Source organism: Stylophora pistillata, chromosome 2 (assembly GCF_964205215.1).
Source record: "Stylophora pistillata chromosome 2, jaStyPist1.2, whole genome shotgun sequence".
Classification (NCBI taxonomy): Eukaryota; Metazoa; Cnidaria; class Anthozoa; order Scleractinia; family Pocilloporidae; genus Stylophora; species Stylophora pistillata.
In genome coordinates, this window is record NC_142520.1 from 47,768,256 (window position 1) to 47,890,151 (window position 121,896).

Sequence of the window (121,896 nt, forward strand, 5' to 3'; positions counted from 1 at the left end):
GTATTTTACAGGGTTTTTTTTTTGGTCAATGCACTGGTATCCATTAATTCTCCTTGATGGTGTGAAAAACATTGAGAGAGCTAAGTGTACTGCTGAGACTAGAGAAACCAGAGATGAGGTAAACTTTCAAAGGTAGATCATGTTTGAAATGACAAATATGATGAAAATGTCATTTGGTCAGAACAATGTTTTGTCTGAAAAAGAATCAAGCCAAATCAAAATAAACCCTAGTCATACACTGCACAAGAAGATGCAATATTTTAGTCCTAAATCTCATTAATAAATCAATGGTACATTGAGGAATGTAAACTGTCAGTTAACTCACAGCTCTTCCAGTGAAAGCAGCCCTGTGTAGTGGAGTGTCTCCCATTCCATTTCTGGCATTGACATCAGCTCCATTCTAAAGAGACATATGCAAAATACAGTTTTTTCCAATTAAAAAATATCTCAGGATGGAGGACAAGGTAGCCCAATGATCAATATACTACACTCTGGGTTAAGGGGTTTATGTGTGAGACCTCAAAAGCCCGTGAAGCTGTCCTATTATCATTCAAGATGGGGGTTGCAAAAGTTTTAAGAATTATATTTATTTTATTTTATTTTATTAGCTTCGCTGACAGGCAGGGACACTGCAACAGCTTGTGCCAATTACTGCGGGCCCAGTAAACCCACCCATCCCACCCAGGGAAGGACATCCATCACACAGTAATCTCGTGCGTGGGAAATTAATGTCTCCTACCCCTAACGGGACCTCCATTTATTCGTCCCTATCTGAGAAGACTAGAATATCTAACCATTTCTTGATGTTATAGAAAGGCAGCATATTCTTCTCAATATAACTATTAGCTAAAGAAACAAAATTGACTGGCTAGAGTGCCACAACCTTCTTCTCTATTCATTAACTTTTGAAAATATGGCTTTGGGCCCCTTAGGCTACTGGGACTTTCAAGGAATGGGCCCCTGGCTGGGTTAATGAGTTGCGCCCTTATACTCTCACTGTTTCTCTCACCACTCAAGAGTGTAAATGAGTTCCAGCAAACTGTCAGGGTGGATATGTACTGCCCTAGACCACTTTCATAAATGGCTGCCGCATTAATATTCTTTTGTTTAAATTTAAATTAGCCTTGCTGACCTCGTTCTCCAGTTCAAAATTCAAAAGAATACATTATCTCAAGCGAGGCCAGAAGGGCTAATTTAAATTAAAACAAAAGAATATTAATCCGGCCGCCATTTATGAAAGTAGTCTATACAGGCTGGCATTCCATCCAGGAGGAGTGAACAAATTATTCACCTCGTGCCACACTTATCAGAGATAAGCGGTAGTAAGCATAGTGTAAGGCCCTCGTGGCCCTCAAGACTTCACTGCCCCCTCCTCCCTCACTTCCCCAGTATCAGGGCTCCACACTAACAGTAGCCAACTAGCTACAGACTAGTAGAAATTCAGTTTTAGCTTATGGTTTTTGATTTCCATGAGACAGTTTGGCTAGTAAACAAACTGCAATTATTGTAACATCTAAGTTGTCATTGGCCACTTAGCTGGTGAGTTGAAAAGTCAGTGTCGAGCCCTGAGTATCATCTCAAACAGCAAAGCACACCTTGAATACAGATACAAAGTTATGTGGTCTGTACTTTACCTCAAGCAATGCTTTTACAACATTACAATGTCCAAAGTATGCTGCAAGATGGAGAGGGGTCCAGCCTTGATTTGCTTTTGATTTCCCTACAGAAAAACAGTGATCAAAACTTAATGACTTTAAATCTCTGAAATCTCTCTCTGTTTTGAAAAACAAAATGACACTCAACATTGGTCACAAGCATAGAACAAAGGGAAAAAAATCTGAGACCCTTGCAATAAGTTGAACCCAATCAGCTTGGCTTCAACAATCAGTTACCAGCTGTGAGCGACAAAGAACTTGCTTGTAAGTTAACCAAGAATACAACTCTTTACAACAAAACATCAGTGTGTATATTCTGCATACCGTTTCCTATAAATTTCCCAAGGTCCTGACAATTAAGGAGAATTTGTTTAACAATCAAGAGCTTCTTTACTCAGTGATCATTCTGTTTGTTCTTGTAACCTTTATGTGTGATTCAGGGGAATGTTGTAAGGAGAAATTAGATACTGGTCAGTCAAGGGATTAGAATATTAGCCTTGTTGCATTATTGCTTTACAAATAATGAAATTCAATATTGCTAAAAATACCTTTGTCAAACAATTTTAATCTATATTCCCCACTTTATATGGGTAACTTCAACTGTTGCCCTTATCTGGCAATTTTTTGTCCATTTTTTTTTTTTTGGTACACATGCAACTCACACTATTTACACTATATATCTAAGTCTGGATCAAGTACTTTAAAATGAACCACTATGAAAACTTAGAAGATATGGGTTAACTACGATTCAAGTGTGCAATGTACAATATAGAATCCAGGAGCTGCAAGTTGGTCTATAGGTAAAGCCACGATAACTTTTTAAAACATGCTAATTTCAGAGGTAAAGTTGGAATCAAGAGAAGCACTTATAAAGCAGAAACTATCACCACAAACAAATGTACATTCTATTGTTTACATCTTCCCTTTGAACCCTTGCTCACCAGCATGCCCACTACACTATATCAAATACAGCATAACAAACTCAATATGACATACCTTTGCAGTTCACATCAAGATTTGAACGAGAGCTACTTTTGCCGGGTGATTTAGCTTGCAACAAACTCTGATACAAGATGAAGAACACCACACAACCATGAGAGATAATTCAAAAGAGAGAAAACTGAAAAATCCAGGATGAGTCAAACGCATTAAGACCCAATATAATACTGTGAGTTGCCATCATTTTTTTTTTTGCTTCTTTAGAAAAACAAATATGATTAATGTTCCAAATTGATGATAATTGTTGCTGCTGAAATTTCTTAAGTTTTTTGAAGAAACAGGAAACAAGCTGACAGTATAATGTTCCTCAAACCATACTAATTAGTTAAGTATTGCTGGTGATATCTGAAGTTTTCAATTTATAGAGTTTTCACACTTAACATTGTTCATGAATGATCTCCCATTAAATTCCAAACTTCAAAATAATGTCTATAGTAATTTTTTTGGGTGAGTTTGCATCAGAGTGGGTGAAAAAGGTTCTTTTAGCTTAAAAGTAACAATGTCCACACACAATTCTTAAAATAAAAAAATTATTGGCTGAATTCCTGGTACCACTTACAAAAACTGGCATAAAAGAAAAAACTTAACCCAGGGTGAAGCAAGTTTAAATGACTTGACCAAATGTTATCATTCTTAAAGTGACAAACAAAGGCATGTCCCAAGGTGATAAAAAAATATGATTATACAGTATTATTTAGTCTTAACAGTAAACCTGTAACACAAAACTCACAACATGTAGCAAACACAGTGCTACTGTTAGAAATATAATTATTGAAAATCACACCTTTTTGTGGGGCCTGAATGGTTCAATTAAGTGAACATTGGAGAAGAAAAAATCACTCAGTCATGTTAAGGCGGTATATTTATCAGCCGAGCGATTGTGATTCCGTCTGTTGTTTGAACATTTCAACATGTTTTAAGCTTAATCGCCACAGTTGTTGTGTAATACATTTTTCCAAAGTTAATATTTAGGCGATCGAAACGAAATCTTTATCATAAATTCGTCTCGTGATGATGCAAAACGCATCAGCTTGCATCGCGTACACTGACATTAATTTACACGAAGTTATAGGTGCAACATGTCTGGTGATTATTGGAAACTAGGCATTCACAAAGGGGAGATCTTAAAAGAACACTGTAGGAGGGATATTAAATAAAAACTGCTTTTTATCGCTTCCGGTAAATTGCGTGTGAGGAAGACAACAGAACGAACAAACATAAAAATTGGTTTAAGTTTAAGTTCTATCGAAATGCTTGTTTTTGTAATATTCAAAATGATAAGTTGCTTCAAATGAACCGCAGAAGAGCAAAATAAATAAAAAGTATTAGCTCGTTTTCTGGCGGTTGGAAGCCATACCGGTAATTTTAATGCTCAGTGGGATTGAAAACAATAGAAATCGTTCACTCACAAGAACAGTGTCCAAATCACCTCGACGCGCCGACTGCAAGAGTTTCTCCTCATTTTCCTCTCGTTTACTAGAGCTAGACATGCCTCCAATCAGACAGGTAAAAATATTTCATCGTCATCTACCCATAACTATTGATTTAAATGAACAGTTTGCGCTAGAACCACGCAAATCACAAAAAATTTCTCGCCTCTTCCATCGTAAATTGCTCCGTAGGTCTAGAAACGTCTGGTACCCAACCCCCTTCGTTAGCCTCGTTAGAACCCAATCCTTCGCTCACAGTCGATTTTTGTTCAACCATTCAACATGGCGGCTCTTCGGCTATGTGCAGTTTCACGACGAATAATTTCTTCCCCTGTTTTACAACTCAGGGCAATGTCTGCTGGAGAAAAAGGAGGTGGCGTAGGAAAGGTAGCTACTCGATTGGCCTTTCTGTCTTTTTTTTTCAGTTCACTCTTAGCAATTATCGGTAATTTTAGGATAAAATGCCCAAACCAATTTCACACACCAAAGAACTCGTCGCAAATATAGCACTTCTCGAAGTAATATCACTCTAGCTTATGAAATAAGAAGAAAAGTTCTACAATTTTCATATTTTCGCATCAATGATCTTGATTTCTAAACGATTGTCATGTAAAATACGGCATGTAGGAGCAATTCCAAGTTGCACTGTACAATTTTTCACAAATTTAATCTTGATTAATTAAGCTTACTTTCACGCTGACGTGAGATTTCAAGCCGAAATGAGTTAACGAAACTGCACACAACGTATTGACTTTTGTACATCCAAGTCTGGGTTTGGTGACTAATTTGTGAGATCGAGAGCGTTAAAAACCGTATTGGTACGTGTAGCTAGAGTGTGGAAGGGGCTGTTCTGTTGCAGGAAACGGGGCTTTTTTTTACTTTGTTACCGTTTCCAATTTATTTACGTTTGCTCTAGATCTGTCTCTTGGGTCTGACTACAAAATATCTGTACCTATTCCATAGAGGGTTTTTGGTTTGATCCTTGTTTCCTCACCTCTGCTAATTCCATTTGAGCTGTACAATTTTTTCGAAATCTCTAGCCCGTTAAGCTCACTTCTCCTCTTTTTCCGAGATATTTTCAGTATTTCGTTTCCTGAAATTTCACCCCCTGAAACTTTCACTGTGTGACTCACCCCTGAAAATTACACTGTCGCCCCCTGAAACTTTCAGAGAGGCCACCCCCTGAAGTTTCCAGTATATCACCTGACATGTTCAGTGTGTCATTTAAGTTAGTAAATAAGTGCTGTTTGTCTATGTCTATTCTTTAGGGTGGTGGAGCTGGAGGAGACATTAGGTAAGGTTATCCATTGATGGTCATCAGTTGCTCAGATATTTGTTTTTTTACCATGCAGGGGTGGGAGGAATTCGTATGGCAAAAAAAAAAAAATTTGTTTTGACGCCTTGCTCCTAATGGCATGGAAAAAAATTTTTGGACTGTGTGTGGAAGCTGGACCAGTTACGAGCACACAGTTTGCTAATCAGATGCGAGGACTTGAGATTCCACTCACAGAGATACTACTTCAGACAAAAATAACATTGCATATACACTAGCTAACAGGTTGCTCCAACAGATGTCTCTGACAAATCTCTCCATGAGTATTGCTACATCAGCAGGTCACTACAACTGATAGATCATAAATGTCCAAAGTGAAGATGAATTTATGTAACTTGTTCAGCAAAAAATTCTGATGCAGAGACAAAGGTATTCAAGTGGATTCTCAAAATCAGTTGAAGCAGCATTGGAGCTAGGCGTCCTTGTAAAGTATGCTACTTATGTGCAAGGTGTCCCAACCTAAAAACTAAGATGCGGTAATCATACCATCCCTAGTGAAAAATTTGATTTATTTGATGAAACATCAATTATAAATTTTCAGGAGTGCTGGCGGTTCATTTGGAAAGATGGAGCATGTCCATGAGGAACAATACTTCAGAAAGCTGGTAGGTCTGCAAAAATTGTTTTCTCTATGGAGCCATTTGATTTTTCATTTGTAGTGGCAGTGTTAATGTAGCAGCACAGGCTGTTGCTGGAAACTGATAACTCAACTTTTCCACTTTCAAAAGTAATATCAGTAGCGGCCAAACTAGCAGAGTGATAGTAGACAAATTTTTTAGTAATAGGGTGTAATCTTCAGTTGATAAAACATCAAATTCCCTGAACTTATAAAAAAAGGACATTTATATAGGTTAGAAAGGAGAGTTATCAGCAAGATCTCCACAGCAAAACCCTGTTCCTTTCTTTTTTCACCATCCAGGGTATTGACAAAAATGTCTTTCACACTCGCTCTTATTGACCTGCACTGGTTTCCTGTATCATTCAGAATTCAATTTAAGTTGCTTCTTTTTGTTTTCAAGTCATCAAATAATCTCAGTCCACCTCTGACTATGCTCTTTTTTTGTCTACACAATCTCTTCTGTTTGTTCAATGGGTCAACTGCTCTACATTTAGGAATCGTGCCTTCACTCATGCTGCTCCTGGCTTCTGGAACTTGTGGCTGTGTGTAATATATTGCATTACAGAGTTTCAGTGACTGTAGGGAACTTGATTTTACTCAATCATGTCATTTTACTCTCCTGAGTAAAAGTAAAATAAATATAAGGGTTAACAACCTGAGTTGGAAAATTGTTCCTGTTTTGTTCAAAGGAACAAGAAAAACTGAAGGAAGTGAAGAAACATCTGGAGGAACAAGTGGAGCACCATGAAAAGGAGATTGAGCACCACGAAGAAGCCATTCGTCGTCATCGCGAAGCAGTTGAAAAACATAAGAAGGGAATTGAGAAGTACGATTCCGACTCTGACTGAGAAACAATGTCTTCTTCATAGTTTTGATTTGTTTTTTTCTATTCAATCATGCCATGACACATAATCTGGAAATGGCATCTTGCCAGCAGATAGTGGTTTTCTCCAATATTGCTAACGTTGTGAATCTTGTACCCTTGCTTGGTGAGTGTTTGAAATAAAAGAACAATTCTGCATTTCTTTTGTTTTTCAATCTTGGCAGTGTCTACTTCAATGGTTATCTCCTTCGTTCAGTTAAAGAATAAATGCACAGATCAAAGAAATGTAATTATTTAAAAACTGGGGAGCAGGGATGGCGCAGTGGTGAGAGCACTCGCCTCCCACCACTATGGCCCGGGTTCGATTCTCGGACCTGGCGTCTCATGTGGGTTGAGTTTGTTGTTGGTTCTCGTCCTTGCTCCGAGGGTTTTTCCCCGGGTCCTCCGGTTTTCCTCCCTCCGCAAAAACCAACATTCCAAATTCCAATTCGATCTGGAACAGTGGACAAGAATAGCCACCCAGTGGATGTCCATTGTTAAATCATTATTTATTTATTTATTTATTTATTTATTATTTAAATGTTCTAAATATTTCCAGTGATAAATTTACATTTACTAGTGTTTGATAAAATCCTCTGTTAAGTGATTAAAGATAATTGTCTCAGGTACCGTAGATCACTTGCAGAGTAAAGTAAAGCAAAACCGAGGCAATCTTTCAATACTTACACACCCAATCATCAGTATGTTTATTCTCCATAGTGTTCTCTATACCTTTTCTATGACACTGACAATTTAGCTAATAATCAAGAGCTTTTCAAGTTTTTGATAATTTCTTTAATTCTCATGAGGCCAATGTTTGATTGACCTTAGTGAGAATTTAGATGGTAGATGACAATCAACATGACATCTCCAGTTTGTTTCTCAGCGTCTTCACTTTGTTGAACTTTCATAAAGGGGATTTTCCATTGACATCTTGAAAGAAAAAAAGATACACCAAAGAAAGATGATTTAGACTGACAAGTGAGGGCTAAAAACTACTCCTTTACCCTCCCCTCCCTCCCCCCAACATTTCATCAATTATCCCTATCGACTCACTAGCAACCATTTAAACTCCAGGGTGGAGAGTAGCACTATAAGAGTAAAGTGTTTTGCCCAAGAACACAACATAATGACACAGCCAGGTCTCAGGTCTGGACCTTTTGACCCAGATTCAAGTGCACTGGTGATTTCCTGTAACTCTCATGAGTGACCAACACAGAATTTCTCCTTACTGTAGCAATACAATATCAAGTAGATAAGTGTCGAGAATAAAGAAAAATATTAATAAGGGGATTATTAGTTGATCCAATACTAAATTCTCCAAAGAGGCATTATAATAGTTGTATGGTCAACAGTTAGGAGAATTGCTAATGAGATCTCGGGAGTGAAAGAGTAATGTCCACCATATCCCCCACACTTCATTGTCATGAACATGGAACTAACAAAAATCCCACTTGCCCATAAACATTTGAACTTTGTGCGTGCTGACCATCCAATGTTGCCATTGGATGCAATGGTAACTGAGTTAATGAGAATTTGTTAGTGATTGACTTTAATAAGCATACTGCTGGAGGTGGTGTGGCTATAATTGGCTGGAATGCTGGAGTTATAATTTGGAAGCCCTTGATTCAAAGTCTCCTCCGTTTGCTACTCAATGGAATTGATTTGGCCCAAAACTGTTACTTCTAACAAATTTTCCTTTTTATGTTAAAAGCTATGGTATTATAATTAACAATTAAAGTTCATTAATTTGAAAACTGAAAAGCACTTGTCATCATGATTCAAGCAAAGAAATCATCCTCACATGTAGATTGCAATATTAACAATTGCAGAAGAGAGACCTGAAAGAAACTGTGCCTGTGCCCCCCAGTACTAAGATTTTCAGTTTTTTCAGAATTTGGTTATTATTATTATTATCATAGATACTGAATATCTGATGTGGTTTTCAGTTTTTCCTATTTGGTTTCCATTTTCTATTCTAGACTCCGCTTGTTACCACTGTACGGTTTTGCATGCTGGTTTTGGTTTAGCGGGTGTGAGATTTTTGATGATTTTTTTTCTATGGTTGTGTGGTTTCTAATGGACCCCAATGCCCCTTTCTTAAAAGGTTCCACTCTCCAACAAAGGAATTTAAAAACATCTAATCATGAAATACTTTCTAACCTCACAAGAGTCTTTCTGACTGGCAAGTTGCTTCTTCCTCAACTCCCCATTGTCTTTATAATCTACAGTCTGGCTAGCGCTGTTACTGATGCCGGTAAGCTCCAAATCATCCCCCATCATCGTAGCAAATGAGGGGCTCTGTCTTCAAAACAAACAGGTAAAGAGCAACAATGTCAAAACTTTTTACCAAATTTTTCAAAATTATAATTATTGAGGATAACCACATTACTACAAAAGTGCTCTACAGAGGGGTCCTTCCAACAAAACAAAAGTTTGAGGAAGTTCACAGAGACCAAGGGATCCAGACAACATTAAGACTTTGCTGTAATATAATACTATTATATTAGGAAGACATCATCCAGGGCTGATAAATTTCCTTTCTGTCCATCACAAGTACCTGTTACCATGCCTGGCAAATAATAATGGTACCTATAGAAAGATGTTTTATGTCTTTGTCACAAGCAAGGGACATAGAAAAAATTCTTCGTCCCCATGAGGAATCGAACCTCGGACCTTCAGATCCACGCTCCAATGCTCTAACACTGAACCACAGAGACTCTATGGCAAGCAAGGCCCATAACGAAGTTCCTATTTGATGTGCATCCTGCCTACTGCTAGGTACCTTTTTGTGCGTCTGCAGATTTGGAAGATGGCAACAACAAGAAACAGGAAGAGAAGGCTAAGCCCTACTGCCAGTGGGATGATCAAACTGTTCTCTTGTTTCTCTGTTTAAGTGAATATTAAAGATCAATTATAGTTTGTTTTAACTTTACCCTTCGACTCCCATGAGTAACCAGGAAACATTTTCCCCTTACAATATCAATACAAAATAAAGCAGAGGCAAGTGACAAGAATACAGAAAAATATCTACCAGGAAATTACTTGTTGATCCAATACCAATTCTCCAAAATTAACATAACGAGACAGGGCTCGACACTAACAGTAGCAAACTAGCCACAGACTAGTAGAAATTCTGTTTTAGCAAGTAGTTTTCCATTTGCACTAGCCAGTTTGGCTATTAAACAAACTGAAATTGTCGTAACATCTAAGTTGTCACTAACTACTTGGCTAGTAAGTTGAAAAATTAGTGTCAAGCCCTGCAAGAACTGAATGGAAGATGGTAAGAAAAATTACTTAATGAATGAGATCTTGTGAGCAAAAGGGTTAACTTTAGTTAAATGTTAAAAGTGTCAAAGAACTGACACACTTATAGGCCACTTAATTATCATATTGCTCTTTATATAACCCATGTTGTAACTGGTTCAGGTGTACAATACAACTGTGTTAATATCACCATTTGTTCATATTTTCTGGGAAACTGATGTTTTAATCAAGTCACTTCTGTTCAACATTTTAAAAATCTAAAACATTTCAATCTGAAACAAAGGAAGAATGTTAATCAAACAACAGAATATTTATCAGAACAGGAAGATCAACTATTGTGAGTGATAGAGGCACAGGAACCTGTTTTCTTTCCAGCAATAGCCTTGGTGCCTGATTGTTCAAGAACCTCGGTAACAGCCACATTGAAACTCTTGTCTGAACAAAAGAAAAAATTAAATCGATTTACTGGTATTGGTGTTTCACTTAGCCACACAGAACACTGTAAGACACAAAACTTGGACAACAGCAAAGTTAGCTGAATTAAAAAACAGCTAGGAGCAATGTTTGGTAGAGTTTGGATGCCTGAAATTTTCTAGGGACTACCAAGTTTGGCAGTCATGCAGTCCCTAGAAACAAAAATGCCAATATACCAAGAAAGACCTGGAAAGACCTGGAAACCCAATTAATCACTCAGGGAAACATTCATACATTGAATTAAATATAGAATAGACAAAAGGGGAAGGAAAAGAGACATGGGTGTGTGAATAAAGTCTTCTCTAAATAGCTGGAGTGTCATGTTGTTCAATTAAGGCCAAATAGAAAATGAAAATTAATAGACCTTTACCTAAAATCAAGACTTCCTTAAGATGTTCAGCAGCCATCTGTGCTTTATTACCTATGACAAAAAAAAGGGGGGATCAATAGCTGAGAGAAAAAACCCAAGAAGATGAAATGAAATGTATGAAATCAAAGTGATCCTTGCAGTAATGAATTAACCGTACTTACAAATGTAGTAGTGGGCATACATTACACTTACCACCTTCACGATCAGTTAACACAACTTGAACAAAGTTGGCCTCTGTTTTAGAAGTGGCCACACTTACATCTTCATATTCCTAATGAATCAAATCAAATCATATATTGTTTGTCATGGAAAGGATACATAAAAAGGAAACATCAGAGGTTATTAATACCTAAAGTATGAAGGACCCTCTCTCAGTGAAATATTAAATAAATAATAATACCAGTACATCATAAAAATTTCAGAATTTATCAAGAAATATTGGCTAAAATTTTTACAAAATTTTATATGTAAGTTTACTTTAATTTCACAACAAGGCTCTGGATGAAATAGCAAGACTTCTTCTACTTTTAAGTCCACTACATTTGCAATACATTTGGAAAAAGCCTCTGATTTGCTTTGGGGAATCAGATAACCTTGGGAATTGCAAAAGCTGATTTAATTTTTGAATCTTTGATATAAACACAACAAACTACAATATCATAAGATAATGTCTCACAGGTTATGACTAAACGAAGGGTTACACATCACTCAATTATATAACGCTCAGAACATCAGCTTTTGTAATCGTTACGGTGGCCAATTTACCATTTCAGCTTTGTTGATATATCCAAATTATTTCGTTACTCCCACCGACGCAGCCCCAAACAGTTTCTTTCGAAACTATCAGCCTTTACTCAATTATATACTTTAGGAAAATCTTTCACTTGACTCAGGAATGCAATATTGGTCTTCAAGTGAAATTTAATGTGAGTCATGAAATGAATTTCCCGTGAATCACATAACTGTGGAGCCCTGATATTGGGGAAGTGAGGGAGGAGGGGGCAGTCAAGTCTTGAGGGCCACGAGGGCCTTACATAACTGAATAAAAATAAGAAAAAAAGAAAGCAGCACTACTTATAGTTGTTATGTGTACATAGATTGCAAAACAATATCACATAGCCTTGTTTTCAACTCGCAATTCCATGCTAGATACCTCACTTTGTTAACAAATCAGATTTTATTCAATGATGCCATTCTGTACAATATACATGTACAATCAAAGTTAATATGTTAATGAGCTTGAGAGTTGAAACAGGCTTTTGAAAAGAAGCCTGCCATGGTAACAATTGAGCTGACTTCCAGTTAGGTGTGTCTGCATATAAAACTCTGCTGCAATCCCCAGAAGTGATTAATATGTAACTTCTCCCATTTCATACCCATAAATTATACAGTAAACAGGTAATGAGAATATTCAAACTTATCAGGTAGAAGTACCTTGATCTAGCTAACACCAAATTCTCACAACTAATTTACAAGAAAATTTCTAGTAGTAGAAGGGAGAATTAACCATCAGATCTTGGGTGTTAAAGGGTCAATTAAAATGCGAGAGAATATAAGATCACCAATTAAAATATAAAAGTTAAAATTAGTACAAGTATATCAACAAACCTACAACTTACATTCTGAGAGAAATTCTGAAGCAGACTTGTGAAATCATTCATTTTAAAGTCTTGCCCCAGACCAAGTTTGAGTAAAGTTCCTAGTATTTGAAAAGAAACAATTTAGAGTGAGTTGTTCCATTGTTGTAAAATGTGCCTTAATTTTCATTAATTTCCATTAATGGTGGTTAAATGTGCCTTAATTTCCTTAATGGTGGTTAAATGTGCCTTAATTTTCATTAATTTCCATTAATGGTGGTTATATTCTCCAATGCCTTCATTCTGGGGATAATTTTGCTACTATAGTTGAATCAAAAAGAAAAAGGTAACTAACCACAGACCTCACAGCAGCTCCCTTCTGGTCGAAAAGCACTTGCACAAGTGGGCTCTTCACATTTTACATGGCTGCAGATGGTTTTAGCAAACTGTTCATCAAAATAATTACAACAATTTAATAGGCTCAGGTTGATAATTTAGAAGAAATAAAATATTATTATAATTAGAAAGCTAAACTTTCTAGAAGCTGCCCCACCCTACGTCAGCTGTCCCTCTCATCTCAGTGTTGGTAAAAGTGGTCAATATTTACTCCAAAACTTTGCAACTAAGCAAATATCCACCTCTTTTCACCTCCACTTCAGTGAAATTAATTGTTAGGGACCTAACATTATTTACAGGGGAGGGAGGGGGAGGCTGGTGGAAATGAGAAATAAACTTCTCAAAAACTTTAAGTCCCCCCTTTATTAGGGACACAGTTTCTATTGGTCCCCCCCCCCATAATTCTTTAAATTAACTTTTTGCACTCAAAAAATGATCTAAGATACTATACCCAAACATTTTATGTAAACCAAAATTAAATGTTATTAAGACATAGTTATACATAATTTCTCTATTCAAACTAAGTTCATTGCAGAATTTTGTATGGTCCCCCTTTTTATGTGCACACAAATTTTTGGTCCCCCCCCTCATTTCCACCAGCCCCCCCCCTCCCTGTGAATAATGTCAGGTCCCTTATATGTTGCAATGGTTTGTTTATTTAGAAGGAGTGTCAAAAGTATTGTTATAGGTAAAATCATTTTGACCTAAAATGAGAACTACAAGTACAGTATCGTAAATTTTTCAGACTTTTAATGAGCGGGCATGTTGGATCGTCACAGCACCTTCCAATATCCACATGCACAGCCTGTCCTATCATCACAATGATTGGCTGTGATATCAGTTGGACCAGTAAAATTGAACTGCATGCTTCCGGATGCACTGCTATAGAAATCCTTGAAACTTGTAGAACTTTGTGCCTGCATGGGTAACAAAATATAAATCACTCAGAATGCAAGCAACGCAGTTATGACAATGGCAGAAGATAATGAAAAGGGGAGTGGTCAGGAAAAATCATAGAACAAACAACCATCGCTATTTGCATCAGAAGCTGTTTTAGTTCAATATTCTCTTCAATCCTTTGGCCCCTACGTCAGAGTGGTTAACATCTAGTTTCTCTTTACAATATATCACCCAGCTGAATCAAAACTTTAAAGTCATGAGAATGGAGGAACTGATCACCAACTAAAGAAGCTCTTGACTGTTAAACAAATTCTCCTTATCAGCACCTTAGGAAATGTATAGAGAATGGTATAGAGAATATGCAAATTGATATTCTGGTGTAAAAGGCTCAAAATACATGGACAGGCAAGGGCCTATAAGTTCAAAGAAAACAACTACAACACAATGCCTCAGCAAATGTTTTACTATGATGTCAGAAAAGTAAATTCCTGCAGGTGTGAAAAAATAATAATTACAACACAGACAAACTACCCAAAGGCCACTGCAATATGATATTAAAGAAAACAATGAAAATGAAGCTGCTTACCAAATGCTGTCAGGATAGCCAGGGTTAGTGGTTAGGGAAACTGAGAAAAGGAAGAATCTGCTTCTACGAACACTGATTACGGATAGAGGCACAAAAAGAAAACTCTGGTCGCAAGCAAGAGATGAGACAGCAAAATTATACAGCAAAATTATACAGCAAAATTATACATACAGCAAAATTTACATACAGCACATAACAAAGGAGCATAATTAACAAAATACCGAAGAGCAAAAAAGTACATAATGACAAGTGAGAAAAATGGAAACAAAGGGAAAAATTTGCCCCAACAATATATTTTGATCTCATTTGAATGTATTTTACATTAATTAAAAGAAAAAAATATTAAAGCACAACAGCTACATAAAGATAACTACAGAGTAAACACTCACTTCTCCAAATAGTTCAACAGCTGCTACCCTGACCGGCAAAACAGACTTGACGATGAAGGAACTGTCCTGTAAAGAAAACAAAGGTGTTATTCATCAGTTATTGTTTGTTGGAGCTAACAGGTAAAATAACCTTAATTTACTGCAGGTAAAAGGTAACCAACTGGTATCTCCCTATTACATGTAAGTACTCCACAGACATAAACTATCTAAGATATCATCCACTCTATTCTGTAACTTTGTAAGGTTCACCCCCTGAAATCTTAAAATTTGTGTTCTAGCTGTGGCAGGGCTTAACCCAAGAGGTTTCCACTCACCTTGTTGAAAAGCACTTGTATGTTAATGCATTGCCCCAATCTTAATAATCAAAATAACTTTGAAAGTCATTTTACATTTGAATCACCTGAGGAAAGACAACAGTGTCATGTACACAAGGTACATTGTCTGCATGAAGGATGGACACTGGAGATAACGTGAATGGCTGTTTGTTGACTTCCATCTGCTGCCAGTTGTTTGGGTTGAACCAGTTTTGGATGGAGGCCACAAAATGAATTTCACCAGGATCTTCAAAACAAAATGTAAGGCTTTCAACATTTAACAAGTTACATTTTGTCTACTTGCTATGACTACAGTGGAATGGCATCCCATCTAGGGAGGGGGGGGGAAGTTGTAATATGCCTCTTCATGCCACGGAAACTGGAATAACTTCCAGCTCGATGGCCCACTCTGGCTTGAGTGCAGACTTTACCTCAAGGATCAGACTACATGACAAAGAAGAAAACGAGTAGCTGAACTGGTGTGATGTGTAAGAAAATGTATCTCAGCTGACAATTGACAGATGGTAGCTTTTTATTTGACGACTGAAAACACACTTCAAAAACAAAAACCTAGTGGTTGAAACACAATTCGTATAAGAAAAACTATTCAGTCCTTCTCTAACAGATGTGTAGTTTGCTCTTCCCTTGATCAACCAGGGACATTGAATTTCTAAGTTTTTAGTATTTCATCTAAGAAAATGCCATTCAGTGAATGTCAAACATGCAGATACTCAGAAAAAAAGAACCCAGAGTGCTCCCAAATAGGAGTAGAAACTACAATCTTTCAATAAATGTTGCCAATGCTCTACCCTTCACTCATTTAAATGGCAGATTCATAGTAGGCTGGGCCATTTATCTAGGTCAATAATGACAAACTTCCCCTCAAAGTATTTGTTTCACAGATACTAATATTTATATTATGTCCAAGATAAACTCACCCTTACAATCAGTTGATACCTCTTCACTGAAACTCAACTCAGCTCCATCATAAAAGTGCACTTCTCCACTCATTGATAAAGTCTGCAGGGGTTAATCCTTAAATTGATCATGTAAAATATTCTCCAGGCCAGAATTTGAAATTAGAGACTGAAATCTAAAACAGGTTGCCCTAAACAGTCAACCAAATATGTATATGTATAAAAATGAGGAAGTTATAATTTTTATCATTCTAATTAGCTAAGTATTGAACTATAATTGTTAATATTTTCTCCAAATAGTGGGCATTTCTAATGGTAGTTGCATCTCCTATGTGGGATGTTTAGAGCCAGTCTCTACTATGTGGTGTAATAAATGTATTATTGAAAATGATAATTATCATGATAATAATAATACTAATCATTTTATTATTAATGATAATGGCATATGCATAAATACCTGCAGAACTACCTGGACAGTTTACCACGAGAACAAACATTAAATTGACCAACAAAATATGAATTTGTCCCAGAACCAGAATATTCTCAGTGTTTAAAATTAACATGTGTCCAAGGTCACTCACCAGGGATGTGATGATATGACTGCTCCTCAGAGAAACAGAAAGCGGCTTGTTCTGTAAATGGCCAAGTTAACTTCATTAGATTTATAGCTGTCTTCAGACAGACAACAAATAAGGCTTGAGCCTGTTAGGCACACACAGTAGTTTTAGCCCTTTAACTACCATGAGTGAGCGAGACAGAATTTCTTCGTACAATATCAAAACAATATCAAGCAGAAAAGTAACGAGAATAACCGCCACCCAGTTAGCCCAATGAATAGTGCACTGGACTGTTGTGCGGGAGGTCGAGGGCTCAAGCCCCGGCCGGACCAACACTCAGGGTCTTAAAATAATTGAGAAGAATCTGCTACCTTTCTATAATATCAAGAAATGGTTAGATATTCTAGTCTTCTCGGATAGGGACGAATAAATGGAGGTCCCGTCTCCTGTAGGGTTGGGGTAGGATGGGTGGGATGGTGGACTGGCTTGAATGGTTTGTATGTTCCCTTCTAGTCCTTCACCAATGTAAAATTAGTGCAGTGAAAATGGAATAAATTAAATAAATTAAAATAAATTAAATTTAAATTAAATTAATAATGAAAATATCACTTAACCCTTTCCAGTCCAAGGGTGACCATGTGTAATACTACCCCATCTGCCCAAGGCAAGGGAGCCAAAATCAACACAAAGTAACACAACTTCAAATTTTAATCAATATATCAGAAACTACTCATTTATTTGAAAAACAATAGAAAGAAACTTTGTTCCTAAGATAATAAACTTTTTATTGCTACCAAAAATGTTTTCTTTCATGCATGCATTCAGTAAATATTCAGACCTCAAGTTGAGTGAATAGAAATCTCAACAAAAACCATCCATGTTGTTCATGAGCTCACTTATGTCTCACATAAAATTATTACATTTCAGGACAAACTATATCTAACTAACCTATTAAATGAAGAAAATAAGTGATAAAGAATTATTAGTGTTACTTTGGACCGATTCGGTGATCAATTCTTCAAAAAATTAATACAAAAAATCAAGCTCGAGATTTCAAATTAAGCGCCAATGTTCAAGCAAGATCCTCTGCGGTATGGTTCTTAAAACAGTCTAAACAAATGCGTTTACCTCAGAGTTCACAAGCCATTCTGCACCACGTCTCCCTTTTTTGCTTTAAACAGCGCTTACAACGACCTTTGGAGAACTTTATGGGCCAATGCCCTCCTTCTAGGCGCCCAGAACTTGCGGACAATCGCCGTGCTGAAAAATTTCCGATCAGCGACTTCACGAGATCTAAACGAAAAGCCAGTTGGGTTCTTGAGCGGTGATGCGGGGACAGTTTCTCCAAAATGTATGCATTCACAATCGCAACATCCACAAAGAACCACATAAGACAACGCCACCACTTTTTCGATTTCCTTCCAGCCATGTAATAGCCCCGCATTTGATCGTTCAGGTCTACACCGCCCATGTTTTTGTTGTAGGTCTTCACGACTGGGGCGCTGGGAACTTGAATCACCGTTCCATCGCGTTGCCTTCTACCGACAGTGTCGTTCCCCACGGGATCGGATTGGGAGCTCAAAAAATAAACTGCCTTCTTATCCTTCCATACAGTTACGACAATGTTCTCTTTGCGAAGGAACAATGACTCTCCTTGGCGAAGTCGCTTGACTCTTTCAGTCGAAGGGGCAATTTGTCGCGGGATGCCTTGTCGATTTCCACGAACGGTTCCGCAGATATAAATTTTATCTTTAAACAAATCTTCCGCGAGAGCGAGGGAATTGAAAAAATTATCGACAAAAACATGGTGATTTTTGCCTACCAAGGGTCGAGTAAGATTGCGGACAACACGGTGTCCGAGTCCTTGTTCAGGATTACCATCACGTTGTTTACCCGTGTAAACCTCCAGATCGCAAACGAAGCCGTTCGACGAATCTGCGCATTCCCACACTTTAATTCCCCTCTTCACCGGTTTTAACGGCATATATTGTTTTAGGGAAAGTCTTCCTTTAAAAGGAATCATTGCCTCGTCGATCGAAACATTTTTCGACGGCCTGTACTCGCTTTTAACGGCCTCTACAATAGAATCGAGAAGAGGTCGCACTTTAAATAACTTGTCGTGATTTGCGTGCCCTCGTGGCAATTCTTTTCTCTTATCATTTAGGTGAAGATATTGGGATATCTTCGCAAAACGATTCCTCGGAAAAATCTTTTGCACTTCTGGGACTCCGAGAAGCTGATTTTTTGACCAGTAGGAATAAACTTCGGGCAGTTGTTTAATCCCAAACAGGATGTTTAATGCGAAGAATGCCTTCACTTCTTCGGCGTCGGTTTCACGCCAAGCAGGGTCTGGATTTGCTTCCATTGCTTGCCGCGCATAACGATTTGTTTCTTCTGCAATTCTGTCAAAATTGCTGTCCTTAAACATTAAGTTAAACATTTTAAGGGTCGAATAACCTCGAACGTCCCTAACCAGGCCGGTATTTGCGACGAACGGATTCACAACAACTGGACCTGGGTCCTCGTTCCACTCTTCTTCGTATTCATCGCCACTTTCCTGATCGCTAATATCGAGATCTGACAAATCCTCTGTGTCAACTGACGAAACAGAAATGTCAGATTCTGACTCACGATTATCTCGCTCGAATCCCGGTTCAATAGTGAAGCCAATGAACTCTTCTTCCTCGCTATCTGAATCGAAGAGCGCCGCCATTTTAAAACTATGCGAACAAATTTCAACTCGCAATTTCTCAATAAATTCATATGAACACCACCCCTGAAAGTTGGCTTGAACTGAGCTTCTACTCTAACCCTATTGGTTAAAACACAATAGGCCAGAAGAAACAATAAAAATCAGCATTTCTTATTGGTTAGAATTGACCTTACTGTAGAGTGCCATATGGCACGCTTGGGAATTTGAGGGGTGGTACACGCGTGTGCCATATGGCACGGTTGGACGGGAAAGGGTTAAGGGGATTATTAGTTGATCTAATACCAAATTCTCCAAAGTTGCATCATAAGAATTGTATAGCAGACAGTAAGGAGAATTTCTAAGAAGATCGTGGGAGTGAATGGGTTAAGACAAACAACAAATCAGGCATGAGCCTGCAGTATGGCAAACACAATAGTTTTCATATTAGGTTCAATGAATGTCAATCTGTGCTTTTACCCTTGACCTCTAGGAATGCACCAATTCTAATTTCTCCTTAACTATTACCTCTCTGATTCTGAATTTTCCCCTCTAGCTACAACACATTTCCTTGTAAGTTAATTACGAGAATTTTATGTGAAACAAAGATAACAATCCATACTTTATATAAGTTTGAGTATTCTCATTACCTGTTTGCTGAATTATGTATGGATATTATAGGGAGAAGTTACATGTTAATCACTTCTGAGAGTTACAGGATCAAAGTATCACTCCTGAATCAAACAGTTAAGTCCTCAGAATAAAGAAAATGATCACCAACAAGACAAGCTCTTGATTGTTAAACAAATTCTCCTTGTCAGCACCTTAGAAAATGCATGGACAACATATAGAGAATATGCATATGAGAATGATCTTTGCAGTGAGGAGCACTATTTAAGCAATAGTGAAATTAAGACCTGAAATAAATTTTTTTTCCAGTCTTAATTTCACTATTGCTTAAAAAGTGCTCCTAACTGCAAAAATCGCTCTCATATGCGTTTCTTTAACCGCAGTTCAAATATATGATTTTCATATAATTATCCTTAGAGAATATGCATATTTATCTTCTGGTGGAAAGGGTTAATTCTGCTAGTCAGTGCTTATAAGAACAAAGGAAGCATAGATGACAAGGGATTAAGATTGAATTCAATGTTCATTTTCAGTAATTAGATGGATAAGTTTGTGCATGTGACTCCAGCAACATATGTTGCTCTCTATAAAATTAAATTTACAGAGAAATGTAAGAGACTGATACCGAAGATGGGGTTGTGCGGAAATCTTGCCACACAGGTACCCTCATCTCGCGTTTTAAATATCACCACGTTCGAATTCCTTACCCCATAAAGTTGCACTCTATCCTGTGCACACGGCACTCTTCCCTTATTCCAGTTGGCTGGATTATCAAAATTTGTGTTGGGCAGCCACTGTTTGGTATATGCTAAGCAATGATTCCCTGAAAAGTTCATAATTTTTTTTTAATATAATCAACGTTTTTATTCCCAAAGTGAAGCTGGTTTTTATGCTCTGATACGATGACACTGTTCCCGCTTATGGGCTAATAAGTGTGCAAAAACTGCCGTAGCAGTTATCTAATGTATAATTCATAAGAACGCTTTCATTCAAAATAAATTTCAATGCTGAATCACATTATACCATGTCATAATCTTACCCAACAAAAGGCACGTGAATAACCAGGAAAAGACGAGCTTGTCAGGCCTGGCGACCATATTGTTCCAGAGTAGGCAAAAAGCGCCCTTGGTCCGATTGGCATAGTATGCATAACACAACAAGAGAAACTACCTGACGTTGTCACGTTCAGTCACGCTATTCTGTCAGGTCAGTTATTTTTTGCTTGCTTTCTGATTATTTGTTCATTCTGTACTGTTCCTAGGGTTTAAGGCCATTCTCATGAAAATGTGTTGTTTCCTATCGCCCTCCCTTTCGTGTTCTGTAGGGGCTAAATAAAAGAGAAAATGAAATAAGGAAAAGAAGAATATCGATCCAGGAAGCCTGAGATCGAGTCAGTGTGAGGAGGACCCGCCAATGAGAAGGCCTGGTTACATTTTTGGTTTTGTTTGCTGTTTATTCTGATTGCTCAAAAAAAGCTTTTTCCACGCATGTCATCCAAGTGGGCTGCCCTTTTTTTCCTGAAATTTCCAATACAGTTCTCTCCTAGATAGCCAGCTTTTCTTGAACACGAAAGTGCACCTGGCTAGAGGTACTTTCGCAAAGTATGCTGGTAAAAATGTTGATAAACAAATGTTCAGAACAGCTAGTATAAAACTGTTTCACATTTCTTTTTGGATAACGTCTTGTTAACAGGATACCCGTACTTGAGTAAGCTTTGTGCTCAAAGTCTCCAGTTTTCCTTTTTCCCTTCTTAATTTGTTTCCACGAGACGGCGGTTGTTTCTTCGGTTTTCCTCAGAAATTTTGCGCGGGAAATTTGGCGCACAAGCTGTTCAAATTGTCCCACACGCATGCCCGACATTTAATCTCTGTGTTCGCGAGAGACTGGTGTAAAAATGTATTTGACAATCGGTGGAACCAAACTGTAAGTGGCAGTGACAAAGAATGTAATATGAATATTCCTATTGATATGTTAGCACGTGGGCCGCTATGGCGTTAATAGAGTCTTTTGTTGAATAGTGTATTTAAAGTTTTGACATTTGTACTGTATTCATCTCAGCTTTCGAACTTTTCTAGTTTTATGTTAAATTTTATCTTGCATGTATGTAATTAAGCTGTTTTACCTCTAACCCCCAGAGGTCGGTGCGCCTGCATTTGGATGGGGAATGCGTTCCCATTTTTCCCATTGGGTTTTTGGGTTTTCGTATCAGGCGGCGGCACACAAAACACTTTAGCCCGAGAGGTGATGACTAGGTTGTTTACTACTCTCTGCAACTTTGTCGGACGGCATTAAATACTCGGGCTCCTAGATCGAACTGCACACCCACTCTTGGGTATGAATCGTGAATTTGAATATAGGAAAGAGCCCATTGTGCGACATCACTTTGTCTTAAAATCCCTCGCCATTCGTCAAGTGTTGGAATAAAATTAGTCAGAAAAAATGGTTCTGTCCTGGTGTACCAGTTCACAAGGGAATCACCATTGTTCTTTCTTTGTTTAGGAGTTATTGGTTAGCTATTGTGTATTGTTTGGTCTTTTGTATTGGCTCTTGTGAAACGGTACACGAGGACAGAACCGAAACAATTCAAGAAACAGAAAGGCATGAAGACTTTTCTTTTGAATCAACTACTAAATGGTCTCACTTTTTAACACCAGAGTAAAAACCCTGTAAAAAGAAATGCCATTTTACAGAAATCAAGTGTGTGAGCTTGAGGAATACTTCATATTGCACTCCGTGATATGAACGCTGCAAATTCAAATTGAAGGTCTAAGAATACCATTATTGTTTATGTAAAACTGACTTCTTTGTTGACAGTAAGTGAGTTACAATAACCAATAGTAGACCGTTAAAATTTCAATAGACTTCCTGAACAGTTGACAACTCAATAAAAGTATTATGAAAGTCACTTAGCTGTCTGCACAAATTAAAGTGCACAGCCTTCCTAAGTCCTTCTTTACAATACTCAGTCAAAGACTTATTTTGGATCCACACTTTCCACTGAGTACACTCCAAAATGTCGACTGTGATTCCCTCAGGAAAAAGCAGCAAAGATTTGCAAACACAGCGCACTTTTGTGGAGCAACTACGTCGTGAGGCAAAAGTCCAGCGGGTAAAACTTTCGCTGAGTGCAAATGAACTTGTGCAGTATTGCGAACAACAAGGGAACGTAGATCCTTTAGTGAGCCCGAAAGCAGCACACGACAATCCTTTTCGTAATTCTGGAGGTAAATGTGTTTTGTTTTAAAATGGGAGCAATCTTCGAGCTCTGGAAAATTTTCTGTCGATGTTGTTTTAATTTCCTCACAAGCTGTTGAAAGCGTTCCGATGCCCTTTTTGTATGTTTATTCATGACTGGATACTTTGAATGTGGAGTCAGATCAGCTGTACTATTTCTCGATGTTAACCGTTTTGACGCAAAACAAGCAAGCTGTTACTGAAAGAGAGAGAGAGGTTGGTTGTTTGGATGAACGAATTCAGATGGAAACCAAATCAATTCTCTTAGATAACGAGGTAACAACTGTGCCGGATTGTGCTGCAAACGGGAGCTCGCCCTTTGTAACTTTAATTGACCTCAGAATTTTTTTTTCAAGTCAGCGAGTCACCAAGATGAATTACATGCATATCAAAAAACTCGATAACTGACACAACTTTCAGCTCCAAGTCGTCAGTGGAAGAACGCATAGAGTTTAGGCAAGTCAACGGACTGAGATGGCATTACTTCGTAGCTGATCTGTGCTTGGTTGCAAAACTATGCGCTTTGTGCCTGACTGTTTGTATGTAATTTGAATGGCGTAAACACGCAAAAACATGAGTTTTCCTTTGTATTTTAGTATTGGGAGTAAATCAGAAACATTATGCAAATCTTGCTTTCACGATAATTTTCGAAGAAAGCTACTTCTTTTACAAGAGCTTTTACGAGCAGCAACAATGAAGAGTACATTTTCGTGAGTTGTTTAGATTGCATTCGGTCACTTTTTACATATTAAGCAGAATCAAACATTCGTTTTGATTGGTTCCCAAGATCCCCTCAATTCCTTGTTAATTAGTTACGAGAATTTTGTGTTAGATCAAGTCATCAACTTGTACCTGATGAAGTTTGACTATTTTCATTACCTGTTTTCTGTGTAAGCTCTAGATACTACACTTCTGGAAGTTGAAGAGTTAACATTTTTACTTTTTTATCATATAAAACAAATAGATTGCGTGTTGTCGTGGGTCTGTAAAGTAATACATTACGTGTACAGAAGACTTCAAAACATTAGCCATTCTTTTATCCTTACCACAATGACGTCATCTATTTATTTAGAGGTCATAATTCTAAACAGACTCACGGTAACATGAAATCTTTTTTTTTTTTTTTTAACGATCTTATTATAACCATATAGCTACCGCCTGGAATAATTTTAAATTTTTTTTGATGTAATTGACGAATTTGGTTACAATTCCACATCATATGATATGCTTTTCAAGTTATACATTTTTTCAGCATCAAACAACTTGAGTGACAACAATGATCGTTAACTAAAGGATATTTTCATCAATTAAAGGCATCAGACATCTTTCGATATGACATATGCGTTGACGTTTTTAATTATGTTCAGGAAGTGTTAACAGCCAATCAGATCCCCTTCACGTGGCTCGTGCCATATCTGATATCTCAGCTACCGTTCTGGTTACAGACCAGAATATCAAATTGGAGAGTTTATTCAGGTTTGTAGATTATATTTAGAGTTACTGAAAACGATAAAATAATAACTTTTGGGAAAAAAAAGGTTTGGGTAGGCTAGAGGTAAAGAAAATTATTCCGTCTTTATTTGCCAATTTGAAGACCAAAATCCATTGTCTCGTAAATCATGGAAAGCCGCTGATGTTTGCTAATTGTCGGTGCTTGTGTTAGTGCTAATTTCTGTTCTTTTCATGCCCATTATTAACATTTTAAATTTTCATATCAAACTCACGGGGTACAAATAGTCTCTTACTGAATTTCGTGACCACGCCCACTTCATCGGCCCACTCAAATCGAGTGCGATTTTTGGATGTTATATCATCTTGCCGACTCTCTGTATAAAAGGATTACAATGTACCACCGAAATATTGAACTATAATATCATGGCTTTCCATTTTGTGTATTTTCGTGCTACAAAGTAAAGTTTTTCCCTCGTCATTTTCACCTTTTCCCGAGCGGGTCCGTCAAAATAAAGAAGGCGTTCGTGGTCAAAAGAAGACCGAGCAAGGAGTCTTAGGCGATTTCTCTCTTACGCAAGCGCAAATTGAAAATGTACCACCAAAATCAAAGAGCGGAACAAATTTCCTTTGTTTTGATATGTAAATTGTCGAACAAGGAGCAGATTGAACCTCGTCAAATGGCTAGTCAAAACAGCCACCCCTTCTTCCTTTTGCTCGTTTCCTGCTTTAAAAGAGTGAAAGCAGTGGGAGAAGAATCGGGTAGCTCGGAAAGCGCTTCACCATCGTTTACTTACGAGATAAATAAGTAAGATTTGTAGTTATTTTCCAAAAGAGTCGGAATAAATACATTTTTTTCAGGTTAGATTGCTGTTTTTACCCTAAACGTCGTCCAATAAATTTTTGTTGCAGCCTACTAATCTATACAATTTCGAAGGAAAATATTCGGATGCTTCACCGTCCCCGAAGGGGGTTCTGTCCTGGTGTACCGGTTCACAAGGGAATTACCATTGTTCTTTCTTTGTTTAGGAGTTGTCGGTTAGCTATTGTGTATTGTTTGGTCTTTTGTATTGGCTCTTGTGAACCGGTACACGAGGACAGAACCCCGAAGGGTCTCCACTCATCGAAGCATGTACTGTAGCCAATGTAGTGAATTTTCAGTCTCTTGTTGGGTTTATCAACCTCCGTGACTTCAATATCATACAATTTTGTATCTTTTCTCTGTGAAATGACCTTTTTAACAGGGGTGTACGCTGAGTATTCGTTGCAGAATCGCTTTGGTTCTCTTATCTCTCTCTTTGGCTTTTCCGCCATTTTGAAAATTTGCTCAGGAGGGCATCTGGGTTAGCGGCCGCGCCAGGCTGGAACCGACAAAAACAAATGTTCATCGCAGTGGGGAAACAGTTTGATATGAGCCTATGACTTGGTAAAACAGATAAAGTGCATTTTGTTGGACAACCCCTTCAATTTCTAACCATTTACAGTTCGCAACTGTTACAATGGACTCAGTTAAAGCCAAAAAAATAAATTCCTGAAAGTAACAGTCGCGTAGAGTGTGACATAAATGCAAGGGAGGGGTGGGGCAGAAAGTAAATCAACAATTAGATCGTTGGATAGAAAAGCAAAACCAAAAAGTATCGCCCGACATTTTTCTTTTAGCGAACGAATACTGAAGTTTCCTCAAATTTATTCATTGCGCTGTTAACAAATTATACATATGATGCACGATCCTCGCAGTAGATAGCGCGAGGATCGCGCATCATATGTATCTAATACCGCAGTACAAAATATATGAACTTCATATATTTCATTGTATCTCATTTAACAAATTATCCCGGGATTTTTTAACGTGCCGTGACTAACATTACGAATTGGATAATTCTAAGATCGATGCATTTAAGGTCAGTTGATCTATCATCTCTGAACTCGAAGAAATTTCTCCTTTTTTTTTTTTTTTTTTTTACATACGCAAAACAAACCTGTGGACGACTTTTTCTCCCGGAATTCGATTCAAAATGATTGGTCAAGCATCAATTTTTACGTCGTTGTCTCACCGGTCATTGACAAAGTGACGCACGCATAAATTTTGCGTCTCGTCAGACCGAAGCAAAATCAACAACACATTGTAATGTTTTATCAGTCGACCATTTCAAACTTACTAGAAAATTCTGCATTACAGAGAATGACTTGAGTACAGAGAACAGAGAATGACTTGAGTACTCTGGGACTTCGCGGTCTTAGGCTTCACCATTTAGCAACTGAGAACTCATTACCTCGCGGGAAACCTTTTCTTTTTCTGTCTTACCTCTGTAATAAAAGTGGTCCTAGAGCACCCTTAATTAAGGAAATAGCTGCCCAAATAAATGAAATATGTTTTGACGAGTTTAGCGATGAACCCAGCTTCGACTACCGGTGATCAAAATACTCTATTACTACTTTTCAAGGAGCTCGTTAACGAACAAGACCATGTACGAAGTTAATTTTATTTTCATTTGAGTGTCAAAAGTAAACAGGAATTGCTCTAACTAAACCACAGTCTTTGATTGGTCGAGAAAACTCACACCACTCTAACAACCAATCAAGTGCAGAACTAAAACCAGGTGCGAGTTGGTCGCCCGCGTTTTTGGATCTTTGCATGCATCGATCACGTGCGCAAACTCTCATTGCTCTCTGGGATAATTCACTTGTTTCTGAATGGCCTTCCGAACACTTTCATTTTGGTTTTGTGGGATTCAATCGGAAACCATGACACGGGACTTACGTACTCTTAGGATTAGCGAAATTTCAACTTTGTACTTTCAACATCAGTTGTTTTCAGGACATTCTTTCCTTCATTGTCATGATAAAATCTTTTTGACATTTACTATCAAGGGAGATCAAATCTGTGGAAAACGATGGCAAATCCTGGATGGATTGAGCTGTCTTATAAAAAGCAGCTGCAACTAGATCCGATCAAATGGGCGTACAGCAGTTGAAGCAAGCGAGCAAACAAGATAACGAGCATTATTTAATCACTTTCACCAGAGTATGGCGAGGGTCGCACAACAGAGCGAGGGTCCAAATTAAGTGCACCCAATATCCCACTCATCCCACCCCAGGGGAGGACATCCATCACACAGTAATCTCGTGTGTGGGAAATTAACGTCTCCTACCACTAACCCTGCAGGAGACGGGACCTCCATTTATGCGTCCCTATCCGAGAAGACTAGAATATCTAACCATTTCTTGATGTTATAGAAAGGTAGCAAATTCTTTTCAATTGTTTTAAGACCTTGAGTGTTGGTCCGGTCTGGACTCGAACCCTCGACCTCCCGCACAACAGTCCAGCGCACCATCCATTGGGCTAACTGGCCTGGGCGGCGGTTGATAATTATGCATTCAGTCTTTGTTCAATGAAAACAATAGCGAGAACAGTAGAACTCCGCAGAGACTAGTAGTCTTTGTTTTCAAAATTTTGATTTTTTTTTTTTCTAAGTCTTTTTTCAAACAGGGTAAATTCGGCGCGTTTTGGCTTTGCAAAACGAAAAATTTTAGTTATTGTACCTTTCGCCATTTCGGTTTGAGCTCGTTTTAGGGTAAAACTGATGACCGGAAAATTATCCTTCATTATCATCCGCAGGCTCAAACGGCAAAAACAATCATCAACCATTACGTCGAATTTGAACATGTTCAAGCTACATGATAGTCGATGATAGTGCACGATAGATCGTGTTCAAACGCGCGTGATAGTTGAAACTAGCATCAACTATCATGACCATTTGAACCGGTCATCACAGTTGATGATAACTGATTTACCCTTGAAGGCAGCGTGGCCGAGTGGTCAGCGCGTCGTACTCGCACTACACCACTCCCGGGTTAGAGTCCCGCCCTGACCACTAAATGAATTTCTTTCACGGAAGCTCCGAGTTCAAATCCTCGGCCATGTTTGTAAATAGCCAACCGGTTTGCCTCCGGCCATTTCAGTGTGAATGATTCATTTCATTTGTTTGCTCGACTCTCACTGGCACTTGTGCTATAAACACTGCCGAGGGTAAATAAAGGTATGACTATTTTTTTTTATTTCATTGTTACCCTTTGATCTCCCCGGTATTCGTGCTCGGATAAAATTTTTGACTGTTGAGTTTCAGAAGACTGTTTGCCAGAATAATTCAGATGTTCTAGGTTCACATGTGATAAACGTTCAAAAGTTCTCTTAAAATTTATGAAGTTTGTGCGCAGCCGTCCACTAGACGTCAAGTGCCTTCGATGATCGAAGTCTCTTGGTTTATCTGCGCTATTACAAAATGTTCACAGCCGCTTTGTAGTCAGTAGCGGCTACCAGAAGTAGCGGTAGTTATTTCTGGAGGAGAGCTAGTCTCTATGGCTGTAAGGATAAATTTTAAATCTCAAAAGCATCATGGTCAGGCAGAACATTCTGCGCACGCTCTGTCGTGTACTTTCATTTGTGACGTCTTGTAAGCGTCATAAAAGAAAATTTATACCTCTCTTTTCTCAATGGTCAAATACTGTCATTGATCGATCGAAGAAAAATTACACTATGAATAATTATTTTTCTTCTTTTGCAAGACGAAAAAGAAGATTAAAATCGCGGCTTCATGTCGCAGCTGAAAGTTCTCCGTGCTTATTTCAGTGTGGTAACGAGCTCAAACAAGATATCTCACGGAGAGAGATGTACAGTTTTCGTAGAGATCGCCACGTAAATGAATTTATCGAGGCTTGCAGAGGTATTGTCAGGATGGATTTTCATAGTGAAGCTTTAAAACAGCAGAACCGAAAGACACCACAATGCTTGCACAGGGATTCGCTGGAAAAGAGCCAGTGGACGGGACAACCGGAAAAACGGACGGAAGAATTAGCCACTGGCAACGAACACGGAAACGATAATGTCGTGGAATTGAAGCAAAGTACAAGGCAACGGTTGAAGAAGAGGGACTCCACACGGACGCCTCATTTCAATGACGAAATAATGCTGAGTGAGAACATCGATAACATGGTAGAGAAAGAAATCCCAGAAATTGCAGATGAAAGTCGCGCTATAACAAGAATGATCACATACACTATGAACGACGAAATACCACCCGAAGACCTGAAACAGAACAATTTTAAGGACTCGAGCTTGAGAACAAAATGCATGTCTGAGGATACGAGCAGTAAGGAAGAAGAAGATAGCACAATTAAAAAACCTGCACCTGTCGAATCAAGCGCAAAACCACACCCAAAACTGGATCCCATAAAATGGACCAAAACCACTGAGGATGATGAGAAAGCCAGGAAAATTAAGGTATTTGTTGATTACATATTTTTTTCCTCATCCACTTATTAATAATGCGAAAATTACTGGACTAGTTTTATGCTTCTTCCGTGGTTCTGCTTCATTGTGCTGGAAATTCACCTCCGGACTTCATTTTGCGTCCTATTTAGAAATTCACGTTTCTCTGAAAATTGAGTATGAACTCGTTTCTTACAGTGCAAGTGGTTCAGAGCAATTTTTTCAAAAGAGTACTAAACCTAATCCGAGATTTTCGTTTTAATTCGCTCTGTGATTGGTCAGATGAGAACTTAAAACCAATCGTAACTGGCTGACTCGCGTTCTCTCACGCCTATGGCTGTTTACATGTTTTTACTTTTGAGATCTGTTCCATTCTTGAGGTTCAGTTCTAAAGTTTCAGTTCGTAAGGTTCAGTTCTTTTCTTCACAATGCTCATCTATATGATTACCATTGTTTTGAATGCCTGAGACAATTTCTCTCCCGTCACATGTTGGTTTGTTCGGTCTAGTCTCTTCTTATTATGACAACAAAAGGAAACTTTTTTTTGCGTTGTCATATCGACATGGTCAAATTCCTACCTCTTAGTTATGACGTAGGCGTTATTAGTTTCATTCTTAGTGAAAATTAAGGCGTCTTTTTAAGATTATGGTAATGAAATAGGGTTTTTACTTTTTTAGTACCTAGTCAGTAATAAAGAGTCACGAAAAAAGTCAAAAGCATCGAATTCTCCATTGCCTGGGTGGATGAAATCAGATCGAAAAGTACTGTACTGGCCCACTAGTACTGTGGAAGAAACTGATGAACAAACGCTTCCTTTGAACAAAAGCGTTAATATGGACCAAATGGACACCATAGTAGAAAGGGAAAGAGCAGAAACTTTTAATAAAGAATATCCTGAGAATGCCTCCATCTTCTCGACAGTTTCAAGGTCTCATGCGAAACGTAGAACTCTCACTGAGTTCCACAAGGTCTCGAATACTAAAATGGACTCAACAAAGCAATCCACAAGAGCAAGTGAGTTGACAATATCTTTCAAAAAACTCGCAGAAGATATCGAATACATCTTGAATGATGATGTCAGTCCCAGTGAATCAAATAACCACAAAAAGTGTAGGAAAGTTTCGACGAATAAGAAGGCAAAACGACCCAAAAACTCCTTGATGAGAGGAAACAGTCACATGATAGGTCAGGAGTCAAAATGTTTTCGCCCTGATTTTGCAGTAAAAAATAAAAAGGCATCAGGAAAATGCTGTTCTCGCGACCAAAAGATTCCTCTCCCGATTCGAAATCTTGAAGATAGCATTTTGGCAAAGGGTTTGGAAACTTCATCGATTTTAGGGCCATTTCCACCTCCCAAAAGGGCGGTTTTTTCAAGCACAAAGGAAAATGAACAGTTGAATAAGGACATAGAGTACATCCTATGTGACGATATCTTTGCTCCAGGACCACATGAAGCACCTTTTTCTGAGTCTACCGCTGACCTAACACGCCCAAAAACAAGCAATCCTAAGCTATCTTTGGCCATGGAAATGGACAAACTACTTGGTCTGGAATCATTAGCCCCCACTACATCCTTGTCTCAAGAAAAGATCAATAATTTTCTGGATCTACAAAAACCGAATGAGGAAGATGATAGTGAAATTGCAGAAGTTATAGAAAATATCCTTTCAGACGATATAATTGACATCAAACCAGAAAGATTAACTCTGTTAGGTTCTGGTGACAAAAACCAAATTGAACACCGGGTGGTTGTAGGTGAAACGAGGTCGTTGACACCTGACTCAATTCAACGCTCTAAAGAGAAAAGATCTGGTAGGAAAACAATGAATATGACGATCCCACTGAAAAACTCAGGGGAAACAGATTCACAAGCGTCGAACGTTTCCAGTGGCCCAGTTTCAGAATTGCCAGACTATTTCTCAGTACGTTCAGGAAAAATCCTCAAAACAAATTTCGCGCCGGAGATACAAATTACAGGGACAGAATACTCTACTTTTGGCGTTAAGGCTCGCCCAAAAACTAGAAACCCGAGACGTTCATTAGCTGACGATATTAACAAAAGTGAAGGTTATGCTCCTGATGCTAACCTTCCTCGCGCATTTCCAAATCAAAAACAGGATCACACTCGCAAACAAAGACAGGGAAAGTGCAAGTTAGTCGAAGATGGCGCAGTGGAGGAGACAACGCATCGACCAAACCGATCATGTTCCTACACAGCTTTAGGTGCTAAAAAAAATCATACCATTAGGAAATCCGATTCTACGATGGATCTAAAAGATTTTGATTCAAATGTAAAAACCGTCGTAAGATCTTTTACTGGGTCACCTTCCCTGCAAGATTCATTTAAAGGGGATACGATACAAAAGGACATCACGTTGGCAAAACAGGAGAACAGTAAGTGCCAAAAAGATACTGCAATAATGTGTTCTCCTCAATCCTCTTCTCTTGCTAGGAAAACAGAACAGATTGCCTTGGACGAAGCCATTAAGGAGATTTTAAGCATTTCAGCCATTGAATTACATACGTCTTTACAGCAAGGCCCTGTGGTTTCTCAGAAAAGCGCAAGAAAGAAGAGTTCTGTTCGCGCAGAAGAAATCGACTTGGATGAGGCTATCAGGGAGATCCTGGACATTCAACCGGCTGATTTGGATGCGCCAGTAAAAAATAATTTTAAAAACGATAAACACGTTATAAAAAGCTACTCGCCAAGTCAGCTTACCACAGCAGAGGATATTGACTTGGATGAGTCTATCGTTGAAGTTTTTGGAGCTCAATCAAGAGAGTTATGGAGCGCCCTCTCCAATAGAAATGGAAAACCAGCAGTGAAACCGAGCTATATGATAAACGAGACAGAGAGCCTGGAATCCACGACTGACGACGAGTCACTTGGTCGAGATGTGAAGGACCCTACTGCACATGCTCTTGCTGTACCACGTGACCATGAAGTTAGGTTTTTAGGTGCCAGGCGGTCTTTTTCGAACAAAGGAACAGAAGATTGTGACAATATACATTCTTTAGCAAATGGAGATGCTCTCAGACCAGTGGCAGCAGCAGAATCACTTGTGAATCCTCTTCAATCAACTTTGTCTGACGAAACAAGACAAAAGCTGGTCTTTTCCCAATGGGAAACAAGAACAATGTCAGATCTCTTAGTCAAGGAAGACACTGCCTCGCTACTGACACAGGGAAAACAGCTGCAAAGCGTGGCTATTCACGGAACAACCGCTGTTCCAGCAGCCTGTGGAACCAGCCACAAAACCAAGGTTGAAATCCTTTATAACTCAGAGGAACTGGACTTAATCAAGGAGATTGAGCGACAGGCTTAACGTCATTTTTTTTATAGCAGAGAAACGCAAACGAAATTAAGAACATATTCTACTAAATCGCAGGGAGTCAAAGTCTGTTTTAACAATTCATCTAGTCATTTAGGTTGGAAGGTTTTTTTTTTTTTGCTACTTGAGGAACAGAGAACTTATCTGAGCAAGGCAAGAGTAAATACTCTCCTTTTTCCAACTAGAATTTCACTTCGTGCAAAAGTATAGCGAAAAAATATTTTTAAAACTGTAGGGAAAAAGCTCAATGAAAAGAACCAATTAAAGAGGATCCGCGAAAACTGTCACAGAAAATGGGAGGACATGCAATTATACAGTTATCAATGAAAATGTGGCACCGCTGTGATTTATCGAAGAAACAGTTTTTCTTCGTAAAACCATATCCTTAAGTACGTTGAGATTATTCAAGATAATTGCAAATGCAGGAATAAAATTCAATTTCGTGTAAAAAAAAAATTCTTTTAGTATAGGTAACCTGTCAGCGACATAATGTTGTTTCAAGACATATTTCTCTCCAACATGTAAAACTTAGCAATTTTCATTAGACGTTCTCACTTTAATTTCAAATAAAGGTCATTTAGAACTCACACTTTTGTTTTCGCAATCTTTTTATTGCCCTTCACACTTGGACATATTGGTTTTTCAGGCTTCGGCGAGCGATGCCTCCTTGACAACTTGCAACTGATGTAGGTGTTTTACTGAAAAAGAAAGAAAATTGTTAAGCCAGAAAATAAGAGTGGTTTTTGTTTAGCGTTTCATCTTCTCCAGGTCTTCTTTCAGCTTTCAATATAAAGTATATTAGCTCTTACGATTGAATAGCGCAATATAAAGCTTCATTTTTAGCCACTACTTAAGGTTAAAATGTTCTCCTTGTATTTCGACTTGTTGACTGACTATAGTTATCCAATCGCATAGCAGCATGTTCTTGGGCGTAAGTGGGCCCTTAGCTGTTTCTGAGTAGATGCAATATCATCAGATTTCACAGCCTTTAAAGCCATCATTATTATTTTAATAATTCCTTTAATTCTCAATATTAAAAAGGTTTGACTCACGTGCACATACACCTCATGGAGCATTTTTAAAAGAGAACCAATACAGAAGGAAAATCTCAGTGTGCATGGGTTTGGGTTACCGACGGACAATAATTTTTTTGTTTTTGTGCGCGGTGTTTTTTTTTTTTTTTTTTCCTCCTCTAAGTCTTTAGTTAAAGCAAAGCTAATGAACGCCTGGATCAAAGCTACCGAGAACTACACTCTTATACTACTGCCACCGTTTGTATTAAACAGGGGGTTTCTAAATTAAATTATGTTTTTGGGTCAAACCCTGAGACATGACTATCTAAATGAAGGCTAATGAGCTATAGTCACTACTACTACTGCTTGTCAGGGCTGCAATGGTTGTTTTTGATTCAAGTGAAAGCCATGGAGTAGTAATGTGATGCATTATCCAGAGGGACCTTTAAGAAGCAAGTTCGCGCTATTTTGTGTGGTTTACTGCGAGGTGAAAATCTACTTACCTTCAATCTTAAGGAGAACCACTATAAAATGATAATAATTTTTTTTTTTTAATACGGAGAGGTATTAAAAAAGATGGGGGTGGGAATTAAACAAATAAAGCGAAGATAGCACGGATGAGAAGATTAAATCCAATTGCAATAGAAAAAGAAATGTTCTGTAGACTAACTTCCCTTTTCGCGTAACAGTTTGATATTGAAAGCTACTGAGCCAGTGCTTAACATAGTAAATATAGTGACAATAACTTTTGTTCTAGGAGTATTCATGAAAAGAATACTATCCCAAAGTACTTTCCTTGACGATAAAGTGTTTCTGTTTTGGTTTCCATGGATACTGAGACCTTTTTCTTCTCCCTTATTGAACGCGATATAATTTTTCCATTTCTTGGAAGATGATTACTTTATTGAATATCAAGTGTGCGATTTTCTTCTCAGCAAAATTGATTCTCGCGCATAAAGACTTTGGAAGTCGGATTCAGAGGAATGGAAAATTTATTTTTTTGTAACTAAAAGATAGAGCTCTGTTCTGAAATTTTTTAAGCATCTGTTCGACGCTCTTTCACAGTTTAGAGTTGTCGTCAAGGAATTTTAAAATAAAAACTTCAAGTAGGATAAATAGAGTCTCCAGTTTAGGAAAAAGCACTTCGATATTGGCAATAGATAACTCGCTGTATTGCTCGTGTAATTAAAACGAGACTCAATTCGCACGGCATAAGAAATCTCGGTTTCAAAAGGAACCGATGACAGGCTTGTTTGTGTACATATATTAGTCTTGTGACCAGGAACCTTTTAAGATAATGCACGTTATAAAAGCTAGATTACGAGGTCAAGAGGTGAATCATACACAAGATTTTAGTTTGCGATCACTCATAGATTTTTAACATGTCTTTAGGTAAAATGGATCGCGGATTTTTTCTTATTATCGTGGTATTAACAGTGTTAGTCAACTTTATTCAAGGCTCTGCTGAAGAAGAACCTAATGCGATGAGAAGGAACTCGCTTTTAGAAAAACTTGGCATGGAATTACACAGGTAAGAAAAAGGAGTAAATAAATCTGTTACATCAAGTTGTTTTAAGGAGGTAGTGTAGTAAAATGGTTGTTAAACAGGTCCAGCAGTTCACCATTTTCTTACCCACGATTGCATTCCTATCGAAATTGTCCTTAGAAGCCCTCGAGGCGATTTAGAATTTGATTTCAAAGTTCTTTTTTGACATGAACATTGATGAAACTCGCCAAGTACTTGATAAACCACCAACTCAAAAAAGCTTTCCACTTTGGATCATTAGTGACAGTGGTTGATATCATATACGTGATTATATAAGGTTATTGTACGGATCGCCACAAACTGAGTCTCTTTATATGAATGCATTGCTTTTCATTCTGGACTGGATTTTAAAACTCACAAACATTAATCTAGGGATTTCTTTAATTAAATATTTTCGGCACTGTGCCCATGTATACGCCATTTATACTCCAAAGCATAAAAAAAGTGTGTTTACGGTTAGTAAAACGGGTTATCGATTAAAGATTCCGACGCAGGGAAACAGGGAGGAAAACAAAAGGAAATAAACCTCAAAAATGGAGAAAAATAGGTGGAGATTTAAGAAAATCAGCGAGTTCAAGGACAAACAACGTGTAGAATCAAATCAAATATTTTTTTGGAGTATAAAAGACCGAGAGATTCTCCTTGGAAAGGAAAGGAATTTTTGAGGTCTCAAGTCACTCGCCAGCAATTCAGGACAATGCGCTGATATTACTGGCTGTTAACGTTCTGATGCACGCAAGGGAATAAAAAAACAGTTGTTTACAAAAACCAAGAAGTGGAATCTCACAGGGGTCAAACGCAACACCACGCCTTAAATGGTTTCCCTCGACGGCTTGATTAACGAGACAAACGTCCTTGTCATTTTGTATAATTGTCCCCCAGGGACGACAGGCCCAGGAGTAATCCCAGGGGTATCAACACAGGGGTTTTAAATTATTTGTTCTTAACACCAGGGATCCAGCCTACTACGAATACAAACCCTACAAACCATACAAACGGCGCTGCTACTGTGGACCTAAGCGACGCCGGTACGGGAAGCGAAAGGGTGATTCCGACTCGAACTCAGACTCTGACTCTGACTCGGACAATGGCGGATCACCCGGATATTACCGAAAATATGGTAAATACAAGAAATACGGAGGATTTCGGTATCGGGGGAACCGTTCTTCAGACGAAGAGTAGGTGAGTGTCAAATTTTCGTTCTTGTCTAATTTGAGCAACGAGAGTCAGTTGAGAGTTGAGAAAAGAAAACTTATCGCGCGATGAAATGTCGCAATACCAAAAACAAAGTTATCACCATTATTTACTTCAAAGTGCCGAGCAGAACCCTAGGTGAAAAAGAAAAAAAAAAAGAAAGGAAACTGGCTCAAGCGAAGGAAATGTAGGTGGCTGAGTTGTGATTGGATTTAGTTTTGCATCTGATTGGTTGAGAGAGAGAGAGAGAGAGAGAGAGAGAGAGAGAGAGAGAGAGAGAGAGAGAGAGAGAGAGAGAGAGAGAGGCGCGAGTTTTCTTGACCAATCACAGAGCGAAACTGCGAAAACCAATGCAATGTGGAAGTTGCTCTAAAATTGCTTTACCAATTTCAATGGCTTCCCTTTACGACTGGTTTAGAAACCAGATATGATGAATATATGAAGTTCATATATTTATGGTTTAGAAACGTTACGCTATTTTCTTAATTTATCCGAGGCGTTTTATGGCGCTGCCGGTAAAACCGTGTTTACTAACTCCTTGTGTATTTTTTCTTCCCTACTCGGCTGTTGTGATTACTACGATTTTTGAATTAAGACAATCAATCAAATTTGACTTGTTCTAAAAAAAAAATCAGACTTTACTCAGTCAGTAAAGCTGTACGAATCAAAGGCGACAAATTGAAAAAAAAAGGAGAAAAAAGAACCCCTTTCCCCCCCCCCCCCCCCCACAATACGAGACTCGAAAATGTTTCCAAGGCTACAAGCTCCAGGGAAAGCCGAACTTCTTATCTGATGGCTATTTATGGAAAAGGGATTTTTCCCACTAAGGATTACCTTGAATTGTTCTCAGGAACTCAGACCCAATTAGAATAATTGGAAGCGTCGTAGAGATATCGCTTTTGTCGCATTTTGCTTTGTTGTGTTGCTTGTAAAAATAGATCCCAAAATTCCACGTTGACTAAACGTGTCAAATATTTCGCTTTTTAAAGAAAAGTATTTTAACACGCTGTAATCTCTTCTGCAGAGAATCGATATTGAAAACAGCAATGGATGGAAAATCAATATGAAAGGACAAGGATTATGAGGAACTAACGGAATATCGCGACAAAAAAAAAAATAGAAGAAACTCTGCCACGATTGTGACTTTGCTTTTTTTCTGCCCTTACAACTTTCGTTTCTGCATTCTTTTTAAATGGTGTAGCCTTATAATGATAAAATTTTAACATATAAATTCTCAAGTTGCGGCTTGCAATCGTCCCTTTTAGCTAATAATAATAAATCAAATAAACTTTATGTATGAGTTAGGAAATATTGGTGTCGCATGAAGATGGGAAACTTTTTCAAATAGGTTCGACAATGTTCATCACCTGTTTACAGGTAGGGACCGGTCGTCATTTATTCCCTGGCGGGGGTAGGGATGATGTTGGGGGGGGGAGGAAGGAGTCGGACGCTTTTGGCTGTGTCACAAGATATTTACTTGATCCCTAAGGCTCTGTAGTTTTTGAATGATCTCCCCCCATTGGCTGTCAATTTTCTATAGTCCCCTGTTATACTTTGTAAGCAACGACTGACTTCCCTTTCTGTTCTCCCCCGAAAACCGTGTGATCCCCAAAAGTTTGTATATTGAAATCCAAACAATTTCCACATACAACCGCGCACCAAATACGTGACAACACTACTGAAGAAAGTTCGCCATCCTTTCCGCATAGAATGACACGAAGGATCAAAGCTATATTTTTTTTTATAACGCATTCTTTATTTCATTAAAAAAAATCGTTTTTAAATACAGCTTACTTTTTATAAAAGCTCGTCCAAACCCTCTTAAAGCTTACAGCTGCATGATTACATTAAAGTCAACTTTTTTTCCATTATTTTCCTGGAATCCTTTGACTTTGCTTTTCTCTGATATCCATGTCATCTTCTGTAGAATAATACGAAAAAAATTATTTCTTGGCTACGGTATTTTGATTCCTTGACACTATTTTTACTGAAATTGAGTTACGTGATTGAATATGTTCGTGTCGAAAAATACATTTTATGCATCATGTAGGAGATATCATCGATACCAAGTCTTTGACGTTGTTGATAAGATGAGGTAAGTAGTCTTTATGCTCGCCTTTTTCATTCCTTCTGAGAGCTGTCGCATTTTCAGCATATCTGAACAAGTTTCTGGTAGATATATAGTGTACGGGGATGTATAAAGCACAATGATTTAACGACCGTGGGGCAAGGAAATGAGGACTTTGAAAGAGAAATTGTTTTCCATTAATGAACCACATTCATGTACAGTTTGTCAGTTTCGGGGCAAATTTTACAAACAGGAAAGTCGCCAAATGGCTCAAAATTCTCTCTATGCGTAAACCCTCACTTTCTAAACGAGGAAAAGTGAAAAAAAAAATTGTCAGCTTGCAGGCTATTGCGAGGATTACAAAAAATCTTGAAATCGAGGATTGCCCTTAACCTCGTTTTGAAATCGAGACAATAAACATGTCTTACGCATGCGCATAACCATAACCTACCTATTCATCATCTGAGGACCAGCCTCCCCACCCCCAGGATGACCACCCTGCCTCTTCTGAGTCAGTGCTAGCTCCACCATACTTCTTCTTTTTTCCTTTTCCTTTGCGGTACTTACGAGGTTTATAATAGCGGCGGTAGTAGTATGGTCACTGATGAACAAAAGATGGCGGAAACAAACTTATTCAGTATTACAGAGCTTTTCGAATGAGTTTCGTGAAACCAAAACCATGGTAACCACAAAAGCCAATCAGATTAAAGGAAAATTTGACAAGGAGAAGTCAAAGCAAAAACAAGCAAACCACCAGAATGGCGGGAAAACGCGGATGACCAAGTTTGAATCTAATTGGTTGAGAAGATGGCGCCAGTTTGCTGGACCAATCACAGAGCGAACTTGCTCAAAACCAAATCAATCGCAGACAACTTTCTATCTTGGCGAGGAAAGTTTTTATTGATTTGAATAGTTGTTCTTCGTAAAAACAACAATGCAAGTCTCGAGCCGCGAGGCCAACAAAGTCAAAGCAAATCCCAATTAATTATTAAGCCACGGCATCGTCTTGTAAAACTGAATAAATCTAAATTGCATTCATGTCTCACCTTAATAATTCCATGCCGAGTTTTTTCAGAAGCGAGTTTCTTTTCAGTGCTTTTGGATCTTCCAAAGGAGCGCCATGACAGTTAAAGGTGGCTACTACGAGCAAAACCACAATCACCAACAGAATCTCGCGTCCCATTTCATCCGGCGCTCTTACGGGAAAGTCTGCAGTCAACGATCACGAAAACTACAGGTGATGTGCTTCTTTCACACAGCAATCCGGGTTATAAAACGCTTGCTATGCAAAAATAGATCATAATTAAAAAAATGATATCAGAAAGTATGCCTAGAAACAAGGTTATTTGCTTAAACATCTGCATAAGTATCTAATATCAGCAGCTATTTTTACGAAGCAACTAAAAAAAAGGTTTGTTACGTTGCTAGTCGTTGATATGGGTGACAAATTGCATGTTACTATATAAATTTGTATTTCCACGACAACAAGTAAAAATGTTCGGTTTTAAAGACTAAAATTCGTAACTTGATTAACTGTCTTTTGATAACAAGCAAGTCCTGAAAAAGGAAATTGTGAGATATTTAGAATCTACAAGCTTTTTCCTTTGTCGAAACATCAAACGGCATAGCACTTCCTTGAAACTTTCATTGTGATAAAGTTTTGATTCAGCACTTATCATCTTTTTTGTCATTCTCCATTTTTTTTAGAATCGAATAAAATACTGACAGAAAAAACAAATAGTGTTTACAACGTCAAGTGTTTGAAGTACATGATGAAAATAAGATCCTGGGTCGGTATCGGTATATTTCCAGAGTGGTTTGGAAAGATCACAAAACTTGTAAATTTAAGTACAAAACAATTCATCTCAAGAAATTTTTATTATGAATATTATTAGACGTTAACCTACAAATACCAAAGTTAAAGTGATTATAAAGAAACGGGGTCACATTAGGTTAGAACGTTTAGGACAGTCCAGCTATAACAACACACTGAGACACAAAATCAAATGTCATTATATTAGCTTATGTATAAGAACTCAGACAAAGAACCATGAAGTGGTGTTTTTTAGGAAAAATACTGCAGTGTAATCGCGTTATATTAACATTTGCACAGGTTTTTCTTAAACAATACTGTTTGCAATAAATATCTCTATGCGAAATGCAATTTCCTAAAATAAAATCGCGTAATCGAGCGTGGGATCACATTTTACTGAATTAAGAGGGTCGAGAGCGTGGCACGAGTTTACCGGAAAATCACAGAGCGTAGCGAAGTCAAAAGAATGCAATCCCGATTACTACCGACGCTTAACAGAAGAAATTCAGTCGCTCTTTTTTTTACGAAGATATTTTTTGATTTCTTAACACACCATGTCCTAAGTCTCTTCGAGGCTGTGTTGTCATGGCTATATAGTAAGTATTGATTGCGGTAGAAATAATTGCTAGAATAATAACAAAATTAATTATGGTTACACACCAATCCTAACATTTTATTTGTCAGTAAACAAACTTTTTTTTTCCGAGTTTACTTCTTCGTAGCAACACAATAAGTGCTAACAATAGTTAGAATAACTATAGCAATGACTATTTTGTGGTCATAAATATAATATGATTGACTAATTATAGCATGTAACTTGAAATCTTGAATGGACACATTTGAAAATACTATTAATGATTATAATATTTATTCACAAAAGTAATTTGAAGGTAGATCGCGGAGATAATCGACGACACAGACGTTTAATAAAGGATATATATGAAATAAAACTTTGTAAAAATATCTGTAAAAAAAAAAAGTCGAGTCGCTACCCTGATCTCAGACATATTAAAAGAATGACCCCGCTGTAAAGCCCTTTGACATGACCTTGGTTTGCTTTTTAACTTTGGTTGAATTACCGTTAGACAAGACCCTTTTGCAGTCAAATGTTTGTAAGTGTATACATAAAAAACGGTTGTTAAGCCGGGCCAGCCTCCCTCATACCCCAGTAACTTCGTAAAAATATCTGTAAAAAAAGAAGTCGAGTCGCTACAGTGATCTCAGTGTTTCTTTGCTAGCCTCTCAACCTCAAATTGAACCACATTACATTACGTGATGTTTTTTGAGAAACTGCTCTTCATGTGGAAATATATTTTAAACAGTGATGTTAAAAAAACGTTCAAATCTTGATATGACACGTTCACGGTGCAGTTTTGCACCAATGATGCCCAAAGAACACTACTTCTTGGTTCTTTTTCTGAGTTCTTCTAGATCTTTCAGTTTCATTTAGTGTCTCGGCGGGTTGTTACGGCCAAACCGCTACACTTTCTAATCTTATTTGATCACGCCTTTTTATGGTCGTTGATAACCTTGGTATCTGTGGGCTAGCGTCCAAAAATTAAAAAAAAAAAACTTCTTTCACAAATTATCTTGCAGATTACGATCTTTTCAATGATATTAGTATCATCTCGTCAGCTGTTTTGCATGCACTTCAAATACTTGACGTTGTAAACGACGTTATTTTAATAAGCTGCCCTTTTTGTCCGTATTTTACTGTGAAAACAAACATGATTAAACTGAAGAAAAAGTCTTTAAGTCAAAATTTTGTCACAGTGGAATTTTTAATCAAACTGAACGTGTTGCATTTCGACTGAGGAAAAAGCTTGGAGTTTTTACTTAACAAATCTTTTTCAATTTCCTGTCTCAAGACCAGCCCCTTGTCAAAAATACAAATGAATTCATGAAACGTATTTATTCGAAATTGATGTTTTGACTTGTTGTCGTGGAAGTACAAATTGTTATATTTGAAATTAAGTGACTACTTCATCACCCATATCAACGGACAAGGACTTTAAAACGTTACTGACCCTTAACTGTCCACAACGTAAAATTAGCTATCGATATTTCATGCTTAAGCCCGTTACTGAACAAATAACATTGCTTTCTTGGCATACTTCTTGATATTAGTTTTTTTCGTTTTTTATAATGGTCTATTTTTGCCTAGCGAGCGCTCTATAAGTCGGACTGCTGAGTGAAAGAAGCATATCGCCTTTGGACTTCGTGATCGTTTGCCCGACTGCAGACTTTCCTGTAAGACTGCGGGATAAAATGGGACGCGAGATTCTGTTGGTGATTGTAATTCTGCTCGTAGTCGCCACCGTGAACTGCCATGGTGCTCCTTTGGAAGATCCCAATGCCCTGAAAAGGAACTCGCTACTGGAAAAGCTTGGTATGGGCTTATTTAGGTAAGACTTACATTCCAAGTTTAACAAGGCTAGTCAAATGCTTGCGCGAGACTTTGGGTCGAAATGTTTTATTTGGGTGACTCCCTCCACTCTCCAGTTCTTCGATAAAAAAAATTCGCGTTTTGCTTTGGAGTTAGGGTAAAAACGATAAGATATTTCAGTGTTACCGAAAGTAATCTAGGAATGCTTTGGTTTCGCTTTGCTTCGCGCTGTTTTTGGTTCAGAAAATTTACACATCCTCTCAAATAATCAGATTATAACTGTGGAAGGTTGTCTGGGATTCCTTGGTTTCGTTAAAGTTCTAATTCGTTCTGTGATTGGTCCAGAAAGCTCACGCCATCCTCTTAACCAATCAAATTCAAGCTCAAATCCGCCAACGACTTGTTCACCCGCATTTTTTCGCGCCCTTTAAACAGTCAACATTTTTTATTTACTTAGCGTTCTTCCTGAAATAGTTTCCCGGGTTTATTTCTACGAAACTCAATCGAAAAACGCCTTAAAAACCATGAGTTATTCCATCTTTTGTTTATCAGCGATCCATACTACTACCGCCGCTATTATAGACCACGCAAGTACCGCAAAAGAAAAGGGAAAAAAAGGAAGAAGAACTATGGAAGTAGCACAGACTCCGACGAGGCAGGGTGGTCTTCTTGGGGGTGGGGAGGTTGGGGCTGGTCCTCAGACGAGGAATAGGTGAGTAATAGATGTGCGCATGAGCGAGACGTGAACTAGGCCAATTGCTAGTTCTATCCCGTGATTTCTAAGCATCTATTTCAAAATGAGAGTAAGTGCAGACTGTTCTGTACGTTCTCCCTTTATCCTTATATAAATAGAACTCAAGTTTACGAGAAATGTTTTGCACCTGGCCTCGTTTTGAGAGTGAGGGTATTGAGGCCCTGCGCACTTAAGAATTTTCAAAAAGGTTTCTCAGTTTATAGAATCCCCTCAGACACATATGATTTATACATGCAGTTCGTTCACGGAGAACAGTTAACTCCCAGAGCCCCGTATGGGGCACTATATGCGACATATGTCCCTATACACCGCATATCTGCTAGAACTTACGTTATTATGGTTGTAGAATGAGACTGGCAAGCGAAAGTATTGCTCGCCTCAACACAAAGAATAGGCATCAAAATACATTTCATTCAACACAGGGCATTTATTGAAATTTCGACTCGAATCAAACTGCTATAAGCCTGGAGAACATTGATCTTTCATGTGTTTTCTTACAGACGAAGACGTGTTGACATCACCGGACCGCAAAGTACAAAGGTTTCAAGACAAGAAACGTAATTCTGTAACCATAATGTAATCGTGCGCTGGCAGACTTGGAAGAAAGGAATGGGAAGAGATTTTAACGGGGGTGAGCTGTAATTGGGAAATGCGCTTTTAACTAATAACAGCAATAATGTACAACAAAGATGAATAATTTTCCACGAAAATAAAGAAAGTACATGATCAATTGTGTTACAACGACGAATTAGATTAACACTTGCAAGCCCAGAAGCGATTAGTGCCTAATTTCTTATTGAAATATCCATCCATCGACGAAAGAGGAATGATGAGAAAACAAAAGGAACTATGAAAGATTCGTACTGAGTTTCAACCCAGTCTTCGCGTGGACAACAAGGACGTGTAGGGTGAAAATTTCCTTACCGGGGCAGAAGTCATTTTCATCAGGAGCAACAAATCATAAATGCGATTCAATTTTTCATATTAGTTTTGGTAAAGTTTGTTCAAACTGACTTATGTTTACGCGGATGGGCGCCCAGCATTTTGCAGTTTCTTGCTTAGCGCTTTTGCAGTAGATTTGATTGGCGCAAGTTTGCCAATTAATTTTGCGAAGACTGCCTCGTCAAATTAAATACCATAATTTAAAAAGTATCAAGCTGAAAACAAATTTCTCAGCAAGAAATAACATGGTCTGAAAAGCTTGCGCTAAAAAATTTCACATCACTTTGATTCAACAGCTTAAAAATTTGGCTAATTTTAACGATGTTTAAAAACCTTGGAAAATATAAAGCAAAATCCTCGGCCATACAGCAGGCTTGTCTTCCACAAAATTCAAATCTACATTTTGTTGACTGAAGCTGCAGCTGGTCATATTCGGCCAATATTCGGCCAAAGGAAGGATGTTTTCTGAACTTTTGTTTCTTTCATTTACCCACATGCATTTTGCACTATCACTTTTAATTTTTTCCTTACTTGATATCCCTGTGAGCTGAACTGAACCGAACCGAATAAGTACCCCAGGTAACCCAGGTCATGAAAAGTATTTCTCTTAGGAAACATCCTCACATAGAATAAGTAAAAAAAGAAAAGAAGTTAAACAGTCTGGTTTTCGGCTTTCATAAGTGTAATACATCACAAAAAGATTCGAAGTGGACACTTATGGAACCCTTTTAAATAGCCATTTTAAAGGATATTACAAGTAGAGGAAAACAGTTTGTCTTTCAAAAGATATCGAGAACTTGCTTCCAAACTGTCAATTGCAGATGACATTTCCTCTTAGCTCGGAACAATATAAGTAATATTTTTACTTTTCTTAATTGTCTCTTCAGCGCCTCTGTGGCAACGTTTAATAAGGATTGTCTATGCTCTGTTCAGGTTTTTGATCTAAACTCGATTAAAAAATTCTGGAACAGTTTTTATTTCGTATGGCAGAAACTTATCTTAGTTAAATACACCTTTAAACATTTGCATTTACGCAATTTTTTTTCCAAATTTCGCTCGAGTTTAAATTCGCATTTCAGTATGAACTGTTTCACTCTGGAAATCGAGTCGAGAGATGTAGCATAATTTTACTGTTAAATTTTTACTAAAAGGGAGATAAATATTACAAAACATCAAAAAAAAAAAACAAAAAAAACTAGAATGCATTTTTAAAAGTCGCAGGGGTTTCGGTGAAATTTAGTCGTGAATTTGTTTCAGAAATATTTCTTAATTTACATAACAAAATCGGCAAGGTGTTAAAAAGTGAATGATCCAGAATTTCATTGGTAAAATGTGTAAAAAAGGGTTGGTTGATTGAAAATTCACAGAGTATAGGGTACACTGAAACTCGATTTAAAACTGCGAATTAATGATTAGTGACGATAGAAATTCAAACCAGGAGAACATAAGGAATTCCCTCCATTATGTTCTCTTTTACAAACTAATTGACTTCATATGGGGAACTGAGGAAATGTTTTCCTATCAGACCCGTTTGACAAGACTGCTTTTTCGCATTAAATTTGGTGCGAGTTTCAATTTATTCAGTCATATTACCTTAAATATTTCGGTCTTTTTTAGTACCCTACTTCGGTCGGTTTAACAAAAAATTTGGAAAATAGCACCGTTTTCAAATAGTTTGCCGTAAAATCGCTTCAAGGCTGCATTTGATATCCAAGCTATCGGCGTAAGTTTTTGCGTCATCTGTTTATCTCTATTATCTTCAAGTCGGAATCTCTTCTTTTTGTCCGAAATCTAGTCATTTTCATATTTCAGCCTTAAAAAAAGAGCTTTGTTTCTGCCCTTAATAATCCCGGAAGGCATATGTTTTTAAGTCTAACGACTCGATTCGTTAACTCAGACAAGGAAAAATCAAGCAATAAGAGAGCTCAATCAGACTGAAACACAAAATTGTTAAAAGCAAAGTGAGTCTTGTCTTAAACGGCAAACTAATGAAACGAAAACAGAGCAAATAACATGAAACGTTGTCGGGCAGTTGCAATAAACCTTTGTACACAAAAGACAGAAGAAAAATGAATTCATGACAGATTTAAATTACTCAGTAGAATTGATAATCGCTCCATTTACATTTTTTTTTTTTTTCATAAAATTGTAACGTGAATTTTTCATCACAATCAGATAGGAACGAGCCACATTAATTTTGAAGGTCAACTAAAGAAATGGTTCATGGCAGTTACCAAAGCCGGCACAAAAATTATATAGGTCCTGTTTAACTAAACAGTTTGAGGAATTGAGTTGAGTATTCCCGAACCGGGAGAGCTGGGAATTTTTTACTGCTGAATGATTGAGTCTCAAGGCAGGCTTTGCTGAAGCGCTTCGCGAAACGCATTTTTATCAGCTTCATTTGATGAACATGACCTGGGCGGAGAAAACTTTGAAATTCTCCCTAGAAAAAGATCTAAAGGACTTGACACCACTGTCGAAAGTAAACGACAACTTTAAGTCTGTGAGTCCAAAACCGCTTGAAATGATTCCATTGATTCGCCTCTCGTAAAATAAAATATTAAAGAGTTAAATTAATTCAAAACATTGTCCACACTTCACAAAATACAAACCCATTCCTGTTAAACAGGAACATTTCGGGATACCCCTTTGAGTGCAACTTGAGAATTGCATAAAACAAACCGGCTCTCAATTTTAATAAGAGAGAAAGGCTTAGGGTAAATAAACGATTTGCGCAAACAGCAAGTTTTCCATTTTAATGCAATGTTTTCTTTAAAAGCATCCCGTAGCATCAATTTCTAAGATTTGACAGCTTAACCTACCTTTGTAAATACTTAATACATGTAGCAAAATGAACAAGACTAAACTTGACCTCGCATGAATGGCTTGTTAAAATTATCCGCATATTATTATGTAGATACTGATGAAATACCAGGATTTCTCCTTTTACTAAAAAATTATATCTTTACCGCGCGCAGTGAAGATACTATTTTTTATCTTTCACGTGTGAGGATATTGGTGTGGCCATGGTTACCAACATAATTACCCAATTGCTGTTTCGAAAATGAATTAAAAAAGTTGTCTTTTATGTGGAAATTTCATCAGTATCTATATAATAAACAGAACATTACATTCGCTGCGCTCACTCGTGAGAGATACTTTCAGCACGAGAAGATAAAATTCGTATCCCCAAGCGGCCATGTAATATCCTCTCTATATATTCCATGTAATAATAACCTAATTCAATATTTACATGGTGCGCTTTAGCCTCAAAAACTTATTTAAAGGTTTCCTTCCTTCGTCGATGTAACCAAAGTGGCGCCAATATCCGCGCTTAATTTGCACATGAGTCAAATTGATCTTAGCATAAAAGTTCATCCCAGAAAAACTGAAGGGTGTTTTAAAGTTTAAGTAAAGAAACCCTTGCTCGATAAACGAACTAAATGTAAAGGTTGTCGTTTAAGTGTCGCATTTCTATAATACTGTAGACAAAACAGGTTCCGGAGTTTGCTTATGAACAGCGAATATTCTCTTTGCCTGAATTGCGTTGCGCTTCTTAAAAATCTTCTTAAAGCCCTCCCAGTAATTTGAACTTCGAAAGGCGTAGAGTACTGGGTTTAGACATGAACTAGAAGTGACGAGAAATTCAAACACTCGCAATAACATAGAAAAGGTTTCTTCATCGGCAACTAGTTTGTTTCGATCTTGTAAAGCGATATACAAAATAAAAATACCATATGGTAAATAACAGACATAGAAGGCTGCAGTAACGCCAATTAATAACTTAGCTAGCTTTTGTTTCGTCTGGTGATCACTGCTTCCAGAAGGCGCGCTTGAACAAATGGTGTTCTTGAAAAACAGTCCACGAATTATTTGAAAATAACAATACGCAAGAATGACAAAGGGTACACATCCCAAGAATATAACAGTGCAAACCACATGAACCCTCAGAGAAGAGGCGATCTGTAAGCTAAAAAGGCACACACACCGGCCATATCTCTCATTGTACTTGTTCTGAGAAAAGTCTGGAAGGCTTATTAAGATCGCGGCAATCCAGACAATAGCGATAACGTATTTAACACGTTCCCTGGTAAGGCGTAATTCTGACTGCATTGGTTTCATTAGCGCATGATACCTTTCCGTAGCAAGAATTGTAAGTGTGAGGACCGAAGTAGCGATCGCGACACTTATAATTGCATTGCCTGTGAAAATTTTGCAAATGTAGTCACCAGCGGTCCCTTTGGGATGAATCGGGTAAAAGGCGAAGCTGTAAGTCCTGGGACACCACAACAGCGTGAATACATCGCTAACAGCCAAGTTTACGAGGAGAAAATTTGTAGTTGTATGCATGGATCTTGTCCGGTACACCACAGTGATGACTAAACAGTTTCCAATGAGTCCAATAAACAAGACGAAACCATAGAGTACAGCAAAGACAATATCCACAATTTCGACGGAATACTTTTTGAAGTCAGAAATTGGAACCACGGCAGTTTCGTTGATTGACATTTTGCTGCCTTAAAAATGGGTTACTTCGTGAGGTTTGTTCCGGGAAATTGGTGACTGACCTCGCTCGCTGTAGCATAAAATTTTCTTCTGCCAAAAATTAACATCGATTCAGGATGAAATTGGATTAAACATGACAGCTCCCGGAGACACCTATTGACCTCATTATGTTTCCGCAACAGCTGTGTTTGGACCGGAGGCCAATTGAAACAATTATTTCCTTTGCAAGAGAACAATGCCTTATATAATAGGAATACATCTGTCAATGTTGCTTGATTTACATGGTCTAAAGTTCTACCTCAAGAAAGAATAAATTAACTCCACACATTGCTTGAAAATATTAACTCCACAGTTTTCATCATTTTGCAGTGGACTTGGCATTTGGGTTAACTGTTGCTCAGTTAACTCAATTGTTGGAGGGATAACATTAACCTGGTAATCGTCTTCTTTAACTAACAGTGCACCCTCTAGATCCATCCCAAAGTTTTCAATTTCTTCTGATGAAAGTGCAGTGTGCCCAGAATGCATGTTCTCTAACATTCCCTTTTCCCACATCTGTAAGGGTGATTGGTTCTTTTCACTTGAAACTGGGTGATTGTTCATTTGCTGAATAAACTCATTCAAAGATCTATTCATCCTGGGAATAAAGACATGGTGAGGGCTGAATAAATGAACATCATCCGATATGTCAAGTATGCTTTCATCTTCCATTGCCTCAAAAATGCGTGCATAAAAGGCGAGCACCCCAGAGTAAACATCTCGATGAGCTCTTTCAACTCTGGAGTTGTGCACTGAGGATCCAGTGATTATGCTTCCTGTGCCTTCTCCACGGTGTTCAATCATGTATTGGCCAACATAAAAGTTTTCCATTCCATAGTCACAGCGAACACGTGAAGGTAGTCCCCACTGTTCCAGCCCATTTTGGAACAAAGAGAGCTCTGTATCAGCCTTGTTGTTGTTGCAGCATGAAACATAAACTAACAAGCTGGTTTTGCCATCAATGCAAACATGAGTGATCAGTTTGTATCGTATAAGCTTGTGCCCAGAATCTATATGCCAAAGGCTGTTAGGTGTTTGAACAAAATATTTTCTGCTCTGAATTGTTATTCTCTATCGCAAAGCAGTGCCAATGGGATCAACGCGGCGTAAGCACTCACTAACTCTCCATCTTTGAATTCGTAAACCACGGCTTCTCGATGCACCAATGAACCTCCTACATCCCATATTAGGGGTGAGGGGACCTTCACGTGAGTTACCTCTTACACTTGCATAAATCTGATCTATTTCATAATCTGTTAGCTGAATGTATAGAGCGTTGGACTGTTGTGCCAGAGGTCGAGGGTTCGAGCCCCGGCCGGACCAACACTCAAGGTCTTAAAATAATTGAGAAGAATTTGCCATCTTTCTATAACATCAAGAAATGGTTAAATATTCTAGTCTTCTCGGATAGGGACGAATAAATGGAGGTCCCGTCTCCTGCAGGGTTGGGGTAAGAGACGTTAATTTCCCACACACGAGATTACTGTGTGATGGATGTCCTCCCCTGGGGTGGGATGGGTGGGAAGGTGAGACCGATAGACTGAAGCGGCTGCCAGAGGCGCCTGATATGCTGACGTCTCTTCTCAACCTTACACTGCGCCCATAATTCAGCCTCTTGGCTGCAAGTGGTCAGATATAAACTATATTCGCATTTAATAACGTTCAAATTCATCACTAAGCCCAAACTCCATGCGCCTTCGCTGGATGGTAGAAACACTCACCAGCGGCATATTTGCTATTTTTTTCCAAGAGAAAAAAAAGTGAGCGCAAGTGTTCGAGCTGGTCCCTAGAGATGTCAAAACGTCTCCGTCCAGGTCCAAACTGCGCTGTTGTCACAGATGTCGAATAAGCAGTGCCCTGATCAGAATTTTCAGCCTGCTGTCTACTCTCTATCTCGGCTGGCAACATGTTAATCATTTGAGCCACAAACTCGTTTAACTTCTGAAGGGGTGCTTGTAATGTACTTGCTGTTAAACCTGTTGGGTTGGGGTCACCTCTTTCCAAATTAACAATTTACAAAGACAAAGTCCCTCTGGCATCTAGCAGATGATGTCTTCCTTCAACTAAAGCATCGGTTGTTAAATTTCCATTCGCAGGAGTCAGGAAAAGCCGAAACACTGCCTTCAAATTTTGCAGAAAAGTACGAAAACCTCGCTCATTTCTCTCTCTCGAAAAACTACGTTCCTGGCCGCTATCTTGGAATTATTCTCAGGGGTTATGGGATTCAACTCAGCCCGCAGTGAGATATGGGATTTGCTGAGAAATTCGTGCATGTAAGAAAAAATAATCGAAGAAAGGAATGAAGAAAAATGAGACAGGTAAAATTAATTCCAGACTTAAAAGAAGTAAAAAAATAAGATGTCAAATATGTAAAAATAATTTGAAGAGTGGATATAATTATTTATAAGACACCACAAAAATAACTGAACGAAAAGTTTTATTAATTCTGTATTAGTCAAAATAATTAATGTAATTTTGACCAGAACGGGCCCCCATAATATCAGTGATACAGTCATACAAACATCAAAAATGAGCCCGATAAATTCGCACGAGCTACAAAGAAGACACTAGAATGGATCATATACAACATTATAGGTTACCTAAATCCAACATAGCGTCTAGTAACGATAGATTTACGTTCGACATCGTGCATGAGCTGCGTTTTGGAAACGAGCTTAACGAGGAACTTTGCTGCAGATGTATCTTTACAAATCTTCAACAATCACTAGATCTCTCGTTAAGGTGTGATTAGAAATTCTAGTCGCCAATTTGGCGACTAATTTTCAGGATTTGGTCACCATAGTGAAAAATTTAGTCGCATTGGCGCCTGTATTAGGCGAAATTTTACCCCTTGTGATCAACACTCATCCCCAACAATGTTAGATGGGAGAAATTGGTGTTACATCAGAATTGCACCTGCCTTCTGCATAACGCGCCAGCTTGATAGGGAGAGTTTTAATTGTTGCCTCTCTCACACAAAATGCTAGTAAATGAAACACAAATTAGTTTCGCACTATGCCCGTCTAGTTTTTTTATTAATTTTTTTTTTTGTGCAGAATTTCAGACTGAAACTCCTCAACAGGAAATCTTTTATTTTCTGCACTTATTGTGCAATTTTGGAATTACTCTCAACCCAAACTTACAGTAAGAACAATATAGACTCAGGATGCAACGTTCAACATTATTGTGATATCGTTCAGTTTCTTAAATCCTTTAAAAAGCTTTAAACAAGCCTCCCGTGAGGACATTCAAATTCAGTTTTGACGGAACACGGAATGAAATTGGTTATTTGAAAATACTAGCGACTTATTTTTGTTAAAAATCCTTTGGTATAAAATTCTGAGTGAATTATAAAAGGAAAAAAGGCAAAACTTCCGGTAACTCTTAAAAGAAAGGGGAGAAGAGCATTAAAAAAGATCGGAAATTTTTCTACCTGTTAAAACACTCAAATATATTTTGTTCATCAGAGAGCGAAATATTAGATGCTTTTCTTTTGAAATAAAATATAGCCACCCACAAATTTGATCAATTTTGCATGAAATAACACTCAAAGTGATAAACAAAGACGAAATGAAGGAGACATTTTTGCTTGAGAAAGGCAAAAACTTATGCTTTAAAGATGAAAAAAGGACAGTTTCAAACGAATGCGAAATATTCCATCTGTAAAGACGCTCTTGGCCTAGTTTTGTTTCTTTGAAAATAAACCGATACAAATATAAAAGAAAAATAAAGATAAGTAAGACCGATAGCAGACATCACTGTGCGAAAGTTATAGTACAACAAGTTATCAATTTAGAATAACATAAAGAGCGGCAAATGGAAATATGAAGCAAATAAGAAGCAAAAGCACAGCCCAGACGCAAAAAAAAGACAAAATCTTCCAAAAGGTCGCGGCAAACTCTTCACTCTGTAGTTCGCACGCAAAATTCCACCTGCTATAAGAAAACAAAGCTGTTATAACCAAACTTCTTTCACCCAAGTCACTTTAAATTTCCAACGCAATAACCTGTTAAAAAGTGACGCAGGTTTGAAATTACAGAATCCAAATTACCTCAGTTCCTTCACAACCTAAGTTTCCAATTGCTCTTCTTCAAATATATCATATTTGAAAGCGTAGCATGTATTGTGCATGGCTCTTTGAAGATCTCCTCAAAAATTCCCAACGAAGGTTTAATTAGAGACATAGCGCTACCTCATTACACAGAACAAACATTCGTCAAGGATAAAATAATGATTAGCAAAAAAAGCGCTTTTCACTTGACTAGTCACAAAAACACCGACGGAGATACTCTTAAAACAGAAATCAAATATGGAAATATTCGTAGTCACTTATTTCTACACAGAAAAAACAAATGGTTTTCTCTATTATGAAACTTTTACTCATGTGGCAATAGAAATGACATTTTGGCCTAATTGTTTCCAAACACGCAACTCGCACATCACGACAAAATTAGGGCAAGTTTATCTTAGACAACGGTGCTTTTAGATCTTAAATTGTTTTTATTTTTTCTGGTCATTACACTTATTAAAATGGATTGCTGCGGTACTTCTTGAAAAGCGCGCTACGGAAGGATTGTTTTAATGCTGACAATGATCCTATTGCGTCACAGGTAACCCATTCAAGCAGATTGCGGAAGTACCTCTGTGAGCCTTCAGCTCTGAGATGGTTGATATTGCGCAACAGATTTAGAATGGGAAAACAGTTGCATTCAGATACGAAAAATGGAGGGGATGGAAAAAAAGGCCACTGAAAAACCACATGACAAAGATACTACAATTGAAGTGAAGTGAGTCTTTTTTTCAGAGCTGAGTTTTCGACATGTTTTCATTTCTACTGACAAACGTTTTTCCCTTACAAATCCTTATATTTCTTATTAAAATTCAATCTACACACGTTACAGTTTGGGACAATTTTACAGGACACATTTGTCAAGAAAAAGCTTCCTAGTATTTGGATTTTACCCTGGTTCCTGTTAGCCAGGGTTAATTTTTTTACTTCTTAACTTTCCCTTCTAAGAAAGCAATCATCACTTTACAATAAAACTATTTGGGTCACGATTCGTGCTGCATTTCATTAGTAATCTTACAGAAAGTTCTTCTAAAATTCAATTCTCAAAATAGATAAATTTAGGTAAAATCACCTCTTAGCTGCAAGATACATCAATGTCAGCAGATTGTCCTGTGCAAAGCCCATTTCAAAACTCTCTCATAAATAAGTATACATCATTGATAAAAACCAAATCATTTGTTATTTGTACAACACTTCCTTGAATCCAAGAAATGACCATCTCAACCTATTGCTTTATGTAAATTTAACTTCATTGGCAGTTTGTATCAATGATAACCACTTGTCCACCAGTGTGTTTAAGCAAACTAGTTAGTTATTAATGTTGGTGGTGCAAATAAAGTTAGTTTGCAAGAAGTCCTCACAAAGTGTCACCATGTTATGTTCAAGATATAAACTATGTTAGTGATGCTATCACTGTAATCTGTATAAACAATGGAAAACAGTTCTCCTTTCAATTGCAAAACACTATCCCAAAAAAAGGTTAATATGGTCAAGTTTCAAAACCAAATTCTTCTGTCCAATTTACAAGAATATGTCTGACAATCAGAAAGGGAAATTTCTAATTAAATTTTAGGAGCTATGGAGTTAGTGAATTTGTTCAACAGTGTTCAAGAAATCACCTTTTGTATCCAAGAAGCAACCATTTCAGCAACTTCTTCTGATGATTCAAGTACAAATGCATGATCAAACTTCTTATCACATAGATAAATTTCTCCTTTAGGAAACCTCTCTTTCACGTCCTCATAGTAAGAGACTGGGACCCATTTATCAGTTGTTCCATAATAGAAGATCAATTTCTCCAAATTTGTTTCAATTACCTATCAAAGCACGCACAAATTTATCATAAGAAGAAAAGAATGCAAAGAATATAACATATACTAACAGTTGGCAAACAGCTATCATCAATCCTTTTCATGCCCGTGGCACATAGGGCCTTCACATAGCTTTTCCACTTTGAAATAGTTAATTCACTCTGCTTCTGGTTTCTGTAATAATTATTTTTTTTAAGGGAGAAGGTTATCAGCCCTCTGCCCAACCCCCACCCTGGAGGGCCAGTGGGATCACTCTTCATCTGGCCCCTACCTTTTGACCTGTTTCGCATGGGTGTCCCTGCCAGGAGTGCAAGACTCCAGCCTACATAGCTCTAGGGGTCACTGGGGAATGCAAGCCACCCCACCACGACAAGGTGGCAATCCCAATCGAGGCAGGCAAGCAGCTATGGTCGCAACTTAACCCTTTCACTGCCAAGGTCTCATTAGCAATTCTCCTTACTGTCTGCTATACAGTTCTTATGATGTTAGTTTGGAGAATTTGGTATTGGATCGACTGATAATCCCCTGATTTTCTTTTTTCCTTTTGTCTGCTTGATATTGCATTGACAATAAAAGGAGAAACTCTGTTTTGGTCACTCATGAGATACTCCAAAATGGATACTCCAAATTCAGGTTTCTGAGTCAGGATTGGAACCTATCATTACTTTTTGGTAAATAAGGATATGAAAAATAATAATAGGTCCCAGTCCTTACTCAGAAACATGATTTTAGAGTATCCTTATAAGAAATGACCACGCAGCTATTGGGCAACTATTCAAAGGAAAGTATCTCTGAACAGTATTTGAAAATGTCATACTGACCTTTTATACCCGTACATTAGTATGCATATTCTCCATACTGTTCTCTATACACATTTCCTAAGGTGCTTACAAGAAGAATTTGTTTAACAACCAAGAGCTGCTTTAATTGATGATCATTTGCTTTATTCTCCTACCTTATTGTTTTATTCAGGGGTGATGTCGTGAGGAGAGTTTCAATGTTAATCACTCTTATGGATAAAAGAGTTTGCTTCATTTTGTGTACTACCCGTACCGCCTCCCAGTTAGCTCAATGGATAGAGCGCTGGACTGTTGTGCGGAGATGTTTTCATTTCTACGGACAAACGTTTTTCCCTTACAAATCCTTATATTTCTTATTAAAATTCAAACTACACACTTTACAGTTTGGGACAATTTTACAGGACACATTTGTCAAGAAAAAGCTTCCTAGTATTTGGATTTTACCCTGGTTCCTGTTAGCCAGGGTTAATTTTTTTACTTCTTAACTTTCCCTTCTAAGAAAGCAATCATCACTTTACAATAAAACTATTTGGGTCACGATTCTTGCTGCATTTCATTAGTAATCTTACAGAAAGTTCTTCTAAAATTCAATTCTCAAAATAGATAAATTTATGTAAAATCACCTCTTATCTGCAAGATACATCAATGTCAGCAGATTGTCCCATGCAAAACCCATTTCAAAACTCTCTCATAAATAAGTATACATCATTGATAAAAACCAAATCATTTGTTATTTGTACAACACTTCCTTGAATCCAAGAAATGACCATCTCAACCTATTGCTTTATGTAAATTTAACTTCATTGGCAGTTTGTATCAATGATAACCACTTGTCCGCCAGTGTGTTGAAGCAAACTAGTTAGTTATTAATGTTGGTGGTGCAAATAAAGTTAGATTGCAAGAAGTCCTCACAAAGTGTCACCATGTTATGTCCAAGATATAAACTATGTTAGTGATGCTATCACTGTAATCTGTATAAACAATGGAAAACAGTTCTCCTTTCAATTGCAAAACACTATCCCAAAAAAAGGTTAATATGGTCAAGTTTCAAAACCAAATTCTTCTGTCCAATTTACAAGAATATGTCTGACAATCAGAAAGGGAAATTTCTAATTAAATCTTAGGAGCTATGGAGTTAGTGAATTTGTTCAACAGTGTTCAAGAAATCACCTTTTGTATCCAAGAAGCAACCATTTCAGCAACTTCTTCTGATGATTCAAGTACAAATGCATGATCAAACTTCTTATCACATAGATAAATTTCTCCTTTAGGAAACCTCTCTTTCACGTCCTCATAGTAAGAGACTGGGACCCATTTATCAGTTGTTCCATAATAGAAGATCAATTTCTCCAAATTTGTTTCAATTACCTATCAAAGCACGCACAAATTTATCATAAGAAGAAAAGAATGCAAAGAATATAACATATACTAACAGTTGGCAAACAGCTATCATCAATCCTTTTCATGCCCGTGGCACATAGGGCCTTCACAGAGCTTTTCCTCTTTGAAATAGTTAATTCACTCTGCTTCTGGTTTCTGTAATAATTCTTTTTTTACAGGAGAAGGTTATCAACCAAAATTGAATTGCATTTATGATTTGTTGCTCCTGATGGAAATGACTTCTGCCCCGGTAAGGAAATTCTCACCCTACAAGTCCTTGTTGTCCGCGCGAAGACTGGGTTGAAACTCAGTACCAATCTTTCATATTTCCTTTTGTTTTCTCATCATTCCTCTTTCGTCGATGCATTGATATTTCAATAAGAAATTAGGCACTAATCGCTTCTGGGCTTGCAAGTGTTACTCTAATTCATCGTTGTAACACAACTGATCATGTATCATGTTAAATTTCGCTCGAGTTTAAATTCGCATTTCAGTACGAACTGTTTCACTCTGGAAATCGAGTCGAGAGATGTAGCATAATTTTACTGTTGAATTTTTACTAAAAGTGAGATAAATATTACAAAACATACAAAAAAAAAAAACTAGAATGCATTTTTAAAAGTCGCAGGGGTTCGGTGAAATTTAGTCGTGAATTTGTTTCAGAAATATTTCTTAATTTACATAACAAAATCGGCAAGGTGTTAAAAAGCGAATGGTCCAGAATTTCATTGGTGAAATGTGTAAAAAAGGGCTGGTTGATTGAAAATTTTAGAGTATGGGGTACACTGAAACCCGATTTAAAACTGCGAATTAATGATTAGTGACAATAGAAATTCAAACCGAGAGAACATAAGGAATTCCCTCCATTATGTTCTCTTGTTCAAACTAATTATAACTTCATATGGGGAACTGAGGAAATGCTTTCATATCAGACCCGTTTGACAAGACCGCTTTTTCGCATTAAATTTGGTGCGAGTTTCAATTTACTCAGGCATATTACCTTAAATATTTCGGTCTCTTTCAGTCCCCTACTTCGATCGGTTTAAGAAAAAATTCGGAAAATAGCACCGTTTTCAAATAGTTTGCCGTAAAATCGCTTCAAGGCTGCATTTGATATCGAAGCTATTGGCCTACTCTTTTGCGTCAAGTCATCTGTTTATCTCTATTATCTTTAAGTCGCAATCTCTTCTTGTTGTCCGAAATCTAATCGTTTTCATATTTCAGCCTTAAAAAAAAGCTTTGTTCTCTTTTAATAGTCGAAATGAAAGCCCTTAATCATCCCGGAAGGCATATGTTTTTAAGTCTAACGACTCGATTCGTTAACTCAGACAAGGAAAATTCAAGCAATAAGAGAGCTCAATCAGAAAACACAAAATCGGTAAAAGCAAAGTGAGTCTTGTCTTAAACGGCAAACTAAGGAAACGAAAACAGAGCAAATAACACGAAACGTTGTTAGGCAGTTGCAATAAACCTTTGTACGCAAAAGCCAGAAGAAAAATAAACTCATGACAGATTTTAATTACTCAGTAGAATTGATAATCGCTTCATTTACAATTTTTTTTTATAAAATTGTAACATAAATTTTTCATCACAATCAGATAGGAACGAGCTTCATTAATTTTGAAGGTCAACTAAAGAAATGATTCATGGCAGTTACCAAAGCCGGCACAAAAATTATGTAGGTTGTTACGAGGATCGAATTACTGAAACTGTCACGCAATCCCAGACTTTTCTAGAGTTATCTATAATCTGTAATATTCCAGAAACTTCTTTCATGTGACTCTGCAGTTTCCAAAAATAGTACAACTTGTAATACGTTATAAATAGTAATAGTTTGTGTACAAGGAAAGAATGCGATAAATCAAGAAAGGCAAGCGCTGTGGTCTTCAGTCGGAGGAAGTTGGAATTGGAGGTTGATCAAGACGATGAACACTTCTACGGCATAAAGGATTGTAAGCCTGCTTTATGAACTGCTTAACTTAATCTTTAACCTAAGTAAATTAGACAATGTAAAACTGATTAAATGATAGTTAAAATGGGTAACTGCTTGCTGTTACATTTTTGTTGCGTGCCATATATCGTACTCGGGAGTCTGTTTTCATATACGCTTTGTTAGCGGACATTTGTTGGTCATTCATGCACGTAACAAGGTCCTGATTACCTAAACAGTTTGAGGAATTGAGTTGAGTATTCCCGAACCGGGAGAGCTGGGAATTTTTTACTTCTGAATGATTGAGTCTCACGGCAGGCTTTGCGGAAGCGCTTCGCGAAACGCATTTTTATCTGCTTCATTTGATGAACATGACCTGGGCGGAGAAAACTTTGAAATTCTCCCCAGGAAAAGATCTAAAGGACTTGACACCACTGCCGAAAGTAAACGACAACTGTAAGTCTGCAAGTCCAAAACCGCTTGAAATGATTCCATTGATTCTCCTCTCGTAAAATAAAATATTAAAGAGTTAAATTAATTCAAAACATTGTCCACACTTCACAAAATACAAACCCATTCCTGTTAAACAAGAACATTTCGGGATACCCCTTTGAGTGCAACTTGAGAATTGCATAAAACAAACCGGCTCTCAATTTTAATAAGAGAGAAAGGCTTAGGGTAAATAAACGATTTGCGCAAACAGCAAGTTTTCCATTTTAATGCAATGTTTTCTTAAAAGCATCCCGTAGCATCGATTTCAAAGATTTAAGAGCCTAACCTACCTTTATAAATACTTAATACATGTAGCAAAACGAAAAAGAATAAATTTGAACTCGCATGAATGGCTTGTTAAAAGTTATCCGCATAATATATTCCATGTAATAACAACCTAATTCAATATTTATCTGGTGCGCTTTAGCCTCAAAAACTTATTTAAAGGTTTGCTTCCTTCGTCGATGTAACCAAAGTGGCGCCAATATCCTCGCTCAATTTGCACATGAGTCAAATTGAGCTTAGCATAAAAGTTCATCCAAGAAAAACTGAAGGGTGTTTTAAAGTTTAAGTAAAGAAACCTTTGCTCGATAAACAAACTCAACGTAAGGGTTGTCGTTAAGTGTCGCATTTCTATAATACTGTAGACAAAAAAGACTCCGGAGTTTGCTTATATACAGTGGAAAATATTCTCTTTGCATGAATTGCGTTGCGCTTCTTAAAAATCTTCTTAAAGCCCTCCCAGTAATTTGAACTACGAAAGGCGTAGAGTACTGGGTTTAGACATGAACTAGAAGTGACGAGAAATTCAAACACTCGCAATAACATAGAAAGGGTTTCTTCATCGGCAACTAGTTTGTTTCGATCTTGTAAAGCGATATACAAAATGAAAATACCATATGGCAAATAACAGATATAGAAGGCTGCAGTAACGCCAATTAATAACTTAGCTAGCTTTTTTTTCGTCTGGTGATCACTGCTTCCAGAAGGCGCGCTCGAACAAATGGTGTTCTTGAAAAACAGTCCACGAATTATTTGAAAATAACAATACGCAAGAATGACAAAGGGTACACATCCCAAGAATATAACAGTGCAAACCACATGAACCCTCAGAGAAGAGGCGATCTGTAAGCTAAAAGGGCACACACACCGGCCATATCTCTCAATGAACTTGTTCTGAGAAAAGTCTGCAAGGCTTATTAAGATCGCGGCAATCCAGACAAAAGCGATAACGTATTTAACACTTTCCCTGGTAAGGCGTAATTCTGACTGCATTGGTTTCATTAGCGCATGATACCTTTCCGTAGCAAGAATTGTAAGTGTGAGGACCGAAGTAGCGATCGCGACACTTATAATCGCATTGCCTGTGAAAATTTTGCAAATGTAGTCACCAGCGGTCCCTGTGGGATGAATCGGGTAAAAGGCGAAGCTGTAAGTCCTGGGACACCACAACAGCGTGAATACATCGCTAACAGCCAAGTTTACGAGGAGAAAATTTGTAGTTGTATGCATGGATCTTGTCCGGTACACCACAGTGATGACTAAACAGTTTCCAATGAGTCCAATAAACAAGACGAAACCATAGAGTACAGCAAAGACAATATCCACAATTTCGACGGAATACTTTTTGAAGTCAGAAATTGGAACCACGGCAGTTTCGTTGATTGACATGTTGCTGCCTTAAAAATGGGTTACTTCGTGAGGTTTGTTCCGGGAAATTGGTGACTGACCTCGCTCGCTGTAGCATAAAATTTTCTTCTGCCAAAAATTAAAATCGATTCAGGATGAAATTAGATTAAACATGACAGCTCCCGGAGACGCATATTGACTTCATTATGGTTCCGCGACAGCTGTGTTTGGAGCGGAGGCCAATTCAAACAATTCTTTCCTTTGCAAGAGAACAATGCTTTATTTAAAAGGAATACTTGTAGAGATTCCCGCTCCCATTTCACGGCCACGTGACGCCCCCCTTCAACCCGAGCTCAGAAGAGTAACTTTCCCTACTGATCAACACTCATCCCAAACAATGTTAGATGGGAGAAATTGGTGTTACTTCACTTAGAATTGCACCTGCCTTCTGCATAACGCGCCATCTTGATAGGGAGAGTTTTAATTGTTGTCTTTCTCACACAAAATGCTAGTAAATGAAATACAAATTAGTTTCGCACTATGCCTGTCTAGTTTTTTTAATAATTTTTTTTTTTTTTAGAGAATTTCAGATTGAAACTATTCAACAGGAAATCTTTTATTTTCTGCACTTTTTGTGCAATTTTGGAATTACTCTCAACCCAAACTTACAGTAAGAGCAATATAGACTCAGGATGCAACGTTCAACATCAATGTGATGTCGTTCAGTTACTTAAATCCTTTAAAAAGCTTTAAACAAACCTCCCGTGAGGACACTCAAATTCAGTTTTGACGAAACACGGAATGAAATTGGTTATTTGAAAATACTAGCGACTTATTTTTGTTTAGAATCCTCTAGTATAAAATTCTGAGTGAATTATAAAAGGAAAATGGCAAAACTTCCGGTAACTCTTAAAAGAAAGGGGAGAAAAGAATTAAAAAATATCGGAAATTTTTCTACCTGTTAAAACACTCAAATATATTTAGTTTATCAGAGAGCGAAATATTAGATGCTTTTCTTTTGGAAAAAAATATAGCCACCCATAAATTTGATCAATTTTGCATGAAATAACACTCAAAGTGATAAACAAAGACGAAATGAAGGAGACATTTTTGCATGAGAAAGGCAAAAACTTATGCGCTAAAGATGAAAAAAGGACAGTTTCAAAAAAATGCGAAATATTCCATCCGTAAAGACGCTCTCGGGCTAGTTTTGTTTCTTTGAAAATAAACCGATATAAATATAAAAGAAAAATTAGATGAGTATGACCGATAGCAGGCATCACTATGCGAAAGTTATAGTACAAGTTATCAATTTAGAATAACATAAAGAAGTGCAAATGGAAATAGGAAGCAAATAAGAAGCAAAAGCACAGTCCAGACGCAAAAAAAGACAAAATCTTCCAAAAGGTCGCGGCAAACTCTTCACTCTGTAGTTCGCACGCAAAATTCCACCTGCTCTAAGAAAACAAAGCTGTTATAACCAAACTTCTTTCACCCAAGTCACTTTAAATTTCCAACCATAGCAACGCAATAACCTGATAAAAAGTGACGCAGGTTTGAAATTAAAGAATCAAAATTACCTAAAAGTTACCCTAAGTTTCCAATTCCTCTTCTTTAAATATGTCATATTTGAAAGCGTGGCATGTATTGTGCATGGCTCTTTGAAGATCTCCTCACAAATTCCCAACGAAGATTTAATTAGAGACATAGCGCTTCCTCATTATACAGAACAAACATTCGTCAAGGATAAAATAATGATTAGCAAAAAAAGCGCTTTTGACTTGACTATACACAAAAACACCGCCGGAGAGACTCTTAAAACAGAAATCAAATATGGAAATATTCGTAGTCACCTATTTTCTACACAGAAAAAACAAATGGTTTTCTTCTTTTAGGAAACTTTTACTGTTGTAACAATAGAAATTACATTTTGGCCTAATTGTTTCCAAACACGCAACTAGCACATCACGACAAAATTAGGGCAAGTTTATCTTAGACAACGGTGCTTTTAGATCTTAAATTGTTTTTATTTTTTCTGGTCATTACACTTATTAAAATGGATTGCTGCGGTACTTCTTGAAAAGCGCGCTACGGAAGGATTGTTTTAATGCTGACAATGATCCTATTAGATACAATGAAATATATGAAGTTCATATATTTTGAACTGCGGTATTAGATACGTATGATGCACGATCCTCGCAGTAGATAGCGCTATTTAAGCAATAGCGAAAATCAGACCTGAAAAAAACCAGGCCTGTACGGGATTCGAACCACTGACCTCTGCGATACTAGTGCAGCGCTCTACCAATTGATCTAACAAGCCAACTGGGAGCAGGCCGTTAAGTTGATTCGTAATAAACCCGTGAAAGTGATAAATCAGATACAATGAAATATATGAATCAACTTGACGGCCTGCTACCAGTTGGCTTGTTAGCTCAATTGGTAGAGTGCTGCACTAGTATCGCAGAGGTCAGTGGTTCGAATCCCGTACAGGCCTGATTTTTTTCAGGTCTGATTTTCGCTATTGCTTAAATAGCGCTATCTACTGCGAGGATCGTGCATCATACATAATGATCCTATTGCGTCTCAGGTAACCCATTTAAGCAGATTGCGTAAGTACCTCTGCGAGCCCTCAGCTCTGAGATGGTTGATATTGCGCAACAGATTTAGAATGGGAAAACAGTTGCATTCAGATACGAAAAAAGGAGGGGATGGAAAAAAAAAGCGACTGAAAAGCGAGTGAAAAACCACATGACAAAGATACTACAATTGAAGTGAAGCGAGTCTTTTTTTCAGAGCTGAGTTTTCGACATGTTTTCATTTCTACGAACAAACGTTTTTCCCTTACAAATCCTTATATTTCTTATTAAAATTCAATCTACACACGTTACAGTTTGGGACAATTTTACAGGACACATTTGTCAAGAAAAAGCTTCCTAGTATTTGGATTTTACCCTGGCTCCTGTTAGCCAGGGTTAATTTTTTTGCTTCTTAACTTTCCCTTCTACGAAAGCAATCATCACTTTACAATAAAACTATTTGGGTCACGATTCTTGTTGCATTTCATCAGTAATCTTACAGAAAGTTGTTCTAAAATTCAATTCTCAAAATAGATAAATTAATGTAAAATCACCTCTTATCTGCAAGATACATCAATGTCTGCAGATTGTCCCATGCAAAACCCATTTCAAAACTCTCTCATAAATAAGTATACATCATTGATAAAAACCAAATCATTTGTTATTTGTACAACACTTCCTTGAATCCAAGAAATGACCATCTCAACCTATTGCTTTATGTAAATTTAACTTCATTGGCAGTTTGTATCAATGATAACCACTTGTCCGCCAGTGTGTTTAAGTAAACTAGTTAGTTATTAATGTTGGTGGTGCAAATAAAGTTAGTTTGCAAGAAGTCCTCACAAAGTGTCACCATGTTATATTCAAGATATAAACTATGTTAGTGATGCTATCACTGTAATCTGTATAAACAATGGAAAAAAGTTCTCCTTTCAATTGCAAACCACTATCCTAAAAAAAGGTCAATATGGTCAAGTTTCAAAACCAAATTCTTCTGTCCAATTTACAAGAAAATGTCTGACAATCAAAAAGGGGAATTTCTAATTAAATTTTAGGAGCTATGGAGTTAGTGAATTTGTTGAACAGTGTTCAAGAAATCACCTTTTGTATCCAAGAAGCAACCATTTCAGCAACTTCTTCTGATGATTCAAGTACAAATGCATGATCAAACTTCCTATCACATAGATAAATTTCTCCTTTAGGAAACCTCTCTTTCACGTCCTCATAGTAAGAGACTGGGACCCATTTATCAGTTGTTCCATAGTAGAAGATCAATTTCTCCAAATTTGTTTCAATTACCTATCAAAGCACACACAAATTTATCATAATCAGAAAAGAATGCAAAGAATATAACATATGCTAACAGTTGGCAAACAGCTATCATCAATCCTTTTCATGCCCGTGGCACATAGGGCCTTCACAGAGCTTTTCCACTTTGAAATAGTTAATTCACTCTGCTTCTGGTTTCTGTAATAATTCTTTTTTTACAGGAGAAGGTTATCAACCAAAATTGAATTGCATTTATGATTTGTTGCTCCTGATGGAAATGACTTCTGCCCCGGTAAGGAAATTCTCACCCTACAAGTCCTTGTTGTCCGCGCGAAGACTGGGTTGAAACTCAGTACCAATCTTTCATATTTCCTTTTGTTTTCTCATCATTCCTCTTTCGTCGATGCATTGATATTTCAATAAGAAATTAGGCACTAATCGCTTCTGGGCTTGCAAGTGTTACTCTAATTCATCGTTGTAACACAACTGATCATGTATCATGTTAAATTTCGCTCGAGTTTAAATTCGCATTTCAGTACGAACTGTTTCACTCTGGAAATCGAGTCGAGAGATGTAGCATAATTTTACTGTTGAATTTTTACTAAAAGTGAGATAAATATTACAAAACATACAAAAAAAAAAAGCTAGAATGCATTTTTAAAAGTCGCAGGGGTTCGGTGAAATTTAGTCGTGAATTTGTTTCAGAAATATTTCTTAATTTACATAACAAAATCGGCAAGGTGTTAAAAAGCGAATGGTCCAGAATTTCATTGGTGAAATGCGTAAAAAAGGGCTGGTTGATTGAAAATTCACAGAGTATGGGGTACACTGAAACCCGATTTAAAACTGCGAATTAATGATTAGTGACAATAGAAATTCAAACCAAGAGAACATAAGGAATTCCCTCCATTATGTTCTCTTGTTCAAACTAATTATAACTTCATATGGGAACTGAGGAAATGCTTTCATATCAGACCCGTTTGACAAGACCGCTTTTTCGCATTAAATTTGGTGCGAGTTTCAATTTACTCAGGCATATTACCTTAAATATTTCGGTCTCTTTCAGTCCCCTACTTCGATCGGTTTAAGAAAAAATTCGGAAAATAGCACCGTTTTCAAATAGTTTGCCGTAAAATCGCTTCAAGGCTGCATTTGATATCGAAGCTATCGGCCTACTCTTTTGCGTCAAGTCATCTGTTTATCTCTATTATCTTTAAGTCGCAATCTCTTCTTGTTGTCCGAAATCTAATCGTTTTCATATTTCAGCCTTAAAAAAAAGCTTTGTTCTCTTTTAATAGTCGAAATGAAAGCCCTTAATCATCCCGGAAGGCATATGTTTTTAAGTCTAACGACTCGATCCATTAACTCAGACAAGGAAAATTCAAGCAATAAGAGAGCTCAATCAGAAAACACAAAATCGGTAAAAGCAAAGTGAGTCTTGTCTTAAACGGCAAACTAAGGAAACGAAAACAGAGCAAATAACACGAAACGTTGTTAGGCAGTTGCAATAAACCTTTGTACGCAAAAGCCAGAAGAAAAATAAACTCATGACAGATTTTAATTACTCAGTAGAATTGATAATCGCTTCATTTACAATTCTTTTTATAAAATTGTAACATAAATTTTTCATCACAATCAGATAGGAACGAGCTTCATTAATTTTGAAGGTCAACTAAAGAAATGATTCATGGCAGTTACCAAAGCCGGCACAAAAATTATGTAGGTTGTTACGAGGATCGAATTACTGAAACTGTCACGCAATCCCAGACTTTTCTAGAGTTATCTATAATCTGTAATATTCCAGAAACTTCTTTCATGTGACTCTGCAGTTTCCAAAAATAGTACAACTTGTAATACGTTATAAATAGTAATAGTTTGTGTACAAGGAAAGAATGCGATAAATCAAGAAAGGCAAGCGCTGTGGTCTTCAGTCGGAGGAAGTTGGAATTGGAGGTTGATCAAGACGATGAACACTTCTACGGCATAAAGGATTGTAAGCCTGCTTTATGAACTGCTTAACTTAATCTTTAACCTAAGTAAATTAGACAATGTAAAACTGATTAAATGATAGTTAAAATGGGTAACTGCTTGCTGTTACATTTTTGTTGCGTGCCATATATCGTACTCGGGAGTCTGTTTTCATATACGCTTTGTTAGCGGACATTTGTTGGTCATTCATGCACGTAACAAGGTCCTGATTACCTAAACAGTTTGAGGAATTGAGTTGAGTATTCCCGAACCGGGAGAGCTGGGAATTTTTTACTTCTGAATGATTGAGTCTCACGGCAGGCTTTGCGGAAGCGCTTCGCGAAACGCATTTTTATCTGCTTCATTTGATGAACATGACCTGGGCGGAGAAAACTTTGAAATTCTCCCCAGGAAAAGATCTAAAGGACTTGACACCACTGCCGAAAGTAAACGACAACTGTAAGTCTGCAAGTCCAACACCGCTTGAAATGATTCCATTGATTCTCCTCTCGTAAAATAAAATATTAAAGAGTTAAATTAATTCAAAACATTGTCCACACTTCACAAAATACAAACCCATTCCTGTTAAACAAGAACATTTCGGGATACCCCTTTGAGTGCAACTTGAGAATTGCATAAAACAAACCGGCTCTCAATTTTAATAAGAGAGAAAGGCTTAGGGTAAATAAACGATTTGCGCAAACAGCAAGTTTTCCATTTTAATGCAATGTTTTCTTAAAAGCATCCCGTAGCATCGATTTCAAAGATTTAAGAGCCTAACCTACCTTTATAAATACTTAATACATGTAGCAAAACGAAAAAGAATAAATTTGAACTCGCATGAATGGCTTGTTAAAAGTTATCCGCATAATATATTCCATGTAATAACAACCTAATTCAATATTTATCTGGTGCGCTTTAGCCTCAAAAACTTATTTAAAGGTTTGCTTCCTTCGTCGATGTAACCAAAGTGGCGCCAATATCCTCGCTCAATTTGCACATGAGTCAAATTGAGCTTAGCATAAAAGTTCATCCAAGAAAAACTGAAGGGTGTTTTAAAGTTTAAGTAAAGAAACCTTTGCTCGATAAACAAACTCAACGTAAGGGTTGTCGTTAAGTGTCGCATTTCTATAATACTGTAGACAAAAAAGACTCCGGAGTTTGCTTATATACAGTGGAAAATATTCTCTTTGCATGAATTGCGTTGCGCTTCTTAAAAATCTTCTTAAAGCCCTCCCAGTAATTTGAACTACGAAAGGCGTAGAGTACTGGGTTTAGACATGAACTAGAAGTGACGAGAAATTCAAACACTCGCAATAACATAGAAAGGGTTTCTTCATCGGCAACTAGTTTGTTTCGATCTTGTAAAGCGATATACAAAATGAAAATACCATATGGCAAATAACAGATATAGAAGGCTGCAGTAACGCCAATTAATAACTTAGCTAGCTTTTTTTTCGTCTGGTGATCACTGCTTCCAGAAGGCGCGCTCGAACAAATGGTGTTCTTGAAAAACAGTCCACGAATTATTTGAAAATAACAATACGCAAGAATGACAAAGGGTACACATCCCAAGAATATAACAGTGCAAACCACATGAACCCTCAGAGAAGAGGCGATCTGTAAGCTAAAAGGGCACACACACCGGCCATATCTCTCAATGAACTTGTTCTGAGAAAAGTCTGCAAGGCTTATTAAGATCGCGGCAATCCAGACAAAAGCGATAACGTATTTAACACTTTCCCTGGTAAGGCGTAATTCTGACTGCATTGGTTTCATTAGCGCATGATACCTTTCCGTAGCAAGAATTGTAAGTGTGAGGACCGAAGTAGCGATCGCGACACTTATAATCGCATTGCCTGTGAAAATTTTGCAAATGTAGTCACCAGCGGTCCCTGTGGGATGAATCGGGTAAAAGGCGAAGCTGTAAGTCCTGGGACACCACAACAGCGTGAATACATCGCTAACAGCCAAGTTTACGAGGAGAAAATTTGTAGTTGTATGCATGGATCTTGTCCGGTACACCACAGTGATGACTAAACAGTTTCCAATGAGTCCAATAAACAAGACGAAACCATAGAGTACAGCAAAGACAATATCCACAATTTCGACGGAATACTTTTTGAAGTCAGAAATTGGAACCACGGCAGTTTCGTTGATTGACATGTTGCTGCCTTAAAAATGGGTTACTTCGTGAGGTTTGTTCCGGGAAATTGGTGACTGACCTCGCTCGCTGTAGCATAAAATTTTCTTCTGCCAAAAATTAAAATCGATTCAGGATGAAATTAGATTAAACATGACAGCTCCCGGAGACGCATATTGACTTCATTATGGTTCCGCGACAGCTGTGTTTGGAGCGGAGGCCAATTCAAACAATTCTTTCCTTTGCAAGAGAACAATGCTTTATTTAAAAGGAATACTTGTAGAGATTCCCGCTCCCATTTCACGGCCACGTGACGCCCCCCTTCAACCCGAGCTCAGAAGAGTAACTTTCCCTACTGATCAACACTCATCCCAAACAATGTTAGATGGGAGAAATTGGTGTTACTTCACTTAGAATTGCACCTGCCTTCTGCATAACGCGCCATCTTGATAGGGAGAGTTTTAATTGTTGTCTTTCTCACACAAAATGCTAGTAAATGAAATACAAATTAGTTTCGCACTATGCCTGTCTAGTTTTTTTAATAATTTTTTTTTTTTTTAGAGAATTTCAGATTGAAACTATTCAACAGGAAATCTTTTATTTTCTGCACTTTTTGTGCAATTTTGGAATTACTCTCAACCCAAACTTACAGTAAGAGCAATATAGACTCAGGATGCAACGTTCAACATCAATGTGATGTCGTTCAGTTACTTAAATCCTTTAAAAAGCTTTAAACAAACCTCCCGTGAGGACATTCAAATTCAGTTTTGACGGAGCACGGAATGAAATTGGTTATTTGAAAATACTAGCGACTTATTTTTGTTTAGAATCCTTTGGTATAAAATTCTGAGTGAATTATAAAAGGAGAATGGCAAAACTTCCGGTAACTCTTAAAAGAAAGGGGAGAAGAGCATTAAAAAAAGATCGGAAATTTTTCTACCTGTTAAAACACTCAAATATATTTAGTTTATCAGAGAGCGAAATATTAGATGCTTTTCTTTTGGAAAAAAATATAGCCACCCATAAATTTGATCAATTTTGCATGAAATAACACTCAAAGTGATAAACAAAGACGAAATGAAGGAGACATTTTTGCATGAGAAAGGCAAAAACTTATGCGCTAAAGATGAAAAAAGGACAGTTTCAAACGAATGCGAAATATTCTATCTGTAAAGACGCTCTCGGGCTAGTTTTGTTTCTTTGAAAATAAACCGATATAAATATAAAAGAAAAATTAGATGAGTATGACCGATAGCAGGCAACACTGTGCGAAAGTTATAGTACAAGTTATCAATTTAGAATAACATAAAGAAGTGCAAATGGAAATAGGAAGCAAATAAGAAGCAAAAGCACAGTCCAGACGCAAAAAAAGACAAAATCTTCCAAAAGGTCGCGGCAAACTCTTCACTCTGTAGTTCGCACGCAAAATTCCACCTGCTCTAAGAAAACAAAGCTGTTATAACCAAACTTCTTTCACCCAAGTCACTTTAAATTTCCAACCATAGCAACGCAATAACCTGATAAAAAGTGACGCAGGTTTGAAATTAAAGAATCAAAATTACCTAAAAGTTACCCTAAGTTTCCAATTGCTCTTCTTTAAATATGTCATATTTGAAAGCGTGGCATGTATTGTGCATGGCTCTTTGAAGATCTCCTCACAAATTCCCAACGAAGGTTTAATTAGAGACATAGCGCTTCCTCATTATACAGAACAAACATTCGTCAAGGATAAAATAATGATTAGCAAAAAAAGCGCTTTTGACTTGACTATACACAAAAACACCGCCGGAGAGACTCTTAAAACAGAAATCAAATATGGAAATATTCGTAGTCACCTATTTTCTACACAGAAAAAACAAATGGTTTTCTTCTTTTAGGAAACTTTTACTGTTGTAACAATAGAAATTACATTTTGGCCTAATTGTTTCCAAACACGCAACTAGCACATCACGACAAAATTAGGGCAAGTTTATCTTAGACAACGGTGCTTTTAGATCTTAAATTGTTTTTATTTTTTCTGGTCATTACACTTATTAAAATGGATTGCTGCGGTACTTCTTGAAAAGCGCGCTACGGAAGGATTGTTTTAATGCTGACAATGATCCTATTGCGTCACAGGTAACCCATTCAAGCAGATTGCGTAAGTACCTCTGTGAGCCTTCAGCTCTGAGATGGCTGATATTGCGCAACAGATTTAGGATTGTTTTAATGCTGACAATGATCCTATTAGATACAATGATATATATGAAGTTCATATATTTTGAACTGCGGTATTAGATACGTATGATGCACGATCTTCGCAGTAGATAGCGCTATTTAAGCAATAGCGAAAATCAGACCTGAAAAAAACCAGGCCTGTACGGGATTCGAACCACTGACCTCTGCGATACTAGTGCAGCGCTCTACCAATTGATCTAACAAGCCAACTGGGAGCAGGCCGTTAAGTTGATTCGTAATAAACCCGTGAAAGTGATAAATCAGATACAATGAAATATATGAATCAACTTGACGGCCTGCTACCAGTTGGCTTGTTAGCTCAATTGGTAGAGTGCTGCACTAGTATCGCAGAGGTCAGTGGTTCGAATCCCGTACAGGCCTGGTTTTTTTCAGGTCTGATTTTCGCTATTGCTTAAATAGCGCTATCTACTGCGAGGATCGTGCATCATACATAATGATCCTATTGCGTCTCAGGTAACCCATTTAAGCAGATTGCGTAAGTAACTCTGCGAGCCCTCAGCTCTGAGATGGTTGATATTGCGCAACAGATTTAGAATGGGAAAACAGTTGCATTCAGATACGAAAAAAGGAGGGGATGGAAAAAAAAGCGACTGAAAAGCGAGTGAAAAACCACATGACAAAGATACTACAATTGAAGTGAAGCGAGTCTTTTTTTCAGAGCTGAGTTTTCGACATGTTTTCATTTCTACGAACAAACGTTTTTCCCTTACAAATCCTTATATTTCTTATTAAAATTCAATCTACACACGTTACAGTTTGGGACAATTTTACAGGACACATTTGTCAAGAAAAAGCTTCCTAGTATTTGGATTTTACCCTGGTTCCTGTTAGCCAGGGTTAATTTTTTTGCTTCTTAACTTTCCCTTCTACGAAAGCAATCATCACTTTACAATAAAACTATTTGGGTCACGATTCTTGTTGCATTTCATCAGTAATCTTACAGAAAGTTCTTCTAAAATTCAATTCTCAAAATAGATAAATTAATGTAAAATCACCTCTTATCTGCAAGATACATCAATGTCTGCAGATTGTCCCATGCAAAACCCATTTCAAAACTCTCTTATAAATAAGTATACATCATTGATAAAAACCAAATCATTTGTTATTTGTACAACACTTCCTTGAATCCAAGAAATGACCATCTCAACCTATTGCTTTATGTAAATTTAACTTCATTGGCAGTTTGTATCAATGATAACCACTTGTCCGCCAGTGTGTTTAAGTAAACTAGTTAGTTATTAATGTTGGTGGTGCAAATAAAGTTAGATTGCAAGAAGTCCTCACTAAGTGTCACCATGTTATATTCAAGATATAAACTATGTTAGTGATGCTATCACTGTAATCTGTATAAACAATGGAAAAAAGTTCTCCTTTCAATTGCAAAACACTATCCTAAAAAAAGGTCAATATGGTCAAGTTTCAAAACCAAATTCTTCTGTCCAATTTACAAGAAAATGTCTGACAATCAAAAAGGGGAATTTCTAATTAAATTTTAGGAGCTATGGAGTTAGTGAATTTGTTCAACAGTGTTCAAGAAATCACCTTTTGTATCCAAGAAGCAACCATTTCAGCAACTTCTTCTGATGATTCAAGTACAAATGCATGATCAAACTTCCTATCACATAGATAAATTTCTCCTTTAGGAAACCTCTCTTTCACATCCTCATAGTACAGGGGTTTTATTAGAAGCCGGGACCCGGGTACCGGCACCCGTCTACTCTGAGTACAGTACCCGCCTTCACAAAAATGAGGTCATGAGTGGATAAATAAAAGAACAATAAAAAAACTCAGACTAACCGAAACATCTTTCCACAACTCTCCCGCTTTGCTAGCATAAGCTAGTTAACCAGGAATTGCAACTCCGAATTACAATCCTTTTTACATGTAAACTAATATTTCTGTGTCCGGATTAACGAGTGTTTTGTCAAGCAAAGTAATAAATTTCAAAGTTTGATCGCATCGCGTGTCTTCGCGAAACGCATCGCTTACGATATCAAAGTAGATACCAGGACCCCCTCTTGTCAGCTGTTGCATAACATTTGCACGTGACATTTCACACGACTGAAAAGCACATGGTTTTAAAATGGCCGCGACGAATAAAAGATCTTCTCAAGGCGTCCTTGACAATTTTTTTGTCGTTTCAAAGAAGTCAAAAGGTGAGTTCTTAATACTTCACAAGTCATTTCTTCAACATAATAAACTTGCAGTGGTGGATATAAATAAAGTATATTTGCATGTCTAAAGATTCAGTGAACCGCGACGACCTTTCAATATAAACAAATCATCAAAATCGCCCTTCGTTCGCCACCGATTTCGCCGCTTTGTTTACTTCTTTTCGCCCTGGCAGACAATTCAACAGTGCCTTCAGTACAAGAGGCTACTGGAGAGGCAGAAACAAAGTCTTCTAATGAAGCAGTCTCAGATACGTCACAGCGAGTAGAAAAAACTCGTGGGACAAATGTTTCTAAAGCAATAGCAGATGACATTATGTTATTAGAAATGGAGAGATGTGGACTTGCTAACCTGCACAACTACTATGAGTACAAACAAAAAAGCTGCAAAGATTTCTCAAAAGAAGAAGAGGCCAGGGAGAAGAAGCTGAAGAAGAGACGATTTCATCACAGCTGGGTTGAAGAAAGAGAACTAGCCTATGATAACACCACAGGCATTTGGTGGCTTCTTTTCTCAGAAAACCAAGGCATGTTTTGTTTTCTTTGCTGCAAACATAAAACTTTGAACACTCAAAACAATGCTGCAGTATTCAGCACTACACCCAGCACAAGATACAGGAAAGAGGCCATCAGAGAACATTCTTTAACCAAAATGCATGAAGCTGCTGTGGAAGCTGAAATGAATCACAGGGTGTCAATGTTTCATCAACAGTATGAAGAAAAGAAAGCAGTTCGCAATGATGTATTGTACAATGCTTTTGCAGCCTTGTACTGGTTAGCAAAGGAGGCAGTTGCCAATGTTAAGTTTTTCTCTTTGCTAAATCTGTTCCGGGCTGTTGGTCTAGACAAAATGCAGCATTTTAACCACAAATCTCCTGCTGCAGTGAGAGAAATGTTCCTGACAAGTGGAAATGTGGTCAAGAACATGATTATAGAAGAAATAAAAAAAGCAGGTTCTTATGGCCTTCTAATTGACGAAGTAACAGACATTGCTGTCACTGAGCAATTAATCACATTCGTGCAGTTTTGGAACAGCACTTCTGGTGGCACAGAGATTAAGTTTCTTAGTGCTAATGATCTCCTTGTTGGATCTGATTCTGCAAATGCAGAAACCATAACAAGCACTCTTGTAAAGGAGTTAAATCAGTGTAACTTATCAGTTGAAAAGCTCAATGGCCTTTGCACGGATGGAGCATCAGTGATGACGGGAAAAACCAGTGGGGTAGCTACCAGACTCAAAGAGTTAAACAAACACCTTGTCAGCATTCACTGCATCTGCCATAAACTGTCACTTGCTTGCTGTGACACTAATGATGAGATCGCATACATGCAAGAAGTTGAGAGATGGCTTTTCCAGGCCTGGAAATTTTTTGAAAATTTCCCCAAACGACTTGCAGCATATCTAAAGACCCAACTTTCTGTGAAAAAGCTGCAAGAGCCTTCTAAAGAGGCTAAAGATAAGTGTGTCCGTCGACTTGCTAAAGCTACTCGCACAAGGTGGCTCTCTCTGGGCAAGGCTGTAGAGGGTGTACATAAGGATTACATACCCCTCATGCTTACACTAAGGCAACTTGACCAGAAAGATGCCCAAGCATCAGGTCTTCTTGGAAAAATGTACAAAGTGAAATTCATTGGGGTGGTAACAGTTATGCATCACGTTCTTCCTGTTCTCAACAAACTCAGCTGCACCTTCCAAGAAGGAAAGATTTCCTTCTCCCATATAAAGCCAGCAATTCAGAAGTGTATTGACGATCTTGACAAGATTGTCCAGACGGGAGTTCCAGTCACTGAGTTTCTTAGAGATCTATCACCTGGAGGCAGACTGGAACAAGCTGATCTCATTGCTTCTGATGGAGATGAGCTGTTTCTCAGCAATTTCCTGGTGAAATATGTCAATTCACTGAAAAAAAGCTTAAACAGCAGATTTCCCACCCTTCCTCTCCTGTCTGCTTTTAGCATATTCGACCCTGCACTAGTTCCAGAAAGGGGCCAGCCGGGATTTAGGGATTATGGCAGTGTATCAGTGAAACTCTTGGCTGAGCAGTTCTTTGATGAAGACAGCGACAAAAGGCAGCTGATGGATGAGTGGCAGGTATTCAAGTACGACTTGGCAAAATGGAAGAATGAGCTGCCTGAGGAAGTAAGAAAGCCCCCTGGTGGGAGCAAACCTACAGTCACTTCAACTGACTGGTGCCTCCAGAAGCTAATGTTCATGAAGGACCTGGTTCCATTTAATCTTCCACTGGTTGCAAAGGTGGCAGAGGCAGTGATTTCTCTTCCAGTCTCAAATGGATGGCCAGAAAGGGGTGCCAGTTCTTTAAAACTGATGAAGACAAGGCTTCGGAGTAGGATGAAGAATGACATGCTCAACGCCCTACTACACATTCTCATTAATGGTCCAAAAGTGGGAAGTAAGGAATTTGAAGAAGTGATTGATGCTTCTGTTAGAGCTTGGTTAGCTGCAAAACCACGGCGAAAGTGTCCTCCAAAGTTTGTCAGCACACCAGTGGTTGCCAGCGCCGGTGATATAAGTGAGAACTTTGTAACTGTGCAGGATGCTGGTGTACAGACGGAGGGTGACGCGGAGGGTGTCACGCCAAGTCACCCTTCAATTGCAGAGGAAGTTGATGCAACCTCCAAAGCACTTGAGCTACCTGCAGATGACGGTGATGATTCAGATTATGGCTCTGATTTCGATGACTTTTAGTTTAGTTGTTTCACCTAACACTGTTTATTTGTAAACAAAGTAAACAATATAAGCCAATGAGTTAGATTTAATATAATTATTCATGTTATGGATTTAGTGAATTCCCTGAGTCTGCGAACAGTTGCAGTAGTGTTTTAATGAGGTCAAAATGCTTGTCAATTTAGTAAATTGTGAACAGTTACAGTAGTGTTTTAATGAAAGAACAATGTTTGTCAATTTAGTAAATTCTCTGAGGCTGTGAACAGTTGCAATATTGTCTTTCATATAGTCACTTTGTGCTAGTGGGTAAAACCTCCTTAAATTATTCACAATTTGTGTTTGCAAAATGAGGATGTAGAATAATAAATTTCCACCTCAGAATGCTGGAAAATGCATTTCCGAGAGTCTTATTTTAAAAATTTTCCGGGGGAGCATGCCCCCGGACCCCCCTAGCGGCTCAGGCCTTCGGCCCTCGTGTCGGTGGGGGTGCCCGCTTACTCTAACACAAGAACCCTCCTACTTCAAAAGTTAATGAAACCCCTGATAGTAAGAGACTGGGACCCATTTATCAGTTGTTCCATAGTAGAAGATCAATTTCTCCAAATTTGTTTCAATTACCTATCAAAGCACGCACAAATTTATCATAAGAAGAAAAGAATGCAAAGAATATAACATATACTAACAGTTGGCAAACAGCTATCATCAATCCTTTTCATGCCCGTGGCACATAGGGCCTTCACAGAGCTTTTCCACTTTGAAATAGTTAATTCACTCTGCTTCTGGTTTCTGTAATAATTCTTTTTTTTAAGGGAGAAGGTTATCAACCCTCTGCCCAACCCCCACCCTGGAGGGCCAGTGGGATCACTCTTCATCTGGCCCCTACCCTTCGACCTGTTTGGCATAGGTGTCCCTGCCAGGAGTGCAAGACTCCAGCCAACATAGCTCTAGGGGTCACTGGAGAACGCAAGCCACCCCACCACAACAAGGTGGCAATCCCAATCGAGGCAGGCAAGCAGCTATGGTCGCAACTTAACCCTTTCACTGCCAAGATCTCATTAGCAATTCTCCTTACTGTCTGCTATACAGTTCTTATGATGTCAGTTTGGAGAATTTGGTATTGGATCGACTGATAATCCCCTGATTTTCTCTTTTCCTTTTGTCTGTTTGATATTGCATTGACAATAAAAGGAGAAACTCTGTTTTGGTCACTCATGAGATACTCCAAAATGGATACTCCAAAATCAGGTTTCTGAGTCAGGATTGGAACCTATCATTACTTTTTGGTAAATAAGGATATGAAAAATAATAATAGGTTCCAGTCCTTACTCCGAAACATGATTTTAGAGTATCCTTATAAGAAATGACCACGCAGCTATTGGGCAACTATTCAAAGGAAAGTATCTGTGAACAGTATTTGAAAATGTCATACTGACCTTTTATACCCGTACATTAGTATGCATATTCTCCATACTGTTCTCTATACACATTTCCTAAGGTGCTTACAAGAAGAATTTGTTTAACAACCAAGAGCTGCTTTAATTGATGATCATTTGCTTTATTCTCCTACCTTATTGTTTTATTCAGGGGCGATGTCGTGAGGAGAATTTCAATGTTAATCACTCTTATGGATAAAAGAGTTTGCTTCATTTTGTGTACTACCCATACCGCCTCCCAGTTAGCTCAATGGATAGAGCGCTGGACTGTTGTGCGGAGATGTTTTCATTTCTACGGACAAACGTTTTTCCCTTACAAATCCTTATATTACTTATTAAAATCCAATCTACACACGTTACAGTTTGGGACAATTTTACAGGACACATTTGTCAAGAAAAAGCTTCCTAGTATTTGGATTTTACCCTGGTTCCTATTAGCCAGGGTTAATTTTTTTACTTCTTAACTTTCCCTTCTAAGAAAGCAATCATCACTTTACAATAAAACTATTTGTGTCACGATTCTTGCTGCATTTCATTAGTAATCTTACAGAAAGTTCTTCTAAAATTCAGTTCTCAAAATAGATAAATTAATGTAAAATCACCTCTTATCAGCAAGATACATCAATGTCAGCAGATTGTCCCATGCAAAAGAAAAGGGACAAAAAGGAAGAAGAACTATGGAAGTAGCACAGACTCCGACGAGGCAGGGTGGTCTTCTCAGGGATGGGGAGGTTGGGGCTGGTCCTCAGACGAGGAATATGTGAGTAATAGATGTGCGCATGAGCGAGACGTGAACTAGGCCAATTGCTAGTTCTATCACGTGATTTCTAAGCCTCTATTTCAAAATGAGAGTAAGTGCAGGCTGTTCTGTACGTTCTCCCTTTATCCTTATATAAATAGAACTCAAGTTTACGAGAAATGTTTTGCACCTGGCCTCGTTTTGAGAGTGAGGGTATTGAGGCCCTGCGCACTTAAGGGATTTTCAAAAAGGTTTCTCAGTTTATAGAATCCCCTCAGACACATATGATTTATACATGCAGTTCGTTCACGGAGAACAATTAACTCCCAGAACCCCGTATGGGGCACTAAATGCGGCATATGTCCCTATACACCGCATATCTGCTAGAACTTACGTTATTATGGTTGTAGAATGAGACTGGCAAGCGAAAGTATTGCTCGCCTCAACTCAAAGAATAGGCACCAAAATATATTTCATTCAACAGCGGGCATTTATTGAAATTTCGACTCGAATGTAAACTCGAATCAAACTGCTATAAGCCTGGAGAACATTGATCTTTCATGTGTTTCTTACAGACGAAGACGTGTTGACATCACCGGACCGCAAAGTACAAAGGTTTCAAGACAAGAAACGTAAATCTGTAACCATAATGTAATCGTGCGCTGGCAGACTTGGAAGAAAGGAAAGAGAATAGATTTTAACGGGGGTGAGCTGTAATTAGGAAAAGCGCTTTTAATTAATAACATCTATAATGTACAACAAAGATGAATAATCTTCCACGAAAATTAAGAAAGTACTTTAACATGATACATGATCAGTTGTGTTACAACGATGAATTAGAGTAACACTTGCAAGCCCAGAAGCGATTAGTGCCTAATTTCTTATTGAAATATCAATGCATCGACGAAAGAGGAATGATGAGAAAACAAAAGGAAATATGAAAGATTGGTACTGAGTTTCAACCCAGTCTTCGCGCGGACAACAAGGACTTGTAGGGTGAGAATTTCCTTACCGGGGCAGAAGTCATTTCAATCAGGAGCAACAAATCATAAATGCAATTCAATTTATCATATTATTTTTTGTAAAGTTTGTTCAAACTGACTTATGTTTACGCGGATGGGCGCCCAGTATTTTGCAGTTTCTTGCTTAGCGCTTTTGCAGTAGATTTGATTGGCGCAAATTTGCCAATTTTGCGAAGACTCCCTCGTCAACTTAAATACCATAATTTAAAATATATCAAGCTGAAAACAAAATTTCTCAGCAAGAAATAACATGGTCCGAAAAGCTTGCGCTAAACTAGAATTTCACATCAGTTTGATTCAACAGCTTAAAAATTTGGCTAATTTTAACGATGTTTAAAAACCTTGGAAAATATAAAGCAAATCCTCAGCCATACAGCAGGCTTGTCTTGCACAAAATTCAAAACTACATTTTGTTGACTGAAGCTGCAGCTGGTCATATTCGGCCAAAGGAAGGATGTTTTCTGAACTTTTGTTTCTTTCATTTACCCACATGCATTCTACACTATCACTTTTAATTTTTTCCTTACTTGGTATCCCTGTGAGCTGAACTGAACCGCACTGAAGAAGTACCCCAGGTACCCCAGGTCATGAAAAGTATTTCTCTTAGGAAACATCCTCACATAGAATAAGTAAAAAAAGAAAAGAAGTTAAACAGTCTGGTTGCCGGCTTTCATAAGTGTAATACATCACAATAAGATTCAAAGTGGACACTTATGGAACCGTTTTAAATAGCCATTTTAAAGGATATTACAAGTAGAGGAAAACAGTTTGTCTTTCAAAAGATATCGAGAACTTGCTTCCAAACTGTCAATTGTAGATGACATTTCCTCTTAGCTCGGAACAACATAAGTAATATTTATACTTTTCTTAATTGTCTCTTTAGCGCCTCTGTGGCAACATTTAATAAAGATTGTCTATGCACTGTTCGGGTTTTTAATCTAAACTCGATTAAAAATTCTGGAACAGTTTTTATTTCGTATGGCAGAAACTTATCTTAGTTATATACACCTTTAAACATTTGCATTTACGCAATTTTTTTTTCAAATTTCGCTCGAGTTTAAATTCGCATTTCAGTATGAACTGTTTCACTCTGGAAATCGAGTCGAGAGATGTAGCATAATTTTACTGTTGAATTTTTACTAAAAGTGAGATAAATATTACAAAACATACAAAAAAAAAAAAAACTAGAATGCATTTTTAAAAGTCGCAGGGGTTTCGGTGAAATTTAGTCGTGAATTTGTTTCAGAAATAGTTCTTAATTTACATAACAAAATCGGCAAGGTGTTAAAAAGCGAATGGTCCAGAATTTCATTGGTGAAATGTGTTAAAAAAGGGCTGGTTGATTGAAAATTCACAGAGTATGGGGTACACTGAAACCCGATTTAAAACTGCGAATTAATGACTAGTGACAATAGAAATTCAAACCGAGAGAACATAAGGAATTCCCTCCATTATGTTCTCTTGTTCAAACTAATTTTAACTTTATATGGGGAACTGAGGAAATGCTTTCATATCAGACCCGTTTGACAAGACCGCTTTTTCGCATTAAATTTGGTGCGAGTTTCAATTTACTCAGGCATATTACCTTAAATATTTCGGTCTCTTTCAGTCCCCTACTTCGATCGGTTTAAGAAAAAATTTGGAAAATAGCACCGTTTTCAAATAGTTTGCCGTAAAATCGCTTCAAGGCTGCATTTGATATCGAAGCTATCGGCCTACTCTTTTGCGTCAAGTCATCTGTTTATCTCTATTATCTTCAAGTCGCAATCTCTTCTTTTTGTCCGAAATCTAATCGTTTTCATATTTCAGCCTTAAAAAAGAGCTTTGTTCTCTTTTAATAGTCGAAATGAAAGCCCTTAATAAGCCAAGCGCTGTGGTCTTCAGTCGGAGGAAGTTGGAATTGGAGGTTGATCAAGACGATGAACACTTCTACGGCATAAAGGATTGTAAGCCTGCTTTATGAACTGCTTAACTTAATCTTTAACCTAAGTAAATTAGACAATGTAAAACTGATTAAATGATAGTTAAAATGGGTAACTGCTTGTTGTTACATTTTTGTTGCGTGCCATTTATCGTACTCGGGAGTCTGTTTTCATATATGCTTTGTTAGCGGACATTTGTTGGTCATTCGTACACGTAACAAGGTCCTGATTACCTAAACAGTTTGAGGAATTGAGTTGAGTATTCCCGAACCGGGAGAGCTGGGAATTTTTTACTTCTGATTGATTGAGTCTCACGGCAGGCTTTCCTGAAGCGCTTCGCGAAACGCATTTTTATCAGCTTCATTTGATGAACATGACCTGGGCGGAGAAAACTTTGAAATTCTCCCCAGGAAAAGATCTAAAGGACTTGACACCACTGCCGAAAGTAAACGACAACTTTAAGTCTTTAAGTCCAAAACCGCTTGAAATGATTCCATTGATTCTCCTCTCGTAAAATAAAATATTAAAGAGTTAAATTAATTCAAAACATTGTCCATACTTCACAAAATACAAACCCATTCCTGTTGAACAAGAACATTTCAGGATTCCCCTTTGAGTGCAACTTGAGAATTACATAAAACAAACCGGCTCTCAATTTTAATAAGAGAGAAAGGCTTAGGGTAAATAAACGATTTGCGCAAACAGCAAGTTTTCCATTTTAATGCAATGTTTTCTTAAAAGCATCCCGTAGCATCGATTTCAAAGATTTAAGAGCCTAACCTACCTTTATAAATACTTAATACATGTAGCAAAACGAACAAGAATAAATTTGACATTAAAAGTTATCCGCATAATATATTCCATGTAATAACAACCTAATTCAATATTTATATGGTGCGCTTTAGCCTCAAAAACTTATTTAAAGGTTTGCTTCCTTCGTCGATGTAACCAAAGTGGCGCCAATATCCTCGCTCAATTTGCACATGAGTCAAATTGAGCTTAGCATAAAAGTTCATCCAAGAAAAACTGAAGGGTGTTTTAAAGTTTAAGTAAAGAAACCTTTGCTCGATAAACAAACTAAACGTAAGGGTTGTCGTTTAAGTGTCGCATTTCTATAATACTGTAGACAAAAAAGGCTCCGGAGTTTGCTTATATACAGTGGATAATATTCTCTTTGCATGAATTGCGTTGCGCTTCTTAAAAATCTTCTTAAAGCCCTCCCAGTAATTTGAACTACGAAAGGCGTAGAGTACTGGGTTTAGACATGAACTAGAAGTGACGAGAAATTCAAACACTCGCAATAACATAGAAAGGGTTTCTTCATCGGCAACTAGTTTGTTTCGATCTTGTAAAGCGATATACAAAATGAAAATACCATATGGCAAATAACAGATATAGAAGGCTGCAGTAACGCCAATTAATAACTTAGCTAGCTTTTTTTTCGTCTGGTGATCACTGCTTCCTGAAGGCGCGCTCGAACAAATGGTGTTCTTGAAAAACAGTCCCCGAATTATTTGAGAATAACAATACGCAAGAATGACAAAGGGTACACATCCCAAGAATATAACAGTGCAAACCACATGAACCCTCAGAGAAGAGGCGATCTGTAAGCTAAAAGGGCACACACACCGGCCATATCTCTCATTGTACTTGTTCGGAGAAAAGTCTGGAAGGCTTATTAAGATCGCGGCAATCCAGACAAAAGCGATAACGTATTTAACACGTTCCCTCGTAAGGCGTAATTCTGACTGCATTGGTTTCATTAGCGCATGATACCTTTCCGTAGCAAGAATTGTAAGTGTGAGGACCGAACTAGCGATCGCGACACTTATAATTGCATTGCCTGTGAAAATTTTGCAAATGTAGTCACCAGCGGTCCCTTTGGGATGAATCGGGTAAAAGGCGAAGCTGTAAGTCCTGGGACACCACAACAGCGTGAATACATCGCTAACAGCCAAGTTTACGAGGAGAAAATTTGTAGTTGTATGCATGGATCTTGTCCGGTACACCACAGTGATGACTAAACAGTTTCCAATGAGTCCAATAAACAAGACGAAACCATAGAGTACAGCAAAGACAATATCCACAATTTCGACGGAATACTTTTTGAAGTCAGAAATTGGAACCACGGCAGTTTCGTTGATTGACATGTTGCTGCCTTAAAAATGGGTTACTTCGTGAGGTTTGTTCCGGGAAATTGGTGACTGACCTCGCTCGCTGTAGCATAAAATTTTCTTCTGCCAAAAGTTAAAATCGATTCAGGATGAAATTAGATTAAACATGACAGCTCCCGGAGACGCATATTGACTTCATTATGGTTCCGCGACAGCTGTGTTTGGAGCGGAGGCCAATTCAAACAATTCTTTCCTTTGCAAGAGAACAATGCTTTATATAATAGGAATACTTATAGAGATTCCCGCTCCCATTTCACCGCCACGTGACGCACCCCTTCAACCCGAGCTCAGAAGAGTAACTTTCCCTACTGATCAACACTCATCCCAAACAATGTTAGATGGGAGAAATTGGTGTTACTTCACTTAGAATTGCACCTGCCTTCTGCATAACGCGCCATCTTGATAGGGAGAGTTTTAATTGTTGTCTTTCTCACACAAAATGCTAGTAAATGAAATAAAAATTAGTTTCGCACTATGCCCGTCTAGTTTTTTTATTAACTTTTTTCTTTTTTTTTTTTTTTTAGAGAATTTCAGATTGAAACTCTTCAACAGGAAATCTTTTATTTTCTGCACTTTTTGTGCAATTTTGGAATTACTCTCAACCCAAACTTACAGTAAGAACAATATAGACTCAGGATGCAACGTTCAACATTAATGTGATGTCGTTCAGTTACTTAAATCCTTTAAAAAGCTTTAAACAAACCTCCCGTGAGGACACTCAAATTCAGTTTTTACGGAACACGGAATGAAATTGGTTATTTGAAAATACTAGCGACTTAGTTTTGTTTTGAATCCTCTGGTATTTAATTCTGAGTGAATTATAAAAGGAGAATGGCAAAACTTCCGGTAACTCTTAAAAGAAAGGGGAGAAAAGCATTAAAAAATATCGGAAATTTTTCTATCTGTTAAAACACTCAAATATATTTAGTTTATCAGAGAGCGAAATATTAGATGCTTTTCTTTTGGAAAAAAATATAGCCACCCATAAATTTGATCAATTTTGCATGAAATAACACTCAAAGTGATAAACAAAGACGAAATGAAGGAGACATTTTTGCATGAGAAAGGCAAAAACTTATGCGCTAAAGATGAAAAAAGGACAGTTTCAAACGAATGCGAAATATTCCATCTGTAAAGACGCTCTTGGGCTAGTTTTGTTTCTTTGAAAATAAACCGATATAAATATAAAAGAAAAATAAAGATGAATATGACCGATAGCAGGCATCACTGTGCGAAAGTTATAGTACAAGTTATCAATTTAGAATAACATAAAGAAGTGCAAATGGAAATAGGAAGCAAATAAGAAGCAAAAGCACAGTCCAGACGCAAAAAAAGACAAAATCTTCCAAAAGGTCGCGGCAAACTCTTCACTCTGTAGTTCGCACGCAAAATTCCACCTGCTATAAGAAAACAAAGCTGTTATAACCAAACTTCTTTCACCCGAGTCACTTTAAATTTCCAACCATAGCAACGCAATAACCTGATAAAAAGTGACGCAGGTTTGAAATTAAAGAATCAAAATTACCTAAAAGTTACCCTAAGTTTCCAATTGCTCTTCTTTAAATATGTCATATTTGAAAGCGTGGCATGTATTGTGCATGGCTCTTTGAAGATCTCCTCACAAATTCCCAACGAAGGTTTAATTAGAGACATAGCGCTTCCTCATTATACAGAACAAACATTCGTCAAGGATAAAATAATGATTAGCAAAAAAAGCGCTTTTGACTTGACTATACACAAAAACACCGCCGGAGAGACTCTTAAAACAGAAATCAAATATGGAAATATTCGTAGTCACCTATTTTCTACACAGAAAAAACAAATGGTTTTCTTCTTTTAGGAAACTTTTACTGTTGTAACAATAGAAATTACATTTTGGCCTAATTGTTTCCAAACACGCAACTAGCACATCACGACAAAATTAGGGCAAGTTTATCTTAGACAACGGTGCTTTTAGATCTTAAATTGTTTTTATTTTTTCTGGTCATTACACTTATTAAAATGGATTGCTGCGGTACTTCTTGAAAAGCGCGCTACGGAAGGATTGTTTTAATGCTGACAATGATCCTATTGCGTCACAGGTAACCCATTCAAGCAGATTGCGTAAGTACCTCTGTGAGCCTTCAGCTCTGAGATGGCTGATATTGCGCAACAGATTTAGGATTGTTTTAATGCTGACAATGATCCTATTAGATACAATGATATATATGAAGTTCATATATTTTGAACTGCGGTATTAGATACGTATGATGCACGATCTTCGCAGTAGATAGCGCTATTTAAGCAATAGCGAAAATCAGACCTGAAAAAAACCAGGCCTGTACGGGATTCGAACCACTGACCTCTGCGATACTAGTGCAGCGCTCTACCAATTGATCTAACAAGCCAACTGGGAGCAGGCCGTTAAGTTGATTCGTAATAAACCCGTGAAAGTGATAAATCAGATACAATGAAATATATGAATCAACTTGACGGCCTGCTACCCGTTGGCTTGTTAGCTCAATTGGTAGAGTGCTGCACTAGTATCGCAGAGGTCAGTGGTTCGAATCCCGTACAGGCCTGATTTTTTTCAGGTCTGATTTTCGCTATTGCTTAAATAGCGCTATCTACTGCGAGGATCGTGCATCATACATAATGATCCTATTGCGTCTCAGGTAACCCATTTAAGCAGATTGCGTAAGTACCTCTGCGAGCCCTCAGCTCTGAGATGGTTGATATTGCGCAACAGATTTAGAATAGTAAAACCGTTGCATTCAGATACGAAAAAAGGAGGGGATGGAAAAAAAAGCGACTGAAAAGCGAGTGAAAAACCACATGACAAAGATACTACAATTGAAGTGAAGCGAGTCTTTTTTTCAGAGCTGAGTTTTCGACATGTTTTCATTTCTACGAACAAACGTTTTTCCCTTACAAATCCTTATATTTCTTATTAAAATTCAATCTACACACGTTACAGTTTGGGACAATTTTACAGGACACATTTGTCAAGAAAAAGCTTCCTAGTATTTGGATTTTACCCTGGCTCCTGTTAGCCAGGGTTAATTTTTTTGCTTCTTAACTTTCCCTTCTACGAAAGCAATCATCACTTTACAATAAAACTATTTGGGTCACGATTCTTGTTGCATTTCATCAGTAATCTTACAGAAAGTTCTATTAAAATTCAATTCTCAAAATAGATAAATTAATGTAAAATCACCTCTTATCTGCAAGATACATCAATGTCTGCAGATTGTCCCATGCAAAACCCATTTCAAAACTCTCTCATAAATAAGTATACATCATTGATAAAAACCAAATCATTTGTTATTTGTACAACACTTCCTTGAATCCAAGAAATGACCATCTCAACCTATTGCTTTATGTAAATTTAACTTCATTGGCAGTTTGTATCAATGATAACCACTTGTCCGCCAGTGTGTTTAAGTAAACTAGTTAGTTATTAATGTTGGTGGTGCAAATAAAGTTAGTTTGCAAGAAGTCCTCACAAAGTGTCACCATGTTATGTTCAAGATATAAACTATGTTAGTGATGCTATCACTGTAATCTGTATAAACAATGGAAAAAAGTTCTCCTTTCAATTGCAAAACACTATCCCAAAAAAAGGTCAATATGGTCAAGTTTCAAAACCAAATTCTTCTGTCCAATTTACAAGAAAATGTCTGACAATCAAAAAGGGGAATTTCTAATTAAATTTTAGGAGCTATGGAGTTAGACTTAAGTGAATTTGTTGAACAGTGTTCAAGAAATCACCTTTTGTATCCAAGAAGCAACCATTTCAGCAACTTCTTCTGATGATTCAAGTACAAATGCATGATCAAACTTCCTATCACATAGATAAATTTCTCCTTTAGGAAACCTCTCTTTCACGTCCTCATAGTAAGAGACTGGGACCCATTTATCAGTTGTTCCATAGTAGAAGATCAATTTCTCCAAATTTGTTTCAATTACCTATCAAAGCACACACAAATTTATCATAATAAGAAAAGAATGCAAAGAATATAACATATGCTAACAGTTGGCAAACAGCTATCATCAATCCTTTTCATGCCCGTGGCACATAGGGCCTTCACAGAGCTTTTCCACTTTGAAATAGTTAATTCACTCTGCTTCTGGTTTCTGTAACAATTCTTTTTTTACAGGAGAAGGTTATCAACCCTCTGCCCAACCCCCAACCTGGAGGGCCAGTGGGATCACTCTTCATCTGGCCCCTACCCTTCGACCTGTTTCGTATGGGTGTCCCTGCCAGGAGTGCAAGACTCCAGCCAACATAGCTCTAGGGGTCACTGGGGAATGCAAGCCACCCCACCACGACAAGGTGGCAATCCCAATCGAGGCAGGCAAGCAGCTATGGTCGCAACTTAACCCTTTCACTGCCAAGGTCTCATTAGCAATTCTCCTTACTGTCTGCTATACAGTTCGTATGATGTTAGTTTGGAGAATTTGGTATTGGATCGACTGATAATCCCCTGATTTTCTTTTTTCCTTTTGTCTGTTTGATACTGCATTGACAATAAAAGGAGAAACTCTGTTTTGGTCACTCATGAGATACTCCAAAATGGATACTCCAAAATCAGGTTTCTGAGTCAGGATTGGAACCTATCATTACTTTTTGGTGAATAAGGATATGAAAAATTATAATAGGTTCCAGTCCTTACTCAGAAACATGATTTTAGAGTATCCTTATAAGAAATGACCATGCAGCTATTGGGCAACTATTCAAAGGAAAGTATCTCTGAACAGTATTTGAAAATGTCATACTGACCTTTAATACCCGTACATTAGTATGCATATTCTCCATACTGTTCTCTATACACATTTCCTAAGGTGCTTACAAGAAGAATTTGTTTAACAACCAAGAGCTGCTTTAATTGATGATCATTTGCTTTATTCTCCTACCTTATTGTTTTATTCAGGGGTGATGTCGTGAGGAGAATTTCAATGTTAATCACTCTTATGGATAAAAGAGTTTGCTTCATTTTGTGTACTACCCGTACCGCCTCCCAGTTAGCTCAATGGATAGAGCACTGGACTTTTGTGCGGGAGGTCGAGGGTTCGAGCGCCGGCCGGACAAACACTCAGGGTCTTAAAATAATTGAGAAGAATTTGCTACCTTTCTATAACATTGAGATATGGTTAGATTTTCTAGTCTTCTCGGATAGGGAGGAATAAATGGAGGTCGTGTCTCCTGCAGGGTTAGGGGCAGGAGACGTTAATTTCCCACGCACAAGATTACTGTGTGATGGATGTCCTCCCCCGGGGTGGGATGGGTGGGTTTACTGGGCCGGCAGTAATTGGCGCAAGCTGTTGCGGTGTCCCTACCGGTTGGCAAAGCTATTAAATTAAATTAAATTAATTAATTAAATTACCCACCTTGTCATCACGGTGAACTACATCTGTCATTTCCTCCTGTGCCATGCTAGAGGAGCAATCCATTGGTTGATAGGTAAGGAATTTTATCACAGTATCAACAGCAGTTGGCATCAGTTGCTTTCTGTCACTAAACCACCATTGAATACACCATTTCTTCACAGATTGAGGTAAGAGTGAAAATGCGGCAGCTGCCCATATTCCTGTCCACCTAAAATATAATGAGGGCGTTACAAATCTGCCATTTGGGGATACTGCCATCCGTTCCACTGTTGGGAACAAGAGAATAGCTTTGGAGATATCCGTCAATCTTTGGCAATCTTTTAGTAGATTAAGTATAACATAAGCTCCAATTGAATGTCCAATAAGTATTATTTTAGAATGTGGTGCAATATGCTCCTCCAAGAAAATCTTTTTCTGCAGGGTTTGTTCCTTTAGACTCAGTGGAAATCTGCTTGATTCAGCAGCATAGCTTTGTTTGGCAGAGCAGTTTGTTCTTGGACTTGCTGGATAGCAATCTATAGGAGAATGGCCTGAAAAAGAGAAAGCCTGATTAAATTGAGATATGACTTGTTTACTAAGCCTTTTTTGTTTGTGTATTTTCTGTCAGGGATAAAGCAGCATTATGATGGATTGCAAACAGGACACTTAAGGTCAGTTTTTTACACGAGGTCTAACCTAATCAGTGGGTCTTGGGATTTCTCTGTAAGAAGGCTGATTTGATTAAATAAATGTCCTTCCACTGTTAGCTTTCAGCCCTCTTGACACTATTTACAAAAACAGATGTTCAGATAAAAGGTCCAGCTAAACTGAGGATTCTTTAACATAAAAATTTGCTAAACAACAGCTAAACTTTGTTTAAATGACTGCCCCTTAAGGTCAAGAAGTCCACAATGGACACCTGGCAGGGTCATAGTGATGTGTTCGTGTTCCTGGGAAAAACACTTTACTCTCACCTCCACCCTCCCACCCAGGAAAACTGTAAGGGAATACTGATGAGTAGTTACAAGAAGACTAAGGGGGAGGGGGTCATTGCTCACTTGCCTTTGACAAGAACACTGTCCTGGGGATAGAGCAATAATCCATGTCACTTTGTGCAAATAAATCCAAAATGAGTTTTGGTGATGTAAGTCACTAGACTTGTGTTTAGACTTAATTAACAGTTTCTCCCTCACTGAAGGTACTCTAAGTCCAAGAGAATGAGAGAGTCAACTCCAACCATTGAATTGTAATATATTTCCACAAAAACACGACACTGTTCACTGTTAAGTTTTGAAATACTGCTGAATTTAAACTTAAACAACTGGAATGATCGATCTCGATTTTGCGCGTGATAACTGTGCGTGATAGTTCATAATTTTCGACCTTGCCCTTATCACGCGAAAGTCTCATTAACCACAAAAAGCATCTGTGTAATCGGACGTGCTCAAGTTTTAAACGATGTAAAAAAAATTCACGTTTGGGGAAAAACAACACCTAAATAATGCAATTTATTGAAGGCCGAGGTGTTAACCTACCGGCATGAGAAACACCAAACACCGGCAATTGCCCCTGAAGCGCCTCAAACAATGACGTAATAAAGTCATCATAGAACTCTATCAATCCAGGATTTCCAGGAATCACCACAACCACATACTTGTGAATTTTCCTCTGTGGTAAGATTTTCGATAAAACCGTTCGCACACCATCCAAAGTGATGACTTCTTTGATGAGTTTAGCCGGGACATAACCATTGGCGGCCGCCATTCTAGCGGCCTTTTCCCTGCGGAGAAAGTCTGGGTTAGAGTGTCTACCGCTGGTTAAGCGCAGCCACATGTTGCATAATATGGCGGACTTCTAGTGAGCATTAAGCCGACTATTAAGCCATGTTAGTTTTCAAGGCCTTTTAAACTTTCGTTATCCTTGTTTTTATGGTACTGCTTAGTCACATTACAAATTTAATCTTCTGAGAAGGTAACGAAAATCATCTTAAGCATTTTTTGTCTTAATTACAGGTGATGTCGGTCGTGAAATTTAACGTCTTCAAATAATCTAGCGCTTGCGAGTTCAGGATGTACTCAGTTGGTAGGAAATTGATTTTCGCATCTACCGGAACGTTCAGGCGTTTATTGCTATCCAAGAATGTATTTAACCCAAATACCTTCCAGGTAATGGTAATCCTCGTTTATTTGAATACTGAAATACTATTTGTGTTAAAACGGTCTGTTACATAACACAGTTCCTACACCACTAGTACTGTACAAGTCCGTGCACTCGAGCCGTTGTCACAAGAAACATCAGCGTTAAACTATTATTATTATGATTATCACTTTATCAGGTACATTATTATGGAAAATTTTTCAGGATAAAATGGAGATTTTGACTCTTAAGCCTGCTTGAATCCTTGCGTCATAGTTCAGACTGTTTTTTCACTTCATTTTCGTCAATGCCCTTTAAAACAATGATAATATCAATACAGTTTATGTTCCTGGACATATATAAATATGTTCTGGACCTTTCTCAGGGCCCATTATAAAACTTGCCTAATGGCTCTGGCGAAATTGACTCTAAGAAGGGCCTGAAACTTATTTATTATTGAAAAATTTAAGTTTGTTATGTTCTTTCCGAGTGTAGGTTCCACTGAGCTGCTTGGCATGCAGACAGGTGCAGATGTTGGATGATGGACCTGAAGTCAAGAACACTGCAATCAGATTCATACTGAAAAATGCTAGTGTTTACAGTATCAGATTCCAGTCATCTGCTCCGGTAAAAACTCATTTAGTGTTTTTTTAAACAATCAGAAGATGTACATATTTAGCATGTCAAAAAAATTGATTCCAGTACAAATGAAGCTGTATTTTTGTGGCTGTAGCAAATAGTTCTGTTGATTTGTATTTAACCCACCACCAACAATTTCCATTCCGTTTCCATTCTAAGGGACTGTTTATTATAATCCTAATTTCTCAGGCTGACAATCAACCCCTCACACCCCAAGATCAGTATGCATATTCTCCATACTCTTCTTAATACATTTTATAATGTGATGACAAGGAGAATTAATTTTACTTAACAATCCAGAGCTTTTTTAGTTGGTGATCATTTTCGATATTCTCATGACCTTAATTAATATGTGATTCAGGAGTGATATTGTGAAGAGAATTTAGATGCTAGTCACTCTTAAGGCTTTAAGAGTTGAAAAGGTACTGGTAACATATTCACTGAATCAAAATATGGTGTCCAATTTAAATTACCATAGACCACTTTCATAAATGGCCGCTGTATAAATATTCTTTTGTTTAAATTTAAATTAGCCCTACTGGCCTTGCTTGAGATAATGTATTCTTTTGAGTTTTGTACTGGAGAACAAGGCCAGTAGGGCTAATTTAAATTTAAACAAAAGAATATTAATCCGGCAGCCATTTATGAAAGTGGTCTATTGTTTTGGACTTACTAGCCTCGTCTTCATGGAGAAAACACAAAAGGATTATCACATATGTGAGAGGCTAGTATATCCAGAACAATGGCAATTCAAATTGGATGCCATATTTCGATTCGGTGTATGGTTGATCTTAATCTCCTTTCTGATTGTAAAATGGTAATTAATTTATTTCACTGCACAGCTGTGCTCTAGCAGTGCCCAGTGGCCCGTAGCAGGCCCTTACTTTTGCTCCTGACTGACTCAGGAATCTTTAGTTAGTTTTTTCAGAAAAAGCATATGCCAGGCACCCTGGATTTCACAGTTTCAGAGCACTGGGCTCCCTTCAATTTTTCTTTGAGCACAGCCTTGGACTCCATATCCCCTCTTTTCATTCCTTGTTCTACTAATATTAATGAAATATGATTTTCTGGCAATTTTGATTTAAGGGTTCAGAAGGCACTGTTGGTGCAATGGAAAATAAAGTAGAAAATGGTGGAACTTGGATTGATAAAACCATCAAGGTTTTGAAAGTGGTGGCTGCACCCTTAGTGAAGAAAACAGTAAGTCACAGTTAATTCAGTAAATATATTTAATTTTGTCTCTTAGATCAAAAACTTTCAATTAGGAAGGGGGGTGTCAATATAGGCCATTTTCAATATATTAAAATTCAAATATGGTTTTGAGTCACTATGCTAGTAAAATGGTGTGCTTAAGAACTCAACACAATGACTCAGGCCAAGAGCAGTGCATCTGGGATACAGCATTTAGTAGATGCTCTACTTTCAATGTGCACTGTTAAAACCCTCTTTTCATTTTGTTTTTTAAGTAATTTCCTTGTGATTTCAGGTTTTAGTGGGCGGTGCGAGGAACATGTATGAGTGTTGTGTGGAAGGAATGAATTTTGAGGAGTTCTTTGAAGGTGAGTCCTGACTTAACAAACTAGCTCAACTAAAATAACAACTGATTTTAAATGGTTGACTCAGTTTCATTATGGCTATCCATAAAGTGTATTTCAGGTTTACAGTAGTTTTTATTTTGGCCAGGTTTGTTCATAGATATGTGCACTTAAAATATGCATGTTACTTTTCTAGTTGTTTTTCTAGATTTCCAATTTCTTTCTAGATTTGATTTTTAATATATAGTCTTGGCGTAGCCAAACAGAAAATTTTGCAAGATATCAGAGATATAATGGTGAGGAGATTGTTTACATTTGAATCTTATTTTTCTTTGACAGCCCTTGAATTACCTGACACCCTACAATCATGGTTTCTTGTACTTCACCTTCACATTTGGTAAGTTTCTGTCAGTTTTTACTAAGTCATGTATAATTAGGTACATGATAGATCCCTGCAATAAGTGTTGTCGCAATGGAGCACCAGCAAAACATTTTTGCCCCAGTTGTCTCAATGGATAAAGTAGAGTAGATAAAGATCAAGAAGGAGGAATGTCCAAGCTTGAAGTGTTAGGTCATAAATATTTTTGTGTTGGCAGATTGGATACTAGTCTCACCACAATTAAGAACAATGACTGTTAAAAAATAGTAAGCTCTGTGACTGATAGAGTACAAGGACTTCCTCTGCAAAATAGTTTGCCAGATTTTGGATGACGTGTAAAGTAGAGATTATGTCTGGAAAGTTGTTGATTTTTTTTTTTCTACTCAGTATCTCACATTGTGGAAATAGCTTAAAATATTTCAGAAGAAGGATTGAAAATTTTTCACCACATGAAAATGAGATCAAACTTTGTGTTGTGACTAAAAGTTGATTGGATCCACAAGATAGTCTGTTTAACTTAATTGTTTGTCTGCCTCTGAATTGACATGGTGTTCTCTTTGAATTGTATTTTTTAAGGATGTGTTTGGTGCGACTCAAAGCTGAGGGTAAAGATGGCAGATATATGTACAAGACACTTGTCAGAATGATGTGGCTTGATGTAGAGGAAAGAATTGATAACCTGGGGGTGAGCATGTGTTACTGTACAGATGATTACTTTTACATACCAGGAATTATTGAGAGTTAATTTAAGGTTTGACTGTTAAACTCCAAAAAGAAGTTGTTGAAAATGATGTAAGGATTGTTCTACTTCTGTGAGCTTCAAGCAGTTTGGTTATGGTATTTTGCATGGCCTAGTGCCCTGAAAAATGCATTGAAACACCTGAAATGTTAAAAATCACTCTTACATCAGTGGCAGATCCAGAACTTGAGCTAAGGTGGGGGTTTGTTTATGTGTGTTCACCTGCTGGTTTTTCTTCCCTCTGTGTTAATTTTTTTACCCGAAATAAGGAGGGGGGACTGGGCCCCCTGTGCCTCTCCCCAAGACATGCCACTGCACATGTATGTGCAATGCAAGAGGGATGATGTATGTTAATCAGTTTTGATGTTGAAGTGTGAATAGAGAAAATTAATAATGAGATTGTTATTAATAATTGTTACCTATCACAGACCATTGATTCAGTTCAGAAGCGAGATACCCTGCAAGTGCTTCAGCAACAGTTCAATGGGTTATCAATTGGATATGATGAGGTATGATAACAAGATTGCACCATTACTGAGTAACATTGGTTGTGCAGGAGCTTTTGAGTTTCCTTTATGATTGGTGAAAAAATTTTCAGATTCAGAGAAAGGGGAAGGAAAGGAGGAGAGTCCTGCATTTGGGATCTTCCTGGAGTTTTTGAGCATGACAGAGTGTTTTGCAATTGGTTCTTTAATTTCATTTTTGTACTGCTATGGAGCCTAAGTACTTGTAGGAGGGGTGGGGTTCCCAAATAAAAGTGGTATGTCACAGATTATATTTATTTAAAAGGTATACTTATTGTTACTTTTTTCAGCCTTGGTAATTTTTGTTCACACTCAATTTCTTTATAGGGTTTGCTGTGTGATGATAGAGTCCTGGCCACAGTTCTATGGAGGTTAGTGTCACTTTTTCTGTTGTGTATCTGTCCTCTTTGGTTTTTAGAAAAATAGTGACTGATGGGAAGGTGTGGCTCCAACCAACTTTTAGCTTTGAGGATGATCAGGGATTTAAATTCTCTCTCTCTCTCTCTCTCTCTCTCTCTCTCTCTCTCTCTCTCTCTCTCTCTCTCTCTCTCTCTCTCTCTCTCTCTCTCTCTCTCTCTCTCTCTCTCTCTCTCTCTCTCTCAAAAAAAAAGCAACTCAAATTGAATTATTTCTCACGAGAAAAGTCAGTTCCTCAAACAAGAGGAAACGCAAAGTGAAATTTTTTAAGTATTGTAGTTGGTGAACAGGCTCTTCTTGGTGCTGTGGTAATCACAGTGAAGCTATGTGAGTTGAACTGGCACAGGGCCTGGCCCAAAAAGTGAGAGCCTGCAAGGACAACATAGAATGACCAGCATCAAATTTCTCCTTACAATAATTATAACTCCTGAATCAATTGTTAAGGTCATGAGAATAAAAGAAAAGATCACCAACTGAAGAAGTTCATGATTATTATACAAAATTCTCCCTGGCAGGACCTCAGAAAATGTATAGAGAACAGTATGGAGAATATGCATACTGATGTCAGTGTTAAGGGTTAACTCTGTACATGACTTCCAGCAATAGTTGTTGCAAAAGTCACCAATGACATTGCTAGTGGAGGCTTACCTCACCAAATTACTAGGAGAATGATTGAAAAAAAAAACTGATCAACCCCTATGTTTGATCTACAGAAACCTGTTTCAGAACAAAAATCACCAATGACGTTGCTAGTGGAGGCTTACCTCACCAAATTACTAGGAGAATGATTGAAAAAAACTGACCAACCTCTATGTTTGATTTACAGAAACCTGTTTCAGAACAAAAATCACCAATGACATTGCCAGTGGAGGCTTACCTCACCAAATTACTAGGAGAATGATTGAAAAAAACTGGCCAACCCCTATGTTTGATTTACAGAAACCTGTTTCAGAACAAAAATCACCAATGACATTGCCAGTGGAGGCTTACCTCACCAAATTACTAGGAGAATGATTGAAAAAAACTGGCCAACCCCTATGTTTGATTTACAGAAACCTGTTTCAGAACAAAAATCACCAATGACATTGCCAGTGGAGGCTTACCTCACCAAATTACTAGGAGAATGATTGAAAAAAACTGACCAACCCCTATGTTTGATCTACAGAAACCTGTTTCAGAACAAAAATCGCACAGATGCGGAGCAGCTTGGTCGGCTGGTTGAGTATGTAAGAAAGAACATTCAACACTTGGACAGCCTCCCCACGGAACATGTGCTACAGGACGGAAGAATCACATGGCTTCCTTTAAATGAGCAGCTTGATGAAGAAAACAAGAAGGATAATGATTGACTTTGACAAAATGATTGAAATTCAGATTTGCTGGCAGTGGACTGAATTTTAACCAATGACTTTCAATTTATGTTTTGTAAAACTGATCCTTTTTGACTTGTCTCTCATTTCGAATTTAAAAAGCCTTATTTATAGCAGCGAGTTTTGCTCAAAGAATTGTCGTTGTTATTTCCTTCTTCACTCTCATGCTTAAAAAATAATTGTCGAAGCCAAGGAAGAGCGATGCTATTTAGTTAAGTTCACAATCTTGCCTCAGGCAATTAAAATTTGTCAAGTGATGTTCAGATACTGAGAGAATATTGACCGGCAAAAGAGCATTTTGATTGGTTGATTTTAGTTATTGGCCCTCTGACTACCCGAGTCGTGTAATAAAGTGAGATATTCGTGACAACGTAATGAGCTGTAAAAAAGAAAGAAAAAAAAAGGATTGCTTAACTGGGAAAAAGATTTATTACACTTTTGATTTCTGTTGTTTAAGATGAAGTACAGAAAGTTTCAAAGGGATTGTACTGAGAACAACTCTTTCTTCTGTGGTTTTTATCTTCTCCTGGATAATGAGTTAAAGTTTGCTTAATTATTTCCTCTTTCGCATAAACTATTTATCTTTTTGCTGTAACTTTAAATTTAAAATTTAAGTGGCGTGTATTTAATTTGGGAAGACTTCTGTACATAAAAGCATTGTTAATAAAAGTAATTGTTTTCATAACCAACAAATCTTGTGTCTTCTAATTTAGAATTCGTTTCAGTTTCTCTCGTCTCATGGCAGTAGACGCAAAGTTTTCGGAAAATGCCTGGTACTCAGGCTCCTCTGTGTAATTAGAGTGGAAAATGATCCGAGTTGCGTTTATTTCCGGTGCTACCTTCCAAACCTCAGAATAAAATGAGATGCGGCTGGACCTGGCTACCCTTTATCTGTGCAAGAGACAATTCACTTGTTCATATTGAATATTTATTGGATCCTTTGTGTTTACGTGGATACTTATTGCCTAACACAACTTTTTCTTGACTAAACTCTCAATCGAAATAAGATGTGGTAGCAAACGCCTTGTCTGCCTCAATTCCCAACCTTCCCGCTCGTTCATGTTTCGTGGAGGAGAACAGCGGTAAGTTGCAGGTACTTGTAAATTTGGCCTCCGAAGGGCTAGATTATTTAACAAACACTCAGGCGTTCGAGCACACTCTGAGGAACAACTGGTGAAGGAGTAAAGCAGATCCCTTCCTCCTTAGCACCCAAAATAGTTTGTCATCAGAGAAACGTCTGGACACCAGGGCCCAGTTGTTCGAAGGCTGATTAGCACTAACCCAAGGTTAAATTCTAATCAGGGTTTCTTTAATCCTTTGTTCAAAAGTATTTTATGGGATAATATTCCTTACACTTTTTAGAGCATCCAAACACCAAGTTGTAGACAAAAGGAATTCCATTGAATTTCCTTTTAAAGCTTTCAGATCTGAATTCAGCTTTTACAGTAACCCTGGTTTATCTTAACCCAGCTTTGAACAACCCGGCCCAGGCTTTTGCGCCGTCTGTTCGGAGTCTAGCATCAAGGTCGGCGCGTGTGAACAGAGCGTGACACTGCTGAGTTTCGAGAATGTGCTAATAACTCTAGATCTGTTGTCTGAGAAGCATTCTGAGAAAAACGATCAATAATGTAACCGGGTAAGTTGGCTAGGACTTGAACCAAAACTTTTTTGATTCAGAATCCGAAACGCTCAACAACATAGGTGTGTCTCAACCAGCATAGAAGCAGCAAAGGCCAGCTCCCCTTCCCGATCTCTGCATACGAAGCAAAAACTACCGGTAACAAGAAGATTTGAACACTGAGAAGTGCGAAATGAAGAGTTTATTGATAAAATTAAGAGGATAATTATAACTTTTTCTTCTTTCTTTGAAATATAGATCGTGCTATATTAAAAAGAAACCAACCAAACAAACTTGTCTAGTATAACCCGATTTTCCACTTCATTCGACTGTAATAAAAATCAAATTGAGATCGTAAGATTAAGAGTTCAGCTTGTCACTGTTAATACGCAAATTACATGACAGACGAGGTCAAAACATTTTCTAATTTTCAACGTTTAAAATTACCGCATTGACAATACACATCCAAATAAATACAATTATCTACAAGCGAAGAAGACCACTCAAAGTTGGAAGAACTCAGGTAGAAAAATAATTGTTGGGAATAGTGTCCTTCGCAGGCCTCATTCGCAGCCGTTGTTTCGCCACGCAGATTCTTTCTCTCTCAGCTGCCTTTGTAGTCGTTCTATAGAAGTAAGCTTTTTGTGAGGCAAACCCGAAAAAACGGCTGCGAGGTAGACCGTGTCAAGGAACGAAATTTAAAAATATTGGCTAAGTTTTTCAACAAGTAACCACCTTATTATATTCGTCGGAAACAGCCTCAAAACCGTCTCAACTCCTTTAATGTCAATCAGTCATAAAATTGTAATTCAGTATCTCTTGGAATAATGTACTTTACTGTGTTTAAGAGATAAATTCGCCAGACTCGGTTACCCCGTGAGTACTGTTCCATGATTTAAATTGGCTTTCCCTTCATAACAACATTGTAAGAGGTTTCTCTAAATAGCTTTTGAAAGCAGACAGCCATTGCGCTCCAACAGCGCCATCAACAACTCGGTGATCACAGCTCAAAGTGACAGACATCACTGTTCCAGTTGTGTATCTGTTTAACAAAAAAATCGAGCGAAAGTTAAAAGAGAAGAAATAGGGAACTTAATGCAGGCGTCGAGGAGCAAAACTTTAGAAGACGGGAGGCAGAATTTCGAGCAAAATTTGGTACTGAAAGCAATCGCTTATCTGGTTAGAAAATTTCATAACGATATAACAATAACAACAATCACAACAGAAGCAATAACAACTACAACGACAAAACTTACCCCTTTTCGCTATTTTCGTCCACAACAACTTGTTTTTCTGCCTTTCCAACGGCTAAAATACAGGCCTGTGAAAATGTAGACGGTCAAAGTTCAGTAAAAATTAGTGGATGGGAATAAGTTCATTTCATCAAAAATCACTTCGCCACGAGCTTGGAATGCCTGTGGTTTCATTAGCTAACAATTAGAATACAGAATAAGATAGGAGAATTGCCAAACAACTGCCAAAAACTTTGGTCTACTCATGCGCAGAAACGTTTAACCATCTAACTATGTTTGACTGCGAGTTTGACTGCAAGTAAAATTCTGTTCATACATATAGACGTATCAGCGCCCATCCGTGAAAAATGAGAGATCGCGTCTTTAAGCTGACCGATAATAATTTTCCAAAAGAGTCATCAGGAAAAACAAAATTGAGAGTCGAAGGATATGGCAACTCCTGAGCTCAGTTTTCACAAAATGTCGTGAAGTGAATGTGCTGCAGCTTGGAATCCTTGCTGCTGAAAAATCAAAATGTTTCGTCCAACCTCATCCAATAGTCATTCGAGATTGCAATGGTTTCTGTGATTGGTCCAGAAAACTTGCACCACTCTCTATACCAATCAGATGCCCGCGTTTTCCGCGCTTTAAGTGGTTTCCTAGTTTTTTCTTTGAGTGCTCATTGGCTCTTTAAGATACTTTCCTTTCTCCTAATTGGACGTTGTGATCGAATCGAAAAGCGTTGCATGCTTGCAGCCAATTAGATTTCAGATAACAACACCAATGCGAAATAATAATCCTCACTTACTTGAGGGGGATTGATGATGGCGGAAAAGTTCTTCACGCCATACATCCCAAGATTTGACACTGTAATTGTGCCTCCCTGGAACTCATGAGGTTGAAGTTTGTTATCCCGAGCTTTGAGAGCTAAAGTGGTTACATCGGCGTTTATCTCTTGTAATCCCTGAAGACAAATTCATCATAGAATATTGAGTATCTAGCGAGGACTATTACAATCTTCATGGCGGTATCACCCATTAAAATTATTCAAGGACGTTGGAAAAGCAAACCACCTTGCTTTTTAACAAAGAATCTGAATACAAAGTTGACTCGCAAAGCAGCGATAGAAATAGACCCTCACTGAGTTTTGTCTCCGAGTCAGGCAACTTACTCTTCGGAACAGTAAGTATTGCGTGACCAAATCAAGCAACGGCTGCAAAGTAGACTTAACAAAAGATTTTAACACAGGGACAAAAAAATAAAAGCGTGACAAAGGTCAGACAAATGTCTGCATTAAAAATATTTTTGCTCACCTTTTTATCTGCATTGAAAACTATTGGGGTGATCAATCCAAATTCTGTACTCACAGCAACACTAACATCAACATTATGGTGTCTGAAAAAAGATTTTACATAAAAGTTGTCATTTATCCCAACTGAACATTCCACCTTCCGGCTCACTGTCTTGAAAAGGGGTGAGAAATAATGAACTGTCACTGTAAAATATTACTAAGCTTACTGTCTGATGAAATCCGTCATCCATGAAGAGTTTGCTTCTGGAACCTTTTTAGAGGCTAACGCACAAGCCTTTAGTACAAAGTCATTCACTGAGAGTTTGTATTCTTCATTACCATCTGCATTGAGTTGCTTTCTCACGCTGAAAGACGAGACAAAAGTCACTTCATAAACAGGGTTTTCATTAAAAAAATGTAGTTGCAGAAGAGAAGTTTAAAGCGACAAGTAAACATTCTCCAAATCTAAATTAAAACAGATCAGGCCTGTGATATTTAACCACAGAATTCTACATTGAAGCTGCACAATAGGCCATTTTACAGTTTTGTACTTAGTTGCCAAGCCTTTGATTCAGAGTGAGGCTAAAGATGACCTTGTTGTGATAGAGACCTGTATCTAGTTAGCATGATAACAAAGTGATTTACATTTGAAAGGCAGCAAGGTTTGTATCATAACAAGGTCATCTCTAGCCTCACTCCCATTCAAAGGCTTGGCAACCAAGCACATAACTGTAAAATGGACTATTTTCAAATCTATGCTGCTTACTAAAAACACCTTGTATCTTATTCCATCAGTACAATTTCCCTCAGAGAGGTAATGAGAAGTGAGAAGAACATCAAATAAGGTGAATTGTTTCATAAATCATCAATAATACTGATACAATTGTAAGGAACTATGGAGAATTGATAATTGCATCTGAGGAGATCAAGGGGTTACCAGTCATTTCATACCCAGTCAGTTGAGCTGTTTTGTGCTGACACAAGAGTACCAGTTATTAGATAAAATTATATGTATGAATCCATTAGCAGTTTGGGTATGAACCAATTCAAACTTAGTATAAATCGACTCAAAGTCAGGTACAAAACCACTATGGGTATGAAACAACGAGATACTGTGCAAGAGTAAATCACTCACTAGCCTTTTCACCAAAGGTGACAACAGGGATTTGAATAAGGATGAAATCATTATTACATCTTTTTTTATCAATTTAATATTCATGTTTAACTTATTACACTCACTTGAGCAAATTGTCCAATCTTATGTCCACTGACAGGTAATAATGTGGAATTGTCTGCTTTGATTCAAGAAGTCGTCTAGCAATAACCTGTAAAAACACGGTCATGCAATAAACCAAAATTAAGAATCTGATAATCTGACCTCCAAAGGAGAATCTTGATTATATTAAACTTACTTTTCTAACATTTGATAGAGGAATATCGGTAAAATCTGCACCTGAAATGCACAAAGAACACATAAACAAATGATGGATAAACATACCATCCACACAGTGATTGCAATGCTTTCTGGGTCAACATCCTAAAAATTATAGCCCAGGCCTCATATGTTTGGAAGCAAGCCAATAACGATAAGTGTAAGACCCGAAGGCAAGTCTTCTGTCACTGTTAATTTCTGTAAGAGTATGAACTAGTCTGTTTCATACTAATCTTTTTCTTGAACTGATCTGAATCCAAATAACCATTTTGGTACCAAAAAGGCAAAATAAAATAATTTCCACCAAAATTTATTTTTCCCTTTCAAATTTAATGAGTTTGCTTGATTGAACCAAAAGAGACAAATGAAAGAAAATGAAGAAATCTGATCTCCTCTTAACCCCTGAGGGTTTGTACTACAAAGCTTCTGCTTTCACAATCATCTGAAGATGTGAGATGTGAATCTCTGTAGAGGGTGGGGTGGGGGGACTCGGATACTTTTCATTGTCTCCCACTGGTGACAAAATATATAACTGTTTTCTTCATTAGACAGACATTTGTAAGAGGTGAAAATCTACCATCTTCCTTGATTAATGAAAACCCAAAATTAACCTGGTCAACTTTGCAAAGGGCTGTTTTATCATTTGGCACTGGACAACAGCCATCTAATCATAATTGCAATTCCACCTTAAAAATACCTGGTACATGAACCGGTGTAGGCGGAGCAGCTTCAACTACAGGTGTTGCACTAGTCACATCTTGTGCTATCACACGTCCACCAGGGCCACTTCCCTGAAGAGACTGAATGTTAAAAAAGAATCATCAGCACAAAGTAAACTTAACAAAAATGTAATTTTGTCTGCAAATCTGTGTCACCTTCTTAACTACCAATTGTTTAACTAAAACCAATCACCAGAAAATTTTTCATCTCTTTTCTATGCTTAGGGGTGCATAATTTAGTTGAGTGACATTTTAACGAAGTTAACCTCCACACACTTAATTAACTCTTGTGGTCAGCCATCAAGGCCCTCGAAGAACAATGCAACTCCAGTAGGAGTTCTTTGGCAGTTTGGTAGCAGTTGTTTTTCCAAAGTCTCAGCAGCTTCCTCCCTCCCACTGTACTCTCTTTTTTCTGACTTCTGATCCAGTCAGTGCTGATGGGTGCTTGGGATGGGTGCCAGTTAGTGGGTATGCTACTATGGGGTTGACATGAAATATCGAAAGAGGTTATATCCCCATCTTCTATTTCAGCCAAGCAGATGATTAACTTGTTATCATGTTGAGTTCTCAATGCCTCCTCTAAATATCCAATGTTTGTTAAGATTGATTTTCACGAGAAGATTGTTTTCAGTTTTGTGACATCAAATACTCAGTCATCCATCACTCATAATGTCTAATGGACATATCTCTCGGTATTACTTACACTTAATTCTATGCCCTTCTCCTGCGCCATCTTTCTTGCCAGAGGACTGGCAAATACCCTACCACCAGGTGCAGCTGGAGGGGGAGGGGGTGAGGCAGGGGTTACAGGCTGAGGAGGGGGTGGGGGTAGGGGAGATGGGGCTGCAGTTGGAGGTGGGGGAGGAGCAGCAGCTGCTGGTTCTGCAGGCTTTTCCTACAGGAAAAAAAAAAAAGTAAGTAAACGCAATTCTAAACGATATAAACTTCCCTGGAGTTTATTTAGAGATGGAAAGCTGGTTCAGGTTATCCCTTGGGCAGGATGGGCCTATCTTGCCTGCTCAGGACTGCCCACTTTAATCCAAGGAAGAAAAACATGCATGGAGCAGACTTACAAAGTTCATAACTTTTGGACAATGTCAGCATCAAAGTCACAAACAGCAGTAGTAAATAGTCAAAACAAAGACAATTAAATGACCCTCTTTGGTTTATTGTGCTACAAACACAATTAACTTTCTTTCATAGCTCTCGAAATAAACAAGTCATTCTTGATTCTTATAAAAGCAAAATCTTTTTGCTATAATTTATACTAAATTCTTTATTGACCAAGTCTTGATTCTTATAAAAGCAAAATCTTTTTGCTATAATTTATACTAAATTCTTTATTGACCAAGCTTGCTCAGTCAAGATGCCTCCTTGCCATCTTGACCCCAGGCTTGATCAATAACACATATACTTTGGAGTCTGCGAAAAGCTTACGGTAACTTTGTTTGAAAAGACTCTATGGAGAGTGGCGGGAGACTGGAGAGAAGGAAAGAAGCTGAGGGGGAATAGGGGAGAAATAGAGGGAAATGAATGGATAAATATGAAACCACTGTACAAACTTACCACAGGTGGTGCTGCTGTTTCATCAGGTACAAAAGACTCGAATGCTGCAACATCTTCTTTCTTTTCAACAATTATACAGAGAAGTTTTCCAATAGGAACATCTTTGGCACCTGCAGGAATTAAAATCTTGGCAAGGAAGCCTTCCTCTGGGGTTTCAAATTCCATTGTAGCCTTGTCTGTTTCTATCTGAGCTAGCAGATCTCCTTCACTAAGTTCATCACCTTCTTGCTTGTCCCAGCTCACAATGGTTCCCATCTCCATTGTAGGTGACAAGGCTGGTAGTTTTACTTTTGTGTGAGGGGGTAGACCTAAGCGTGTCAAATGGGAAGAAAATACAGAAATGTCTGCTTAACATGGTCATAGACCTGGACTTTTAACAAGGGCCACTGAGTTCTTCAGTCATAATTGTTTGTTGTACGTTATTTGAAGGGTTTTCGGAACGTGGAGTGTTTACCTAAGGAATCATATTCCAGAATCAAGAGTTGGAAAGTTGACAAAAAAAAATGAAGTATTTTTCTCAATATCTCTATCTCATTAAATTGGGATCAGGGGTGAGGGGGTTCACCTACTGTAGGGAATCATTTTCTGCAATCAAGAGTGGAACAGTTAAATACATTCCTGGATGTGTGTGGTTTTTTTTTTTTTTTCAGGACATTTCATTACCATTAAATTAGGATAAAGCAGGGTTTTCGGATCTAACAATTTTATCACTTGAACCAGTTTCCCATAAAAAGTCCTCCGCTTATGATCTGATAGAAGACCCACACATCTTACTTAATAGCCTGGGTACTAAAGACACAGGTCTATAAGAACTTTTAACTGCTGGCCAAAGTTAAACAACATAACTAAAGCTTCTCTTCTTGAGGCTGTATCAGTTCTTTAATAGACACGAAGGAAGTTGTCATGTGTATGATCAAAACGGAATGGGGGACAGAACTCATACTCTTCCGTTTGTTTATTACACCGGTAATAAAATGCAAATTTAACCCAGTGCATGACCATGAATTTATCAGGTAATTAATCTTTGCGTAAGCTTACCCTCTGAGCTGAACCAGCGAAAGCCACATTTGGGCAGACTAGAGGAGAGCACGTGTCGGAAGCGTGATACATCTCTAAAAATAAAATTGTAATAGGAACTGTCTAAAAAAGAAGCAGTGACTGATCATGATCTGGTGATCTCTAGAGAATATTAGCGGCTCGAGAATTTATCCTGTAATTGTGATATATGTTAGATCAGAGAATCTTTTTTTTTTTTTCCTTCTTCTACTTTAGCTAACACCAAAGACCACGGTAGCTAAATTCCATCACATCAAAGCAATAAAAGAACAATATAATCAAAAACAAAGTGTACATTTCATATTCTGTCCATGGTCGGTCGAAATAATTTCTTATATAGCAGATCAAGACATTTCTTACCTCGTGGCCCATACCAAAACTGTTCTTCGCTGAGCCTGAGAGTGTAACTCACAAATACTTGACCGCAGAGCTACAGAACGCCCTCTGCGACCAAATATTCGAACGGCTCGCCTTGCACAGAACATCCCAAGTCCCTTCTGGTAGAGGAGTTACCCCAGTCTTGCTGGTCCTTCGAATCAAGTGGCTATTCAAATAACGTACATGAATAGTCCAAAAGACACCCACAAGCTTTTGCGGTCATGATAGAGTATGCGCAAAGAACCCTGGGAGGCGTTTCCTGGGAAATCGAAAATGGCGGTAAACACTACAAAATAACAAATAGTCATTACTACAAATATTTGTGGTTTACGTGTATGTGAAAGTGGAGTTTAACATGGCTGCGCAGCAAGTTCAAGAGTACTTAGAAAGACATCGCATAGGAGCTTTATTTGAGGTAATGATGTGTATTTTGACGCGATATGTTTCAACTCAAACTTTTGAAATTATAATTACTGTAGCTTCGAATTGAATAAATGAAAAACTGACCCAAATTGCTTCCATTCTTTCCAAGGGTTTGTGGAAAATAAAGTGATTGCACTCAAAACCAAGCATAAGTAATCAAATATTCAGCCTCAACAATGTTCCGTAATATAACAGATAAAAAGCACATCGTGCATAATAGTTGTATTATACAAAAGTGATCAATAAAAATTTTGTCTCGATATAATTTTTTTTCCGGATTATCCAAAGAAAATATTTAGTTATTATTCTTGTTTTTTTTTCCTTGTCTTCCTGGCTAGCTACACTTAAAAAAAAATTCATATTTTTGCAAATTTACATTAGCAGTAATTATTCTCTAAGTTGGCGCAGCGGGGCGTTGAGATCAATTTTAAAGTTCAGAAGAGGGGGATCTGCTTGATGTGGGTGAAAAGAGGTAGTTTTTATAAGTAGAAATAGGGCAGGTTTATTTTAGAAGCTGGTAAGAGGTGTTCCTTTGATTCCAAGCTCAACTATTTTCTAAGTAACCTTTTGTAACTTGAAATCATGAAAATAATAGTCACTGTAGGGCCTATAAGTTCACTGAGTATGTTGATATCACAAAGTAGATAAATATTGTAATGTTGTATGACAATATTTTATAACTCTTATTCTAGGACCTTATGGCCAAAGTCATCAAGGATACACCTGAAGATCCAGTTGGTTATCTGATAAAAGTTTTGAAAAAGTTGTATTCTGAAGGGTCTAAGGTGATTTTCATCTTGGTTTGTTTTAAAAAAATTACTACATATACTATGTAGGGGTGATTTTTTGGGGGTAGTTTATACTGATGTGATGATATTAGTTTTGGTCCAGATCCCACCAAGAGACCTTTAATTAACTGCTTATAGTATTTTGCTCTTGTTGGTAATACCATTCAGCTTTGTTTCACTGCAAGTAGAATTTTACTCATCCATAGTAACACTGGAAAATGTCCATGGAAAATTTATCAGATTAATCCACAAACCTATGTAATACAATAATTAAAAAAAAAAAAAAAACAGTTATTGAGCTCAGGTATCAGGTTAAACTTCATTATTTTACAATGTCTCAGAGATCAGTCATCTTCCTCAACCTTTGGCTTTATTGAATATCAGATCTTTTCACAACAAGACAGAATTTTTGTTAAATCTCATTCAAAAACTATTAATTTGAATGGTAAAAGCTCAATTTTCCCTAGAGATTGAGAAGACTCAAGTGCACTGGGAAAATTAAGCTATTCTTGTAAAGTCCTAGGAAGACATATCATTTTTCATCTCAGATACATATATGTGATGAAATGTCTCTTTATAAACAGGGCCATGGATCTTCACTACCCCCATCGGGATCAAAGGTATCCTTTGCAAGATCTATGGGTCTGTCAGGGTCACCAGCTCTACGGCATTCATTTGACGAGGGTAAGCCAAAATTAACAATACTATATCAAAGGTTGGTAAACTTGCAGCTCCTCCTCTCCACTAACTTTTTCTCTGAAATTTATGAAATTTCTTCAAACTGTGTAAGGTTATTCAATAGCTAGAAAAATCACCTTCATTTATTCTTAGATCGAGGCATGTTAGCCAAATCTTGGGCTGGTCTAGACTCTCGTGCAGATGGATCACGACCACGACCAAGCAGTGCATCCAAAACAATGGGAAGAGATTATCCACGACCTTGGCTGAGTGGAAGTAAGCCAATGAGGAGTGCAGGAACAGGGGACAGGGACAACATGCGACCACCCGCAAGAACAGGTACTGTAACATTTATTTGGAACTCCTCGAACCCTTTAAATCTTACGAATGACAAGTTTCTAATTTCTCCATACAGAATCACCCCTGAATCAACCATTACGGTCATGAGAATAATAGATATGATCAGCAACTACAAAGCTCTTGATTTTTGATTGAATTCTCCTTGTCAGCACCCTAGGAAATGTATAGAAAACAGTATGGAGAATATGCATACTGATAACAGGGTGTACAGGGTCAAAACAAGGAAACACTAGTTCACAGGCAGTGATGAGTCTCTGTGAAAAATTATCTTATGTGCATTGCTTCAAGACATGCACTGCACAATTTCAAATTAATTTTCATTTCAGGAAGAAATATTTTAGACAGTAACTCTTCATATTAATTTTTTTAATTTAGGACAAACCCAAGGTGATGTTGAGAGACCACCATGGGACCACAGGACTGCTGTGCCTTCACAGGACTTTGATGAGTGGTTTAACATGCAGCACAGGCAAACCAGGACTGCTGATCAAGATGTCAAGGCACATCAAGGAAGTAGGTGGTATCCAACTTAGGTCAAATTTAGAGACTTTTCAGACAATTAAAACAATGTTGATAGTGAAATGCTAAAGGTATGCATGTTGAAGATAATCACAGAGTAAATATTTTGTACTGAAGGTGTTTAATCTTCAATGCGAACTTCTCAGTCGGTACAGCTGTAAATTATAAAACAGAAAGCTAGAAACTCAAAACTGAAACAAACATTGAATTACAAAAAAAAGAACAACACACAAAGCAACAACTTGCGTATTTTTGGCCATCTCCAGGCTAAACCAAACATCAACACCTAAGAAACAAACCTTCCTACACACAAACAGCGGACAATACAAATTTTTTTGAGCACATGGTCACAGAAGTCACATGGTCTGCACAAGGGGGGGACTGGAGAGGCAAACTGTCCCTAACAACACATTTTTATTTGAAGACTGGGATTCAGGGCTCGACACTAACAGTAGCCCACTAGCCACGGACTAGTAGAAATTCGGTTTTGGCTAGTGGTTTTCAAACCTTCCTACACACAAACAGCGGACAATACAAATTTTTTTGAGCACATGGTCACAGAAGTCACATGGTCTGCACAAGGGGGGGACTGGAGAGGCAAACTGTCCCTAACAACACATTTTTATTTGAAGACTGGGATTCAGGGCTCGACACTAACAGTAGCCCACTAGCCACGGACTAGTAGAAATTCGGTTTTGGCTAGTGGTTTTCGGTTTCCACTAGCCAGTTTGGCTAGTAAACGAACTGACATTGTCGTAGCATCTAAGATGTCACCAGCCACTTGGCTAGTAAGTTGAAAAGTTAGTGTTGAACCCTGGGGATTGTCATAAGGCATTTTCATCAGTTTATTTAAATGTAACTCTCTTTCATTGTAGCATCATCATGGGGAAGAAATGGGGAAATGGTATGTACTAGATATAAAATTATTTCAATTTTAATTTACTGACTTCTTTCGTTTTAATTTTGATTAAAGTAGTCTACAGTCCTAATTAGACAATTGTATCTCTTTATATCCATTACTCAAAAGACAATTTACCAGGTCTCACCAGTATGCTTTATATACTCTGAACTTTATTGTATTTGAAATGCCCTGACCTTAAGATTTTACGGATAAAATTAGGACTGTACGATGTGTTGTTAATTTTGATATTCTACATCTTCTGCAAGGTCTTGATGGAGTGTTAGGTAGTGCATTTAATGAGAAGTTTCATTCTTTCTCACATTACTATCATTTAGTAATTTGAATATATCAACAAAGTTGAAATGGTAAATTGGCCACCATTACGATTATAAAAGCTGACGTTTCGAGCATTAGTCCTCGTCATTTGCTCCGGCGAAGGGCTAACGCTTGAAACGTCAGTTTTTATAATCGTAACGGTGGCCAATTTACCATTTCAACTTTGTTGATATATTCAAATTATTTCGTTACCCCCACTGACGCAGCCCCAAGCAGTTCTTTCAGAAACTATCAGAATTAAATTTTGTTTGACAGTCAAAAGTATCTTTAGTTTGCTATCATTTCCTTGATCTCAATTTTTGGGTCAGCAGTGATACTTTGCGTAGAATTATGCATTGTTAGGCATTCTCAGAGGTTAGAGATTAAGCAATAGGGAGGATTCAAGTTATTCAAGGATTTAAGTTAGAGTTAGAATATTTTTTTTCAAAGTGTTGTTGACTGAGTGTATAATCCAGAACTGATTTACTGTGAACCTGGCTTTTTTATGCAGGGTGTTTGAAACCTCTTCATTTACTTTGAATTTGCAGGAAGTGCCAGCACAAAGGACAGTAATATACAACCGAAGGGCTGCATCATCAGCTCCAGTAAACTATGTTGATGATAATCTGGAAGATGAGCTCAATATGGGGAAGGACATAAAAATCCGAGAAGAAGAAAATGATTCATCATCTGTGGCATCCTACGAGTAAGAGTGAAAAATAATGTTCTGTGCATGATAAGTTTCTTCTGATACTTTATTAAAGTTCACAAAGCAACCAGGTGGACAATCAGACATGGTTTGATGCTACTCTGGTTTAAGAATTTAATGAATGTAACCCAGGAATTACAATTCATAGACCCAACGTTTTGACACTCCTGTGTAGTGCCTTCATCAGGGGTGATCTAATGATTTTAAGGAGCTTGTAATGATTTAAAGGAGTGTGGGTGGAGTTGGTATGCCAGGCTTTCAATCAAAGGCGCTGGTGGTAACGTCAACTAGTGGTGATAATTTTAGAATTGTCCCACCCAATTGTATGGTTAGCCAGTTATTTCTTCTGCTTGTATTGGCTTTATGATGAACAGAAACTATACAATAATAATAATAATAATAATAATAATAATAATAATAATGTCTATTCCATCATAAGATAAAACTACATATCTTATGTTACAATGAATTTGGAAGAACTACAACAGAAATCTACATACATATTATAAATTAAAAAGTATGTCATTACAATAAATGGAGCTTAAATATCAACCTATTTACAAAGGTGTTCATAAAGCGCTGTATATTAATTTTTGGACATGCGCAGCCTTTTTTCCTAAGATTGTGTACATATGTCTTTTGGACAGGAATGATGTCTTTCAGGAGGTGGCAATCTATTGATTTTAGTTTCTTCAAAATGTTTCGGTCTTGTTTGTTTGAAAGGTTCTTGATAAAAACTGGAAATGAGATAAAACGGCGTTTATGACATCGGTCTAAAAAATTTTGTACAACCGTAAGGTTGGACTCAGATGCCCCATAAACTGAAAGTGCATAGCTAAAACTAGGCAAAAGAATGGATATAAAAAGATGATCAATCTCTGCCTGAGAGTAATGTTCCTTTCTCAATGTTCGTAGGACGTGTAAACACTTGTTTGCTTTGAAAAGCTTAGTTCTTACATGTACAGTACAACTGTATTTTTGACTTTTGAATGCATTTTATGATATTTTTACAGGTCTTCTAGGTCACGGAAAACAAAAGCACGACATGCAGCTGAAGAACATCGCCGGCAACTTCAATCTCTCCTCATGAACAAGAGTCACAGTGGGGGAGATGTTGATGGGATGGATAATGCTGAAGACCTTCATGATGATGGCACAGAATTATTAGGTAATTTAAGATCATAATGATGACATGATCAAATTGCAAAATTGTTATGCATTGGGAATGTTAACTGTTCGATATTTTTTTTTCTAAAGAAAATATGGATGATTTGGAGTCTGAAGGGGTTTCAAGACTGAGTAGCAAGGGATCAAGACTTGCCAAGGTAAAATCTAAAAGTTAGTGACCTTAATCCTTGTAAAGTACAATGTATCTAGTTGAAAAATGAAGTTTGTAACAAGCTAAGAGGGCTTTCTTAACCAGGAGCTGCAATCATTTACTAGGTTGCTATTCTGAAATAAAGAGCTTTACAGTTTGGTTGTTTCCTGAAGCACCTTGACATTTTTTTTTTTACTGGCAGTCCATCAGACAAGGAACAGGAACATCAGAGTCAATACGAGTAAGCATATGTGCCAGATGTGCCAAGTAAGTTCTTTGATAATGAAAATTTCTTTTAACTATTTTGAATGTTTTGCTATTTTAGGGTGATGTCATTCAGGTGTGTCAGAAAGGCTTGTACATGTCCAAACTGGGTGTGAAATTTGCCACACTCATTGTAACCAGTGGTTACAAACGTAAAGCAAAACTTAGATTTTAAAATTTATTATGGCTGCAAGATATTAGCTGACAAATTAACACTAACTTGGCCCTTCTAGCCAAATATTTCTGACCCAAAAATCAAAGAGCTGAACTAAGGATCAATGGGTATGGTTCAATTCCTGGATCAAGTCAATTTTTTTTTGTGCTTCACTCAAGTCCTGGTTGTTGTAAGATTGCACAACTCCCCTCTTTGGATAAACCTGCAGTGAACAGGGTAGCATATTTTGCTAATAGCTGGGCCCAGGTGTGAAAATGGATCGCAAATACCATGTTTTAAAACTATTACACATTGATTTACCTAAGCTACATGTATCATTCAATAGTTCTAACATTTGGTGAAGATGGGATGTCTATTTCTGTTGCAGGGTTATTACTGGTCAAGCAAGTGATAAAAAGTCAGAAGGTTTGTCGGTGGATTGTGCATGCATGTTTCATTTTGTCCTTAGAAATGATGAAAACAACACCTGCATTTTTTCATTTCAGTTGGAAGTGTTTATTCAGGAAGTGAAGGTGAGAGATATGGCTCTTAATTCTCTTTCTATCTCAGATGTTTTGGTTTTTTGTAGGGTTATTGTAATTAACTGTGATTATCTTTGATGTTAGTGTATCAATGTGTAACAATCAAGAGCTTCTTTAGTAGCTGATCATTTCTTTTATTCTCCTGACCTTAATGAGGGATTCAGGGGTGATATTGTAAGGAGAAATTAGATACTGGTCACTCTTACGGGGTCAAAAGGCCAAAGGATGTTAAACACAGGGTAGGGTACGTTGTTCAAAGCTGGGTGTCCTGGGTTTAAGTTAACACAGGGTTAGTGTGAAATCTGATTTCAGATCTGAAAGCTTTAAAGGAAAATGCAGTACAGTTTTTTTTTTAGTCTACAATTCAGGGTTCCCGACACCTATCTACCCGCATTATTAGCCACCGGACTAGTGATGCTTAAAATTTGCTGGCCCGAAACACAACTTGGTAGCCCGGATCAATTTCCCTGAGGTCTGCTTCAACCCCAAACATGCAAATCTTCCTCCAAACTTATTGGTCTTTTAAAATGATAAAGAATGGTACAATCGCTTCAAGTGCGAAGCGATCGTGTTTAGCGATGCGCAACGTTGGTAGGGAGAAGACTGGGGAAGACATTAACCTTTAAGCGCAGAGTCTCGGATTTAGGGATGTTTACGATCGACACGCAAGACAAAAAAAGACGCCAGAAGATGAAAGGGTTATGCCTTCTTTATTGGTATTATCATTACAATTTAATCTTTCTTGCTTTTTAATCAACTGTGAACCTCAAGTAAACTAATTATATATAATTTCTTTCAATTTTTCTACTAGCCAGCGGGTTATTAAACGTGGTTTTTTTACAAAATTTTTACTAGCCTCGGGCTACCGGGCTAGCGGAGATGTCGAACCCTGCAATTTGATGATTGGATGCCCTTCAATGAATAGAGAAAATTACCCCAGAAAGGCAGTTCAACAAAGGATAAAGATACCCAGATTAAAATTTAACCCTGCCTTTGAACAACTAGGCTCAGCTGGTGACTAAAAGAAATGATTCTACCTTTCATCTTTTCATGTCTGATTTCTTCTTAGTTGACGACAACTTTGAAAGTGTTTCTCAAGTTGGAAGTACAGTAAGCTTTTTTTCGTTTTACCATCATCATTGTCATCATTATTGTTATCTTCATCATTATCATTATGATTATAATGGATTATTTTCAAATAGAAAACTTAAACCTATCACTTTTGTCTTTTCAGATGGGACGAAGTAGACCTCCTGTGTGGCCTTCAGGATTTGACTCAGAAAGTAAGAAGATTTTTGTTATGTACATAATTTTGGTAAAATGAAGACGTTCCTTTGCAATTTTAATTCGCTTTCAAAAGTAATTGCCTGGTCATTTGTTTAGAAATCCCATCTTTTTTTCTGTAAAAAGGTTGTGGTTGTTCATCGTGGTAAAATACAATAATAAAGTAGTTTAATCGTTAGTCTCGCGATGTGGTTATTTATGACGTGAATCGCGACTTGTTTCGGGTCTTCGTAGAAAGCAGGATACTCCGCTGTGATTGGAAGACTCAAAACCCAATCGACCTTATCGCCGGATGAAGACTAGCTGTGTGCAGTCGAAACGTCGCAATAGGCCATTTTACAGTTGTGTACTTAGTTGCCAAGCCTTTGATTTGGAGTGAAGCTGAAGGTGACCTTGTTGTGATAGAGACCTGTATCTAGTTAGCATGACAACAAAGTGATTTACATTTGAAAGGTAGCGAGGTTTGTATCATAACAAGGTCACCTCTAGCCTCACTCCCGTTCAAAGGCTTGGCAACCAAGCACAAAATTGTAAAAAGGACTATTCTCATCATAGGTGAGCACATCGTGAGACAAGCGATTCATAATTTACTTTCCATTACCCATCTTTTTTGTTGTCTCCTCCCATGTTTGGAGTTTCCTTATCTTGGATTCTGTTTTTTTTTTTCTCCCGTTGAAAGTAATTTGCGCTTTGAAGGAAACCACTCCAAACTAATTCAATGACTTGTACGTTTTCTGACAGTTTTCTGTCATTTCTCTTTTTATCCGTCTTGCTTTGTGTTCGTTTTGAAGGTGACTCGAGCCTACGAAAAGGTCAGCAACACATGTGGCAAAGTCCAGGTAGATCTCCAGGCAGATCTCCAGTAAAGGGAAAACACATGTTTAGGTAAGAAGACTGTGAAAACTCTGGCCGGTTTTTTCAAGTTCTCATCTCCTCAGCTCAAAACCTTATCTTGGCCTCTAGGTGAAATCTTAAATTTCAGATTAAGGAAAAGTCATGTAATTCTTTTCGAAATGTCCTGCATGTATTTTCACTGATGTGTTCTTTTCAGGGGTGGCTCTTTCACCACTGAACAACCGGACAGTTCCAGGCCCCCTTCGGCTTCTTCAAGTCGTAGTGACGTGGTGTACTTTGGAAGACAGCAAAAGTCGTGGAACTTTGACGGATATTCCTCAGATAATGATGTAAGGCATCATTTTTTGGGATTTTTTTTTTTTTGATTTTGAGTAGTCTATTTAACATAGTTACTCATCATTTCATTTCCTGTTTTTTCTTCAAATTTAGACCGAAGTCAATTTTGACCGAGTTGGTTCCCCTCAGTTACAGGGAAGTCGCCCATGGAACCGCGCCCCATTGGAGAGCGGAAGTGAAACGGACTGGGACACAAGACAAAGTAGGACAGTATTGCGTGACATCAGGCAACAATACTGTTACGTTGCGTGACGTCGAATACCTCTGCACTGTGAACAACATCACACCAATTTTTAGTAATTTAGAGCACAGCTCACGAGTGAAAAGTCGCGTGACCTTTTTTTTTTTTTTTCTTACGGAGATCAGGCAAGAGTACCTCTAATTGCATCGCCGAAAGAACCTGTTTCAACAAAGAGTCACAATACCAGATATGATACATTTTTAAAACATTTTCTTGTAGGAAGGCGAACCACAGAACGGAGATTTGCCCGGTTCAACAGCGGCGATGAATCAGACTCAACTTAACAAAAGGAAACAGTACATAAAGAGTGGATTATCGTCACTGGAGAGGTTTACGCTGCGAACAGACTTCACGATTAGTCCAGTTCAAGATTTATGATACCAACAGTCCTTCCTCTTAAGCGAAGGCCATCGTGTGAGTCAAAACATATTAGTGGAAAAAAAATGTCGGTACGCCCTGGGAGTGAGCGTACAAAAAGTAGAGACCCTACTTTTCGTTCCTCTCGCTCCCAGAGTTCCGTACGGCACACTAACATCAATTTTTTTTCCCCAATGAATTATTTTTACGCGACGGACTTCGCTCAGAATAACCATCTGAACTGACAACCTTAGGGACTCTGCCATTCCGCGCCAATTTCACCTTCAAGTTTTATAACGTCATTAAGCAAAGAACGTGGTTATAATCAGTTCTTCATGAATATATTTAGCGAATTAATTTTATCCGATGGGAAATATATATAAATAAATCGTTGCAACACTAACCAGGATACACGTATATTTATTTGTCTTTGTAGACTTAAAAAAGTAAAATTTCACCAAATAATAATAATAATAATAAAAATAATAATAATAATAATAATAATAATAATAATAATAATAATAATCTTTAGACAGGTACGTTCTCACAAAAGTGGTTTTCAGAACGGCCCTGTAAAAAAAGTCTTGCACCTAGGAAGAAAAGGATTGATTTGCCGAAGGACTCACCCCTATAAGATTTTCCCCTTAGACGGGATTGTTATAGTATGTAAATTTGATTATACTTGGCACGCAAATACTATCAACAGAAAATATTACTTATTTCGTTTGGTGTAAATGTTTGAATGTCTGCCTTTTCAAGCTGGTTTTATATTTTTGATATGCATTTACCATATGGAACAGTGGCTTTTGAAATAAAGTTAAATTACCTGCACAAAGACATAACAGTTCTCCGTATATCGCGAAGACTTTGAAAGAAACCGTTGGTAGGGTAACGTTAAGAACAAAGAGAGAATATTGTAGTTCGCACATTGTTTTGTTAGTTTTTTCCTAGAGCAGTTTTTTTTTTCTCTTAAGCTAGGTACGAGTGACTAACTCCTACCTACAATTATTTGCACGCAGCGTTGCTGTCTAAACCCGATCGGTGCAATCCTCCGAAAGTAGCCGAAGTCTCTTCGATTTTTTTGGACCAATCAGATGAGGGGTTACTTCGCGTCACCGCGGGCTCATGAATGTTTCGCTCGAAAACCCTTTTCGTTGGCTGCTCACGCGGTTGAAAAACTATTTTGCTCAGTATCCGGGCACGGATTAATGATATAAGTGACAGATTCAACAAATAATCTCAGCGTCTTCTAAATCTCTTAGGTATCCTTCAATCCATTCCCACACCATTTTTGCCACTTTTTCCGAGGTATCCAACACGAAAGCGTGCTTGATGTCTTTGTCATGTGACAGTTTTATGTCGCCCTCCGGGAACCTTTCTTTCATAGCCTCGTAATAACCCTGTGGAACCCAGGGATCGCCGAGCCCGTAGAAAAAAACAAGTTTGTCCAGATTGGCGCGTATACAATCGTTGTCTAATTCTCGTATCGTGACGAGCTGGCGTCCAATCTCCAAAACGTTATCAACTGTACGGTAATTAAGCATTGATTGCGCCGCTTCCATGATGGACTCTTTGTTTTCAACCTTGTTCAAGTACATCCACCAGTTTATGGACCACCTCTGAAGAAATGAAGGCAGAAACGACACCAAAACTGTTCCCATAAGGAAGGGCCAGTGTAGATAGTGGCAGATAAATTTCCACATTTTCCCACTAGGCGCAGAATCTACTTGCTCAATTGTTGGAAAGAGAAGGACACACTTGAGAATTTTTTCCTTGTCGTGGTATCGCTTTAGCATTTCCAGAGTAATGTACGCCCCGATCGAATGGCCAATCAGAATGACTCTGCAGTGTGCGGGGATGTAGTAAGCCAAGAAGGCCAGCTTGTGCTCGATTTGGTCTGTGAGTGAGAAAGACGTTGGCAAGTCAGGCTGATCCCACTGTTTGCTCTTCCATCTGCATGGTCCCGTTGGTTCATCCACCTGTGCATGGCCTAGAAGAAAACAGATCCACAATGAACACGTGTTTACCTTTTTGTTAGAGCGCTATCCGATTGAGTGTCGCTCTGAACCGAAACCAAAGTAATCGCGTAAATTGGCCAATCAGAATAAAGGAAAGTACGCCAAAGAGCTAATGAGAACTCGAAATAAAAACATGGAAACTGCCAAAAGCGCGGGAAGATACGCGTGACCAAGTCGTGATCAGCATAAGTTTGGCATCTGATTGGTTGAAAGAGTGGCGCAATTTTCTGGACCAATCACAGAGAGATCTTAGAGCGAAACCGCCGCCCAGTTAGTCCAATAGATAGTGCGCTGGACTTTTGTGCGGGAGGTCGAGGGTTCGAGCCCCGGCCGGACCAACACTCAAGGTCTTAAAATAATTGAGAAGAATTTGCTACCTTTTTATAACATCAAGAAATGGTTAGATATTCTAGTCTTCTCGGATAGGGACGAATAAATGGAGGTCCCGTCTCCTGCAGGGTTGGGGTAGGAGACGTTAATTTCTCACACACGAGATTACTGTGTGATGGATGTCCACCCCTGGGGTGGGATGAGTGGGAAGGTGAGATCGATATGGACTGAAGCGGCTGCCAGAGGCACCTGAGAAAATGCCAACGTCTGTTCTCAACCTTAACAACATCTCATTGTAACAAACCTGTAATTCAGCTCTCTGCAAAAGGTTTGAATAAACATCATATCATATTAATTATAGCAAATCCGTGGTAAGCCGGGCATGCTACTTTCGACTATATTTTGCGTTCACTAGTTTCGCGAGAAAAAAAAAAAAACTCTTTGAGAGGCAGGACTGACTGTGGTAAAAGGGCCTGAATTTTGGAAAATGGAAGAGCAGCATTTTATATCTCACTACAAAATCTAATATAACAATGGAAAGAATTTCAAAATAACACAGAAGTTTTACGAAGATCCTTGCAGGACAGTACAACGTGGCTACGTATGAGTGATGTTCTGACCGAGTACCCATACATCTAAATAAATAAATAAATAATAAATAAATAAATAATGATTTAACAATGGACATCCATTGGGTGGCTATTCTTGTCCACTGTTCCAGATCGAGTTGGAATTTGGAATGTAGGTTTTTGCTTGAATGTTGGTTTTTGCTAAGCTTTCACAATGTGATTTATATGGATTATTTGTATAATTTGACATTTCTTAATTAATTTTTCAGCAATATCGTCGTGTTTTGATCTGATGGACAATCCGATTCTCAAATTTACACTCTTATGAGCTGTTTTCTTAAAATCGTCATTCAGATTTTTGAGGTGAGAAAATAAAGTCGACTATCTTTCCAGTCATTTTCAGCGCCATCGTACCACGCTTAAATGGACATAGTTTGTCGTCGAACGATAAATCTTAAATCTTTCATACGTTTTTGCACCTCCGCCAATTATGAAATAACGCAATCAATCGTAAGTTTGAGTTTGAATCCTTCAACCAAAGAGCACCCTTAATTAAAAAGATATTCCTCATGCTAAAAAAATACACAAAACAGAAAACACAACTGTAGAGATAATTCTGTTCTTTACTTATACAACAGAGACAAGGTTGTCGTTTTCATGGCACCTATATCAGTTAAAATCAAATCGTGTAATTGAAAGTGACATCTGACGCGAAATAGAAAACAAACCCATCAAACTTTTTAGCGACATATCGTACGCTCTCGGGAGATTTTCACGTTTCCATCACATTTTCATGGAAGACATTCGTTAGTTTTTAACTTTTTGAGGAGAAAAAAAGTAAAGCTTCGTTTAGGAGGTAGTAACGGAAGCTGTTAGCATGCTGTGGCTTTTTGTTTTTTAATGGATTTCCCTTCAGATTTGAGTTTATAGCAGATGGCCGGATTTTACTCAAATTGAAGTGTATGCCGACGGTTTCAAAATTCGACTACTCTGTCGCAAAAAAGTGAATGGAATTGAAATCTAAAAAAACACTTGCCTAGGAAGAAAAGCTTTATCATTTTGGATGATGAAATGAAGGTTATAATTTGAGAAGAATCAATATAAACAAAACCATTGAAATCGATCAAAACATTCTCACTTATTCGATTTGCCCAAGGCGTTTCAAGCAGCATTTTCGTTATAGCATTGTTTATAAAGTGTTGTTTGACTCCTACCTGCATGCGAAACACCATAAACAGAACACTTTCCTTTTCCCGCTTGAAACATCGTCGAGATGAAAATATCGTAAAAGCCAATGCCACCTGGGTTACCAGGGATTACAACGATGCAAATATTTTCTTCTGTAGACATTGCACTGGATATTCTTGTTGCCACTCCATTGATGAGAGCAATTTCATGCTTCACGAGATTGTTATTCATCGTTCCCCCTGCGAAATGTAATTTTTTTCCTTGCAGACCGTTGCGTTTTGGTGTTGACAAGTATGACAACTTTGGCACACGCATGCGCTGAACACGAGTGTACCCAGAGTTGGAAGTTATAAAATTTTAAACGGTTAAATTTTTTTGTTCAAAACAAAGCGACACTTTTCACTGGAACGAAGCCTTTTTCTTTCTAAATATCGTTCTTTCTATCTAAATACAAACTCTCAGTACATTTCTTTCGCAGAAAATGCGGCATATTCTCGTTCTAAATACGAGTCTTGTCGCTACTCGCTAGACAGATCACTTTGTTATTTTTCGATCACGGAAACGCATGATAAATATATTTATAACTTTTCATTGTGCAAGACTATCAAAGCAAACAAATCGATGTATAGGACGACAAAGCTAAAAAATAGTTATTATAGTTTTGTGAGGCGTTCACTGGCGTTCTATTAAAAAAATGACATTACAGCAATAATTCAAACATTTAAAACAAAATTTTGGACGCTTACCATAGCTGATTAATCCTTACTTACTTCATACCTAATTGGAACACGGTGTTATGTCGTTGTAGGGAGAATTTATAATTATAACTCATTCAAACATCTGCCTGGTTTTAATTCCTCTGACATTAAACATAAAAAAAAAGAAAAAAAAAATGGAATTGTTAAAATAAAATAAAGGCAGTAGGACAAGAACTTGGCTTCCTAGCTTTTTTTTAACTCACAAGTTTTTCTAGGAAGCCAAAAGTCCCTTTTGGTTTTTATTACATTAATGAAAATTCCTTAATTTATTCGTTGTTGCGGCTATTCCTCATCTCTATTCAAACAGAGTCGAACAGTGTAATAAAATTAATAATGATCTACGAAAACATGGGAAAAGCAGCAGAAGTTGAGGATCAATAAGCCTTAAATAGGATTTTCCATTACACTTTATCGCCCGCTAATGGCGATCAATCAAAATAAGACAACCAAAAACTGCATGAGCCGGTCTTTCACCTTTCTCTTCCCTCCCTACCCCCCCTCCCATCGTCTCCTACAGCTATTTCAACTTTTTATTATAAACTGATCTTTCTCTTTGAAGAAAGGCTGATAGTTTCGAAAGAAACTGTTTGGGGCTGCGTCGGTGGGAGTAACGAAATAATTTGGATATATCAACAAAGTTGAAAT

The 121,896-nt window shown here is 37.7% G+C and overlaps 15 protein-coding genes and 3 long non-coding RNA genes across 28 annotated transcripts in view; 7 read left to right on the forward strand and 11 right to left on the reverse strand.

Annotated features, from left to right (window-relative positions):
* Nucleotides 1–4,288, reverse strand: part of LOC111344260 (oxysterol-binding protein-related protein 1) — a 26,187-nt gene extending 21,899 nt beyond the window's left edge. For 2 of the 3 annotated variants that reach the window (XM_088747972.1, XM_088747971.1), the window contains exons 1-4: nt 4,064–4,288; nt 2,652–2,718; nt 1,635–1,720; nt 326–400 (exon numbers count right to left, since the gene is read on the reverse strand). In XM_088747972.1, coding sequence (XP_088604098.1) covers nt 326–400; nt 1,635–1,720; nt 2,652–2,718; nt 4,064–4,144 — 309 coding nt within the window. In that variant the 5' untranslated portion in view covers nt 4,145–4,288. The remainder of the gene's footprint in view (nt 1–325; nt 401–1,634; nt 1,721–2,651; nt 2,719–4,063) is intronic. The other variant, XM_088747973.1, reaches the window with a different exon arrangement.
* Nucleotides 4,289–4,331: 43 nt separating this feature from the next.
* On the forward strand, nt 4,332–7,057 carry LOC111344256 (uncharacterized). The gene is made up of 4 exons (XM_022951465.2): nt 4,332–4,471; nt 5,353–5,378; nt 5,959–6,022; nt 6,726–7,057. Exons 1-4 carry the CDS (start codon nt 4,367–4,369, stop codon nt 6,882–6,884), a joined length of 354 nt encoding a protein of 117 aa, XP_022807200.2. The 5' UTR covers nt 4,332–4,366; the 3' UTR covers nt 6,885–7,057.
* Nucleotides 7,058–7,388: 331 nt separating this feature from the next.
* Nucleotides 7,389–21,304, reverse strand: LOC111344255 (piggyBac transposable element-derived protein 4). 8 transcript variants are annotated; one of them, XM_022951464.2, is made up of 15 exons: nt 21,004–21,304; nt 20,672–20,787; nt 16,670–16,720; nt 16,110–16,191; nt 15,258–15,418; nt 14,858–14,923; nt 13,765–13,899; nt 12,942–13,032; nt 12,629–12,708; nt 11,202–11,280; nt 11,010–11,060; nt 10,526–10,600; nt 9,684–9,786; nt 9,062–9,203; nt 7,389–7,831 (listed from the first exon to the last, which is right to left on the reverse strand). In XM_022951464.2, the coding sequence occupies exons 1-15, from the start codon at nt 21,059–21,061 to the stop codon at nt 7,790–7,792; spliced, it is 1,332 nt and encodes a 443-aa protein (XP_022807199.2). In that variant the 5' UTR covers nt 21,062–21,304; the 3' UTR covers nt 7,389–7,789. The 8 variants fall into 8 exon arrangements, 4 of the variants coding, with proteins under 4 accessions (XP_022807199.2, XP_088604106.1, XP_088604107.1 ...); XM_088747980.1 differs by lacking the exons at nt 20,672–20,787; nt 21,004–21,304 and adding an exon at nt 17,774–17,863; XM_088747981.1 differs by lacking the exons at nt 20,672–20,787; nt 21,004–21,304 and adding an exon at nt 17,774–17,860 and having other exon boundaries at nt 16,110–16,206.
* Nucleotides 21,305–29,033: 7,729 nt separating this feature from the next.
* LOC148739966 (uncharacterized) lies at nt 29,034–33,837 on the forward strand. The gene is made up of 2 exons (XM_088749619.1): nt 29,034–29,928; nt 30,594–33,837. The coding sequence occupies exons 1-2, from the start codon at nt 29,044–29,046 to the stop codon at nt 33,240–33,242; spliced, it is 3,534 nt and encodes a 1,177-aa protein (XP_088605745.1). The 5' UTR covers nt 29,034–29,043; the 3' UTR covers nt 33,243–33,837.
* A 1,747-nt stretch (nt 33,838–35,584) lies between these two features.
* LOC111344254 (uncharacterized) lies at nt 35,585–38,310 on the forward strand. Its single transcript, XM_088747997.1, has 3 exons — nt 35,585–35,792; nt 36,761–36,989; nt 38,026–38,310. Exons 1-2 carry the CDS (start codon nt 35,644–35,646, stop codon nt 36,987–36,989), a joined length of 378 nt encoding a protein of 125 aa, XP_088604123.1. The 5' UTR covers nt 35,585–35,643; the 3' UTR covers nt 38,026–38,310.
* A 430-nt stretch (nt 38,311–38,740) lies between these two features.
* On the reverse strand, nt 38,741–55,657 carry LOC148739967 (uncharacterized). The gene is made up of 4 exons (XR_015996395.1): nt 55,461–55,657; nt 40,116–40,351; nt 39,521–39,670; nt 38,741–38,922 (listed from the first exon to the last, which is right to left on the reverse strand). It is a non-coding gene; the product is annotated as an uncharacterized LOC148739967 (long non-coding RNA).
* Nucleotides 42,797–44,752, forward strand: LOC148739968 (uncharacterized). Its single transcript, XR_015996394.1, has 3 exons — nt 42,797–43,287; nt 43,821–43,980; nt 44,523–44,752. It is a non-coding gene; the product is annotated as an uncharacterized LOC148739968 (long non-coding RNA).
* Nucleotides 47,706–49,654, reverse strand: LOC148739969 (galanin receptor 2a-like). Its single transcript, XM_088747994.1, has one exon. It carries the CDS (start codon nt 49,471–49,473, stop codon nt 48,439–48,441), a length of 1,035 nt encoding a protein of 344 aa, XP_088604120.1. The 5' UTR covers nt 49,474–49,654; the 3' UTR covers nt 47,706–48,438.
* Nucleotides 55,658–60,201: 4,544 nt separating the features above from the next.
* On the reverse strand, nt 60,202–63,245 carry LOC148739970 (galanin receptor 2b-like). The gene has a single exon (XM_088747992.1). It carries the CDS (start codon nt 61,660–61,662, stop codon nt 60,625–60,627), a length of 1,038 nt encoding a protein of 345 aa, XP_088604118.1. The 5' UTR covers nt 61,663–63,245; the 3' UTR covers nt 60,202–60,624.
* Nucleotides 63,246–68,141: 4,896 nt separating this feature from the next.
* On the reverse strand, nt 68,142–72,168 carry LOC148739971 (galanin receptor 2b-like). The gene has a single exon (XM_088747991.1). It carries the CDS (start codon nt 69,600–69,602, stop codon nt 68,565–68,567), a length of 1,038 nt encoding a protein of 345 aa, XP_088604117.1. The 5' UTR covers nt 69,603–72,168; the 3' UTR covers nt 68,142–68,564.
* A 1,326-nt stretch (nt 72,169–73,494) lies between these two features.
* LOC148739972 (zinc finger protein 862-like) lies at nt 73,495–77,069 on the forward strand. Its single transcript, XM_088747976.1, has one exon. It carries the CDS (start codon nt 74,305–74,307, stop codon nt 76,693–76,695), a length of 2,391 nt encoding a protein of 796 aa, XP_088604102.1. The 5' UTR covers nt 73,495–74,304; the 3' UTR covers nt 76,696–77,069.
* Nucleotides 77,070–78,827: 1,758 nt separating this feature from the next.
* LOC148739973 (uncharacterized) lies at nt 78,828–80,748 on the reverse strand. Its single transcript, XR_015996396.1, has 2 exons — nt 80,396–80,748; nt 78,828–79,516 (listed from the first exon to the last, which is right to left on the reverse strand). It is a non-coding gene; the product is annotated as an uncharacterized LOC148739973 (long non-coding RNA).
* A 1,746-nt stretch (nt 80,749–82,494) lies between these two features.
* Nucleotides 82,495–84,164, reverse strand: LOC148739974 (galanin receptor 2a-like). The gene has a single exon (XM_088747993.1). The coding sequence runs from the start codon at nt 83,938–83,940 to the stop codon at nt 82,903–82,905; it is 1,038 nt and encodes a 345-aa protein (XP_088604119.1). The 5' UTR covers nt 83,941–84,164; the 3' UTR covers nt 82,495–82,902.
* Nucleotides 84,165–84,461: 297 nt separating this feature from the next.
* LOC148739975 (lipid droplet-associated hydrolase-like) lies at nt 84,462–91,077 on the reverse strand. Its single transcript, XM_088747995.1, has 3 exons — nt 90,849–91,077; nt 89,335–89,864; nt 84,462–87,912 (listed from the first exon to the last, which is right to left on the reverse strand). The coding sequence occupies exons 1-3, from the start codon at nt 91,075–91,077 to the stop codon at nt 87,703–87,705; spliced, it is 969 nt and encodes a 322-aa protein (XP_088604121.1). The 3' UTR covers nt 84,462–87,702.
* On the forward strand, nt 91,067–97,745 carry LOC111343904 (ubiquinol-cytochrome-c reductase complex assembly factor 1). 2 transcript variants are annotated; one of them, XM_022951104.2, is made up of 10 exons: nt 91,067–91,198; nt 91,326–91,478; nt 91,945–92,076; nt 93,175–93,288; nt 93,575–93,647; nt 93,963–94,020; nt 94,579–94,687; nt 95,170–95,250; nt 95,593–95,636; nt 96,848–97,745. In XM_022951104.2, the coding sequence occupies exons 2-10, from the start codon at nt 91,383–91,385 to the stop codon at nt 97,029–97,031; spliced, it is 891 nt and encodes a 296-aa protein (XP_022806839.2). In that variant the 5' UTR covers nt 91,067–91,198; nt 91,326–91,382; the 3' UTR covers nt 97,032–97,745. The 2 variants fall into 2 exon arrangements, with proteins under 2 accessions (XP_022806839.2, XP_088604122.1); XM_088747996.1 differs by lacking the exon at nt 96,848–97,745 and adding an exon at nt 96,396–96,441 and having other exon boundaries at nt 91,069–91,198.
* A 1,112-nt stretch (nt 97,746–98,857) lies between these two features.
* LOC111343902 (dihydrolipoyllysine-residue acetyltransferase component of pyruvate dehydrogenase complex, mitochondrial) lies at nt 98,858–106,499 on the reverse strand. The gene is made up of 12 exons (XM_022951102.2): nt 106,327–106,499; nt 105,949–106,022; nt 104,911–105,218; nt 104,048–104,239; nt 103,323–103,425; nt 102,606–102,646; nt 102,433–102,518; nt 101,421–101,558; nt 101,216–101,297; nt 100,711–100,866; nt 99,927–99,991; nt 98,858–99,712 (listed from the first exon to the last, which is right to left on the reverse strand). The coding sequence occupies exons 1-12, from the start codon at nt 106,449–106,451 to the stop codon at nt 99,583–99,585; spliced, it is 1,500 nt and encodes a 499-aa protein (XP_022806837.2). The 5' UTR covers nt 106,452–106,499; the 3' UTR covers nt 98,858–99,582.
* Nucleotides 106,500–106,582: 83 nt separating this feature from the next.
* Nucleotides 106,583–117,230, forward strand: LOC111343898 (uncharacterized protein C8orf34 homolog). Its single transcript, XM_022951098.2, has 18 exons — nt 106,583–106,759; nt 107,460–107,552; nt 108,140–108,239; nt 108,387–108,572; nt 108,969–109,106; nt 109,988–110,016; nt 110,877–111,034; nt 112,051–112,205; nt 112,295–112,362; nt 112,558–112,622; nt 113,162–113,199; nt 113,280–113,306; nt 114,385–114,425; nt 114,550–114,598; nt 115,391–115,484; nt 115,651–115,783; nt 115,884–115,992; nt 116,251–117,230. The coding sequence occupies exons 1-18, from the start codon at nt 106,700–106,702 to the stop codon at nt 116,313–116,315; spliced, it is 1,608 nt and encodes a 535-aa protein (XP_022806833.2). The 5' UTR covers nt 106,583–106,699; the 3' UTR covers nt 116,316–117,230.
* Nucleotides 116,791–121,008, reverse strand: LOC111343899 (lipid droplet-associated hydrolase). The gene is made up of 2 exons (XM_022951100.2): nt 120,520–121,008; nt 116,791–118,378 (listed from the first exon to the last, which is right to left on the reverse strand). The coding sequence occupies exons 1-2, from the start codon at nt 120,806–120,808 to the stop codon at nt 117,615–117,617; spliced, it is 1,053 nt and encodes a 350-aa protein (XP_022806835.2). The 5' UTR covers nt 120,809–121,008; the 3' UTR covers nt 116,791–117,614.
* Nucleotides 121,009–121,896: the final 888 nt, after the last annotated feature.

Excerpts from the sequence above, each read along its gene's own strand:
- LOC111344256 (XM_022951465.2), top strand. The coding sequence starts at position 4,367 with ATGGCGGCTCTTCGGCTATGTGCAGTTTCACGACGAATAATTTCTTCC. Across the intron at positions 4,472-5,352 it reads AAGGAGGTGGCGTAGGAAAG|GGTGGTGGAGCTGGAGGAGA; the intron begins GTAGCTACTCGA and ends TCTATTCTTTAG. Across the intron at positions 5,379-5,958 it reads GGAGCTGGAGGAGACATTAG|GAGTGCTGGCGGTTCATTTG; the intron begins GTAAGGTTATCC and ends ATAAATTTTCAG.
- LOC111344255 (XM_088747979.1), bottom strand. The coding sequence starts at position 19,358 with ATGGCGGCGCTCTTCGATTCAGATAGCGAGGAAGAAGAGTTCATTGGC.
- LOC148739966 (XM_088749619.1), top strand. The coding sequence starts at position 29,044 with ATGGTCAGGCAGAACATTCTGCGCACGCTCTGTCGTGTACTTTCATTT. Across the intron at positions 29,929-30,593 it reads AGAAAGCCAGGAAAATTAAG|TACCTAGTCAGTAATAAAGA; the intron begins GTATTTGTTGAT and ends TTACTTTTTTAG.
- LOC111344254 (XM_088747997.1), top strand. The coding sequence starts at position 35,644 with ATGTCTTTAGGTAAAATGGATCGCGGATTTTTTCTTATTATCGTGGTA. Across the intron at positions 35,793-36,760 it reads CTTGGCATGGAATTACACAG|GGATCCAGCCTACTACGAAT; the intron begins GTAAGAAAAAGG and ends TCTTAACACCAG.
- LOC148739969 (XM_088747994.1), bottom strand. The coding sequence starts at position 49,473 with ATGTCAATCAACGAAACTGCCGTGGTTCCAATTTCTGACTTCAAAAAG.
- LOC148739970 (XM_088747992.1), bottom strand. The coding sequence starts at position 61,662 with ATGTCAATCAACGAAACTGCCGTGGTTCCAATTTCTGACTTCAAAAAG.
- LOC148739971 (XM_088747991.1), bottom strand. The coding sequence starts at position 69,602 with ATGTCAATCAACGAAACTGCCGTGGTTCCAATTTCTGACTTCAAAAAG.
- LOC148739972 (XM_088747976.1), top strand. The coding sequence starts at position 74,305 with ATGTTATTAGAAATGGAGAGATGTGGACTTGCTAACCTGCACAACTAC.
- LOC148739974 (XM_088747993.1), bottom strand. The coding sequence starts at position 83,940 with ATGTCAATCAACGAAACTGCCGTGGTTCCAATTTCTGACTTCAAAAAG.
- LOC148739975 (XM_088747995.1), bottom strand. The coding sequence starts at position 91,077 with ATGGCGGCCGCCAATGGTTATGTCCCGGCTAAACTCATCAAAGAAGTC. Across the intron at positions 89,865-90,848 it reads GTTTGGTGTTTCTCATGCCG|GCCATTCTCCTATAGATTGC; the intron begins GTAGGTTAACAC and ends TCTCTTTTTCAG. Across the intron at positions 87,913-89,334 it reads TAGTTCACCGTGATGACAAG|GTAATTGAAACAAATTTGGA; the intron begins GTGGGTAATTTA and ends GTGCTTTGATAG.
- LOC111343904 (XM_022951104.2), top strand. The coding sequence starts at position 91,383 with ATGTACTCAGTTGGTAGGAAATTGATTTTCGCATCTACCGGAACGTTC. Across the intron at positions 93,648-93,962 it reads TTTTGAGGAGTTCTTTGAAG|CCCTTGAATTACCTGACACC; the intron begins GTGAGTCCTGAC and ends TTTCTTTGACAG. Across the intron at positions 95,637-96,847 it reads CTGGCCACAGTTCTATGGAG|AAACCTGTTTCAGAACAAAA; the intron begins GTTAGTGTCACT and ends TTTGATCTACAG.
- LOC111343902 (XM_022951102.2), bottom strand. The coding sequence starts at position 106,451 with ATGTTCTGTGCAAGGCGAGCCGTTCGAATATTTGGTCGCAGAGGGCGT. Across the intron at positions 103,426-104,047 it reads AGAAGGGCATAGAATTAAGT|TCTCTTCAGGGAAGTGGCCC; the intron begins GTAAGTAATACC and ends TTTAACATTCAG. Across the intron at positions 99,992-100,710 it reads CCATCATCAATCCCCCTCAA|GCCTGTATTTTAGCCGTTGG; the intron begins GTAAGTGAGGAT and ends ACATTTTCACAG.
- LOC111343898 (XM_022951098.2), top strand. The coding sequence starts at position 106,700 with ATGGCTGCGCAGCAAGTTCAAGAGTACTTAGAAAGACATCGCATAGGA. Across the intron at positions 106,760-107,459 it reads GCATAGGAGCTTTATTTGAG|GACCTTATGGCCAAAGTCAT; the intron begins GTAATGATGTGT and ends CTCTTATTCTAG. Across the intron at positions 108,573-108,968 it reads GCGACCACCCGCAAGAACAG|GACAAACCCAAGGTGATGTT; the intron begins GTACTGTAACAT and ends TTTTTAATTTAG.
- LOC111343899 (XM_022951100.2), bottom strand. The coding sequence starts at position 120,808 with ATGCGTGTGCCAAAGTTGTCATACTTGTCAACACCAAAACGCAACGGT. Across the intron at positions 118,379-120,519 it reads TTATGGTGTTTCGCATGCAG|GCCATGCACAGGTGGATGAA; the intron begins GTAGGAGTCAAA and ends GTTTTCTTCTAG.